Genomic DNA, 125,855 nt, shown 5'->3' on the forward strand with positions numbered 1-125,855 from the left:
CTGTCACCCTGATATATGATAGCAGTCTTTCCCCCTACATTCTGAGGGTCTAAAGTAATTTAATGCTTAGCGAGTGATATTCATCTGCCCTCTTTCTCCTTCTCCCTTCTACTCTAAGTCATAGCTGCACATTGACATTCTGGCCAGCTTTAAGGATCTTGTGTAAATAAGTAAGATAAAGTCTCTCTGCCTTTGTATTTGAGAGAGAAAGCGATACCCACAGCCTTTCCATAATTTGATCTAGAGTGACATCAGCTCCCACCAGCAGGTAGACGCCGGCTTACAGGGATTGCAGAGAACATCTGCAACAAGACTTGACAATCGTGCTGCTCGTTCGGATGGGTGGCCTGAATTTAACTATCTGCTACAGCTACTTTGAGAAAAAAGTCAGTGTGTAAGAATGAAAATAAATGTCTATTTTATACAGCTGTGATTTTTGACGGCAAACTGTATCTGAAGGAAGTAAAGACAATTCAATTTTTGGTTTATTTATATTTCATTATCCTTACTATGAGTATTTAGTTTGCTCTGGTTCATAGAATCTCCAAAATGGCATCAAATTGATATTTTAAACAGGGGAGAGAATTCGGGATGAAAAACATCAAAAGGAAAATACCATTAGGTCTGAAAAAAAAAACTGTGGTGTCAAACCTAAAAAGAAACCCACTCTTTTCCTACTCTGTGAAACATTAGGGGTTAATAACTAATATATTAATGCCAGATACGCTATTTACTATATTGATACTAAATAGATCTGTGGCTCAAAATTTGGTTTAGATATTTGTTATAAAGGGTATTCTTGGGTTGCACTGACCTGCATTTGAAAAGTATTAAAGGTTAAAAAAAAAGATGTGTGTGTGCCCTGCTTGCAATCGGTCCTTATCTCCAGGAGTGGGTCTACAATGGTAACCACATTGTTAAGAAGTTGCCACAGAGCCATTTCACCCATAATTTCCCCCATATTCAAAATTGCTGAACTCCTGAGTATTTTTTCACTTATTTTTCTGAAAATTATTATTAAATTATTCTTACTTTTAATGGCTACACTGCTTTACAGGCTTTATCTGTAGCTTTTCTGGGATATTACAACCCACGCCTGGATTTGGCATCCCAGAGTTTTATTTTATGATAATGTTAGCATGAATAAATATTACGATTGTGCACATGTGCATGTGTGACAGGGCGGCGGACGTTTGCTTACATACATTCACTTGGCATGAGTGGCAGTAACACAAAGAGGATGTTTGAGTCTGCAGTGATTTCCCTTTTTGAGTTTACTGCATTTTTATCCAGTAATATCCTCTTGAGGGATTTTCCCAAAAGACCCTTGTACCTGTGAAGTAAACAGGGCTCAAATCAGAGCAGCTGCATCCTTTGCTGTGGGCTATGTGGCACAGATATGAAAGTAAGTCCAGTGTTCCTCTATGCAGGCTGTTGTCATTAACCCCCAAGCAGAGTGTTGCATAGCCCGACATGGCAAACGTCTTCTCGTTGCCTCACATTTTCTCATCATCATTCCTCACACTGGGGAGCTAAATCCAGCCTTCGATGCAGAGATGAAAAGAGAGAAAGACAGATATAGTGAGAGAAAGATGAAACTTTCATGAGGCGCACCGTTGGTGTGGGCAACCACAATGAAAATGCAAAGAATGAACTTTTCTTCAGGATCGAGGGTGGTGTGAAGAGAGTAAAGACAGCCTAAAGGTGCAAAGATGAGGGAAGGAAAGGCAGCTGAGTTAGGGAGGGAAGAAAAAAGGATTTATCGCTGGGCTTTTTATCCCAATGTTCCTTTCTTTTTCTTGTCTTGTTTACCCCCTTTAATGTCTCCTTCTCTGTTCTCCCTACCGGCTTCATTTCTCATTTGAACTCTTTACTGTGTCATATTGTTTTATTATTCACCATTGCTGTCAAGATGTAGTGCATGCATTAACAAGAACTGTACCACATGCTGGAGAATGTGTCAAAGTAGTTTTCGTGGAGTTGGGCAGGATGACGCAGTAAAAGCACTAAAATTCAGACTATTGAACACTTGGCAGAGGCTGATTGGTTGGCAGTAGAAAATGAGAAGACAACTACTTATGCAGTCGAGGCCAAATACTCTACACATATAGCCTGCCCAGTGTGTATACATATATAAATAAAAAGACACACTGGATCATCTATTGATCAATGGGGCATTAGTATGGAGTGACTAACAGCTAGCATCTCTAAACTGACTCTCTAGATTAGAGTCTCGGCTTGACATTAGAATGGAGAGCTAGCTATTGGCATTTATAATGCCAAGGCTGACAACCAACTAAATTGTCTACTTATTAGGCTACTAGCCTGGCAAACCTGATTGGATTAACTGCTGAGTTGGCCTGTCTTTTTATCTGTTTAGCAGCAAATTGTGTGGTATGCTACCACTGCCCGCTACTAACTTGGCTGTTATTGTAGTCTGTAGCTGTCACTCAGAACCAATTGCTAGTGGGTCTTCCTTGCAAAAGACATCCATGATTTTAATGGGCGTTCCTACAAAGGCAAACAGAAATTACACCCCTAATATATTTTTTTATTATTGTTTGGATCAGCAGCTTTGGTATGGTTATAGCCTCCTGCAACAATATCCTCTGCTGAGTGCTCAGTAATCTTAATTTTGGCCTTTTTTACTGCACCGTAGATGGATTGCTTGAACAGAAACATTACTGGCTTTGTGCACTGCCAGAATGCATATATTCAGTTTCAGACTTATGAAAAAAGTAACATTCTGAATGATCTTACCTGGTTGTTGACGCTGGTAGTGTGTTTCTGCTCTCACTTTTTTACAATCTCAGCAGCAGGGGTAATTCCAGTCGGCTCAATAAGTAAAACCGTTCAAAATATACCTACTATGAAACATAAGACATGAGTGATAGCCTGCTTAGTTTGGGACAGTGCCTGGCACTGATACAATTTTGCACAGATTATATTGTCATTATCAAACATACTGAGAAACTACCAAATTGCAACACTGTTCCTGACAACAAACAGCTGAACATGTCAAAGTGAATAACTGCATTTCCAGAAATAAATATGTTATAGAGAAAATTAGTGCTCAAGCAAAGGAAAATCTATGTCTGCATACGTATCCTTAGATGCATATAATTATGTTCACTGTATTTTTACAAGAGTTAGTCTTATGACACTAGATAATAATTTTGTTGTGGAAACTGCAGAAAGACTTTGCTGTCTTTAAGGCTTACTGAACCGCAGTCAGTCTGACTTTTATCTGTCCTGGATCCACAATCTTATTCTGATCTTAGCAAAGAGATGTGATCCCATCAGGTTACTGAACGTCCGATCTTATTTTCGTGTGTGATTGGTACATTTAACTTTCTTGTCATCTTTGTTTAAGTTCTGCCAAACAAACCGGGATGAGCACTGCATTTTGCCCCTTAGCTGCACCTACGCCTCTCTCATGAAGTTGCACAGAAACCCATTTATAGGAAATTGTCTCTGGACACCTCCTAGGACATTTCCAGGGTGTCTTTCTGTCCTCTGTCCTGTAAACAGCACAATCATATACACACACAAGTACACGCACTCAACTGCCCTCTCTTTCCACTTCAGTTTGCCTGCCTCTTCCTGGAAAAGTGTGTTGCCACGTTATGATCGATGGGTTACGTTCAGAGATAGAGCAGCCCCCACAGTTTGTTTGTCTGTTACACCCGGCTGCAGGGTATAAGCTGGGACCAGTGCGTGGCTAACAAACCCTCCAGTTTCACTGCCTTTAGAACTCATTTTCTACATCCAAGGTTAATGAGTTTGCAATATTCTTTAATGACAAAGTTCAAGGCATTAAAAATGCAATAATTTCCACAACACAAATAACTACTCTGCAGCCAGCTAGACACCTAGAGCTGACACATTTCACACCTGTTACTGACAAAACAGTCGAAGAGATCATCTGCAGTCTGAGATCATCTGCAGTCTGAGTTCATCAACGTGCTGCCTTGATGAGTTGCCCACTAGATTTCTAAAGTCTGTGCTGAGCAGTTTGTTACCACAACCCGCTCATCTAGTCAACATCTCACTCCAGACCGGAACATTTCCAAAGGCCTTAAAAACCGCTGTCATTGAGCCCCTTCTAAAGAAGACCAAAAATTGATGCCACAGTACTGAACAAGTACCGGCCCATATCAAACCTGCCATTCTTAGGCAAAGTCCTAGAAAAAGTTGGAGACCAACAGCTTAGTGACTTTCTCCTGTTGATCATACAATCATACAATCTTATTTCAGAGGTTGGAAGACTGGGTGGGAATCTCTGGTATTGCTTTAAACTGGTTCAAGTCCTATCTCGAGGACAGGAAGTATTTTGGTGAAATTGGTAACTGTGTCTCAGACCAAATGGCGATGACCTGTGGGGTTCCCCAGGGGTCAATCCTGGGACCCGTATTGTTCAATCTGTACATGCTTCCACTAGGCCAGCTGATACGCAGCTATAATGTGTCCAACTACAACTATGCAGCTGACATTCAGATCTACGTGTCACTGACGGCAGGAGAACACGGGCCTGTAGATACATTGTGTCACTGCATCGAACAGATCAGTGTGTGGATGCAAAACAATTTTCTCGAGCTAAACTCAGACAAAACTGAAATCATTGTCTGTGGCCCACAGAAACAAAGAGAAAGTGTTATCAGTCACCTTGAGACTCTCTCTCTAAAACCTAATAATCAAGTTGGAAATCTCGGTAATATTGGACTTTAACAGCCACATTAAATCAGTAACATCAGCAGCTTTTTACCTTCTAAAAAACATTGCCAGAATCAAAGGAATAGTGTCTAAACCAGACTTAGAAAGACTGATCCATGCGTTTGTCTCCAGCAGGTTAGACGACTATAACGGCCTGCTCACTGGGCTCTCTAAACGGGCTGTAAGACAGCTGCAGTACATCCAGAACGCTGCTGCTCGAGTCCTGACTAGAACCAGGAAATACGACCATATTAGTCCAGTGCTCAGGTCTCTGCACTGGCTTCCTGTCGCTCAGAGAATAGACTTTAAAACAGCTCTGCTCGTGTACAAGTCTCTTCATGGTCTAGCGCCAAAGTACATCCCTGACATGTTAGAGCCATGTGAACCAACTCGGGCTCTGAGAACCTCAGGGAGGGGTCTCCTGCTGGTACCCAGAGTCAGGACTGAACAAGGTGAGGCTGCGTTTCAGTTTTATGCTCCTAAAATCTGGAACAGTCTTCCAGAAGATGTGAGACAGGCCTCAATTCTGACAATGTTTAAATCCAGGCTGAAACAGTTCTATTTAGCTGTGCATATGACACCTGGAAGTATTTTATCTGCACTCTTCACTTTTAAATGAATGAATTAATATTTTTTTGTTTTTTTGGAATGATTTTATTCCCTTCTTGTGATTTTATGTAGCTGTAAAGCACTTTGAATTGCCTTGCGTACGAATTGTACTCTACAAATAAAATTGCCTTGCCTTGCGTCTGGCTGGCAAGAAGTGTTTAGCTCCCTTTGTTTAACTTATCCTTAGTTCCACTGATAAAAAAAATAGTTTTTAAGCATCAATTGACATAGAATACTCGTTTATAAGCACTATTCACTCTCACTCTTAGGGTATTGTGAATGTTACGTACCACTACTAGAAATTTTGTAAGCTTGATAATGCAACAAAATAAATTAAAAGAATGTTGCTGATGACAAAAATAAAAAAAAAGGGGGGCAGAGGTGTGTTTAGCATGTATGAAAAAATTATCAGCACCAATAATAGCTCCTTACTGTGTGTTATCCTGTGTTTACATACAGGCTGTGCTAATTTGTGCATTGTACATTTGTGTGTATTTGCAGTGCAAAAGCATGAAAAGTGAGCACTCAGTGAAAAACACACAGATATGTTTTTGATCAGGAAGTCCAACTCTTATCTGATTTAATCTGAAAATAAAGTCCACCATTAAAGACCCACAATGAAATCCCAGCATTTCCTAATCATTACTGAGGATGATTCACTGATTCACTAATTACTCATTATCTATCATCCTGGCATGGTGTATTGGAAATTAACCAAAACTACCCTGATAAAAGCCCACACTGCAGCCACTGTTCTACAGCTAATCCTATAACAACTTTTCCTGTGTCATCTGTTTCAGAGACAGTTCTGTCTCTTGACAGTCCTGTGAGGCATTGAGAGATTCAACAAACAAGAACAGCCAGGTCTGATTAGCTTTCAATATCTAGGTTGGAAACACATTGTCAAAACATAGCAACATTCTTTTCATTTTGTGCCCGTTTATATAAATTCCTCTCATAAATTTCATATTAGAAAAACTTTGAGAAAAACAACTAACTTTAGCATCCAATAATATGGTTTACTGAATAGTACAATATCAGGAGAGCAGATGTGAGCCGGTCAGAAGCGCATGCTTGAGCTGACCAATGAGAGCAGACTGTGTTTTTCATGATTTGAGTTGCTTCCCCCACCATCTGTTTTTCAAATGATAAGGGAAACAAATAGCACTTCATCAGCAGCCCAGTCTCATGACACAAAACATGAAATATGTACATATGCGAAATACAAATAAGTGTCACGTCTTATTTACCATTTCTCAGGAGCCATTTTATGGAAACTTTAGTTCTAAAAATGTCCCTAGTGTGTTACAGAGGTGGTGAGTACCAAAAAGCAGACTAGAAGCAAGGCTGAATAATTTAAGAAATTTAAAAAAAAAAGTTGTGAAGAAGCAACACTATACTATTTAAATCGAAGAATGAGGTAGAATACAACAAAAATTGTCATTAAAATAAATCCCATTGGAGCATGGTAACCTAGACGTGCAGAGAAATCACAAGTAACAAAGCAAATAACAAAGATTTTAAAAAATGATTTATGCAGAGGGAGCTAATGACAAATGAAGGACAGGTGTGGTAATTAGGAAACTAAGACCTGATGTGTGGGAAAGCAGACAAACTGCGAAAAGCAAGGAAACAGACTGAGAATGTGAAACATGAGCAAATGGAACAGAAAACCCTAAACAAACTAAGTAAAGCATCCCACAGAAAAACTGACAAAACAACACAGAAACACTAGGCCTGATTCACAAGATAGCAAAATCCACCAAAACAGGCTGAAAGAGGCCAGAGTGGGATACATTTTGGAATGTTTTTTTCATTTATTTGCAAACAAGACCAAATTTTCAAAGGACAGGATTGTTCCAATGCATCGCTTCAGTCAACAGACTTAAGCTGAACTATTTACAGCGTTTTGGATGGAGAATGAGAGTTTATATGAAGTTTTGCACCTTGAAATGATTTATTTTTTGGGGGAAAAAAAGCAGAACAACTAAACATATCGGAGCTTTGAACAGTCCCATCCCTTCCCATACTCAGACAGACATCAAAGAATTTCTCATCACAGCGGGGAGCATTTTGAAGCTGGTTAAAATTCTATGGTTGATCACCAGTGGTTGTATCATTATATCGTCATCTTCATGAAACATACACAGGGAAAAAAGCTGGCTGCTGCAGGATATTACTCTGACTTCATGGATTCTTCTGACAGATAATGCAGAAACAGTGTCACTCTCCAACTTAACATCATGTCACGGAGGGCTGGAAGTTGTAAACTTTTATATGAGAGTGATAGATTCTGCAGTTTTGCACAGGGCATGCTACATACAGATACAGCACACACATATTTAATTTTCACCTTATTACACACTTACATTGATTTATTGCTTTATTTGAGGTAATTGTAATTAAAGCTGCAGTCTGCAAGATTTGTTGTTGTCATACGTAAAGTCCTACTTTTTGGCATTTTAATAGTTTACATGATCTATCAGAACGCTTGAAGTTGAAAACGGTGACCTCCGTAGTCGCAAAATGCAAGAAATGCTTATTTTTTAACCGAAAAATAAAAAGTTATTCAACTTCCTGTCCCGCCCCTTCAAAACACATGAGAACTCGTGCACGTAGACGTGCACGCCAGATGCGCCTACACGACTCCTCATTCATCAACTCACCTGTCATTTGCGATCATGGAAGACACAGTAAGTAGACTAGCCCGTAATGAAGTTCAATAGTCTAGATAAATAAGCGTGGGGACGAGCCTACCTTGTATCGCGCGTGCACAATCGGTGATTGACAGGCAGCAGAGCCCAGCTCGTAAACCTGATTGGTTACCTTTTACCGGTCCGGTCTGCAATTTTGTAAACAAACCTGCTGGCTCTGGAGGGACCTAGCGGGACATATAGGGGACCTAGAGAACTCATTTTTTTTTGTATTGGGGTATTTAATGTACTACTTTCAGAATCCCCGGACAGTTCCAGGCATTATGCTTGAAAAAGAGTTGCAGACTGCAGCTTTAATATAAAGTATTTACAGATCTCACCATGGGCACTTATGAACACATCCCATTGTGTGTACTCTAATGTCATAATGTAAATGTATACCTACAGTACATGCAGACAGTACCAACACTTTTCTTGGGCACACACACCTGTATATGCAAACGAATCCCTCCTCCCCTGAGACTCTTAGACATAAATACTTGCACACATAGCAGCATTGCCTGGGGTTTTCTGTACACCTCGCTTCTTAACCTTGATGTTCTCTCCAATTCCCACACAGCTGCTTAACACGTGTAGCCCTGAGCGTTCACCTGCACCTGTCAAGTAAAAGAGGAGGGAGGCAGAGGGAAGGATTCTGGGGATCAGATATCTTCAGAGCCTCTGATTGGCATTCAGAAGCAGAGACTCTAGTCTTTATGCCCTGTAGAGCTACACCTTGCCTTCACATGGTGTGTGGAAATGGGCCTTTAGTGCTTAAATGTACCTTATTGCATATCCTCAGTTTTTCTGTGACACGAAAACCTCTGTCAAAGTGGTATTTAGTGAGTTGTATTGTGAAGATCTCTTTTTTTTTACTGATAACCTGGCCTTAACTTGATTTACAGCTGGGTTTTAATGGCCAAGTTAATTTGTACAGATCTAATGCAGTCATTATTTACACTTTGACACAATAATCAAATAATGCTCAATGCATGCGTGGTCTAGTAGTTCTGGGATTTATCTATTATTTTCATGTTGGCTACATACCGTGCAATCACTGCTTTGACATTTTCTTCTTTGACAGAAACTGCTTTGACATTTACACATATGCGGCTTCTTGGTGATGTGTAGGTGGACAAAGCAGTGGTGATGTAGCCATCTCTGTCTACTTTAGTAACCCCAGGGACTAAAAGTGTAGGAACATGTACATAGAAATAACTATGTTTAAGAAAACATAAATGTCAATATATGTGCTCAACATTTCCAGCTGTTTTATTGAACAAGAAAGAAAGAAAGAAAGGAAAGACAGCAGCACCGTAGGAACGGCAACGGAACGACAGCAGGACCATGGGAACGGCAAGAGGAACGGAGTGAAAGGAAGACGACCACACCTTCGCTGGGACCAAATGGATGAAACTGGAGCCTGCCGTCGGCTACGCGGAGCAGGGGTTTCATCCCCTTGGCGGCGAGGTGACGAGGACAAAGCCTTAACACAACGACCTGTGTTCAAGTGGTCAAGGAAAGTACTTTCTCCTTCTCTTGATCGTGGGATGTGTTTGTCCTCTTTTTTATCGTTGCTGGATACTCAGTACTCCTCCTTATGTTTTGAGGTGCAGTGGCGGGCCCTGCAATCACGCCCTGCGAGGATATCAGCTGAGTACACAAAATCAAGAGAACTCCACGGACCCGGCCACTTGGAAAATGACAGCATACTGGACCTTGAAGACCATTTAAAGACTCCTTGGGCCTTTGACTGCTACATTTTATCCATTTAGCCTCTTTTTATCCTCTGTTATTTGTTATATTTAAATGGTTTTAACCTATGGTTTTTTATTATTTCTGATTGACACATTTTATTGTTTTTTTTAGCTTTTGCCTAAACGTGTGACTTTAGCACCTCAAAGTCTGAGGCCATAGTCCTCAGTGAGTAAAAGGTGGATCGCCCATTCAGGGTTGGGAGTGAGTCAAGGGACTCCTCAAGTGGAGGAGTTAAAGTATCTAAGGGTCCTCTTGAAGTCGGGGTAGAATGGAGAAGGACACTGAAGGGAAAATTGGTCTGCAATGATGCAGATCCTGTTCTGATCAATTGTAGTGAAGAGAAAGCTGAGCCGAAAAGCTCAGAAATTTAGCCTAAATTTAGAAGTGAGATCACAAAAGCAGAAGAAAAGTGCTTGTGTCCAGGCCCGCCGATAGGGGGGGGGACAAACAGATATTTTGTCCCGGGCCCAGGAATGGGGGGGGGCCATAAATGGACCCCCATGAAGTTGTGATTAATTATTGTATGTTTCCTTCAAAATGTGTTGATTTGGGAAAGAAAAGTGCTTTATTTGCATTTAATAAATGACTTCTGGATCGTTTGCCTTCATTGCCCTTAAAAAAAGGGCCAATAACCCCCCATCACCCCTATTCCAAAAATGGTTTGGTCTTTGATTATGGAGAGGAAAAAAAACGACATCATTTGACCATTGCGCGTTAGTCGAAATGCCCAAATCAGGACCGCAGAAAAGAAAAGAAAGGCGAAAAAAAAACGAAGAAGCCAAGAGGGGTTCAAATATTTCACAAAAGACTCAGATGATGCAGCAGGTACTAGTACAGGCAGCTGTGCAGCAGAGCCAGGTAAGACATGGCCAACTTTTCCCAGCCCCGTGAAGTAACACCAGGCACAGGCGGCGTGCCAATCATATTAGCACCACATGAGGGGATAGCAAGTCACACGGAACTCAATATCAGACAGAGAGAGCATTGAATCATTTCATAACCACAACGGCTTAATTACACTGTGTTTCATAGGCCTATATCTAATTGAATCTAGGAATATGTGCATTAGTCCGCAAATATGTCCAAATGTTTCAGGCACGCACGCCAATCAGGCTGAATTGATTTGAGAATCATCCCCGGTCAGCTGAATGACAGCCAGTGTAACGCGGCTCTGGTTTAACCTTATTTTGTTTAAAATAAGCCAGTAGACATGGCAACGTGTGAAATTGCCATTTAGATAGAGTTGAATGTAACGAATGGGTTATAAACGTGACGTTTTGGGGTAGCCTGTAACTTTCGTTTAGACTGATTTAACTTGACACTCGCCAGATGAGTGGGCTCCGCCTTGTTCCCCGAACATTCTCAGAAAGTTCAGCGGACATACACGCGGGTCTGGCGATAAATAAAAGTACCCTTAACATGATTCCCTTGGTCAAGTGAAAAATGGTTGATGAAATGTGCAGTTTATGAGCTCTAAATGAATAAAATAGCGTGAGTTTTATTGTGGTAGGATTTTGAAAGCCATAACTCCACTCAGTCCATATCCATATCCATATTCAGTCAAAGTGGTAAATAATCCTTTTGGTTTATCCGCAATAAATGGGCGTGTCACCCCCGATCAGATGACGTGTTGTGTTTGCGAGCTGAGCCAGGGAATTTAAGGGTAGGAGAGACTGGGAAAGTAGAGGTGGGTGTGGGTGGGTTGCTACGGGGGGGGGGGCCCATTCAGAGAATTTTGTCCTGGGCCCAGCCAAACCTGTCAGCGGCCCTGCTTGTGTTGCAGCTCTTCTCCATTGAAAGGAGCCAGTTGAGATGATTTAAGTATTTGTTTGGTGCCTACAAGACATCTCAAAGGGGGGAAGCTTTGGACAATTGCAGACCCATGATTCTATTATGTAATTCTATTTTATATATATATATATATATATCAGACTGCTGCCCTGGCAACCAGGTCTCAGATAGGCAATAGAAAATGGATGAACGATCCTTCTTTTTGTCTTTTAAATTTGAATGAATTTGATTTAATTGGATTACAATGAAATGATTATAACTGATTGATTATAATTTCATTGGATTGGTCTGTATGGTTGGTTGGGTAGGTCTGTATTTTATCCATGTAGGACATCACATATTTTAAAGGTCAGAAGAAGGACGTTTTTAAACACAGACAGAGCGAAGCACAAAAAAGAACCTTTCATATTTTTGCTGCTGTACTGTGTGTGTGTGACTATGTGTACCTGTGTATGTTAGAGCTGTTATTGCTGAGGGCAGAAAATCAAAGGGAAGAGAAAACAATATGGGCTATTCTCATTGTTCTATCCTGTGGCTCTCAGAGACCTGCTTCCCTGTAAATGCACCCTCGCTCTTTTCATTATTTGCTTCCTTATTTCTGCTATTTCTTTCTGAATTTTTCTGTGTCTGCGTTATGAAATAAAAGGTAAGCGTCCACATTTCTTTTAGCCTTGCACTAAATCCCTGTAGAGAGAAGATCTGTCTCTTTTTTCCTCTGGGGTCTGTATGTAGGCGAATGCTGCTTTTGCAAGTAACTTAAAACATTTCTTGAGTGCAAGAAATGAACAGTGACATTCAAACGCTGGCTAGCTAAACACAAATAACTTCATCGACTTATTATAAGCATCGACATTCAAGTCATGCACCGTTGTAACAACACAGCCCACAATTCTCTAAAACACTTCACCCCAACTTCCAGCTTGGATAAACAGGGCTTCACATTTTTTAGAGTGCCCTCTATTCTTCTCTGTTTTGTGTCTGACTCTGACATGAGTCCTCATATCTGCATTCCCCCGTTCCTTCAGCGTGAGGTGACTTTTAAAAGACAACAAAAGGAAGTGTACAGGGTCCTCATGGACAGACTCATTCCTGTCCAACCATTTGTGGCTTCCATTAGCCTGGCCCATGCAGCCGCACTGCTTTCACACTACATTTCCCTTCATTCACTTTATCACTTCATTTGGTCACAAAAATAAAGGGGTGGGATGTAATTGCATTTTGAGTGATGTTTGTGTTGTTACCTTGCTTCAAAGTCAGCGATAAACAACAGCCATTTGGCAACTCTCACTCAGCCTCCCTTTAAGTCACAGTTGGTAATTTGGTGCAGGGATAGTTTTAATCAAAAATTAGATTAAAAAAAAACATAGTTTCAAGAGTCACTTTCAACAGTATTTAATTCGAACATGTATCCTATAAGAACAGGTTAAAGACAAAAGCATGATTATCACCTTAAATCTGCTGAAAGTATATAAAGTACATATATATTGTTCTTTTTTAAACTTTAAACATATTCTCATAAAAATAATCAAAGATTGTATGCGATGTCCTTTAAACTTCCATGGTCAGGCTCATGAGTGGACCAGAACAAAGAGATCAGATCACATCACCCCAGTTCTCAAGTCTTTACATTGGCTCCCGGTCAGATACAGAATAGATTTTAAAGTTCTGCTACTCGTCTACAAATCACAGAATGGTTTAGGTCCAGAATACATGAATGACATGCTAGCAGAGTATAAACCCAGCAGAGCTCTGAGATCTGCTGACTCAGGTCAGATAGTGGAGCCCAGAGTTCAAACTGGACCCGGTGAAGCAGCTTTTAGCTGTTATGCTGCACACAACTGGAACAAACTACCAGCAGAAGGGAAATCATCCCCAACTGTAAGCACTTTTAAATCCAGGTTAAAAACATTTCTCTTTCGGTGTGCTTATGGTTGAGTTTATATTTTTCTTTTTCCCCTCTTCTTTGATTGCTTTTAACTGTTTTCATTTTTATTCTATTTTTTTTCTCTTTAAATTGCTTGTTTTTATGCTGCTTTATGCTGTTCTTTTAAATGCCTTGTCTTTATGTAAAGCACGTTGAGTTGCCTGTGGTATGAAATGCGCTTTATAAATAAAGATGCCTTGCCTTGCCTTGCCTGGAGCACATCCTTCCCATGTACATTTATATCAAATCGTTCCTATATTAGTGTAAGACCAGGTTTTGGACGTTTGAATTATTGTCTTACATAAACTATCGGCTGTGGGTAAAGTAAGAGCATGAGCAGTGTTGTATAGTAACAAAGTAAAAATACTTCACTACTGTACTTAAGTATATTTTGGAATACTTTGTACTTTCTTTGAGTTTAAAATTTTTTGACAACTTTCACTTTTACTTCACTATATTTCCGAACTTAATTGCATACTTTTACTCCAATACATTTTCATTGTTCGGTTTAGTTACTCGTTACAAAACAAAAAAAGAGAGAGAGAGAAAAAAAACGCAACAGTGTTTTGACCCCATGCATGTTATGCCTGCCCAAAGACGTAGAAATTCTATCTTACAGAAACTCCCCTTTTTTAGGTTTTAAGGTAGTTTTACAAAAAAGGTCTTCCTCTTCAGATGCCAGATAAGCTGCAGTTCCCTCCCAATTCTTTTTTTCTTTTGTATAATGACCGGTTGTGCGTGCACCTCCTATAGCTTGTGAAGTACAGTAATCGTAACAGCTTTTTTTCTTGGTGATGTTGGCCGCATTTTCTGTACTGAGTTATTTTATTTATTTTTTAGAAAGGTTTACAAAAGGGGTTTCTAACTGGACTCCCTCTTCAGATGCCAGATAAGCTTCAGTTTTCTCCTATTTTTTTCTTTAAATTTAGTTTATAATGATGGTAATAACAGTAGCAGCCTCTTTTGTTTAATTTTTTTCTTAATGGTGTAATGTAGGCCTCATTTTCAGCACTGACCTTACTTGAAGAAGAAAAACTTAAAGGTTCATAAAGTTTGTATTTTCTGTCTAAACCTGGTCTAAATTTTGCCTGCACTTGGTTGTGTGTAGATTTTAAGTGTATTTGACCTTCAGTTTACCAAAATATAAAAAAATGTCATTCAAACTGCATTTGCCTTGTTTACTTTTTACCCAGGGGGTCCGCGGATGTACTGCAGGGGGGGTCGCGAAATCTTTGGTTGATTAGATGATTAAAAAAAAAAAAAAGCAGGCGGCGGGATTTTTTTACACATCTCCAAAAACACATCTGTAACTCTGTGAGTTTTTGTCATTGAAACATATAAGTGACACCATTTAAAACCTTGAAACTTCTAGTTTTCAAATATATTTATATTTAAATAAATTATATAGGTGGCCCTTTTTAAAGAGAGTGAACAGAAATCTTTGGATTTTCTGTACTCTCTGACTGCAGCAGCCTCCTAGGCCACACCTATCGCTATTCACATGTAAAGTACCAGGTGATTGAGTGGCTATTCACAGGTGAGAACACGCCCCATTCAGCCAGCATGTGGGGGAAGGCAGCTATAGCCGCTTTCGGACAGACCGTTCTAAGAAAGTAGTTATCAGAACTACCCTCCTCAAATTTCGTTCTGATAACTATCCTTCCCCAGCGGAACTGTTTCAGTCTGCATTCGCACATGAGTTGGGACCTGATAGGGACTGATGCGCCGCGCGCAGCCGTCTGCTTCAGTGACGTGTTAGCCGTTAGCCGTTTAGCGCTACATTCAAACACAAAACAAAACGGTAAAAGTAATGAGAGTAGAAAAAACCACCACCAAGAAGCTAATATGGAGAGCGGGGAGGCCACTGTGTTTATGATCTGCATGATGGTGATATTAATCATGGACGATCACATCAGGTGTCTAATATCGAGGCTGGAAAAGCTCACAGAGAGAGTCAGGAGACGATACTTTTTCATTTCATGAAGGAAGAAAGGAGAGCAGAGCGCTGCAGACAAATGAGACCAGTGTAAGTTTAACTTATTAAACATCCGCCGGTTGTGTCCGTGTATGAGTAAACATGGGGCGTAGCTACCGACCACCACACACCTCCGTCAGATCGTTCTATAGAACCATGAAAAGACCCGACCTCGGAGAAGGAGCTAAATAGTTATAGGAACTAAGGGAGAAAGCCCCGAGTTCCTGTATGTCCGAACACGGGAGAAAACGGCCCCGCGGATTAAAAGGTTATTAGAACTGCCAAAGGTTCCTACAGTCCGAAAGCGGCTAATGTCCTACCAGTGACAGACATTAGCCGCTTTCGGACAGACAGTTCTAAGAAAGTAGTTATCAGAACTACCCTCCTCGAATTTCGTTCTGATAACTATCCTTCCCCAGCGGAACTGTTTCAGTCTGCATTCGCACATGAGTCGGGACCTGATAGGGACTGATGCGCCGCGCGCAGCCGTCTGCTTCAGTGACGTGTTAGCCGTTAGCCGTTTAGCGCTACATTCAAACACAAAACAAAACGGCAAAAGTAAGGAGAGTAGAAAAAACACCACCAAGAAGCTAATATGGAGAGCGGGGAGGCCATCGTGTTTATGGTCTGCATGATGGTGATATTAATCATGGACAATCACATCAGGCGTCTAATATCGAGGCTGGAAGAACTCACAGAGAGAGTCAGGAGACAATACTTTTTTATTTCATGAAGGAAGAAAGGAGAGCAGAGCGCTGCAGACAAAGGAGACAACTTGTAAGTTTAACTTATTAAACACCCGCCGGTTGTGTCTGTGTCATATGAGGAGACATTTCAGCCGTGATAGCATGACATGGGGCGTAGCTACCGACCACCACACACCTCCGTTAGATTAGTTCTATAGAACTATGAAAAGACCCGACCTCGGAGAAGGAGCTAAATAGTTATAGGAACTAAGGGAGAAAGCCCCGAGTTCCTGTATGTCCGAACACGGGAGAAAACGGCCCTGCGGATTAAAAGGTTATTAGAACTGCCAAAGGTTCCTACAGTCCGAAAGCGGCTATTTATCACATCAAGAGTGACAGGGGTGTGGGGTGGGGGGAATCAGGGGTGTTACACACCCATCTAATTAGTATTCAACTAACAGAGACACTGCCTTGAGTTACAATTACTTTTTTACAGTTTGTGTGAAAACAAAAAAACATTTCTGACTGCACTTTTTACTTTTATGCTGCCAACACTTTTGTTTACAAGGTTCAACCTTCAAAAGTCTTGGCTAGATATATTTATAGTGTGTTTTCTTGCACTGTTTGAAGACCTCTAAAACTTGTTTTTTTGTTCAGTTGTGTTTCCCCTCAATTTAAATAAAACTTGTTTGTATTACATTCACTTCACTCTCATTTTGTTTTTTGTTAGGCTTTTCAGAACACAACCATATATGTCACTTTTGCATAGATGTTTACAGTTAGTTGAAATACTTGAAAATGTCAAGGTGTTGCAAACTGCCTCAAAGTCTCTGAAAAGGCCTTAGACTCCAGGGGGTTAAAGTTAAAATCTGTGGATTATTTGAATAGCTCAGTGTTGTATGCAAGATGTTTGTTTATAAATGGCAGTGGCACGGCCACCCTGTACCTTGCACATGTTTAAAATAAAAACATGAATATATTAACCTGTGTATTATTTGAATAGCTTAGTGTTGAATGTACAATAACAGAGGACCTATGTTTATACATGGCACTAAGCCCCGTTAAATATAAAACACAATTGTATGCCATATAAATAGTAGGGGGTCCCTGCTCCAACTCTCCATCAGTTTGGGGGTCCCTGGCCTGTAAAACGTTGAAGACCCCTGCTTTAAGACTTTAACTCAAGTAACATTTCAGTCAGTGACTTGGACTTTTACCAAAGTCATATTTTGGAGGGGTACCTATACTTTTACTTGAGTGTGAGATTTCAGTACTTTATACAACACTGAGCACGAGTACAACTTCGGCCATATAACTCGATCCACTTTAGTGTCCGACCAAAACAAAACGTCGGAAACCCTGAACACTGATCACAAACGTCAACTCTCACCTCTTACATATCACTCCGCCAGTCTTAATCATCACTCTTATTACCTGCACGTAAAGTGCGCCATATTATATAGTTCCATATGACACTTAAGCAGCAGAATATAATATTTATATTATTTAAATTATGTGGACTCAAATTGATGAACAATGCAAAATAAGGCAATCTGCTGAATATGTCTTCACACCAAAATAAATCTCCCCTTACATTAGGAAGCCCAATATCGCTTAATACCCACATATGTCTATTTTAATATGATTGCACAATTTCCTGTGCTGTTAAGTTAGTATTCTATTTCAAAGCCTAGGCTACCAAGCCATGCTAAATGGTGTCCACCAGGTTTCAGGACCGATTTCTGTCTTTGACACCTCATATATACTTTTTTCCTTTTTTTAAACCAGGCACTCAAGGAGAGTAGCACTATTATCACTGTATTTCTTCAAATAGAGGCTGAGGCTTCTTTTTACTTCACTTCTAATAGAGGCAGGCCTTTATTTTACATTTTCATTTCTATTAGTATGACTTTTCACATTTTTCTTTTCAAATTCCTTCTTCAATCGCCTCAAAACATAATCTGGTAGAGTGTACATAAACACTCATCTCTTAATTCCACATATCGACGTGTTCATGTGTTAGCCAACCAGAAATCCAATCATTTTCTATGTGGAGTTCTGTAATCAGTACAAATAAGCAAAACACTGTACATGCTTTTTTTTACTTTCTATTTTGGCCATGTGGAAAGCCTTTTGGTTTGTGTCTGGCAGGCCATCCAGTGACTTGGAAACAGAAAGCAGGGCCTGTTGCAGGTTGTGTTTGGTCTCAGTGATAAAACTGCAGACACAAACTAGGGATATGGTCAAGTAGTGGAAGAAGCCCTTCTAGAAGCTCTTTTGTCTGGCCTCCTTGTCCTCCGCTGAGGAGGCAGAAAATGAAGACTGAGAAGCATTACCTTGGCAGAAGTTGAAAAGTGGAAAAGATTTGCCTCAAGATGGTGAAGGCTTCAGATGTAAGGGTGTCTTTTTCAACTTCATATGGAGGTCTGAGACGACACCTGTGGATGCCTGCGGAGTGGCAGGTGTTGTGCCCCAATTTCATGAAAGGGGATGTGTTCAAACTGTCTACTCAGCTCAGGAAAGTTTAGTTTGTGGTTTTGGAAAGAGGCTCCAACAAGTTCTTGAACCTCAAATTGAGGAGGAGCAGTGTGGATTTTATATAGGTCATGGAACAGTGGACCAGATCTATAAAGTTACAGAGCTTGGATAGTCTTGGTATGTATTTGCATATTTATGCAACCTGCAAAAGTGAAAATGTGTGTTTTTCACTGTTTGAGGGTGGTTGTGCTGTGCTTTTAAATGTTAATCTGCTCCGACACAGGACCAACTGTTTCCAGAGGGTATGGGTAAGGACAGAAGGACCTTGACAGCAGGGGGATGCCTCCGTCCACACTGGCTGTTCGGCTTCTCTCACCGCGTGACTGTCAAGACAATTATGACTGTGCCTAAAGCAAAGAATTAGATATATAAAGCTCAGGGGAGACAACTGCTTGAAATATACAAGCATTTAATGTGTAAGCTCAGAGGCAGGTTGGACATTTTAGCAGAAAGAGGCGAGGAGTTCAGTTTTTTACATTAAAATAAAAGAATTGAGCTTGAGTGACAAGACAGAGAACACGATAGCAGCATGACAGTGGGTCAAAGATAACGTTGTTTGAGATGAAAAGAAGAGACCTAGAGATATGGGCTAGCAGCCAGTGGTGGATCTGATGGTGGGGAAGTGCTATAAATTGAACATCAAGCAGCTGGTCCATACTATTTTCTATATTGGCCTTAAACCACTGCTGAGATGAAAACCTCCAACAACCCTCATACACACACACACACACACACACACACACACACACACACACAAATCCATATGCCATCCCGTGAGCACATGTATTTGCAATCCTGTGGCTAAAAGGCACCTCCAATTATCATAAAACAGGTCTTTGCCCTCTTGCTGGAACAATGCCCCCTTGAAATCAGATTAGTTGAAATTCTTCTTCTCTGTCTTCTTTAGTGTAGCACGGAAGATAAAAAGAATGAGCAAAAGAGTTAGGGCCAAAAGGATCCACATTTGTCAGGTCAGTCCAGTATTAGCAGACCACATCACAAAATCACATGCATCAACTGTAATAGCTCTCATTTATCACAATGTTCGCTGAGGAAGACCAACCTTATGCATGCAGTGCTCCCAGCCAAAGACTTATTGCTTGTTGTCAATGTAAGGGGCACTTCACAGATTAGATTCATTACTGACCTCATCAAGTGCACAAAGAAAACAAATAGGCTGAAAATGTTAAATGTTTATCATTAGTTGACACATGCCCTATTTTCCACTCCCTCTCGTTACTCCCTGATTTGAAGAATCACCACCACAGTCTGCCACACAACGCAAAGAAATGTAACAGCGCTGCTCCAAGAACAGGGGTTGACTTGTATCTAGAGAAACAAATCGATAAGCAGTCCGCTCTCTTCCATTATTGTGCAAAAAAAGTTAACCACCAGCACCAACAGTGGGAGTGCAGCAGCAGTGGAGAAGTACAGGGGGAGGAGGAACAAAATAAAATGAATTCCCAGTTAATGCGGGAAAGCAAACACTTACACTGGCATCATATTGATTCAGGAAAGATGGGTGGAAACTATTACCGGTTTAATGCTGAATTCAGCAGAGCTTTCTCTGCAGTGTTACCACTACATTGCCAAAAATATCAGAAAATAAAGAAAGAAACAATAAAGTTTGGCCTTAGTTTTATCTGGAGTTCACTTCAAACTACAGGTCTAACTTGGAAAATTGATGTGATCTTTTTTTTTTACATGTCATTTACAGTCAAACTGAAAAAACTCTTGGCTCTAAGATTCTGAGGTTTTATCTATCAAGATATAATAAACCATCTGGTCCTCAAAAGATCCTATATAACCTCAGATGAAGCAACACAACATATTACATTGTTTCTGGTTTGCAAGAAGAACGTTTCTCCTTTCTAAAACACATGTTTGGTTTGCAGCAAATCAACACAAACGCCTCATACCAACTGTCAAGCACGGAGGTGGAGGGTTGATGATTTGGGCTGGTTTTGCAGCCACATGCCCTGAGCACCTTGCAGTCAATGAGATCACCATGAACTCCTCTGTATAGTGAAGTATTCTAGAGTCAAATATGAGTCCATCTGTCTGACAACTTGGGAAAATCGGTGGTCCAACACTACAATGATCCCAATGAGCACAGCAGCACATCTACAACATAATGTCTGAAACAGAAAAGAGCAAAGGTGTCAAAATGGTACTGTCAAAGTCCAGACCTCAACATAATTAAAATGCTGTGGCATTTCAGTGCTGAAGCAACACTGTAAAGAAGAGTGGTCCAAAATTCCTCAACAACAATGTGAAAGATTAATATCATCATAAAGAAAACATACTGTGAGTTATTGCTGCTGAAGACGGTTCTTGAATAAATTGTAATGTGACGTGTTGTTGTTTAACTGAGGTTGGACTACATAGTTTTAAGCCATGGTTTCTCTTTCACATGACTGTATGCTTAAAGAACTTTACCTACAAGAACTGATTAATTATTTCTTTTGAAGGAGAGGTACAAGGGATAGGTACTTCCTGAAGCAACCAGAAAATCCAACAATTATGTTCAAATTAAAAACTTTATCACTTCAAAAATGATGTGAACCGTGTAGCTGTGATTTAGACGCACTGTAGGTGGTTGTTTGCAATGCCGTTGCCTCTGTACAAAAAATCATTGCTAATCAGTCAAACCAGTAGGGGCATATAATCTCTGTCACCTACGCAACAGAAAGCTGCTGTGAGGGCCTCCTAAGGTGTTACAAGCTCTGCCCCCCATTACTTGCTTCCCTCTTTCTCCTTTCTTTTGTATTTTTTTCTTATAATCAGTCTCTTGCGTCTTTCAAATCATAGCTGGTGTTACTATTTTTACTAGTCTAACAAGGTTGCTTGGCCACAGAGGACTGTGGGGAGTGGATATGGAATGAAATGCTCACTGAGATCAACAGTGAAGACGTAGTAGTTATGTCTGCCATTAGAATAAATGGCCTTGGGGCTGAAAGTTGAGTCCCCTGAGACGGCGAAAGATGGGAAAAAAGGCAACAGAAGGGCAAGAGCTATTTCTACAGCTCAGACGAGAGTTAGAAGAGTCTCATCATTAAAGACAGATGAAAAGAATCAACCTAGAGCTGAGTGAATATTAAGAAAATCATTGTTTAAATGAGAGTTGTAATAAATTGTGCTGTTCAGAATTATAAGTGTACAAATTAGAGTATTTTCACAATACAAATGATTCAAGTAAAACTGAATGTTTTGATAAAATGTCCATAGTTACTGATAAACTACAAACATTAATTCAGTAAATAGAAAACATAAAATAAATATAAATTAATACATAAAACATACTCTGAACACAATTAGTGGCACCTTTTTCAGTTTTCAGGGTTATGGTAGTGGAACAAAAGGCAGGTTACAATTTGGAGAAGTTGGCAGTCTGGTACTGATTGTACATAATGCTTTTATTTTCTTAATGAAAATACAGGTATTTACTGAAATGAATTAAGTTTCAAATGAAAAAAAGTAAGTACAGCCCTAAATGTTTTACAAATTTAAATGCATAAAATCCTGCCTTCCAGATAGGATACCAATGATTTGAACCTATGTAGAATTCTAACACACCTTTAGATGTGATGGATATACTTCGTCTTCCATAGAAATACTTCTGTATGTTCAAGCAGGCTTTGAGGGGGTAAGTTATATGAAATCCAATATCCTGCTATATACAGAGGTCACAGTGAGCGTATATGATATAAGCTATTGACTTCCATGTCATATGATAACTCATGCTCAAACGAGGGAAGCGGACGTCAATGCATGAAAAGTAATTTTCCATCAGAACTGGATGCCCGTTCAAAACAATTTAACTGTTCTCTAGGTCTTGTCGGCAAAATCTCAGCGGAAGCTAGATCTAGCAATGATAAATTATTAATTTGCTTTAATGATGGCACACATGGGTAGATTTATTTTCTGTAAAATGGTGTGGTCCCAGGACAGGAAGTTCATTGAGCAATTTAGAAAAAGCATGAGCTGTGTTTTTAAGTTCTTTATAATGAAATAACTTTTTCAATGATTTTTTTTTTTTTTTTTTGCTAAAAGTGTCTTGGATCCACTTGTGTTTGTGTATTGATCATTTGTGTGATCTTGCAAACAGTTTGGATTCATACTTTCTCTGATTGAACTAATATTGGTGTAATCTTTTGAATAAAAAGCTCTGTATATATATATATATATATATATATATATATATATATACCCCATCACACAGCATTCAACATATTGCAGACAGAATTCATTTGGATCAGTGCATTTTTTTGGTTTTATTTTTTTTGCTGAAACACTGATTCATTCACTCTTGATCAACCTGCACAGCTGGTTATTCTGGGTCATAATTATAAACAATTATCAGCATGCTAACTTACCATAGTAAGAAGACAACCCAATCTGATAAATAGTTACATTGGTGCACAAAATGTTGCAGTTTCACAGTGAAAGCTTAAAAATGATCAAATGGACAATGAGGCTACTATGTTGTGCGGGTGTGGATAAACATACTAAATACATGTTTTCTGCTGATCCAAAGATGAACGTCATCAGAGCCGAGGGTTTGTGCATGTTAACATAACTCATTAAACATTAGTTGTAGTGTAAGCACCACACCATCTTTTAGCAAACGGTTGGACAACTTTCCTGATTCACAGTTCACTTTGATCACTGTTTGAATAATATTTCTGATCAGATATCCTCTTCTTTTTTTTGGAAGAAACATTTTATCTCATATCTACAGTGCTGCAGCATGCTAAATAACCTCAAAGCAAAGTCATTCTAATCACATGCTGTGCAGTTTGCAAGTTCTTTTGATGAGCAGTTTATCTTCTTTTTATTTACTTGAAGCTGAAGTTTTTAATTAATCTTTCCTCTTTGGACTTGATACATCTTCTTCAGATGTTTCCACAGTTCCTCTTATGTCTTTCATTAACGATGATGTGTTTTGATAACTTGTTCTGCTTTTTAGCATAGCTAAATTTAAAGATCCTCTGTCAGTTACTTGGAGGAGCTATGACTGCTGAGTGTTACCACAAAGATTGAAAAGTCAGATATCTATGAAGCTTCATGACTCAATGACAGGTCATATCAAACAAGTAAATTAAGACACAAATGTTTTACAAGAAGAAGACTATCAAACCTTTTACAGAAAACACTTGCTGCAGTTGTATCCACCTTAATATAACCTCTAAAATCACAAAAAAAAGGGATACTTGCTGTTCCACTAAAGCAAGAAAAAAGCATTATACTTGATGGACAAAATGGCTTAAAATGATGTGTAATAACAAATCAATTATCAGAACAAAGAGGACCAAAATCAGTGTTTTCATTCAGGTGTGCTCCACAATTAGCAATTAAGTCATTTTTAGGAGAAAAATAAGCTTTTTTTCACAATTCCATCTATCCTGTTCAATGATTCTACAAATTAAACATTAGAATTTAAATGTACACTGCCTATGGAGTGGATTTTCTGCAGAATAATGACAGTGTTGTTTTATTTGCCTCCCATCACTCTCAGTGCAATGCTAGACTAAATGAAGTGATGTATTTGTAGTGAGCCTCATTCATCTTTTTGAAATGAGCAGAGATTACCAGTGATTATGTTCTTCCATCACAAATTGAATCCTGTGAATAGGAAATTACCTAGAACTGTTGAAGGTCATGTTCCCAGTTCATTCCTGTTATCTCTCAGAAGTTGATGCCTTGTGCCATCTGTCATCCTGAGTACCGCATGCTGTTTGATAAAGCATATTATGGCTACTATAGCCATATATAAGCTACTAAAGCAAAATATTTTCAAAAGCTGCTTCCGTCTCCTGGAATTGAATGTGAATAGATATCTGCATACTTATAGCATGCGTGAAGTCTCATGCTGGCTTTTACACTCACTGGAGGCAGTGTGAAAGCAAACATGCATACATTTTATGCTAATAAAAATATATATATATATTTATAGAGCTAGCATTCTTTTGTTTATTGCGTGTATTCATTATGTCTTAACTAATTAGTACTACTAAAAGAAAATATTAGCATATTATTTAGCTCAACTAATTTTTGCAATTTATGTACAATTTGAATTTCTCACACTATTTCATATTTTGTATACACTGTTATCATCTTGTATTCTTGTTGTGCAGTTCTTTGTGGCTATGCAAAGCTTTTAGAACATATCAAATCTCTATATGATGTGCAAATATGCTTCAACAGCTTTTGACCGTTTCCCACTTTGTACAGTGGTGTTATGCCCTTTGTTGTAGAATTTTCTTTCTTGGCTGACTTCCCTTTTCCTTCTCCATTTGCCCTTTTACAGCTATGGCTTCACAGTGGACTGGCATGGTCTGTTTTCCCTGGTGGTGATTTAAGCTTTGTACATGATAAGAAGTGCAGCATTCCTCCGGGGTAAACTGCTTGATGTTAGAGCAGCTCATGCTGGAATATGCCTATTTCCTCAGGAAAAACACACTCATAGCCATGCACATGTGAACAGGTGATTATAAAGCTTTTCATCATCTGGAATCAAATACTGATTTCAGATCAACAACCAAATAACAAAAGTGAGCATCACTATGTTTCTAAATATTCCTACTAAAGGAATGTTTTGAGACTTTTTATGCTCTTAAGACCCAAGCTTTGATTTTGTTTGCGTTTTTTATTTCTCTTGGGTATTTTGGATGAGTACAACCTGATAAGTATAATACTTGAGCACTGCCTTTGAGCAGGAAGTTGTTTTTGAGAAAAGTCCTGATGTGGGGCCAGTGGGTGTTTCATGATACCCAGCATGGGTTAATAATTTTGCAATCTTTATGACCCTGACTGAGGTTACTGATGCTCTGACTCATTTACTAGTGGCAAATATAAATCTTGGCTTGTCTACAGATCTGTAAGTATCCTATGACACCCTTCTTAAAGCCCATACCCTACTGTTGCTATGCCTGACAAGCTTTCCATTCTAACACGGCACACCTGCAGATGGCACTTTTACACTCAGAATAAGCATGATTACAAATAGTGATTTATAAGGGGGCAGGAGCCTCAGCGTGCAGCAGGGTTTGTGAATTTGCAGAGCAACATAGTTATCTATTTACTCAGGTCAAAGAACACACTAACACTGGCTAACGTCTAGCTTTTAAGTGCAATGGAAAGTGTGTAATTGGCATTCAGCGCAGCTTTAAACAACTGGATACTGGTTGTGGATATTAAATGGTTTCAGCACCAATTTGTGTGATGAGAACAAAGCACCTGGATGCCACTTTTCAAATAGGATGCTGCTATCGGAGCTGCATCTGACTGTCACATGGAGGCCCTGAAACTGACAGCAGCTCACAGGTAAAAAGGTGGATCAGTTGTATATCAGAGCTAAACCATAGATTTAGTTTTCACATGACATCAATTGCTCAGTGGTTTTATACAAAGACATAACTCTTGACAAGACTCATCTTACCAGCTCATTAGAGTGAAAAGGTGCTCACTGAATCCTAAGATCAATTCAAATCAAAGACTCTTTTTGCAATTAGATGATATCATATGAAAAATAAGTTTTTACTTTCAGCTCTTCATGACTTTATGTCTTTTACACAAGCTGTACTCATGACTTGTGCTTACACATACTATTTATAGACCACTTGTTAGAATGCTGCAGTTTAACAGTGATTTGTAGATTTGCAAAATTCCTCCCTCCCTATCTGTACAGTAGTTCAAGCCATGCGTGAGCCACATCTGCCACTTAAGTCGCTTGTTGTATCCCAGTGGGAGAAAAAAAACCTCCTTCTGCTACCCTGGGGCATCGCTGTCAAAGACACCTGTCTGCTGCTGCTTTTCTCTTTGTTATTGCTCTTCAGTCAGCACGTTGCCTGATTGCTTAAAACACTGAGCACATGAGAGTGTCCTACAGCAGGACGCCTGAGGCTTGAGCAGACATGTTGTGCAGTGCCCACCTGGGCTCCTCCTCGCCCAGACTCACTCCACCAGCTGGCTGCTCATCTGTGTCTCTCTTCTTCTCTGTCTCTGCTGCTTAAACCTCTGAAGACGCAGGTGGAGCTTTTGTGGCTGCATGCTTGCTTGAATTTCCAGGCAAGTTACTCTGGTCAGTCAATGTGTGTGTGTGTGTGTGTGTGTGTGTGTGTGTGTGGGATAGAGGTTGACTCTAATTAAAATCAGCAAGCATTTGTTGCCCCAGGGAATAGTAACCGCTGTCGTGGCGACAGTCAGCCTACTCGGTCCCCAAAGCAACAGATCTGCAGCTAATGAGAGAGAAAGACAAGGCTCTGCTGCCAGAGAAGTGTGTGCTGTTCTCAGTCTTATTTTATGTTGCCCTTTTTTCTGGCTTTCATCTGTTCTTTTGAGCTCATAAATGCTTCTGTTTTCTGCTATCTCTCTTGCACTTCATTGTCACCTCTTCTAATTTCTGTATGTATTTTTTGACATTCCTCATCTTGCTCTTCTTTAATTTTGTTCTCATTTATGGTTGTGTGAGCATTTTCTTCCTCACTGCCTTCTCTTGCTTGTTTTCACATCTATGTCACAAACTACTTGACATTTCTGTGGTTTTTCAAGCTCTCTTTCCTCCTCTCATCTCTCACTCTTCTTGATGAAACATGAATTAACACTGATAGGATGCTCGAATATCTTTGAAGTGTCTGTGAGCATTTTGAGATCTATCTATATGTCTGTGATCGGCAGCTTTATCTCTGTCAAGTTAGCTCTGTTTGTCTGCAGGGATGCCAACAATTTAACAACTTCTGTTGCAATTCAAATGCTAAAAGTTAATGATGAGATTACAGGTTAGACACTTGAACATAGAGAGTGTTTAAACTATAAAGTCATCATTGTGACAAACGCTATGCTTAGGCTCTCACTGTATTATATTCTTGTGCACCTAATTACATTTTAGCCTGCGAAATTTTTGACAAAAACTATTCTCTCTCCTTTTTTTGTAAAGAAAAAATTATAAAGAAACATGCCCCACAAGATTTAAGAGAAAAACTATTCTCTGCTGTGAGACTTCTGATACGTGGTAAACACACACCGATGTCTATGTTAATGCTATCCGTAAACTGATAAATTCAGCTTAATTCAGTGGCAAGGTCAAAGCATTTTCCTCAGAGACAGTTCTTCAGACAGATTATATCACCAAGAGCTGCCAGTTACAGTGTTCATGCTCAGAATTGAATCAATTCCAAACATTTGGGTCCATAATAATCCTTAATATAATCCATAATAATAAAGTTTCCCTTCAACGTCATACAGAAATATTTGACTTTTTTTTCTGACTCTTTTTCTATTAAAAGTGAAGTCTAGCTGAACAATATAAACAGTTAAGCTGTAATTGAACATCTATTTAAAAAAGCACTGATGGGATTTTGACAATAGCAGGAATGTCTAATTACATTGTTGAGCTAAGAGCCACAAGGTTAGCAGTCTGCAGTCTGAGAATGATATTTTCCTTTGTCGACTATCAAGCCGTTGTTTTGGACTCTGCATTTGCTTTGTCTGTGTGTCAGTCATGCCCTCCCTAAAGATGAAAACCACAGTGTGGAGCTCAAAATAATAATTCACATTTCTTTGTTTCAATAGCATTGTGTATTGCTGCATAATTTACTTACCAATCCAATGGGTGATATATGGAAAATATTGCGTAGTGTTAGAATTAGCATCTAGCGATTTTATTGTTTCCCTCCCCCAATTACGTTATTTTGCCCTTCATTCAATGTAACCAGTTATCAGTTTGTCAGAAATGTATAGCTACCGTCTCTGCCTGGTCTACAATCTAACATATTCATTGCAACACTTTACAAATCTGAACAAAGAGTAGGAAGTTGTTTTTATTTCAATATATGTTTTAATATGCTGTCATACATGTTATAGTAGTGTTAAAAATGTTCCAGTTCATTAACAGTACATAAATCATTTATCTGGTTCCACAAAGCCTTCTGGACATCGGTGTGCAATCATTGATGAATTAACCTGGGTCTACTTTTAAAAATGGCACTTAGAAATATGCAATACAAAGAACTGAGGGAACACTGAGCTGGGATATATTTGAATATAATTGGAGAGCAATTTGTCTAAATTATATGACAAATGTGGGACAAAGTGCAAGTGTAGAGATGTGAATAGCTTTGACAAGGGTCAACTTATTATGACCAGTTAGACTATCATGAATTTCATTTATCAGATTCCAGGTTTTTAGTCGCAACAACACATTTTTTTTCTGTTGTGAATTTCAAATTGTCTCAATCTGGGAAAATAACTGCTTGAACAATACAGGAACAGTACCAAGAGCCGATCTATTGGTAGGCCTAGGCTTTTCTGATGCCTCTTCTGATGACTAACAACATTTTGGCATCTATGACCAAATGACTCAGTGGGGTTTGTCTTTTTCAGTCAGTTTAAACCTCTATAAATATGCTAGAAACAATGTAAGTTTGCTGAAAACAGGATCAGCTTGTAAGGGCAATAGCTTCCTTATGGAGTCAGTCTTTTGAAATATGTCTGAACCGTTTAGATGCGCCAGTCATTATATTTTTTTAGGGAGATTGGATCGAAATGACTAAATGTGTGGCTGAACAACCTCCATGGAAAATCTATCCGCCCAACCTCTGATTTCCTTCACTTGTGCATAGCATTTTGGTGTTTTTCAGCTCATTGCTGACAAAGGTGCATTGGTCATGAGAAACCAGGGAGATTAGGAGGGTTAGAGTACACAGAAATATATCATGTAGTTATAGTTATATTAACTGGACATTGCAAAGCAACAGCCAGGTACTCATTTGATTGGTGAATACGGATAAGTCAGTGTGGCCAAAAAATATTCTCCCAGAGTGAAGTGAATGACCTCACTGGGCATTTGAAAAAAAAAAACATATCATGGTAAATGGGAAGATTTTCCATCTTTGTTTTGTCGACTGTTCTGAAGTGCAACTCAAGCAAGAGAGTTCCATGAATTCTAAGTCATCCAACTATCAGTACTGTTCTCAGGTGGCCTGGCATGGATTGCAGTCTCCTCTTAAGGTGAGTTTTATTTCCTGGGGAGACACATGTAAAGTCATCGAAGTAAATTATAGCCTGCAGTGCATCATTATAATACAATTTGAGCTATATTTAAATAAAGCACACATGTCGCATTTAACATTTTGAAATTGTTAAAAGCTTCTCACCTTCTAAATTATTTAGGTGCACAGCACAGACAGAAGCAGTTAGAAAATGCCTTTAGAAAAGAAGGAAATAGATGAACGTGTGTCATGGCTGCATCTAATGCCCTCGCCTGTGCTCTTTATTTGCTACCAGGTAAGTCTGCAAGCTAAGTACACTTGGGCTCCGACTGAATATATATGCTTTGAATTATATGTTTAACGCCATAATCAGAGCTACAAATATTAAGTCCTGAAATCCATTACGGACTACTGTCACACTGCTGATGAAAAGCTGCATGGCAATATGTGTTGATGGTATTATCTAAGGTGACAAAGAAATTCATCATGTGTGGGCAAGTAAAACCATTACTTATTATCATTGTCAATTAATTGATTTATCAATTAAATAATCTTTTCTTCTTACTCACTGGTTAGGTTTAGGCAACAAAACCACTTAGTTTGGTTTAAGAAAATGATTTAATCTGAAATTTGGCTCTTTTGGCTTAAAGCAATGATACTATATTTTTCTCAGGTTCTCAGAAGTGTAAAATGGCACCGTGTTGACTTGGCAGGCTATTCATGCTGTCTAATTTATGCCAGATACTTGTATAAAATGGAGCCATGGTCAGTGTTTTGAGTAGTGATTTTCCAACAATGACAAGTCAAGATTGCTGCTGTCAATAAAAAGGCTTATTGGAGGAGTTTATCTCTGTGATTAACAAACATGAGAACCATGGACAGCTTCAGGACAACAGGTAGAGAGGTAGAGAGAAAGAAAAGGACCTGTCTTTAGCCCTTAAAAGCTCATGGAATTTTAGGAAAACAGAAAAGGCTGTGAGTTTAGTAGTAATTTCTAATTCAATTCAGTTGTTTCCTACATATACTCATACTCAGTTTTCAGACCTTTTGTAGTTTTCTGAATCTTTACTTATCGCAAAATAGTCTTTTCTAATCTGTGCACACACAGTTCTCCACAATCACTTTTTTTCCCCCAGTAAATCAAAAAGACAGACACTCCAACAGGCAATTTTTGCTTTGTTGTTGTGACAAATTGATGTAGAATGCTTAGTTTAAAAAACAACAACAGAATTAATTAAGATGAAACTGAGACACAACAGAAAGTAGAAAAACTTGAGGTTGTCTGAAAAGTTCATTGTTATTTTCATAATGATCAACCATCTTGCATACGACCATCTTGCATGCTAAATTTCAATTACCTCTGATACAGTTCCAGATATTTTTAAAAATGTTTTTTTTTTTTTTTTTACATTTGCTGAGTTACTATGTCAATATGTGGGAGTAGCTGATCAAGCTTTCAAAAGCCCAATAGATGCCTGAGATAAGACAACAAATCCTGACAATTTGATGAGGGGATGTCTCGGATGTTAGGGAGGAGCAAACAGAGAGATGAGAGGAAGAAGTTTAAACCGTTTCTATTAATTGATTGTCATGGGAAAATCTAAGGTCATTCATTCACTCATTAATGTTCCATACCCACTTTATCCAGTTCAGGTTCATGGGGAGCTGGAGCCCATTCCAACTGCCATCACTCAAAAGGCAGGGTACAATCTGGACAGGTTGCCAGTTTATCACAGGGCCAACACATAGACAAATGAGACAACCACGCAAACTGACACTCCTAAAATCAATTTAGAACCCCCACAGGAGAAAATGCAAACTCCACACAGAAAATCCCCACCAAAGACTTGAACCAGGATCCTTCTCATTGCGAAGCAACAGTGTTAAACACCACACTGTCATGCAGCCACATATGTAAGGTAAATGACAAATACAGCTGACAAGCTTGAGGGTTGACAAGCACACCGCGTAAATATTTAGAATGCGTTTCACTAAGGCATGGCAGCAGGAAAATATTCTGAACTCTTATGCCTCTCTATTTGGCTTTCAGACTATGGGCAGACAAAGACTGTAGACAGAAGGATAAGAGTAAAGCGGGAGGGAGATCTCAGTGTGCATCACCAACAGATGTTGTAATTCTGGACATGTGACTGAGAAGGAATGTTCCAACACCCCGGATATTGATATGCATATTGATTTCGGAGAGAGTTCACCTGTGTCACCTGCCAAAACGGTTACATATTCAGCTCACTTGCTGTTAACACCTCAATGCATTCATGGCATCTTTGGAGATTTTAACCACTCTCTGCAGCACTTCCAACGTTACAGCAGTTTGTCAACTGATTTTTATTATTCATCTACTTGTCCACGGTAATTTATAATGTACTGCAACAGTGTAATTTCCCTTGGGGGATTATTGAACCTTTTATTCAATTCTACCAGCATTACATCCAGGACACAGCTGTAACACATCTACAAAGCAAAGGAAATGTTCCTACTGGATTTCGAGTGCTAGCAAGGGTTTTAAAGAAAGGACGAAGAAGAAAAAAAAAAACAGATTATCAAGGCAAAACTTAGTGAGGCGCAACAGAAGGTTCACTGAAATGTAACAGTTAAAAGCTGCCTGAGGCAATAATATAGTGCCAACGTCCCTTGGCGTCAGTGTTTGTCAAAAAGCCCTACAGGCGAAGAAATTCTGCGATTTTTTTCCTTCTAATATTATTATTCAACATTTCCAGGTTTGATCACTATCAAAATGTCTCCTCGGAAAATTAGACTGTAATTTGTACCACGCAGGGAGGGAACTGAAATGGGAGCCGGGGTGCCTGGAGCATCACTCCGCCGACTCTCACCACACGGTGGCCCTGTGTCTCTCCTCCTCGCCTCCGCCACCGTGAAGCTCAGCCTCTCTCGTCCTCCCCCTCCTTCCCCACCACACCTCCTCCTCCTCTACCACCCTCTACTTCCACTCATTCCTCCCGTCGAGCTGCGCAGAGCTACAGACGTGTCCTCCAGCTCCGTGCATCCCGGTGCGAAGATGGTCGGCGGCTTGTGTGCGCGCAGGTTGGCCCGCCGCTCGCGGTCCGCCTTGATCGCAGCCCTCACGGTGCTGCTGGTTCAGACTCTGATTGTGTGGAACTTCAGCACCCTCGACTCAGAAGAAAGAGAAGATGCGGGCTCCAACGTGCGGGAGAAGAGGGACCGGGTCGCGGGCAACAAAGCCGCTGGCAGCGACTATTTTCAGCACGCAGTCCAGCGGCAGCCTGGGCAGCATCATCCTCCGCCCGGGAGGGGGACGTCTCGCCACATACAGCAGCCGGTAAGACTGCCGCGCTGCCGATACAGTCATATCATGTCCCCGCTAGAATGAGACTCCCTCGCTGGGGATAGAGTGGTTGGCAGACAGGTCAAAAACATTCCCAATTGACGTTTTTGGAGACAAGCGCTCGACAGGGCCTCTAAATGAACGTTTGGTTGTTGTCAGATGAGTGGAAGCTTCTCTTGTAGGGAAATGTTAGGATGCCTGAAATGAGACAGATGCAAAGCGAACCCCGCTTACTCCTACAGTGAGTGCAAGGAGTCGGGCATCCGTGGCTGAATGCTTGCAACGAGCAGGAGCCACACTGCGCCGTTTGAATGAATGCACTTCAGTCCAGACTCCTGTTTAAAATGCCAAAGCTGAGTGTGAAATCTGGGCCAGAGTGGTTGCGAGAAAGGGCAAAGATATTTCATGTAGAAGTAGCTGTGTGGATGCCTGGACAGCGGAGTCACTGTCTGGGGTTAAAGCTGATACCTGTCACGGTCTATTTGGAATTTCAAGCCAAGAGTAGACTGTCTGCTAGCTCAGCAGCACTGCCTCAACATAGTCAAAATGAAACAGAACCTCATTTACAGGATGGTTTTCCATGATTTCACAAAGATCTGTGTGGAAACGTAAAGCTCAAGGAATAAGTCAAATACAGAACAAATCATAATGAACATAATGTTAATAATGGACATCTTGGAGGAACAATTAACAGATCAGGCTGAACTTTGCCATTATGAAGAAGGTGATTTGATGTCATGACTTGAAATTTTTAAAACTGCCCCCCTGAAGTAAGAAAATATGGTTTAAGTCAACTGACTAAAGACACAGCGTGGATGAATATATCGATGTTCTGAGTGCTTCCACACGGAATGTGATTAATTTTTACGACCTAAAATCAGAGTCTTAAAAACTGAAATTCTCACTGATGGCCTCAGTTAGGCTGCCTTTAAGAGGTTGGACGCAGTTTGTCAAGCGTGGAATCGAGCAGCAATTTTCCCTCATAAAGCTGCCAGCTACACTGGTGTAGACGACTTTTCACCATGCAATCAGCAGGTAACCGACTTTGATGTAGATACACTATGTGACAGTCCCTGACTTGGAGCCTCTGCAGACAATGATTCGCTCACTTCAAGAGGCGGGACACAGAGTCCCACCTGCCGGCGTCTCCGCATTGCAAAGTCATGCCAAGGACGGGTTATCTTTGAGTCAGATGTCTATTTTTTGATAGTCTGGCAATCCTCTCACAGAACACTACTTTTAATATCTCTGTTGCACCCCTGAATGGACGGTGGTGCTCCTCAATTTGTTTAATTTTAATAGATTGATCTATACTTCGATCCTGAGGCAAATTCAGGGAAATTATTGTATCAATTATGAATTACACGACGGGAGCTATATATTAATTATGTCAGATCCTTTTCAGTTTGCATCAACACCAATTTTTCCGATCGTATTTCACTGTTAAAGCACATAGTGGGTCTGTACATGACCTTTTTAGGAAGGGCTTTCATCTATCGCCTCGAGGCACTTCACTCAGCCTGTAAGGCAGTCAGTCAAGCAGCCAGTCAGCTCGTCTGCTGCCTGTCAGATCGTCAACTTACTCTGTGCAGTTCCGTAGCTCCCGGATGCCACGCACTCAATTCATTGCCGCTGGCCACATACACATTTCCCTCACTATTTAATCACTGCATTGTCATTCTCTCTTCTCTTGTGGGTGGTGTGTGTGTGTGTGTGTGTGTGTGTGTGTGTTTGACTGTGTGACTTGGCAAGGCAGCCTTGTCCAGCCCAAGGGTGACGCATAAGCGCCAACTGATGCTATATGAGGCAGCGCGTCTGAGCGAGGGGAGAGCAGCACTTTGATCCAGAATAGAATGAGCCAGGAGCTAGGCTATGACAATAGCAGAATTTCTTTGTGATAACTTGGGTTGGATGGGAACATTATGCATAGCTTTGGATGTGTCATCCCAGCAGGCAGGAGCTACAGCTGTCATTAGTCCTTGTCTCCTGTTGTTTCTCTTGAGGGAAATGCAGAATAGAGAAAGTAGACCACTACCGTTTGTTGTTCTTGTCTTCTCTGCCTATATTTGGATTCAATCGCTGTGAGTTTGCATTTTCACTCTCGCTTTGACCACCTGTTGAACATTCATCATCCAAATATTTCTGCACTTATTGATTTGTCTGTCATATTTTTCCTCACACCACTTTATTACAGGAGTTTGTAACACAATATCAACAGGCACTTGTTAAAGGGGTCCTTGTGATGGTGGGAAAATCTTGTTCTCAGCAGCAGACTGAGTAAAGCTTTGAAAAGCATCAGGCTCCAAGCTTCACATCTGGTCATGGGCTTTTTCTTTCCGTCTTCCCCCAGGAGTCATATACTGTGATGATCCCCTTGTGCCCAGTAGGTGTCCAGCTTATTCATGTTGTAAAGTCTTCTTCCTTTAGTCATGGTAATATACGTAACATTACCTCTGATGTACATATTTTCCATTGCATCAAGTTTTCCACTTGGTTTCCCATGGCAAAGATGACTCTTCAAGGCATCTGGTACCATGCAGTTTACTGTTCTACATGGTAGTGATATATGACCTGTTTAAATACATATCATGATAAATTATACAGTGACATAAAGATCTTTGTCATATTTTTCTCCTGCAGTGACATCTTTTTAGAGTTGATAGACAAGTAAAGAGCCTCAGGAGCCTTAAAGATTATCAGAATGACAGTTTAAACGTATAAGAAAAGAAGAAAAAAGAAAAAACACACAGAGGGAGTATTGTTGATCATTTAATTGCACAGCACAAGTAACAAATAACAAGTAACGCTATGCATATGTGTTGCATTTAGGAACTGGGCTAAAATCCTTTGTCACTATCATTTAGTCTTCAGCCACGACCACGACCACAACGTGATTCATTCCACTGTGTCCATGATCACATAGCTGACTCATACTAACACACACACACACGCACACGCACACACACACACACACACACACATACCAGCACTCTTACAAAAAACTAAAATAGTGTACATACATGGATGTAGGAAGCTCTCTGCAAATACACCCTCTTGCATTTCCAAATCACACACACACACACACACACACACACACACACACATAGGGTATGAGTCTTCTTTTGTCAAATTCCTGTTTTGAATGGAATCAAAATGCTAAGAGAATATGGGGCACATTACTATTGAATGTGCTCGTGCCTGTAGCCACTCAGACTTTTAACATACATTTAGGTCTTTTAAGTCATTACCAACTCAAAAAATCCCACATAAGGCATGCCCTGTCTCTTTGTTCGGGCCCACCTTGTTGGGGTCTGAGACTGCCACTCAGTGAGCTGTTTAGATTCTGCCCACAACTTCACGTCATGCTGCTTTTGTTGTACCTTGAAATTGTGAAGCCAGAACTCTTTACCTTTTTCTTTGTTCTAAGAGCAAATTCTCATCAGCAGTTCACATAACCTGAGAAAGGAATGCACTCATGATGCTCTAGAAGTGCATTGTTTAATGTTTTATTAGATAAAGACAAGTAAGCCGTTCTAATGATTTAAAGTCAGGTTTATGTCCTCAAATATCCTGAAATTTCTAACTCTGTTGCTGTTTTATTTATTTATTTTCAGAAGTTGGCAAGTCTGAGTTCCCATTTTGTCACTGATTGCAGTATCAATGAGCATGCACAAGCACACAAGCGCAACACTGGAAAAACAACAAAAAAACCTGGTAGACATTTGGGATGCATTGCCCATACAGAGAATAGTTTCTTTGTCTCTAAAAACTTAAGACACATAAATGGAACGGGATTTAAAGCCCATGGTTTGTTTAGCCAAAATGCAGAGGATTTCTGAAATTATTCTGGCCTTTCTACACTGCAGTCAGTGAAGAAAGGCCAATTGTAAAAATGTATCTTAAGATAAGGCTAATCATCCTGTGCTCACATTCACTTGAACAATTAATTACTTTCATTGACAGTAATGGACCCAACATGTGCTGTATATTACACAGAAGTAGTATAAAAGTGCACTACTGCCTGGTGTGACATTTTTAATCGTGACATTATTTTAGGCCTTGCGTTCTCATTTGTCATGAAAGGCTTTCATTCGCTTAGTAATAAACTTCCTTTTCACCTTTTCCACATGTCAGATTCCATTCTTTCTCACGGCGTGTTCCTGGCATTGCCGTTTGTTCCAGCACTACTTCATGCACCAGTCACTGTCAGTGCTAGTTTTTGTATTAAATCAAAGTCACTCTTCCAGTAGTAATTGGCAGTTAAATTGGCTCTCCCCAAAAGTAAAGCGTCTTGGAGTGTGAGCTGTTCTGCTTTGAAAAGGACCTTTGAACATATGTAATTACAGTCCGGAGAGACCACAGAAGATACTCTGATGCACTGTTCCAACAGCCCAATCTTTACATCAATAAAGTGTTATTCTGTAAAATCTATAATGAGGGACAAGTAAGGTGCAGCCTGCCCATCAGTCCATCCAGCTATAGTTGGGTTTTCTGCAAGTGTTGTTAGTCTGAGAGAGCGGTAGGAACATATTCAGATCTAAAAGAAGAAGTATGCACCTGAGACTTGAAAGAGACTCATCAAAAACCCAAGATACTTTGATGTTGAAGTGTAATTTGTATACATGACACTATGCTTCTTCCTGGAACGGAAAAACATTTTATCATCATCATAATGCAAAACCCTGTCATGTTATTTCTCCAAGCTGGCCCTACTAATATGCAAGCTGTCAGTATGGAATCCTCAAACTGTAGATTACATGCTGTATAGTTTGTAGAAAGAGTATCTGCAGCAGCTCAAACACTAGAACGCAGACACTTCCCTGCTAAACACATCTTCGAGCACAGGTGCGAATACTGCGGGCCTTTCAGTGCGGTGCCATCTGTTTCCAGCGAAGCCAGCGGCCTTTTTCTGTCTTTTGTTTCCTGACATTGTGCAACAAAGGAATAGCCAACAGCTATTCAACAGGTGTCACAACATTGAAAATACTACGCATACACTCATAAACAGAAAATACAGTAGAATGACTCACGTAGTCCAGTCAATTATAGTGACTCCTACTTAGGAGATGAGAGTGGAGCAAGTCCCATTACCATATTATATTTAATAGAGCTAATGGATAACTGCAGCATCAAGTTAAGAGCAAACAGTGTGTTGAGGGTGCAGTCATGCTGCATAAAGTAACTTTGCAAATGGTGCAGTTGTGAAGACTAATGCTTGCGGTCTTTGCAATTTCAAGACTTCGCCCATCTGGAAAAAAGAACAGGAAATCAGGTCAAGAGTTGACTGTTAATTTTCAGTATGTGAAATTATACACAGTAGTCATTTGCACTACTATGTTTCATTTAGACCAGAACCAAAGCACTCTACTTTTACATGCAATGTCCTGACCAAGCACAGGCCATCTGCAGGCAAATTTTCTGTGAACACCATCAGAAGTACTTTGCATTGTGATTTAGCAGCCGGAACTCTTTTCTCAGCTTGACCAAAGGTATGTACCGGTAATCCCTCATAAAATAACAATAATACGCTAATGTTATGTTTGTTGTGTTGCAACTAAAAATAGAGAGTATTGCCATCTTATTGTTATAGTAATTTATGAGAAGTAGTTTTGGAAGTATTTTGGGTTTTACTTGGTAAATTCGTTTAAACTTTATTTATCAAACAAGTGACAGCCCTAACGTTAACGTCAATGTTCACATTTGCAAACAATGACAATTACATCAAGTTACCTTGATGTTGGCAAAGAAATGTATCAATTTTTCTTGACAGATCATATCTACTTTCTTGTCTCTGCTTCACTCTCTCTGTCTGCCCTGCTCAGGAATTGGTGGGAGAACATTAAGCTGAATGCATGATACTAAAGCTGCACATCTGAACAAGATTTAATTTTATATATAAATATGGTCAAAATCAGAGCGCAGTAGCTGTCTTTGGTGAAATTTATCAGGCAACGTCTCAGTGAAATCAGTGACTGCTGGATAAGTTCCATTTCAGTCATTAATTCAGACTTGTTCTATCATTTTGTAACAGAAACAGAAAAACATAATGAAAACAGTTTAATTGACAATTTAGTTGTATTAAAATACACTATAATATGAAAGCTCATAGTAGAGGAAAAGTAAACATGATGAACAGCAAACAGGTTGACTGCTGACGGCAGATTGCTGTTATGGTTATTATGCTCAATCTAAAAATATGGAAGCATTCATTTTGGTTCATATCACCCAGCCCTCTCTCAAACATTTGTCAATAGAAGTTATTTTTAAACATATAAGTAGAGTCTTAAAAGAATTCCAAACTAGCTTCCGAATTCCCCAGTGAACCATATGCTTACCCATCTGTTAATTGTATTCAGCTCTATTTCCCATTGGCACTCTCCTCTTTCCTGATGTCAGTTTTTTAATGTGCGGGAGTGACACCACAGTCCGTAAAGAGAAAATGAATTTGCAGCAATTATCAAAATGAATTAACTGCTTAAATCATTTAAGAACTTGTTCCAGCATTGTAATTATGAGATGCTTCTTTTCTCTGTTTTTTCTTATTGTAGAGGGAGTGCCATGAGTTTTACTCCGTTGATTGGACAAAAGATACGAGATCAGGCTATTGAAACTATCACTCTGGGCTTTTGGGGCTCTTGACATGCATAATTTACAGGACTAAACATGGAACCTAATCAACGAGAATAGCCTGTAGTAATAACTATAGTTGGAGTTCTACTTATCTGTCGAGCATTATGCAACATCCTTAATGTCATGTGTCATGAAGACAGTAAACAAAAGAGAAGATTGGGGTGGTCGGTGGCGTAGTGGGTTAAGCAGCCGCCCCATGTACAGAGGCTACAGTCCTCGATGCAGCGGGCCCTGGTTCGAGTCCCGCACCGGACGGCCCTTTGCTGCCTGTCTTCTCCCTTTCTCTGTCCCCTGCTTCCTGTCTCTCTCCAACTGTCCTATCCATTAAAGGCATAAAAAGCCCCAAAAAATATTAAAAACAAAAGAGAAGATTAGAAAATTCTATCATAAAGAAGCTGCTGAGCAACCATAAGCCCCCAGAGGAAAATGAGTGCTTCTTTGGGTGGCATATGGAGGAATTTGTTCTACCCTGTTTTAGGAAGGTAAAGTATTCACTCAAAGATTTTCACTGATTTGGTGTTTGGATCATGGTGGAAAAAACGTTGTCAAAAATGTCAATTTAAAATTGTCTTCAGATCAGGAGGCTCGACAGGCCGTAACACATCTGACCCCTCGTGTTGTGTGTGGATGCAGTTCCACTGATTATGTTTTCCCACTGATTTGTTCTGGGTTTTCCTCCGACAGTACCTTGAGTGATGTGCATTTATGAAAAACGCAGTGAATCTGCGTGTGCCTGCATGTCCGTGTGTGCTTTGAGCTCAGCATGATGCCTTTGTGTATACTGCAAAATAAAAGATCATAAATACAGTTCATTTGTCTCTTGTCAAGTCTGCTAAAACAAAGCTTGTCATTACCACCAATTAGAGTTGCAATGCTCTGTCACAAACAAGCACAAAATCACCAGACACATTCACTTCAGTCCTGCCATCCCTGCTGCCTCTGATTTTCCCCTCATGCTCCCATCATCCTCTGCTGCTGTTACAGATGGTTTCATTCCCCAACACGTTAATAACGCATCATCCAGATGAATAAAGCTATATAATACCTTCCAATGTCAATAATCCCATAGGTAAGAGGCTTAGCAGACAGTCCTGAGACACACACACACACACACACACACTTCGAGACATAGATGGAGAGATAGGCGGTTCTGTGGGGTAGCAGTTGGAGGAAGGGGTCAGTTAGTCTTATCTGAAGTTGAGTAACCATTTTGATATTTAGCGTGGAGCTCAAAGATTGTGCACACACACACACATACGCAAAAAATACATAGGTTTCGATCTGACATCACCATATGGAGGGTTTATTCAGCTCAACTCACTCACTCAGTTTCAGGGAGATCCCTTTAAATAGACATACTGTATTTACTCAGAAAATAACTCCAATGATGTCATAGTGATGTCATTATGTGTACCTGGGACTAAGAGAGTTCATAATCAGAAAGCCTGTGTTTTTCATTGTCGGTGTGGATTTTGAAAGCTGTGGCTGTTTAAAGTGATACTCCGGAGTAGATTCAACCTGGGGTCATTTGAACCGTGATATCCAGCCAAGTAGCCCACCCGCAGTTTTTTCGATATTGGCTGAACATCAGCTGAGTTACTGAGTTATCCCGAATAGCTTCGTACAAGGGTTAATGGATCCTGGTCCGTATCTCCAAAATTACCACACTAAAATCACATGCCATGACACCAAACTTCTACAGTAGTACAAATATGGTCTGTACTCACAAAACGATGCATTTGGAAGTTTGAAAATAGTCCAGGAGTTTATTATCATCAACACAAGCCTGATAGCTTCTTTGCTGCTAAAGCTGCGTCGACGTCACTTCAGGGAGCTGGGAGCTTCAAAGTAAGATGAGGGTTGATCTACTTCTGTAGACAACAAAGTATATGCTATATTCTACATGTTTTTTTATGAATTTTTATGTTGTAGAGTTGTGAAATTATTTTATCAATGGAGAAATTGAGCAGCCTTGCTTTGTTGTCTACAGTAGTAGATCAACCCTCATCTTACTTCCAGAAGTGACGTCGACGCAGCTTTAGCAGCAGAGAAGCTATCAGGCTTGTGTTGATGATAATAATAAACTCCTGGACTATGTACAAACTTCCAAATGCATCGTTTTGTGAGTACAGACCATATTTGTACTACTGTAGAAGTTTGGTGTCATGGCATGTGATTTTAGTGTGGTAATTTTGGAGATACGGACCAGGATCCATTAACCCTTGTACGAAGCTATTCGGGATAACTCAGCAACTCAGCTGATGTTCAGCCAATATCGAAAAAACTGCGGGTGGGCTACTTGGCTGGATATCACGGTTCAAATGACCCAAGGTTGAATCTACTCCGGAGTATCGCTTTAAGAATGGGAAGGGCCAGTTAAAAGACTGCTGTGGAAAATGTAGCATACAGCAGTGTTGACTCATTTCAGGTCAGGGTATCTCAGCTTCTGCTGTACAGATGTGGCCTCTTTTCTTTAGCCACTCATAAGTTGCCCACCTACTGGAACAGTAAGACACTAGGTTCCCAAAGTTTCATTTTATTATTTGGGAACCAAGTTTTCATGATTACTATTCTGTACATTTCTGTTCTAGTTAAGCTTCACAAATTCAAACATTGCACTCATTTACTGAAAAGTGCATTATCTAACACATTTCTTATGTGAATGAAACGTGCAGATCTTTATTCTGTGGAGTAAGTGAGATTATATTTCGGGAAAGATACTCTCAGTTTTTCTGTAATGGCACATAAAATGTAAGTGAATTTTCCCCTCATGGTGTAAGCTATCAAACTGGGGTATTTGTCGTGATGAGGGGCTGTCAGTCAGTCTTTGTGAAGTGGCATTCTCGTGTAGAGTGCATTGCTGATTTTTCAGCCTTGATCACAGTGCATAATGTATATCTAACATCTCTGTTGCATCCCCTATAGCATTCATCACGAACAGCCTTCTGTAGGGGATCATTAGACAGTATGAAGTGTGCTTGTCTCACAGTCATAATGGTCACATCTCACTGAGAAAAAGCTTGACTGCCTAGATGAATGTGGTAGTCTACCCACTTCTCTGAAATCATCGCATGCAACATGCTGATTCACGTCTAAAACGGGTATGCATGTGAACATGTAATCACATCTACACAGACTAATGACACTGAGCATGAGCCACTGCCTTCCTATTTCCTCATGCACTAATCTCCATGTATTATATTATTCTAATAAGAAAGGGAGGGGCTGTGACAGAAAGAGAAAGAGAACATGGCAGCATGGTGAAGAAGCACAGTGATGACATGTCTGCTGAGCAGATATAGGGGCAATCCGGCCTGTCAGGGAAAGCTTTTGTCCTTCCAGTCCCATGGAGCAAGAGGAGAGGAACTGACAGCGGTGCTTTTCTTCCTCTTTATCCTCCTCCTCCTTTTTTCTTCTTCTCACCGCTGGAGCTGAATGCCAGCAGCCCAGAAGACTTGTTTCAGTTATTAAAGGAGAAAGTGAGTGGAGAGAAAAAGAGAAAGAGAAAGGCAGAGAAAAAGAGACACATATGCAAAACAGAAGAAATGTTTTTCGGGAATAAAAGAAAAGACAAATGTTTCAACCCTTCAACAAATCCTATGTTGACTCAAATCCTGGCGTAATCCTCAGGGGAACCGGTCTGTTTGAAGGGCTGTTAGTGTAGCCTGGGCCTGGCTGGCAAAGACTATGTGATTGAGGACTTTTTCTGGAAACTAACCGGAATCTAAGTGGTGTCTGCTCCAACTGGGATCAGGTCCCTAATTTTCCCCTCTGTTGGTGAAGTTTAGGATTTAGAGGTAAGCTAGTGTCAAGACACTGATGAAGCTGGCTTCATCAAGCATCACTAAGTAGGAGCTCAGATTTAGGATTAGACAAATAAGAATTGTTAATGGAATCATCTCAACTCTCCATTTCTGATTAAACTTGTGATTCAAGTCGTTAAATTCTTTACTTGAATGAATAAATTCATCTAATAACCCTTTACAGAGATATGGATGAAATTTCTGACAGGCGGAAGCTTTATAGTCCAATTGAAAGTAAAGATCTTTTTTTCTATGCCACAACATGGATTGCTGTCCTGTAGAAACTGAAGTGGTATCCCCTAGTTTTCCTTACGTAATCCAGATAAACAATATTTTACACCTAATTAAAACAACAAACTTGCTGTCTTTACTACCCCTTAATCCTTTATATGTCTCCCAAAAAATGCAGCGATATCCTAAAATGTTCAAATCTAAATGAATAATACAGGATAGAAGGCAAAAACAAAGTGTGTACAATTCTAACGAGTTTTAAAATCAATATTTGGGACAATTTATTCCTCAGCACAGCCTGAATCCTCTCAGACAAGCTTTCTGTCATTTCTTTAAGTAGTCTTCAGGAATAGTTCTCCAGGCTTCTTGAAGGACATCCCAAAGCTCTTTTGTTCCATTCTCTGTCAAGATGATCCCACACTGCTTCGATAATGTTGGGGTCCCGTTGCCACTGATTTTCAGTCCACTTCTTGGGTCATTTGGCATACCTCAGCCTTTCTCCTCAGTTTCTCTTCCCTTTCTTAAGAATGGCTTCTTTTCCACAATAGTGCACAATAATGTTTTGCCTTTATGTGTCACAAATCAAGTTCCTCCATTCTGCTTTGTGGCAGCTTATCTGACTATGCATGCAAGTTAGTTAATGTTGATTCACTGAAGAAAAACCACAGTCCTCCTATAAAAAGGTCCAGTTGGGGGAATATTAGTGAGCACATTGCTAAATTTATCCCTAAAAAAGGAAATCTGTGAGCTGCTTTTATCAAATCAAATCAAATCAAATCAAATTTATTTATATAGCACATTTCATGTACAAACAATTCAAAGTGCTTTACATAAAATAAAAGCATTGCAGCAGGGATTTTAGGCTCGAAGTTCGGTTTCACTGTCTGTTTTGGCTCCAGTCTGACATCTAGTGATTGTTTGTAGCACCTTTAGGTCAGTGACGTAAATTTCTAATATCCACATATCCTTGAATCTGGCATATAGCATAGTAATATAAGCTTTTTGTCATGGGCAGATGGTTTCATTGAGGGAGACAACCTCTTGAAATTGTCCCATTAATCAAATACGCAAGCATGTTTTGCCCTGCATTTTAGCTAGTTGAACGTACCATCAAACAAAACCATTCTTTGTTTAGAAGTCTTTGAACCGCTCGTGTTAGTTTACAGGCTAATTAATAGCCAGCAACGTATGTGAAACTAGACTAAATCAATTATACTTTATATGACCATCTTCTTAAGTCTTCCATCTCCCAAACCAACTGCTAAATCACTGGTAACCACATAATGTTACTAATAAAGGAGACTTAATGATGACAGTAATTATAATTTTCATTATATCAGACATTTAGTGATACTTTTCTGCTGTGAGAAAATCTTAAAGGGGTTTCTTTTTTCTTTTCTTTTCTTTTACCTACGACAAAGAATACTATATAGAAGAGAGCCATGGTTGCCCTTGTCGGGCAGCCACTTGAGAGGACATTGAAAGGTACACTGGAGACAGCAGGGAGATACTCTTAGATGCAAACACCAACATCGGATGCCTACATGTGCGTGCACACTCCCACATGCTCTTCACTCAAAAGGTGCACACCTACAGAATGCATGAAATAATAAAGTACTCTCCATCCTAAATAAAAGAACATAAACCCACACAGTCTCCCTCTCACAAACACACTCACGTACGCACTGGCACAACACAACGATCTCTGTCTTCCTCTTCCTGCTCCCTTGACTTATGCATGACACAAAAACGGTTTAAGAGTAAATACAATGATACAACTCTAAATCAATGCCTGAACAGCTACTCTTCAGTATTCATGCAAAGAACAGCGAGAGCTCGTACTCATTACTGAGCAGGTGTTTTCTCCATCAGCGGTACATTTCGAGCCTAACCGTTCTTCCCGTCTGCCTTCACTCTGCTGACAGCTTCAAGTGCAGAGCTCATGAGGTCTTAATGCCTGCATTAACAGTGGCATGTTTGTACACCTTCTCTCTGACTACTTCCTCTACCTCGTCATCCTTCTCTCACAGGTAGCCCTCTCATGCCTCCTCTTCTTCACCCATCTTGAGTGGGAATGTCTCACCACACTGCTGAGTTGCTCTTGGGTCCTTTAGCCGCCGCGGGCCTCCAAATCAGCTTCAACGAGAAGCCCTGCAGAGGCTGTCGCAGCCAGGGAGAAATTGCGGTGTAATTGAGCTGCGTGATAATGATACGTTCTTCTCTCTGATTTCCTACCAGCGGTGAATCATCAACATCATCATCATTATGCCATCACATCAGCAACGCTCCACAGATGCTTCCACATCGCTGCCGCCGGAGTTGACCTGCTCCTTCACTTGATTCTCACTCCTGTCAATTGCTCTCGTTCCACTTATTTTATTCCCATTTCCTCCCTTTTTTACTCTTCTCTCACTTTATGCTCACCATTACTCGCCCTTCTCATCTGTCTCCAACCGGCTTTCCAGTTTCCATTTCATTTCGCTGGATGGCATACCTGAGAGGTGTACTGAAATTTACAATGCTTGGAAAAGTCTGTGCGTATGAGCAGGGAGGAGTTGTCAGAGGAGAGGAAGAGAATTAGGTGATTGTATGAGTCCAGTCTTAAATCCTTTTTTTTTACCACATACATAATAAGGTAGAATTATGCTTTTCAGGTTTTTTTTGTGACACGCTCCCTTTTTGTCCAGTCAAAACTCTGCAAAGTTACAAAGCCACAAGTTAACATCAAGGGGAATTTTCAAAATTCCTGCCCAGTGGCTAGTTTGGCAAGAAAGTACCACGGACCTCTCTTGTCATATATCAGGCTCTATTAATAAAGTAAGCTATGAGCATAAGTCTTCATTTGAATGATGTTTGCTATACAAACATTAAATAATTTCACCTCAGCTGTCCATAAAATTTTTTACAAATTTGCATTGAGAAAAAAACAGTTCAGTTGTGAAATTTTCACCTACATTAGATCTACAATTACAAAGAGTGATTTACAATTGTGCTCCAACTCTCAGAACTCCGAGTTGCCCCTAAATAGCTCTTCTCAAAGGAACCAGAACCTTCAGACAAAAACAGTATTTTTTATCTTGTTGTCCCTGTATATTGCTACCTGTCTTTGAGTTTGGAATTTCATAACTTTGGTGTCTACACATCAGTTGGGACCTGAATTGATCTCTTATACAGTTACACTGACATAGATCTAGTTCTGCGGGGTAAACCAAAGTTTATACTGCTCCATTTGGAGAAGGCTGTCTAAAAGCATAGTATGAGAATACTTTAATTTTTGACATACAATTTTATTTCATTGTATTGTATCATCCATCCATTTTGTTCCTCTTATCCGGCCAACAGTCTGAGATTCCCAGACCTCCCACTCCACAGTACCTCCTGAAGTGGGGGGATATACTGGGATATGCTGGGATATAATATCTCCAGCAGATCCTGGGTCAGGGCCAAGGCCTCTTCTCCGCTAGACATGCCCGAAACTCCTCCCCTGGGAGGTGAAAGGCATTCCGACCGGATGCCTGAACCACTTTGATAGGCTTCATTTGTGGAATAGCAGTGACTATTTCTGATCTTTCTCAGGTGACCAAGCTTCTCACCCCGATGAGGTCATCCCTCAAAAAGAGATATTTTGGGCCACTTTTCTTTGTGATCGCTTTCTTTTGGGCTCTACCCACAGCTCGTGACCATATGTGAGGGTTGGAATGTAGATGGAATGGCGAACTGACAACATCGCTTTTTGGCTTAGCCCTCTGTTCACCACAACATGTCAGTACAGCTTTCGCATTTCTGCAGACCCTACCGAATCTGTCTCTGTTCTAGCTCCGCTTGTGAACAAAACCTAAAGATACCCGATATTGTTGCAAAATAATTTGTGCATTCCCACATTCACGTTTCACAGGGCATAAAGGCCTCTGTGCTTTCCTTCAACGGAAATCGTAAGCATTTATCCCAAAGGACAGGGAGTATGCGTTTCCATACTGAAAATTAAACAATGAAATTGTGTCTGAGCGACTTAAAGAGATTGAATTATGACAAATAGTCATGTAAGAAGACAAGCTGAAAAAAAAGCATTAATCGGGGCTAATAAATTAAGCTGGAAACATCATTTTAAAGCAGTGTGAGGGCCCGCCAGGATGAGGCTTAAACTGTGTCTGTGAGCAGGAGGGTAATATACACATGACTTTGAGCACTTTAACCATCCTCATGAGAATTGCCCTTCCATAAAAACGAACCATTAGGAAAATTATCGACTGCGTATTGGTGTCTGCACTCTACGTGTGTACTTGTGTGTGTAAGCTTGAACAAAGAACAATGCTCCTCTTTTTTCCCTCTCTCTTTCTCTCCCCACCGAATGGCAAGTTTAACTCTTGCGAGAGCAGGGGGGTTAGAGCTTTTCTTGACTTCGCTCTTTGTCCTCAAGTTTCTCCTTAACTGCTCTGAGAGAAATCTGTTTTACTCCGGTAAATAAGCCGACAACATTCTCTTTATGTAACTCAGTTTATCCGGTGTACAGAAGAATATGTCTCTTTTTTTTTTCACAAGTAAGTCTCTCGGCATTCCTCCAGGAACGTCATACATTCTTAATGGTTTTCTGAGGTTGCCTCAACAAGGCTTTGCTGCTTCTGTGGGGCTGAAATATGAGTACGCCAAACACATACAAGCACACAGGTGTTAGAGTACTGCATTATATTGCCTGTCATTCCTATAATGTCGCTTGTATTTTTACTTTTAGTACATTTGTAGGTAGTTAACTTTACAGCTGTTTCAGCTGCCTTTGCAAATTAATATCCTGAGTCTCATTCATGAAGAGGCTCAACAAGTAAATTAAAATCATAAGGAACCCATTAACAGTCAAGTACAAGAAAGATGACAGCCTTGTTGTGTAGGGATTGCTTTGTAGAGATAAATACCAAACCTCTGGGTACAGCCTGTGCAGGCATGTGCAGATAAGTTAATTAAGTGTCACCACTGAATTTCCAATATATTTGTGGTAACTTCCAGTTGTTTTGCTGATGTTTGCTCACAGGCCATCGGCAGGACGTTACATGAAAACGCTTAGTCATGTTTATTTCATGTTTCGATGTGAGTCTGTTAATTCATTCTGTTGTAAACCAGGCCTGTATCACAGGCAGGTCTTTATTTCTGATCATCTTGGTTATTAAAAGGACTTTGCATATTTTTCTACAAAACCTCATTTGATTGCCTCAAAAAGAAATCTCCAACACATGTTTCCACGTACCTGTGTGTTCTTATGGGAGTCAACTTAAAATCTGTCCATTCTTATGGGAGTTTGCAATCTCCTGTAGGTGAGCAAAACTCTAAACGCTATTGTTTGTTTTTCCCCCGACCAGAATTTGCCTGGAGCATGTTGGAAAAGTTCAAAAGTGATTCAAATTGAAGGAATCAAATGGCCACGAATGCTTAAAGGGATAGTTCGCCTCTTTTGACATGAAGCTGAATGACATCCCATATTAGCAATATCATTAATGAACATTGACTTACCCCCCGCTGCGTCCTGTGAGCCGAGTTCCAGCTGAGTTTTGGCGCCCACAAAGGTAGTCTGGCTAGTTGGCTGGGGCTAGAAAAATAAAGCGTCTTGCTTCTCAAAACAATATAATAATAATAATAATAATAATAAATTTCATTTATATTATGCGTTCAAAAGAGTAATACATTTGCATCACAAAATCGTTGTGCATGAAAAAGTCAGACCTCACATCGCTTGGTGCTATTTTTTGCCTCCCTTGATATCAATGCGTCAAGCCACCTAGCGATAGCCGCACTGTTACGATGTTTACTGCTCGGAAGCAGGGGACTGCTCAGTCTGCACTTCGGTCTGCACAGTTTACATTGGACGCATTGATATCAAGGGAGGCAAAAATAGCGCCAAGATAAAGATATTATATTAAGATATACAATTTACATTTAATTGAAGACACCATTAAGTTGTCCTGAGTCAGCGATCAATGACCATAAAATGCCAATCAGCCAAAACGTTTGCAACATGATGTCTGCCTTCAGGTCACATAAAACACCTGTAAAGTCAGTAAGTTAGATGATCGCCTGGAGATTTTCAAATGTCTTCAAGTCTGTCTACAAGCAAAGGATGTAGCATACTTACACCTTTTATCCCTATTCAGCACAGGCTCCGGAAATAAGAAATGAGTCCTGAGATCGAAGACATTAACTTCCGTACTATTTTTTTTTAGGGATCAGTTCTGCAGTGTGATCAGATTTTAATATATGAGGGAACCAAACCATGAATAACATTCCAGTGATAGATTATGGGGGTGGACAAGGCAGACCATCCAACATGGTGTTGGTGACTGCTTCAGCAAGCCGCATCATTATTGCTGGTATTTTTATTATTATGATTATCATGAATTTATTTTAGTTGATCATTTTTAACAAATTGCTGGATTGCCAAAATCCTCAAAGAAATCTATACTGACTGTCAGCCCTGAAAAGTGATTAGGGGAAGGTTCAGTGGCTTTGATTTAGCATTTGAGAACATGAGTAAGCAGTATTTACATGCATAATAGGAGCAAGTAGATAAACATACTGCATGAATTTAAGAGTGCGATTGCGTGTGACCTTCTACAAATATGCACATGCTCCAAAGGTATATAGAGTAAGCAAACATCATTTTCTTAGTGCTGAGAACAAGATTTGGTCAAGGCAATTATATTTCAGCCAGGGCTTGTATGTTTGCTTAACACTCAAGTCTATTTGCCTAAAAGACACAAATGATTTAACAGTAATAAAAGGGGACTGTAATCATTTGGTAACTATTTGCCTGATGTCAGTGTGTTGTTGTAAGGTGGGAGGGACAATCCAAAAATGAGGCCTTTATTTTACCCAGCATTATGTCCCGTAGCAGCAGAGGAGATTAATAATCAAGCACACAAGTTTTTTTAAATTATTTATGTATTTTTTCTTCTTTTTTTAATCCTTGGACATGATTTCTACAATTTATTACCCCAGAGAAAAAGATTCCTTTTGATAATTGATGCAGAGGTTGGTGGTTATTGCCAGTGAGTGTGAGGTATAGATACAGGTGCAGACCACACTAGGATCCATAATGCTCCTGTTTTGTTTGTGTTAAACAAAAATAGACATGTTCATTAGTGAAGGATTTTGTTACCAGTGCAGCGAGCTGGGATATCTGTTTTCCCTCCAATTTCCAATCTTAATGCCGAGCTAAGCTGACTGGAAGTGGCTGCTTGCATCAGTGATGCACTGCAAAGACATTAAAGTGGTCTTAATCTTCTCATCTAATACTCAGCAGGATTGCAGTTTCCCTAAAAAAGTCAACCTATTCCTTTGAAAGTGTTGCCCTGCTTTTGATTATACTTTGGAAGATGACATTTGCATGCAGATTAAGCAAACCTAATTATGGTAATTTATAACCCTGAATACATCTTTAAGTCATTGTCAAGGTTTTCTATCGGACTCTTACCCTCTTTGGTGTCAGGATTCCCAGACATTGCAGCTTTCAACATTGTCAATTTCAGAATAAATTGACTAAGGATGCTTTATCTACCTCTGCATTACATGACCCCTCCAGTATGGTGTTCATCGTGGAGTTTCTGAATAGCCCGCCAAGGGGAGAGCTGGAGCGAAGGTATGTTTTCAGTGTTGTTTGCGTCAGCAAGATTATGCAAAGACTAACAGGCTGAATTTCATGAAGCTCGGTGGAGAGGTGGAGCGTAACCAAAGGACAGATTAAATCTTGGTGCAGATCTTGAGCACTTTCCCCCGGATTTAAGAAATAGTCCCTTGACTTAAGCACAAGGATTGCGAGACTGGAGCCCTTTTCAATGAAATTGTAGATGTCAAAACTACATGTAGAAGTGATCTACCAACGACCATCTGCTTCTGAAGATTGTTTGATACAGTTGAAAACACCACAGCAAATGAGTAGGTGGACCATGAGCTGCGATTATACTGTGAGAAGGTCGACACATGCCATCATATTAAAAGAAAACATGAAAACCAGTAATAACAAGTCTGCACGTCAACATATGAGCCACTGTGAAGCTGCTCATTCCAACTGCAGGAGAGCACAGCCATCACCATGGAGACACAGAGTTAAGCTGCTATAACCCTTGTTTATTCCAGCCTAGCTTTTTGTACTATCACACTAATATAAACATAAAGACTAAAACAGCTTCCCAGAAGCGATGAACCAACTTTTGTGATTTAATAGGATGTTTTTAGCATTTTCTTACAACACAGTGATTGTAAAGGCAGTCTTTGCTCCACTGCTTTTCTCAGATGTATATTTTATTCCATCTCCTGCTCTTATTTGTGTAAAGGTGGAAACATTGTTATAGTCACATCAGTGGCGATGATGTATCTTTCATTCCCTCGTGCCAATTGCATGTAATCTATCTTGAAAAGAAAGAAAATGAGAGGAAAACACGCACACACACATCAGCAACATTACAATACGTATGAAAGATCATGAGAAATATGTCCTTGTTTGCTTATTTATCCATTTAATATTAAAAATGGTCAGCAATTAAAACAAGTTCATGAATGCAGAGAAATGAAAGAATCATTACTACTCATCAATATTAATAACAAATTATGATATTAGCTTTAACTTGCAAGTCATATTTGTCTTTCTTTTTTGGCGTGATAAATCTGTACTGTATAAAGCTCCAACTGTGTGCTCCACCAATAACAGCAGTGCATGTGGAGGTTTCCAGCAACACACTTTTAGCAGCTCTAAGACCAGCTAACAGTATGTGTAATTATCTCCAGAGGGAAGTCTCATTAAGTCATCGCAAAAGTTTCAAGTAAGGAATGGCTCGTTTAATAATATTTGACGTAATCCTTGAGATATTCTTCCAAAATCTGTCATGCTCTCTGTATTCACCCTACATTGATCCCGTCTTTCCATATACACTTTGTGTGTTAGAGTGCAGTCTTTTTAAACATGTAATTCAACCAGTAAAGAACAAGAACATGACTCCTCGAAGAAGATACAACAGTGCATTTGCTGAATTATGAATGCTGCGTGTATATATTTCGTGCAGAAATCCAGCACCACATTACATTACTTATGTTTAATGGATGAAGGGCTATGAGTGTATCATGCCCTTGGCTTTACTCATTTTCACTGTGTGTGTGTGTGTGTGTGTGTCTGTTTGTGTTGCATTGGACATCAAAGGTCAGGAAAGGTGATAGTGCTCCATTGTTCTGTGTCTATGTGCGTGTGTGCGTGCATGTGTGTGTGCGTGTGTGTGTTGTACTCCACATGTCGTCTCAGCCTGCAGCAGACCCGATGATTCAGAGGACACAGGCTGCATAACGTGCTCTGGCTTTGACCCTTATACTATAGCAGCTGTTAATGTAATTCTGCAGCTGTGTGTTGTTTTATGTTTTTGTGACACTAATAAATGGAGCTAAATATGTATGTTTGTCACACACTTGTCACATTTCGTATGCACTCATTGTGAATGATATGCACGTCTTTTGGTATTTTACATATCAGTGTATGGCTGTGTGTATTTAGCGCTTGTTGGATTCACCCCAGGTGCTCTGTGCTCTTGCCAGTGCCCTATTTTGGCTAAAAGCAGCTTCAGAGTTTTTTTTGCTTGACTTTGCTGACAAATTGATGCTGCTAACGGGCTAACTGCTTCTTCTATAGCTGGCAGCACTGTGGCGTACTCTGATTACCAAGCAATGGCCATGTGCATTCCCCTCTATCTCTTTGTTTTCTCAAACACATACACACACAAACAATATGACATCATGAGCAAACCCAACTTTCAGATGGGCCTAGCTTGAGGAAAAAGCTCCAAATCCAGCCTAAAATCTGGATCAAAAACCTAATCCTCAGCTCTTGGGAATCTGATCTGAGTTGCTGTGGGTATGGCTATCTGCCATTTCTCCATTCCACATTGCCCTCTTTTCAGTTTTCCCCTTCTCTCTTGTTTCCCTTCAGCTTATTCTATCAAATTTTGGACAGCTGTTTCATACTGTGAGAAGGGAGGGAGTAGTGGGGTAGCTTAAATTCACCAATAATGCCTCAGTCTGTGCATCTGCTGCGTCAGAGTGATTAGCGCAGGAGGAGTTGTCTTTTTTTTTGGTGACAAGCCCATATGGTTTCCATATGTACAAGTGAGTGTCAGCCTTGATCAACTTTTTTCTTTTTTTTTGTTTTAAAATGTGTTTGTATATGGTAATGTAATCATTAAGTGTTCCAACAACATGATAGGGGTAGGCTTGTGCGTTCGATTACAGGATGTGCTATGGGTCATATTTGAGATTATTAACAAACAACCTCAACAACTTTTTGATTTGAGTACTTGTTGTGCATATCAGTGCGCAAAACTGCGTCCCACATTTCAAATAAGGTAAAGTTCCAGTGAAATGACTAGTAGCGTGTTATTTGCTTGAATATATTTGCATTTCATTTATAAACAGGCGAAGGAAGCTGCCGATCTTCTGAAATGTCCAAGCAGTCTGCTCTGCTTGGTCAGCTCTACTGGCCCGAACAGGCATTTTCTATCATTCTGAGTGAGCTCTGCTGAAATTTGAAATTCAAGAAGGCCTTTCATTGGATACAAAATTAGCATTCGCCCCCTAGTGCAGGATGACTCATCTGCATGACAAACTCTAAAATGCCATGAGCGATATCTACACAAGACTTTTTTGAACATCGTTGGGCTAGATGCTGGTACATGGGAGACAGATAGTGAAATACCAATCTTATAAAAACAAATACATCAAATTTCATTTCATGGAGGTTTGTGTTTTGTTTTGGGGGCTGGATGTAGGGGTGGGCGATATGTATCGTTTGCGAAATTATCGTGAATGTTGTTTTGACGATGAGTAATTTTGCAATATCGAGATATAGTTTGTTTTTTTTTCTTTTTTTTTTTCAATCGCCAAAAATCAATAAAGTGCGGCGCCAGTGGTCCTCTGCCCTTACCACGGCGCCACGCCCTGCTTTGAACACAAATTTTTTCAAAGTAAACGCTTCGGACCCCGCGGGACACTCAGCTAAGAGCATCGAGGGGGCGCCGAGAGGCAGGGGCTGGGACAGACGGTAGCTTGCCTCGCAGCGGTCCGTCAGCTCGATCCCGTGATTCTACTGCGATCTTTTTAACTGCAGCAACTTTAAGATACGCTATTGGAGCTGGAATTACCGAGGGAGAAGTAGCCTGAGAAACGGCTCGAGGTTATCTAGAGTCACCAAAGCAGCCGGGGCAGCCCGAGAGGCACCCCGCATGGGTTTTGGGTCTGCTAAATGCACGCATCCCCGAAGGTCAGTTTGCATGTACTGTATTAGCTCTAGAATTTCCACAGTTATCCAAGTAACGGTAGAGCGATCAAAGGAACCATAAACTGATTTAATGAGCCATTCGCAGTTTCACTGTACCGGCCGTGTGTGCTTAGACTTGCATGCTTGTGTTAATTTTATTGTGATCTTAACGCAAGTTTTAATTGTTTTTTTTAAATATCGTCAAAATATCTTTATCGTGAAAATCCTAAAAAATATCGAGATATTTTTTTTTGCCCATATCGCCCACCCCTAGCTGGATGTGTGTTTGGGGAGGATATTATTGGTGAGTGATTTAATAAATGTGTGGTAGATGTCTGCCTTTGTTACAGTGCATCCCCACATAATCCCTTACAAACGTAAAACATGTACTTGACACATACATGCAAGGCTATCTTTGCATTCGTGGTGTCTGAACCCAGTGAAACTCAACTGTCTCATCACTCCTCAGTAAATGCACTCACTGCATCACACATATCCAAAAACACACACACACAGAGGGAGTGTAGCTCCTCACAGGTCCTGGTTTGCCACATTTTGCACCAGTGTAGTAGGCTAGCTGAATCTTTAGCTTTCGTTTCTTCAGCTGTAGGAGCAATCAGCTAGCCTCCACCACTTGCCAAGGCTAACCACATAAATACTGCACTCATCTGGCTAAATTGCTTTTCATTCCAGCGCAAAAGCATAGTCCTACAGTTACAGAGAGCTGCTTTAGCTGAACCCTCAAGCACACGAGACTACAAGGCTAGAACTCAGCCCTCACAACCCTCCCTGCAATGTGGTGAAGATAGAGCTGGTTTTCTCAGCTTATCTGTCTTAAAAGGTCATGGATTAGCAGTCCTTGGGCCTTGTAGCTCTGACTCATTCGCATGGATCAGTACTGAGCATAGTCCACCAAACCGTCTTGGAGTTTGAAGTGCTCTGAACTGTGGTAGGAAAATCTGATCGTGGCGGTTGGGCTGTGGTCGAACAGGGTCTTGCAGGCTTTGCTCTGGAGGACAGAAGAGTCACTATTTCTCTAAATCAGACAAGGAGAAAGAACAGACAGAGTGAGCAAACTATAAGTACTGTATATCATGGTGGTTTATGTCTGCCTTGTGTACATGAAGTTTGTACAGCATGTGCAAGTGGACATGGGTGAAATTCCCCTGGCTACATTCCATTCCATGAAAAGAGAAAAACTCAGCAAGAATATTCCGGAATTGAATGTATCTAGATGCACTCCTATGAAACACTGAGATTTCCTTATTAATTATTAATTAACATTGAAAGAAGACCAAGTTTAAAGGAGCAATTTGTGCTTTTTCAAAAAAACCTCCTTCCAAGGAGTTCACATGATTGGTACAGTTTGCATGTTTGTTTGGTAGCGAGATTGAAAAATATTCGCAGAAGTGGGACATGGCCCAACTTTGAAAGTGATTCACTTTTGATGCTGATCTGGGTCCAGCAGAAGCAGTCTTTCACTGTCCTTGTTGTGTTTCTGCTGTTTAAGTTACATTTCAGTTAGAATAAGTTATAGAATACCCTCTAAAAGTTATACTATTCTGCAACTGATATTTAATATCATGAATGCTTTGCAGATTCATCAGGATTTTACAGCCTTGTGTCCAAAAAAGTTGGTACACTGTGTATAATGTTCATAATAAGGGAATGCGCTGATATGCAAATCTTTTTAATTGAAAGTAGAACAAAGACAACATGTTCAAACTGAGATAAGGTTGTTGGTTTGCAAAATACATAAGTAAAAAATAAAGAATATTTTAAAACTTGTTTTTTCCTGTGTTGCATCTTCTCTTCGTTTAACAACACTGTGATAGTTTGGTAACTGTGGAGACCAGTTTGTATAGTTCTGATATGCCTTTCTCAGTCCTTCTTGATATTTGATTTCAGCTGCTCTGCAGTTCAGGGACGCCTTAATTGCGTTTTTGTAAGAATAAATATTTTGAAAAATAACCAAATCTTTTTTTTTTTTCTACATTACAGTAATGAGCATATCAGTGGCAATGTGGCATGTGGTTTTTCTACCTTTCATGGAAATAGTTTTATGCTCTTGACCTGTAGGATGTCAGAAGCTTCTATAATAATGTTCATCACAGTGGGGGATTTGACTTTTTCTTTCCTCGTTGATGCCGTGTCACAAAAGAAAATCCAAATATACAATTTTAGAAAAAAAAAAACATTTTCAGGCATTTCTGAACAGCTACCAGCCACTCAACATCCGTTTTGGATTTTTAGCTGTACAGGTGTGTGATAGCTTATGAACCATCAGGACATAGACGAAGAAGGATGCGACTTGGAAGGACTCATCCTACCAAAGGTACATGCTCAACGTTGAAAAACATGACATATCATATTCCATGTTATGTGACTACAACACCCCTTCCCTCTGCCCTAACAGTTTCTAATTACCCTGAATGGCATTAAAGTTGCAAAAAACACAGCTGCTACCTGTAATGAGTAACAGCAGACTGTTCTTAACCCAGAAAATCATCATCATGGTAGACATACTGTAAAAAAAAACACAGGTGACGGTCGCCCAAAGATGTTTCGCTACAGCCCAGCGTCACCTAAAAGCAGACTGTCAGCGTGGCGTGTCAGGACACTTACACCCACTGACTCATCATAAAAGAGGACTACAACCTGAAAGGCACCACCTTGGTCTTATTAGACCCCTTCAGCAAAGCACTTAAGTTCCAGTATTTGTCCTGCTAAGCCAACGGAAAATGTTGAAAGGATTTCGCTTTGCCAGAAGCTGTGCAGAAAACTTTCCAGTGAGGCTCGAGATAAGCCACAACTTCTGGCACACTGTGAAACAACTTAAAGGTGATACATATTTTCTCTGATAGTAGAAGGAAAAAACAAACTTAAACAGATGAAAGTTGTAGAAACTTTGCATCTGGGCTCAAACATTTGATCCTACACCCTCACCTGCATTTAAAAAAAAGTGCAAGCGTCTACAATACAGACTTTATACACAATAGCCAAACAGCTTATTGGTGGGCTTCAACTGTTTTTGAAGTTTCCTCCCACACACAAAGTCACTGAAAAATGATTTCTTTATTTAAATCTTCCTGTGCATTTATTTACATGATTCACTTGTGTTTTTAGCTCCTGTGTATTTACTTTTGGCTGAAGCGCGATTTGGTCAGAAAACCACCGAACCATATTAGGGAGATAACCCACTGAGCTGAACTGACAAGGAGAAAAAAGAAAGGAAGAGAGAGAATGAGAGGCGAAGGAGGCAAATGACAAACATGATGAAATAAAAAAGTTTTTCAGAATAACACTGCGTGGGAGCAGATTTGGAGTGACCTAATTAAAATGTTGGAATCCTGAGCGGAATAAATTAAGAAAATGTCAGTTAGGCTGAGCCGGAGGAGGGGAGATTAAGAAGCGCAAGCTCGAATACTGTCTGATTTTTTTCTCCTTCTCTTTTATCAATACTGCAAGGGAACATTGGTCTTCAATGATGACATATTGAGTCTGTATTTTTCTGATATTGCCCGCATGAGTACATGGAGAGAGTTTGTGGTGGCATATAAAAGAGAAAGTCACAGAAGTCTCAACTTACAAAAGTTCAGAAAGAAATGAGTTGAAAGGACTATAACCCCTCTTAAACAGCTGGTGTTCTTTCAGGCATTTTTGAGGAAACTGTGACAGGAAGTTGCAGAGCTTCAACGAAAAAGTCACACCTTGCAGTTTAAGTTTCTGCGTCATAGCTGAAAAATAGTTTTTAATGAAATCTACTGGCCTACCACCCGATTTTCCAGATACATTCAAAGATACATATCTCCTGTGGTGAAACTCTGCATGGGGTCGACATTTTTCTGCTGTGCTGGACAGGATGGGACCAAACAGGTACTGTTGCACTCCATGTAGCTTGTATCAGAGATTGCAGAAGACATTGATGGTAATGTGGCGATTGACAGCCCAGAGGGGTGGAAGGATTGAATGAACAATGAGAGGCAGCAGTGGAGGGGTATGGGAGAAGAAGGAAAAAAGGACAGCTGATGCCAAAATTAGGGTTAGTTAGGGATGACTAAGTGACATGTTGACAGGAGATGGAGAAAAGGGGACTCTATGGAACAAAGATGAAAAAGCAAAGTATCAGTGGGTCTCTGATGCCAGCGTGCTTCAGTTAAGTACGAGATCTTTGATTCGACTTCCCTTTGAAGTGATCTTTGGACATAATGCCATGTGGCATGCATGAATTTCAGCACTGGATGGGTCTGGTGCTGCATCTCTAACGCCGAGGCCTCACTGTCTTGCATAGCCAGTGTCTCAACATGCTTTGACAACATTAAATCAGTGTGAATCCTCACACTGTTTACCCATAATGCGCTCACTTTGCTTTCAGTTGCAATCAACTCTGAAAGCTGGATTCCATCAGAGTTTTAACTACCAAAAACTTCTGCACTGAAGTGGATATTCCATCTAATCTATTTGGCAATAATCGCTTGCAAATGAACACTAGTTTCAGTTTACACTTTCAACTGGGCTCAAGTAGAAGTGAATTACCCCCCAGCTCTTGCATACCACACTCCAGCACAGACTTCAGAGACTGTGAAATCCAGGCATGAAGTGTTTGAACAGAAGGGCATCTGTTTCACTGCTGTGCCCCACAAAAACAACAGCAGGTCATTTGTTTCACTTTCTTCCTTAAATCTTGCATTAGCTGGGGGAGATTTTACATAATTTCTTTCGTCATGACTTATCCCAAACTCAAATCTCCAGTGAACTGTTGTTGTGTGTGGTGCGCTGCTCTCCTGTGCGGTGTCATGCAGCAGCAGGTCTTGACGGTGGTTATTGGTGATAGTGTTGCAGTGGCCGCGGGGCTACACTCTACTTAAGCTGTCACAGGTGTAATAAAGAGCAGATTTCAGTGTGAAGCTGGTGATGTTGGAGTCTGAAAGAGAGAAAGTGAAAGAGAGCTAAAACTTGACTTGGGTGCGACTGATTGCTCGGGCTTCTGCTGGTCTGCTTCCATCAGCTTGTCACCATCTACATCAAGTACAACAACTGTTTGTATCACGGTAAATCACAAATATGTCAGGGCCCAGTAAAAGAACTCGAGTGCTGTTTTGCACACAACATGGCAAGACAAAAGATATGTTCATGGATAGACTGTTGTCACAGTAAAAATAATGACCATGTTTTAAAGCAAAAATATGTTGTTTGAAGTTTGCGTCCTTAAAAGTTGACCAAAATGCTAAGAAGATTTTGAAAAAAATGCTTCAGGGGGTTTTATTATCTTATATGCATGAGCACAAACATTAAATGTGATCTTTTGGCTTTGCATATTGACAGAAGGCCACTTTTGTTTGTCAGTTCTACAAATTAAAGCATTTTGTGTCACATTTTGAAGCTTGTAGTGCACAATGGTTCAAGTCAAGTTAGAAGTACAGGACATGGTCTGTCCCTCAACGGCAAGGGATGGCATTTAATGACAGCATTTAAAAAAAGAAAAGGCAATCCCACATTATCCTCTATGGATCAACATTCATTTTTATTGTGTATTCGTGTATTATGTATATGTCACAAGGACACTGCATGAGCTCGTTAGAGCTCTTGTTTTATATTAGCACCACTGACACTGGGGACTGGCATGTGAATTGAAAAGATGTGGACTCTAACCAATGATGCTGTTGTCACTCAGCTATTCCATAATACCGACTTGATGTTACCCACCTCTGTTTGATGTGTGAATTAGCAAGGAGGAACAGCAGCAGGTTAATGAGGACTTTTCTTTCTCCTGATTAGGTGCAACCATATTGGAAAAGCTAACTGTGTTATTGCAAATATCGCAGTGTAATAGATAGGACTCAATCAGTCGAGTGCCAGACAACACAAAACATAAGATTTGAAAACTGTAATAGCATCACCATTTGGAAAACACAAACTCAAAATATAATGTGGGTAACTGTTACTGTTAGTCCATCCCTCTTGGCTGATAAACAGGACCTTCAGCTAAACTTGATGATATGCAAAACTATGACTTTTGCAGTCGAACTGTCTGGGGACGTATTCACTGCCAATTTGAAAGGAAAGGTTATCTGTTGTAAGTCTTTATGTGCAATTCCTGTTGACGCACTGATGTCATGCCACCAACTGTAATGGCCAAAAAAACAAGGAAGGAAAACAGCAGGGTGTTGATTCAGTGGTATGTTTACTGGAATTGAAACTTGTCTGCTTTAAGGACCATTTCCTTAGCAGCTGATGAAATGTAACATTCCTAAAATACAAAAACCAAAGCAGAAGATGTCTTACAGCAATGAGGTGCCATACATACAGCACAATGCCTCTCTTCAAGTCTTTATGTGCGTGTATATTAGGCATAAACAAAGCTTGTAGTGCATGACTGACTTTATTCTTCAACAAAGCTTTACTCAGCTTCGACAAGTTTTATTGTCATTTCTTAAGCATGGCTTCTTGACAGCCACCCTTCCATGGAGACTCATGAGGCTTTGGTGAACAGCAGATGGATGAACTGAAGGGTCAGATGCATCTCTCACATCCTATATCAGGTTTTTGCTGGATTTTTTCTAATTTCTTCAGAAAATTGTTCTCACATACGGTTATTCTGCTCTACATAGTTTCTTAGGCCTGTCATTTATGTTTGTAGATGCATCTAAATAAATCAGATTTGTCTTTCCAAAAGGCTGCTTGTAAGGGACTGAAGATACAATTTAAAATTGGTTCCTTGCTAAGTTTCTTCTGATAGACACAACACTGTTTCATCCCTTGAGTTAGGTGTTGTTTTTCTAAAAATGCTTGAATGATTCAGAGTTCAGGTTTAAGTGCGTGAATAAACAAACAATTTAACAAAACATGTTCCTCTGAAAATGTTCAGATCCAAAGATTGGATTGAAATTTAGAGAGAAAAAGCAGTCAGTGTCTAAAGAAATACTTTAAAAGACCTTCAGAAAGCCCAGAGAAGTGTTGTTCATGACCACTTTAAAAGGCTTCAAGATATTCACAATTGCCAGCAAAGGAAGCAACTGTTCATATTTTATCAATTAGGCTGTTAGATTAAATATGTTGTTGCCTGGCAAAGTCCTAAAAGTCTTTATACCTTACCTTTAGTTTATTTCCCTGTCTTTTATATATACTTTTATATATCAACCATTATTTTACATAATTTACCCTAATATTCACAATTGTTTTCCTCCTCTGTCTATATCACATTTGTTTGTTTTTCATCTTTTGTGCTCTTGCTTTCTCTCACAAAGTAGCCCTGTCACCTCAGCACTTCCTCCACTTTGTGTCTCCCGCTCCCAGTGTATGTGAATATGTGTTTGTGTCGATGTGTGTGATTCTTTTCCTGGTGACATTTCTGTGCCAGGTGTGACAAATGGCAGGCAGAGAGGAAACATTTATTCCCTGTGGTGAGCTTAATTAGCCTATCAGCTAAGCCTTGGCACCAGCTTGTTTTGATAGCCACACACACACACACACACATACACCAGCATGCACACACATTTATCCTCGAGTAAAAATCCAACAACAAGTGCACACAAAGGCGTTCACACACTACAGACAAATCATTTCAGTGTGTGAGCCTCACAGATAATTGGACAGTACTACTGAATGACGTCTAAATCACTGCTTAAATCCTTATTTTTCTTCACTTGCCTCACGTCCAGAGGGACTTTGTTGTATCCAACCTCATCTTTCCTCTATTAAAAGGTTAAATCATTTACAAATTACAGCTCTCTTCCACCCATTAGCATATGGTGGGGGTGTAGAGGCCAGATGAGGCCAGCATGCAAGACTGGAGGAGAGACAGTGAAGAAATAGCATCTGTACTGTGCACTGTATCTCTGCTGGATGGGATTTTGTGAACAGAGTATTAGACCAGTGCAGCTCACATTTCCATCTGTGTGTATCATTGTCTGCATGTGTGTAAACATCTGCCCTGCCCTGTTTACCAGTGCCATGCCAGACTGCACATCTGTAGCTGTGGGATGGAGGTTGGGGGCTGATGAAGGAGCCCTGGTGTCCAGTAACCCTGCAGCCAAGAAAAGATGGCTGTGACACACCACTGCTAATTGCACACACAGTAATAAACAAACACACACACAAACTCATAAATGTACTTTCAGCTGAATGAATGGTGTGTGAGGGCATTTGTTAGTCTCTTCTTGCCTCAATCTGTGGACAAATTACAGACATTATTGGCCGCTAAAGAGACTCCTTGTCTACCTCCGTCTTTTCCTCTTTCACGCTGAGCCAGGACTTTGGCACATCCCACTGCAACCCCACTGTGGAGAAGGAAATGAGAGCCAAAATGTTGCTGATGTGTCTTTCTGCAAAGCTTTTTAGGCTTTGATGCCAGCCAGGTGGTGGAGGGGATATTAAGGTGCCCTTTAATGGAAGGAAAGGGGGTAGGTGAGCATTGTAATTTGACCAGATTGTGTTGAGACTTGTTTTGGGTGCGGCTTGGTCAGGCAGCCCTGCTGGCAACAAATGCTTTTTGATGTCAGCTTTAAATGGCTTGGGTGGGATTTGTTGTTTTGATCTGTGGGTAATATTGGAAAGTCAACAATGAGAAAAGAAGCATATTACTTGTTGTTTTTTCAGCACTTTAGCTGTAAGTAGATGATGCAAAAGTGTAGTGTACAGTAGAATTGTATACCATGTATGCTTGTAAATTGTGTTAATGTGCATTATTGGATTAGTTAGTGTGCGTCAGCCTGCTAGTGATAAGTAGCTAACTATACAAACAGTTGACTGGAGGGTGCCTTTAATCCAACAACCTAGCCAAGTAAGTGTTAGCAATTAGCACATGACCTTAAGAGGAATGAAGGTAATCCACTTTGTCCAGTCAGAGTTTAGCGTTAGTAAAAAGCCCCTTGTTGGCTGTCAGGAGATTTAAACGTATGACTGTCTAAAAGACCAGAGTAAAGCTGTTTTGATACTGAATGATTAACAGGAACTCCTTCAACAATATCTATCTGTCATGCTGGTCAATTGGGCCAACGTTACCTTATCAAGAGTCGTTATGGAGTTTTGTACAGACGTGGGTAGGGTTTGGAAACTGAAACTGATTCAAAAAGGTATCGATAAGAAAATACCGTTACAGGACAACCTAAGGAACAGAAAAAATTGTTACATTTTTCTGATCAATTCCTGACACATTGATAGGTCTTGGAGAGACCTCAGGGTGGGTTAGATTAGGCTGTCAAATGCCAATAAAACACACCTGTTTGTGAGGACATGTGGACGTGATTGCATTTGACCTGCCTGTGATTATGTTTTGGATCAGTGTAAATAGCTATAGTATGTAAATAGCTAATGATTTATCTCAGGAGGTTTTCTATCAATACAAAAAGAACATTTGAAGTTTGAATGTTTACGATAATGATATTCTTGCTTTCAATTTTTAATTTTTTTTTAATCCATCCATCCATCCATTATATGCCGCTTGTCCGGGGATCGGGTCGGGGGGGGGGGCAGCAGCTTGAGCAGAGAAACCCAGACGTCCCTGTTTAACCCAGACGTTTAATCAAATTGGGAAAAAAAGAAATTGAGAATTGATTAAAAAACAGAATGGAAAAAGAAGTATCTGAATCGGAATTTATAGTATTCAAACAGTTCCCAACCCTACACATGAGCTGTCCCATCAGCATATAGCTTACTGTCTACGGTGATCCCTTCACTTTTATGTTAACATGCTATATCATATTGTAACTTTCGTAATATTTTTTAATAGTGTGTTTGAGTTGCAGAGCTTTTCGATTTTTAATCTCATAGAACCAATTAAATCAAATGAAGCCTCAAAAAAGCATTCACACGATGTCTTCTTTTGAATGAAGCAACCATGTATGCCCTTTTATTAACGAGGGATTAGTGTCCAAATAATTTGCATATATCTTGAAATAGATGGAGGAGTTAGGGGGCCAAAATTTTAATAATGGAGTCATGCATGGAAATCAAGCAGTGTCTTTGTAGTTGTTCCAGCCATTCAGTTGCTATGCTTGCTTAATTTAGTAGAAGATTAAGAGAGGCAGGATCCTGACGAAGGATACTCCGTGGAAAGGTAGTCAATCCATCACAGGTTTGATACAAAGAGACAGACGACCATTCAGGCTCACACGACCAATTTAGAATCACTAATTACCTCCCATGCATGTCTTTGGACTGTGGCACGAAACCATAGCAGCCAGATAAAGCCACACAGGCAAAGAGGGGACACGCAGAAATCATACCGAAAGGGCTCAAGTTAAAAAGCGCACTCAAAACATTTTGAGGTATACATGTGTTCAGCATTTAGCTCTCACAATTCTGGGTTTGGTAACCAGAAGTGACTTGCAGAGGAGGGATCTGAGAAAGAACGAAATGAAACTACTCACATCCACATGGTAACTCACCTGCCAGTCAAAGCGGCCCTGCCCTTGATAATACAAAGCTTTAAGTCCTGCTACAACTTAGACAGGAGCGGTAAATAAAAAGAAATGAAATGGCTCTACAGCTGTCATGAAGGTGAAATTAGGCACAAAGCTGGGTGTGTGTACCAGGTTGTAAACATTTTTATTTCTGCTGGAGGTCTGTGGGGATTAACTTGCTTCTGGAACCATGCTTAAGAGGCCATTAATGTGTTTTTCCATTAGGCCTACATGTTACAGCGCCACAGATCTTTCAAGCTTAATTTTCCATTGACAGAATTCCTTCACTGTTGGTGGGGTCAGCTTTTAAACATTGCGTGGTCAAGCTGTCGTGACTAAGATAACTTTTCTTTGAGTGTTTCATTACATTACATTAGCAAACGATTTTATCCTAAGCAGCTCAGAGTGAGAACTGTAGATGAGCATAGAGGATTTTAGATCAGAAGGGATTAAAAATCTTTTTATTTTGAGCTTTTAGGAGTGATCATAACAACTGAGGGCATGTATTTTCATTTTCTTTTAAATTATTTGAGGTTCTTAGAACATTAAAACAGCTGAAAGTTTGAGATCTTTTCTCTGCCAGTGTATTTTCTGTGCTGGACTGTTGCCTAACTTGCCTTCAATCATTTTGAATTTTTAATGATCAGCTTGTCAGACCAAAATATCTTATCAGCCATCTGTGCTCTTATTATTGCCTATAGCTGAGATGCTTAACTTCTCACCTTCCTTTTCCCTGCCTCTTAAGTGCTTTCCCTGCTTTTCTCTGATCTGTATCTTTCTGTCAGTCCTTTCAACAGACCTTGATGTATTTGAAAGTAAGAAACTACATCTCTGAAAAACACAAGATTGATTTTAGAGCTCACATTTTCATTGTTGGGTAGCAGTACAGCCATATTACATGGTAGCAGTGTGTCTTACTGAATCACAGTTGTTTGGAGAGAATTCATATGTGTATTTGTTGTGCAAATGCAAATTTGACCGAATGATGTGACTCCCAAATGAATAGATTATAATCATTTGGGAAATTATATTCACTTGAAATGTTTAACTGTTCAGCATGCCAAACACATTAAGCAAATGTAAATGCAACAACTGAACCATTCACATTTCTGAAAAAGTCATTTTTAGAGTTTCTCTGCTTCAATAAACACTTACACTGCACCCTGAGAGAGTTTCACAGTCAATTCTCTCAGCAGATACAGCACCTAACCAACAACTTCCTCCTCACGCTACTTGTGAGTCCTGCAACACAGCCTTAACTGTTTTTGTCTTGCAGAGAGGAAGTTATTGTAATAATAATATTTAGGACCCTCACATTGGCTGCATTGTAATAACAACCAACACAATCAATTCAACTGTAACAAAAATGCTTAATGCCTCCAATGAAAGCTGAAGTTTAGTCCTTCATATTGTGAAATGAGACTTATTCTTGCATAAATACCTAACAATACATATCAATGATTTATGTCTCACACACATGTGGCAAGCTGCCATACTGGAAATCTCTATGTAATCACAATAGGAAAAAAAAAGGAACAAAAAAAATGAAGAATTGTTCAGGTCTCACTTGTTTGAGGATGTGGATAGCCACCAATGTACAGAAGAACTTTCATAGAGAAATGTAAAGCGTACATGTAAGTGAGAACTGCGTCAGCTGATTGCAGAAAAATGGCCCCTGTACTTAACAGATAAATATATAAATAAATGAATAAATTGGGCTGCATTTCCAACCTGACTGCTGACGCCAGCTGTAATGCATCAGGCATTCATGCATACATGACATCTCGATACATGACTCGTCCTGGACTGGTGCCTGTATAAATTCCTGGGTAGGACTATGCTACCTAAGTCTATTAAATGGTAGCTACTATAGTTTACTGTAATACTCTCTCCACCCTTCATAATTTGGTGACCGTTGGGCAGCTTTCAGTTTAGACATCATCAGAATTCGTCCCCACTTGCATTTCGATACACCACTTGTGATCCAATATTACTTCCCTGTATATGAGAAAGCATGTACTCTACATTACTTCTGTTGGGACAGATCCGATGTCCCGCATTTTGCAAACCTGCATCCGCCTGCGTAGCCCAGTAGCTGCAAATCCAGACCCGAGATTGGGCCTGTAGGCTACAGACACTCTTTTTTAAGTGCTCTGTTTTTATCCGTGCAACTGGTCAACAGCCTCCAATAAAACAAAGGTCTAATGATCACACATGTGACCGACTCAGGCCAGACAAAAATGTTGTTGTTTTATATCAGTGATAGGTAAGTAAGTTGAGCACAGTTGAACACATCAGCATATGGATCTGGTTCCTCCGTCGGAGATCACTGACCCACAAAATAACAAAAACAAGGTTTTTCAAACAAAGTTCAGGGTGCTGTGGACAACAATTTTTGTAGCTTTCGAAAACTGAAAATTTTATGTGACTGCCGTCAAGAAGAAACCTTCCAAAAATGTGAGGCTTTACCTCCAGCTGCGTCAGACACATATTTGAATGGAGAGGAGCTGTAACACTTGATTTTAGCCCTGAGCTGATTGCATTTTTTAGTTATTTCTTTTAAGCCCTAAGATTTGACAAAGATTTACGTAAAAAAAAAAGAATAAGAATGATAATCACAAGTCTTTTGGTTGTCTCTAACAGAAAATGCTCCCTCCTAATCTCTCCAACATATGATGATTGATATCTGAAGGAAGCCAAATTAATACCCAAGCTTCCTCAGCAGGAGGGCCTGCCTGCACATAGATATTTTAAATGTCTTATGATTCTGTCAACAGACATGAGCTTGACGCAGAAACATGCAGTAACGTAGTAACTAGGTCTTCCTCATCATCTTAACCTGGCCTACCAGTTTATCATCTGACATTTATTTTTCTACGCACACACACACACACACACACACACACACACACACACACACACACTTCCCTGTAACTCTTTAGCTTTCCTGATATCCTTCAGCTGCCTGTGGAGATGGCCTCATCCTGTAAGACAAGCTCAAGCTTACACATTTTTTGTCTCTTCCCACTCTTTTTATCATGTTTTCATCCCATTGTTAGCCGACCTCTGCACAGAAATTCATCTCCTTCACAGGCGTAAACAGAGCAGATAGGCTCCCAACTTCTGTGCACAGTACGTGTGTGTTCTTTTTATTAAAATACAGACACAGGTCTCAGTGATCTCACTGTGTGACTGTCTGGTCTCGACAAACGGACTCTTTTCTCTCCCTCGCTGGGTCCTACTTGAAAAATAAGATGCAGCACAGCAAGAGACTCATCTAAACCCATGTTGAGAATATATGAATCATCGGACTCACCTAGAAGACATAATTATTACAGAATGAGTATTGAATAGCTGCCATTCACATTCAGATTAAAGCAAAACCCTGGACGGCTTTTGTTTCTGTTTCTTTTTCCTTTTTGCTTATCAGTAGATTGTAATTCTAAGAATTTAAAGTACCTTTCATACAAATTTATCATCAGAACTGAATAGTATGTGAAGTGTTTTTTCTGAAAAGTGAGAGTGGAGATTGTTTTGTGAGATCAAAAACCTGTAAAGAAAAGCTAAATGCTGTGGCTTAAAGTTAGACTAAAGCCCAATTCGCACGGGATAAGTATTACCTATGGACCCCCCGTAATTCGGAATAATTGCGGAGAATGTCTGAGTTCTTAGTCCTGTGCGAATGCGCCATGTCCGTGATTTGTGGGGTAATAATTCCGCCGCGAATTACCTACTGTATTTCGGCGAAACACAGACGTCCTGTGGTAATTTAAGTCCCGTCTGAACGCACACCTGTGTGTTCAACCTATGTGTACAACCAGGTACAACGGGGCAAAACAGGAAGTTACGACAATTACGGAATATCCGCTCATGATGTCTGTGATTTCAGTAAATTACAGACTTTTGCTTGTCCCGTCCGAATGTGCCACAAAAAATTACAGAGGTGCGGGGGTAGTTGCAAATTACCAGTGATCCAATAGGTAATACTTATCCCGTGCGAATTGGCTTTAGTTATTCTCAGGACTAAAGTGCTTATGCAACAGAAATATATTTTCAGCTTAACTGTGTATCAGGAAATATTTTTTCACTTCTCTTTACAACTTTTGTTACACAACGATGTGCTTTTGGAGGCTTGTCCAGCGCCACACTTCGTAATTGTACTGTGGAAGTGAAACCATAATGCGCAGCTGTGATATATTTGCATGCCATTTGCAGGCTATACTCGGACACAGAAGGAGATGGCTTTCTTTTTCTTTTTTTAAACTCATCTCATACTGTAATATCCCAGCGATGAATGAAACGTGCAGAAGTCCAAAACGTCTTATGACATGGAGGACTTAACTCACTCTGAACTCGTGATCACACGGGCGTCTTGCTGAGTTTATGTCAAACAGTTGCCTGACATCCCAGCTAAGATCCTACATCATACCTTCATTTGTCTTTTCCCACCATTCATGCAGAAGAAAGGGGACCAAACCCACTCAGCTCTCATTTTTTATTTTCTCTCTTCTACTTGTAATCTCTCTCATTGCCCCCTCTCCTCCTTTTACTCTGTTATTCTTGTCCCCTGGTCTGTTTGGGGCCTATGTAAAATGTTTAGAAAGGGCTGTTCGTCTCTGGCTCAAAAAACTGCACGCGCGCACACACACACAGACACACACACACACACTGTTCTTTGCACCCCTATAGGACCACACTGTGCTGTCTGGTCATGTGGCCTCAATGCATAGAGGGGACCCTGTGTTGCGATCCCATTCAGCGGGGGCCCATGATGTCACAGGGAAATTGCCGTCATCCCTCACTCTGTGAAAGTGAGGGACTGCACAGAAACGCAGCCCCTCCCCCGCTCTCTTTTCTTCTTGTGGCCGTGGTGAATGGAATTGCATGGCTGTGCAGTTCAATCACTGTCAAGTGCAAAGAAAAGGGGTCTCTCGTGCAAAATTTCATGATTCACAATTGATTAAATAGGGGTGTCATTTCATGGCAGAACAGGGAGGTGTTGCAGCAAGAGGAGTAAAGCTTTTTCATGCCCTTGTGAGATACGGCTTGGAAATCGCCTGATGGGCCCCATTGAAAGCTGAAGATGTAAAGTTCTGGGGTTTATCCAGAGAGGGAAATAAGAGGCTACTATAAGAAAGGGAAGGGCGTAAAGGGACACACTAGAAGAATTGCCAATATCTTCTCATGGCTTGTTAAAGGGTTTTCATGCTCTTTAGAGATACAGTGATAATATACTGTATGGAAGCCGTATGATTTAGATTTCTGTTGTCATCTGGAAATTTCCAGGGTTCACCCAGCGGGGAGGCAGAAAAAGAGGACAGGAAGTTGTTTGAAGATGGTTTTGAAGGTTGCATGTATTGATCTGTCTGTATCCTACAAAATAAATTTTGTCTGCAGAAGCAGTGAGGTTTGTAAAAATACTGTATATTAGCACTGTATTGTGGACATTGTATTGACATATAATTTCTCATTGTAAGAATGTTCAGTTGGGCTCCAAGACGCTTTTTAGAAGACCACAGACAAAGAGTTCGACCTTTAAAGCCCAGAGGGGTTTTAACGTTGATGAAGATGGTGTGATAATTGCAGCTGAAGTTCTTACCCCTGCCCTGAACAGTCTAATGTCGCTAAATATGCATTTACAACACGTAGAACTTAACATTAAATTGCTTTCAGTCCTTCTTTTAAATAGTGTAAGATTTATAAGATAAGAGATGCAGTAAATACTGCAAGTGAGATGCACTTATTCTACTGGTGGAGTTTTTATAAGTAGTCATCAGTGTCTTTCCGGCTGTAGACAGCTGTCAGAGCACTCTCGGTTTTGAGAATCAGGAGGTTTACTGACGAGCAAGTTAAGCTAAAAGCTACTCAGAAATGGGCCGAATAAGAAGAGTTGTATGAGCAAAAGCTATATTTTGGATTTTTACACAGCCTGATCTAAACCAATCACCATACACTTCACTGTCAGAACTAATACATCTGCAGATGTATTACTCACATTACTTGTTGTGTGAGAAGAGCACTTATCTTGGCACAAGAGTTATAAAAAGCATCCCATAGACTGATTTATAAGCACTAGTTGTCCCGATGTGTGAACTCTTATGGCATTTATAGGAGCTCTGAAGAAGTTCTTTCCGTTACTTCTAATTGTATCTTTCTTCTGCTAAACCTCTAACAAAATCCACCAGGAGCATTGCTTTCTATTTATGGGCCAAACCACATTAAGACATCTTGTTTATTCACCGGGTGATGCACACAGGCCCAAAAAACATTTTTTGCGAACACTCAATCATTGAAAGGAGAGCAGCTGCAGTGCATAAGAAGGAGGAATACAATTTTTTGCAGTGCTACATATTTGGTGTGGTGGACTATTCATGGTTGTCATCAGGGATGGACCCAGCACTTGAAAAGGCTAGCAGAGCAATATTATTATTTTGATGATATTACTATGTTTATGCCTATTTGTTATTTTACGTGGTAAGCTATATTGTGCTTTCATTCTACAAGAAAGATCCTATTGCACATGCTTCAAGGAACAAAAGTTTTTTATTGTGCGTACGTTCATTAGAAGGGTTGAGGCACTATTGAATTCATCATCCAGTTCTCCCTCATGCACACTGAGAAAACAGGATTGTCTGTGCATCTTCAAGCAGTACACTACTGAAAAATGTGCTTCTCAGCTGAAGAACAGCAAACTTCTAAGAAATAAAGAAGGACTGGAGTTTTGGCTTAGAATGAGAGGATTTTTCAATGAAATTCCATGTATGGAATTTTTGCTTTGCTATTTATTGAGGTGAGGTCGGACTGATTTATTCAGTAGCTGGCTGCTTTGGAGGCTTCACTCCGATCGCCTCCAAACACTCGCCTTGCATATATGTCAGTGTAAATATTAATATATGCATTATACAGCTCTACGTACTCAGACATTGCCAAGATTACATTTTCCTCTATCTCCATCTTTTCTCATTGAACAAACAAGATATATAGTGCCCTATGTTAAATTGTAAATTCCATTACACCATGTCAGAAGTTGAATATTTTATCTTGGAGAGCAGTGGCTGTTGCTTCCCACGTAAAAATGCATCGCACTAATCAATTAGCTGATCAGCTCTCTCTTGCTTTTGTATGTTAGATATTTATTGAAAGGAAAATCAAGGTGTGCATGGTTAGACTTTTCTTTTTTTTTTTCTTTACTGTTTCTATACTGTTCATGGCTACTGAGGCACATATATTCTCAAATGTAGTGCTACGCTAGGCCTCTGTTGCCTCCACAACAGAGAAATCATATATTACTTCACAGTTAAGCCAGAGTCAGGCAGGTGTGTGTGTGTGTGTTTCATAATCCATCTGTGTAAACTGCTTGGATTCCAAGTAATAATTTTGAAGGGGAGAAGCAAACCAAACCTTGTGAGACTGCCTTACTTTTGTCTCATGCTTTAGGGATTTTAGCTAACATCTTTAGCTAACAAAAGTCTTTGGTGGTTTAAGGTCATCTATCTGCTTAAGTCATCCTTAATCCAAATTAAGGGGAAAGTTCCAGAAAATAGCACTGTTGATTTCAATGCAGAATATTACACATCTTATATTTCATCTGAAGCAGACACAGCAGTTAATTTACGAAATAGTGAGCAGATTTAAATTAAATTGTGCCCATTAAGTGAATAATTTGCATTTCAAGCATTTATCTGACTCTCTGATCTGGGGTGACATATAGTAAATGCAAATGAAGAACAAACTTTAACTCCCAGCTTTCACATGCCCTAAATAGCCAACGGCAAAGATTTTAAGGGTCCAGTGCATGAGCCTGGAATACTAATGTGTAGTAATACATAGAGTGTTACTGACTAGAAAGGACAAAATACAGTTTTTGTACTACAAGACGAAGGTAATTATACACTAAAGAGTAAGTATCAAAAAACAAGCAGGAAATCTGTAGGATGGCCAAAAACAACTGCCTGTAAAAGAGCCTTGAAAGGGGAAAAATCTCCCATTAAACTGCTATATTGTATTTTACTGGCAGGTTTCTTAGTTCTGTTTTTCCACTCCTACACAGCATGTCTACATGAAGTTAGGGAAAATCTAATTGTCGTTTTAGTCTGAATATAAAAAGGACATTTTAGACCAAATGAAGCAGACTAAATGGAATATCTCAATGTAGGATTAACGCACCTAGATAATGAAAGATTAATTAGTCCTGTATGTATACCATGAATTTGACCCAAAGTGGCCCAGGCGAACAATGGCAAATTTTATATCTCTGCATAAAGCATTCCCATTATCTTATCTTGAAAATACTTGTTTTTATAAGGATAAGCACTGTCATTCTCAGAAATCACAGACATTTGCAGCACAGCTAACTGAAAAGTGGGAGAAATGTCATTGCACATGCTCACACAGGTATGAGAAGCAGTCTAAAGAGCTAAAGTGATCATATTCACCAAGGGCCTATAATGTTATATCTGTCTTACCGTGGGATGATTTTGTACAAGGCTAAACAAGTCTTGGATTCATTCTTCAAGATGCTGTAAAATAACAAGTTTTCTGCTGGTGTCTGCACAAACAGCTTTTTTTTTTTTTTTGGGGGGGGGGGGTGATTTGCAACGGAGTGCAAATATATTTAGAGGGAAGAAACAATGTTTTTAATTCCATCGGGGTCTTGAAGAAACTCCCCAGAAAGACCTTCAGACTGTACCAAGTTTCTTAACATGGGTTTTTTTTTTTTTTTGTTAGCATCTCATGCAGAGTTGTGCTGTTTTTATTATTTAAGGAAGAGGAACTTGTGTCTGTGGTAATGAGAGCAGTGGTCTGAGCTTTTTGTCTCCTTGCCCAGTTAAAACTTATGTTTGCAAATGTATTCTGTGGAGCTGTATAATTACAACACAGGAATGTCCATCAGGAAGAAGTGGAAATTCTACATCAGTTTGTGAGTTTACCCCTGCCCTCTCATCTTAGTGAATACCCCAGATCATTGTCTCTGGAGTCTTTCATCTTTTCTCTCTGGTTCCAGCCAGAAGTAACAGACTTCAGTCATTTGTCTGTTTATCAAGATTTCCAGAGGAGAAGCCTTTTTTTTTTAATCCATATTTTGGCTTTCTCTCCACACATGCTTATTTTCATTAAATATAATTTCCAAAAGACCAAAAGCTTTGTTTGTTTTTAGCTCTTCTCGTTGTCGCCCTCCTCTTGATATCTTTTACACATTTGCACACTTACTCAGAAATACACACTCCCTTCCCAATACTTTAGCTCCAGGGCTTGTCACAGGGCACACAAGAGGCTTCTGTGCATACCGAGCCCAGGCTGTTCACTCAGAGTTACTGCTAATCATGTGTTGGCGTGCACACACACACTCATGCTTTTAGATTACATGTGACCTGCATTCTCTAGTTTTAGCCTCTGGACAAAAAAAGGGAGTTTAAAGGGATTGGCTGAAGGGAGAAAAAGAGAAAGAGAACACATAGGACCGAATGCAATGAAAATCTTCAGTCCAGTCTCCAGAGAAAAAAAACTGCCAATTTACATTTCTAGAAGCCACAAAGATGTGTCATCTCAGTGTTGCTCAGCCCATAATCTTAATTTTTCAGAGCCACCACATACACTTCATGAGGAACTGCAAGCTTTTGAAACGCTGTATTTTAGTCCAAAACTTGATCTTTACCAAACATGTGCATTTTAGTGTCTAAGCCTTATGGGACTGTCAAAAAAAGACCAGATTAAGAGTACTGACAAGTTTGCAGATCTACTAACTGATAAGCAGGGGCTGCTAACTCTTAGGCTGTTATCAGGAAATGAGAAGGTGACTATTCGGCGTAGGTTGCAACTCGCGTCTCGTTACACATTGATTGCTGGCAAATTGAACTCAGAGGGTGGCAGCCAACAGAATGGGCCTAAAAAGTCAGCCAATATGTGGATCTCTTTGATCGCCCATGGAACACATTGGAGTGCGCCCACATTCAGACATTTATGATAAATGCATTGAAATTGCCAAATGTGAGCTTACATGCAGGGATTAGTGACTTCATTCTCATTTTCTCTAATGTACTTTACAAAGACAATTGTTGTACAAAAGCAGAAAATTTTGTCTTTCATGACGAGAGGCTATGAAAAACTCAATTCAACCCGAAATCAAGCCAAGTAGGGAGTGGCATAAAGAATCTGGTTAACTTTTCAGAATAAAAAAAAAAAACAGCCTTTGCAGAGACTCCCCATCATAAATCAGTTCCTAACATCATTATAACCACTATCACCAGGCCAGAAATAAATGAGTCAGAGGATTTCAAACACAGATAATGTGCGATCCAACTGTTGGGAAACACATATGACATCACATGAACCCAACTTTTTTTTTTTTTTGGCTAAGAACGACACCAGAAAAAACAAATTGCAAAAACTATTTGCAGTTGTATCAGAGGGAGGAGATGAGTGACCACTTTCATACCACAGAAAATCACGATTTTGCCCAAATGAATGCAGCTTTTACAGTTGAGTAGGTGAAACCCTCCCGTTGCGATTGCATGAAAGATGGAATGAAACTGTGTCTCAGCTGGAACATGTCACAGCTGCATCTGGTGGAATCTAGATGAATCGAGTGTGCAGTCACCAGTTAATAGTGACTGCTTATCATTGGTCTGATCATTTGCTGGCCTCAGCAATATTATAGCCTCCAATGGTTTCCCAGTAATCTTAATTTTTTAGCCTTTCATAAACCAAACATCAAGAAAGACAATTTGAAAACATGCTGCAACACATGGACTCACCAGAGAAAAGAACCACAGAGTACAAGGTGAAACTAAGAAAGCAATGATGATCTTACCGTGAAGTTTAACCTGGTTCTACAAGACAAAAAATAAATAAATAACATGGCAATGTTAGAAATGTTGGGATTAATGTCAGGTTCAAAATAGGAATAAATGATTATGGCATTTTTTGCTGGTTATCTATGTGCCAATATAACTCATTTAGTAATGATACATGACACAACCTTATCATAGAGTAGTTGACATTCTGCTCATATTCTGATGGCCCAAATTTAGAGAGTAAGAAAAATTATTTACATCTAAAACATTCCATTTTCATTATTGTATAACAATATAATTGGAAAAATATTGACTTTATCCTGCTTTAACAAGCTTGGATGATCATCTCCCTGCAACTACACAACAAGGCCAAATTTGAGATTTTTGACAAATGCCAGTATTTACGCACCGCTGTCATGACTATATCAGTGTGCATCTCTAGATTAAATCCTACCTGAAAGAACTTTATGAGATCAAACCTTATAAACATCAGAACAAGACTCGAGTCTCCTCTTTATAGGTCTTCATCCTGTTTCCTACATGGTTGTTCCTATTGACAGATAGTTACATTTGGGAGTCTTTACTGTAAGAATTTTGTAAATCAGTTGAATTAATGCTTAGCTCACATTGCGTACTGACAAACCTTTGTGGATGATAACTAAACCTTGAGTCATACCTCCGAGTCACAAAGCATTTAGGCAGCTCCCGCTCTACCATGGCTCCTCTTTCCACTAGGTTTTCTCAGGTGCTACAGCAGCTGTGATCTAAGTCTGTCTGTTTTGGTCTCCTGTGCAGTGCCAGACGCCGTGTCTTCGGTGTTGTCGGCACTCAGTTCAAATAATTAATCTGAGCTCATTAGCCACATGGCGGGCAGGTAGTTGCAGCGACTTGCCCACACACTGCTGCGATGACACAGCACACACCTACACTCACACACACAGGATGTACTGTAATTTTTGATAAACCTCAGTACATGGTACGCTTATGTACATATGGGTATGAATGTCCACGTAACGTAGCTGTCCATAAACCAGCTTCTGTTGACGGTTTTGTGCACAGCTGGCACACACTGTAGTTTACCTCAGCATGGCCCCGCTGGAATGATATATTTTAAAGGAAACAGGCTGAAAGGGTGGGGGGAAACTGATATGTGCTGCTACCTTGCTCTGCTTCACATCTACCTTGGGACTGAAACAGCAAATGATAGCATTAGCGAGGAGGGAGGTGTGTGGAGCAGATGAACTGCTTCTCCACCTAGAGCGAGGGATGATGTGGCAGAGGAGAGGAGGAGGAGAGGGGTGAAGCTGGACAGGTGCTGAGAGAGAGATATGTGGGTTTTTTTCTCTGCTGTGCAGGAGGCTGGAGAGTGGTACAGTGAAAAGGACAGGTGAAATATTTCCCCCTGTGGGAGAGGAAATGAGGGAAGGTAGAAAGAGCCAGCTCAGTATTGAGAAATGGACTAAACCATCCCCAGAGGGGGTGCTGAAACTCCCAGCTCCACAGGCCTTTCTCTAAATGTACCTACAAGTGATGGATGAATTTTGCGTTTACCCCCTCTGCTTTTCACTGCTGCTGAGCATGTGCGTGTGTATGTGTGTGTATGTGTATGTTTTTCTGCACAACCACTTCACCGCATGCCAGACAATCCAGGCTTCAACTCCCTGACATTCCCAGGGAGTGGAAAACATACCCCCTGGAACAATCGATTGCTCCTCACAGCAATCTAACAGAGGCCTATCTCCAATGGCTGCCACCACGATTAATTCTGTGCCCCACCGTTTCCTGCTTAGAGCCCAGTCCCCAAGATTAAAGCGCAGCACAGCTACTGGAGTCCTTTGCTCACAGGAGGAGGGAGATGGAGAGGGAGAAGGGAGCACAGTGTGAAGATTGTTTATCCGGAGGAATCTCCCCAGTGCCAGCTTACAAATGCTACTAATTTGCACTTCAGGCCACATGGGGCTGTTTAACCCTTATCAGTATCAATTCATTTGTAACAAATCAAAGTCTATGGGAATTAGATTAATTCAAATTAATAGGACTTTTTCATAAGACACTCTTCTACTAAAACTAATAGACTGTCAAATGATCCAAATTAAACAAGAACGGTTTTAATCATAAGATAATTGATAATGACTTTACACATATTATTTTTCAAAACTTTGTGCCTTACAGAAAAAGAGGTGAAAGGTGATCTGTGCTCAAACTGAGTCATTTAGCAACTTTGCCAATGACTTGCCGGACAGCTGTCCTCAAATGTGACAGTTTGCTGTTTCGGTCAACATAATTGTAAAGTGTGAATCTTTTTGTTCTGGAATGCTTGAGTTTTTCCACATGTGACACGTGTGTCCACATTTCTAATGAAACAAGAAAGCGACCATATGTAATCAATCACTTAAAGGGATAGTTCGCCTCTTTTGACATGAAGCTGTATGACACCCCATATTAGCAATATCATTTATGGACATTGACTTACCTCCCGCTAAGTCCTGTGAGCCGAGTTCCAGCTGAGTTTTGGCGTTGCTGAAGGTAGTCCGGCTAGTTTGCTAGGGTCCCGAAAATAAAGCGTCTTGCTTCTCAAAACAATATGCGTTCAAAAGAGTAATACATCACAAAATCCTCCCTCCACTACGGGCTACGGGCTGTGTAAACTGTGCAGACCGAGCAGTCCCCTGCTTCCGAGCAGTAAACACCGTAACAGGAGCGGCTATCGCTTGGTGGCTGTACGCCTTGATATCAAGGAAGGCAAAAATAGCGCCAAGCGAAGTGAGTTCTCGATATTTGAAAAAGCAAATAAAACAGACTCCCTTAGCAACTTCACTAAAGAGTGTCTCAGTTTCAGTGAAAATTATTCAAAGCTGTTGCTTTCATTGTCCTTTCCTTATGTCCAAATGTGTTAATCTAAATGCATTCATTTGTAAATATCGGAATGGAAATCAGGCTTTTGCATGTGCATCCAATTTGAGAACGATTAAGATGTATAAAAGAGACCATATGTACACACAGCTTTGTAATAATAATTGCACATTTTTACCTTTGTGCGTATAACATTTTTTGTCATGAAAGTAGACAGAGTTTTATGCATCTGAGGCCTAATGTTTCAATCCTGATCCAGCATCTGGATCTGGATCTGTCTGCAGATAAATTGAGGGACATGCTGGTGTTGTTCTTTTTTCCATGCATTTTTTTCCACTTTAACCGTGTCCCTCATCTTCTCATATCTCTCACAGCGGGAGTCAAAGCGGGAGTGTCTCCAGGGCAAACACATGCTGCTTCTACTTTATGCTATTTCTCTCTTAAACAAAAACACACGTCCAGATTACACTTTTAGAACAAAATCCACAACAAGCATGAGTTTTACACACAAATTAATGACTGCACACAGACTCATTTTACCTCTGCAAACATCCAGTGACTTGCACTGCATGGATTAACCTCCTAAAGCATTCCCTTTGAAACTCCGCAAGTAGGGATTTCTTTTTAGGTGATCACTGCCCTAAGCAGCTGTTACACGTGGGATTAGCAGGTTCTGCCATTCACACAAACATGGTCTGTTTAAACTGGCAGGGTGAACAAAGCAGAGAGAAACAAGGCAGACAGGAGAAGGGGAGAGGTTATGATAGGCGGGAGCAGTGATGAAGTCGAGAACAATAAAAGGGAGGTGAGATGCTGAGAATAGGGAGAGAAGGAGGTGTGAGAGATGTGGAACAAAGCACAGATGATCAGAAAAGAGGAGTGAGATGTGGAACAGAAAGGATCAGAACGGAGCAGAGGGGAGGAATTGGGATATTTGAAGATAAGTGTGAAGGGCAGGAGAGGGAAGTGGCAAGCAGCTGAAATTTATCCAGTTTTGTGGGAATCAGACATCTGCCAAGGAGGAAGCTTAAAGGAGCTGACAGTGAGAATGCTGTTCTCCTTTTTTCACCCAGTTGTGTTTCACTTGTATAATATTATCCCCTTCTTGCCTCTTTGAGTGTGAAAGTGTGCCACCTTTGTAATTGTGCTGGAACAACGTGTTTACAGAGGGGAGAAGTTGATGAGCTGATAACAGATCTGGCTGTTGGGGTGGGAAGACATTTCCATACTGAGCTGTTGGCTCACAATAGCATCTCACTTGGCTTTCCTTGTAACTGTCACCTCTCCTATTTCCTATTCTGTCTCTCACTACTGTACTTTACAATCCACTTAAACATACTCAATTATCTCTGCTTTTCTGTGTTTTTTCAATTGAGAGACACAGTTATCCCTTTTGTTATGAGCTTTGTGGTTCCTCTGGTACTATTTGTAAGGCCGTTCCTCCTCATTTTTTATATTTGACTCTTATCACATGTTTCAAGCTACAGAAAGGGAAGCAGTTCATGCATCCCATCACTCTGTGAAGCTGTATATCCAAACAATTTGGAGTCCATCATTCTACAGTGAGAAAGATTACTCACAAGTGGTAGACATTCAAAACAGTTGTCAATCTTCCCAGGATTGCACATCCCAGTAAGACTACCGCAAGGCCAGAGAGTGAAATGCTCAGAGACACTGCAAAACACCGAAGAGCTACATCTCAGACTACAGGCCCCAGTTAGCATGTTAAATGTTAAAGTTCATGACAGTGAAATGTCCTTTGGACAGCTAAAGTTTGATTGAAATTTGGTCATGCAACAGGACAATGATCCCGAACACAGCAGCAAATCTCAACAGAATGTCTGCAAAAGAAAAGAATCAAGGTGTTACATATTGTCCAGTCAAAGTCCAGACTTCAGCCTTACAGAAATGCTGTGACGGGACCTTAAGAGAGCTGTGCATGAACCAATGGTGCAAACCTCATTGAACTAAAACGACATCGTAAAGAAGAGTGGACAGAAATGTTTTTTTTTTATCTTAGATTTGTCAAATTTTAAGTCCTGGTAAGGACCAGACAATTTTTCCCCTTTCTATGTTCAAATACATAAAACCGTAGAATTAAATTTACTTTACTTTCTTTACTTTCACATGACTGTAGGTGCGTGACAGTAGTGTGGCACTCAGGCAGATTTGTTTTAGTTTGATACATCACAGCAACACTTTACTTGAGCACATCAACCTATCCTGGGAGTAGAACTCTTTTCATTTTGCACTCCCCTAGCACACTCTACCCTATTTTCTTTGTCTGCTGTGCCCTGTGCCCCTCTTTTGCTTTCAGCCTATTCTACTAGAAAGATGGAGAAAGAGTGCATTCAGATATTCATACACACAGACACTATCTCATATATGCAGACACGCAGGGCAAAGAAGTGCAGTCAGATGTATGTATGCATTCTCATGTGTCTAAAGTGAAATAGAAATTGTACACATGGAGGCACACACGTGCACATAAACACACACATCGACGCTAACGTGCAGTCATATTCTAGCCCTTCATCCCCTTTTGGGTAATCTGTTTACGGAGCGTTGGGCCCATTTGAGGAAGAATTTAATTGAAACCGGGGCTAATCTGATGATGGCACGGAGAGACGTGCCTTCAGCCCTGCATCACCTCCGGTTAGGCTGCACCTTGTAGTCCTCACACTCAATACCTTGCTACTTCATTTCATGCCTCACGGTTCACTGCAGCGCTGCCCATTCATACATGCCACATTGATTGTTAATCCGACACTTGATATGCACCGCGCTCACTCAATTCTGATCTTGTTTTTCTTGTTTGTTTCCCCTCCTCCTCTTTCTCTTTCCCCGCTTCCCGCTGTTTATCCAATGTTTCCCTTTTCTGTCTCCTCCTCTGCCCATTATCTTTCCTCAGGATGGATATTACTCCCATCGGCCAAAGGAGAAAAGTAGAGTCGACAGTAACAATGAGAACTCCGTGCCCAAAGACTTTGAGAACATAGACAATAGTAACTTTGGTGCACGTTCACAGCCACACCGGCAGTCTGTAGGGGGGACCAGCAGTAAGCAGCGGGAGCATCTGCAGGAGAAGGCCCATGCCCAGCAGCAGGCCTGGCGGGACAACTCCCCCAGTCTGGTCCGCAGCTCCAACGAGGTTCTGTCTGTAGGCCACCAGTCGCTGGCAGGTGGAAACAACACCTCTTACCTTGGTGGCCAGGGTACCGTGGGAGGCTCACGGCAGCACTACCGTGCCTCTCAGGCCCAGCCTGCCCAGACACAACACAGACATCAGCACCTCCACAGGAAGCAAGTGACTCCAGCAACACCGGAGGTGACATACGACCAACCGCCCAAGTGCGAGATCAGTGGGAAGGAAGCCATTTCAGCCCTGTCTCGAGCCAAGAGCAAGGAGTGCAGGCAACAGATTGCTGAGGTGTACTGCAGACACAAGGAGGGACAGTTGATGCCTGAGAAGGTCACTCGCTACTGCCCCCTCGAAGGTAAGTGTGTTATTCTATTTTGAGTGATTGTTGGTTTGATGTTACGAATAAGAGTCGTTTCAGTGGAGTAGATGCAGTCACAAAAGCGTCTGTCAATCTTCCCAGTGTGGGAACATTTGATTTATAACTCTGCAGTTCTTAAATACCTGTTTAGAGCCCAAGTGACATATAGTTTCCGAATCTTTAAGTGTTTCCCTAAAGCATTTTTACAATTTTATGAGCAAAAATCATAATTATAATTAGAAACAACACCTGTTTCTCTATTGATTCAGATTCATGTGATAGGAGCTTGCAAAATTAGGTCTCTGTGAATTTGGATCAGATCCAACTGGCATTGCTGGCAACATAAGCTACCTCATGACCGAAAACAGATTTTAATTTAAAAATATCAAACAAGTTTGTGCATCTCTTCTGCGTCCTCCTTCTCTTGTTAGACAGATTTGAGAAAGAGCTGCTATTTTGCTCTGAGACTTTACCTTTTGATACCCTTCTGATGTGCATTACTTTCTTCTGACAGCAGTGTTGAGAAGGGAAAACGAGCCCCCTCGGTCAGATGTACAGGAGGGCGGGTTGTTGGTTTTTTGTCATTCAAACTAAGTTCAAGTTCAAGTATTTTGTTTTTTAATGAAGGTACTCTCCCCTGCAGTCTCACCCCAATCATTCAAGAACAGCATATTATTCTCCCTCTTCCTCTATTGATATATATTATTTAAAAATTCTTTATCTTTTTTATATTGCCATGTTTTTTGCAGAATAAGAAAATATTATATTTCCAGTTCATTTCAACATTGTCCAGCCTTCACTGGATTAAGAAGGGCACGAAGGCAATCAATGCATCTTCCAAATTCAACATTTATGTGACAGCAGGAAATATAGATGAAGAACAGGAGCCACTTTCATTTGAGTTCTTTCATGATTTCTTCATCTCAAATTCTCAAATGTCTTTAAAAGCTGCTCACATACATTTCAAATCATTGAAAGAAAATATCATGTTTTGACATTTTACATTTTTCCCATTATGTCCTTAAGCACAAAGATAGTAGTCTGACGGTCAGGTTTTAGTAGATGGGGAAATATTTCCTGTTCTTGTAATTGCAATTTTTCATCAAAGTCAGAAAACATCTTCCTTTCTGATGAATAATCTGTGAAGAAAATTGTTGAAGAAAATTGGAATGCTCCTTGTTTTCTCCCCAAATTGGTTTTTCATTTGTTTTGTCAAGCTGGCCACAGAACACACGTTCTCCCCTCTTTTTGATGTGCACACACACACACACACACACGCACACACACACACACACACACACAAAAACACACTTCTTTTTTTTCCGAAGAATTTATGGACATCTGCAGACTGGTTCCTGATTCTGTAAACAAAATCTGTCGCGGCTGCAGCCATCAGCGAGCAGCCCGCATCAGCAGCCGTGTTTAAGTGAACATCACACACACACACACACACAAGCACACACATGGGAGTGTACCGAATGCAGTACGGACAGCAGGAGAGGAGGAGAAAGCTATTATACATCCTGCCTGTTCTGGTAAGATACCTTCCCGGTCCTCGCGCATGTTATTCTGACTCGCAGAGGCACGGTGACTTTGCAACTTTTGTGCATTCCCTTTCCCAAGAGCAGAAGTATCGTTTGTTTCTGCCTAAGCTCTTGCCATCTCATGCAGCAACTCACATCCCACTCAAGCTGACAGTTTGATCAAAAGAGAAAAAGAAATTGAAAAGGGCTTTCCCCTGGTGGCTGGGCTGTAACAACACGACAACTAAATTAAATCACTTTTCTTTCTGTCCATCTGCCTGCCTGCCGCCTGCCAACATGTTATCTTTCTCTTTCTCTCCTCCCTCCTCTGTTCCCCTTCCCAATTCAAGTCTTAACCTTGTTAGCTGTAAATTGTCCAATTTGATTTGATCGGTATTCTGTCCTTGAGGCCTTAGCGAGATTCGTAATTGTGTTAGTTGTGTATTAGAGTCGTTGAATTTAGGAGGAATGTGTTCACTCTCTTTGATCCCATGCTGAATTTTCTAATGATGATGTGACTGGGTTGCGTTCCTCCAGCAGATGTATCAACTGGCACTAAAGAAAGTGTTATGTTGAAGGACTTGTAGTGACAAAAAATGTGTGCAGAAATGGAAACTCAAACCTTCTTTAATTAATATTTTCAATGGATCAAACCACTTATGTGGGATGTGCAAAGAGTCAGATGAAAGAGGTGTACACTATGATTTAACTACAAGCAAATTAGATCTTTTTGACACACTGTCCGCATTTTTATTTGCAAGTGATCCAGTCAGATTATTTATCACCAATCTATCTGCAAAGGTTGCTGTGGCAACACCACTGGCTCCAGTAACAGCGCATCTATGCTGCTGCTGTGGCTTTCCAATGCCACATCACTGCACAGAAATCTCACCCCAAAGTGTCAGCAGTCATTTAATTCAGTAGTTGTCCATTATATATGTTTATTGCCATGAGGCCCACCAGAGAGATCTGTCAGGAAAAAAGGGGCCACAGTCTGGCCAAAAGATCATATCATATAACAATCTTTGGGGTTAGATTCACAATCAGAATCACAATTCCTCCCACAAATTTAACTGAACTCATGATCACCTAATTAGTTGTGCATGTCGTAGACTGCATGATGCATTCAACTGCCTAATTATAAAACCATGCACTTCAAGTTAAGGCTTCAGGCCTAACTTCCTAGTTTTGCTTTTCTTTTCTTTTAGCTGTTCTGACCATAAGTGTTGCTTTGTATCCATTCTATGGCAATTATTGACTTTCCAACTGGAAGACTGACTATATAATTGACATTGATCATTACAGAGCTATGAAAAACCATGCTGTCCCAAATTATGTTCAATTTGGAAAAGAGCATATTAACAAACATTCAGATCATTGCTTGCTGCACTAATTCACAAACCTGGAAAGGAGCCTCCTATAAAGCTGCAATATTTTTGGATGAACATAAAGGCTCTAGCATGGTTACCGCGTCTGCTAGCGCGAGCGGTGTTGATGACGTCATGATTTCGTGCCCGCAATATATAGTGGCGCAAGTCGATGCGCCAGTAGTTGCAATTTTCTCCGTCACAGAGGGGGCGCTGCTACGGGAAGGTTACCGCTACTCTACAACCACGAAAGTGGAGAAGAAAACAATGCCACTGTCAAGAGCAGGAATACTGTAATTAATGATACTGCTGCAGTTTTCGGATCATTTTAATTTTTTAATTCAGTTAATAGAGGTGAAGGTCTGAAGCCCCTGGCATCAACAGAGTCTCTGCCCTCTTCTTTGCCTTCACGTATCTGTCCCGTAGCTTCTTCCACACATTCTTACAGAACTCTCCCTCTTTCCCCAAAGTTCTGCCAATCTCTGTGCACGAGTTTTGGGAGTTTACGTGCTCCCTGTGCTGTTTCACTGCAGTTTCGTACAGCTGCCTGTGCAAACGCACCTCCTCACTGGGCCGGTCTCGCATCGGTCGATCCGGTTCGTTGTTCTCGGCGCAGCCAAGTTACAAAAATCGACTGGTGCACGACAACACGCTGCGCCGTCTTTTCAAGGGAAGCGCCATGCCTGAAACGTCATTTTGACGTCACGTTCCGCCACCGCCGTGACAGACGCGTCAACTATAACTCCGGCTTCACACACCAAAATTTACTCCAGGATGTTTAAAAATGAAGAGTTTTAAATGTTCAACCCTGAACAGCCCCACACATCGCTAAAATGACAGCCATGTCAAGTGTGGCTTTATTTACACATAAACTGGGAAATTATTCGCCAGAAAAATAGCTTAAACAAAAAAGGAAAAAAAAGTCATTATGTTTAACTGATGGGCAAGAATTTGTTGCATAAAGAATCAGGTAAAGGATTAAACCGAATGCCAACACAGCACAGGAGACAGAGTCACATAATAAACATTCACAGTTAACATGAATCTTAACTGCTGTATCTACATTCACAGTCCAAACAGTCTCTCGTAAATGCACTTCGGTCAGGATGGTTGTCCACTAGCTGCTATAATTTCCCCGCCTTCTACTGTGTTCTGTTCAGCAAACACCTCAGAGTGGGCTCATTCTAACTGTTTCATAACCTGCCATGCTCCTACTTAGCTCGGATGCAGAAGGGCAGTTTGGACAGAAATGTTCCTTATTTATCGAACCATGCAATTTTTATGAATTTTATGAAATGAAAGATCATATGCAAAATTAAGATCACCCACCTGTACTAGTAGCTCTATTGATTTCCCAGTCTTCAGTCTGTCATACGAGTGATTAAGAGGTTTTTGGGTTTTTTTTAATAGTCAGAAGATCTCAAATAAGATGCATCTAAAATCATTCCCCATACAAATCTGTGTTTTAGGCTGGCAGTATCAACGACTATTATTGATTTACTTAGAGTGCTTTCACACCTACCTCATTTTGTTCAGACTTGAATACATGAAAAATGCCCCCCGGGGACACTGTCTTGAACAAAAAGCTGAAATTTGGTATGACAAAACAAGGGAGTCTTGGTCTGTATGAAACTGTTCTGCTGTTAGGAGGAAAAATGAGCCACAGCAACGTTGTAGAAGAGGAGACCCTCTGAAATAGACTTCCACTTGCAGGACAGTTTGCAGAACAACAAGGATACTGATGACAACAAGGAGAACGGTTTCACATGATGAATATGTTCATTTGGAAAATTAGACTAATTAGACTTAGTCTTGAGTTACGGTGGCATTTTTCTCCATTCATTCGGACAGCGACAGGCCACCCATCAGCACGCCAATGCAGACAATCCCCGGACAACATGGTGCACTTTCAGATGTGAAAATGCTCAAATGATGTTTGTTCCAGTGCTCATAGTACTTTGAGCAGTAGTCATTAATACCCTTGGTGCTCCAATGCTGCCAGTTGTGAAATTAAACAATTGTTTTTGAGCTACTGGTATAAATTGAAAAAAAAAAAGAATTACATTATGTCAGTGTTCCAAGAAAAGGGGAAAAAAATGTACTCATATAAATTCAATTAATCTCTGTGATTTTTATCTGCAAACCTCCCGTTCTGGATATTTTCAGGCAGCAGACGCCATCTGAGACATCTTCTAATGCAATTTGGTACAAGCCCTTTGGGATTTAGCTCGGCTCTTCTTCTAACCTCTTATATGAGCAGTTAAGATGGAGGGTGGGTAAGAGCTGGAAGTTACACAAGATGATGGAGGAAGAAAGCAGGGTGACAGCAGATGAGAGAAAGGCAGTTTAAAAGATTGATGGCAAGAGGAAGGATGATGAAGAGTGATGAGTTTGAGAAGAGGCCTCTTGTTTTTTTCTTTGACACGAGGCCTGCTCTTTCTTCAGGTACATAGTCTGCTCTAAAAAATACTACACACAAACCCCCTCTGCTGATGAACAGGTTGGCAAAATTGACAATAAAATTTCAGCTCACACACACATGCACGCACACACAGACGTGCTCATTAGTTCAGCTAGCTAGCATCGCGCACACTCTCAAAGTGCTTTGTGAAGTGACTGGCCAATTATCCGTGTGCAAAGCAAACCGGTGAACCTTCTTAGCTGGCCACCAATTACTGTTCAATCTAATACAGGCCACAGCAGATTTCCCTCGGAGCTCTCTCTCACACACACACACACACACACACACACACACACACACACACACACACACACACACACACACACACACACACACACACACACACACAAACATACAGACACAGAGACACAAACAGAGAAAGAACAGCAAGATCTGTGTGAGTGGATAACAGGAGGTGGTCAATTGGAGCCAAGGGAGCGTGTCATTAACCTCACCTTGTTGTCAACTTTTTAATAAAGCCATGTTCGATGCCTGCCCTTGAATTTGAATAAATACGATGATTTGAACAGGAGGGACCAGACCTTCTTAGCCCAGCTCACGAAGAGAAGACATGATGGACACTCTTAAATTCAGAGTAATTACAGGACCTCAGGGTCAAACCTAGAGAGGGGCTGGGTGCCCCCCTCCCCACACACACACACACACTCAAATATCACCCAGGGATTAAACAGTCCCAATGTCAGTATTCCCTCTCTGCAGCATAGACAGGCTCTTGGGAATCGAAGCCCCACATTATAGTCATTAATCTCCTTCAGGCTCGTTTTCTGAGCAAACATGTGTACATTTGCTGTAATAATTGAAGTTTCAAAGTCCAACTGTGGACTTTGATAATATTGGGGGACTTGACGTTGCAGAAATGCTTGAAGGAATTCCAGGTTTATTTACAAAGTGCCAAATCAATACAGAAGCCCTCTCAGCGCATTTTACATAAGTGTGCTTAGAAGAATGTTTTTTAAGTGTAGATGTTTTTGACGGTTAAGGGTGGTACAAAACCACACCATGGAGCCAAGGGAGGTTTTCAATGGTTCCCCAGAGGTTTCATTTGACAGTGGTCTGGCAGCCCACAACAAGGGTGTGTGTGCCTGAGGTCCTATTGTTGACATTTTTGCAAAATCCAAGGCATCTTCTAGGAGTTATGCCTGAGAAGAATGATGGCACACTGTCAAAACTTGCTCCACCCTGAGGGGCCCAGCGGAATTGCTTATAGGATTCTTGTCTGTGGGAGGATAGTTGTTGCAGTCAGAATTGTGTGGTGAAAATATTTGAAAGAGTTCCAATTCAATCAGATAAGAAATGGATGAGCCACTCGAGGCTCTTTTTTCTTTTCTTGTGGTAGTCGCAACCATGAACAGACAACTCTGGTTTAATTGATTCTTATTTATATATTTTATAAATACCCCAGATGCACCGTTTCATCCAGAGTCATACCAATTTGCCCTAATTAGAATATTTCATGCAGAGGTGGGGGAGTTACCCTTGTAATACACCTTGCTCCTGATGAAGTCACCGTAAGGCAGAAATAAATCTACAGTCTGATTTTATCACAAAACAGACAAATGCGTTATTATTAAAACGCTCAGATGAACACTATTAATGAAAATAAATACCAAGTAAATCAAATTAAGTCTCTAAATCATAAAATACATTAGCTCTCTACTCTCAGACACTGGTAGTGTATCTGCAGAACACCCTAAAACAACACACAAACAAAAAAATCACAAACACACACTGCATACATGAAATATTTCTGTCACCTTCCAGCTTTGCACTAAGTTACCAACATTGGAAAATCATGCAGCTTACATTCACATGGCTGGTATGACCTCCTGAGGATTCAGTCAGGATGTAGCAAGAGCACATAAGCGAGGAGGGAGAGGCTCAGTCCCGCAGTTATATTAGTGTACCAGTGTATCTGTTGATCTCAGATGTCTCCAGTATAAGTTCATTGAACTACCAGGTGAAAAACATGGAGAATGTTTGGTCAAAATCCTCAACTCTCTGTCACCGTGGCTCTATAGAACATCAACCCACAGAGCGCCTATTGAATATAATTACTCCTGAAACTCTCATTCTCTGAATAGATGTGCAGACCTCAAACCTTTGCATTGCACTGCAGGCTCTTCAAAAAATGAATCCACGGTGTGTAGCTCCAGCATATGCGCATACAGTTCTGTGCCTCGGTACGAGATTGCTGCTCATTGGGCCTTCAATCTGCAGAGCATAAATTTGATTCTCTGAGCTGCTGTGTTGCCAGATCTGCTGTGAAGCTGCATTTCAGCTTTACTCTTCACAAAGTAAATGCAGTTGTTCATGTTCTCATATTTCCTGAAGCAGAACCGTGAGCTAGCCTGTTGCTTGTCTGAGGCTAAGTCTGGTTACAACATTTCATTATTAGGGGTGGGGTCAGCTTATGCTCACCTTGTATCCACTTTCTCACTGCATCATGGAAATGGGATTTTAGACATACCCAAAAAATCCTGAAGAGAGCATCTATGAAAAACTGTTATGAGATGCAGTTTTGAGCCTTTTAACATGTTTTATGTTTATGTTTATGCTGTCTTTATGCCTGCATAGGTAAAGCCAATGTGAACGTCCAGTGGGATGAGGACTCTGTGGAGAGCTTTCCATCAAAACCAGTGAGAATAGCGTTTGTCTTAGTGATCCATGGACGTGCCTCTCGTCAGTTCCAGCGCCTCTTCAAAGCCATCTACCACACTTCCCATTTCTACTACATACACGTTGACCAGGTAGGGCACAGAGGTCCTGTAAACATGATCTACTTTTTGTTTTGTTTTAGTTATTGTTTTAATTATCTCCTTTTTCAAATTACATTAGCTTGTAAAATGTAATCTTTTATTATCTCTTGCTTTCAGCGCTCTAACTACCTGCACAGGCAGGCACAGGCCATGGCTACCCAGTATCCCAACGTGAGGGTGACACCCTGGCGCATGGCCACCATTTGGGGTGGAGCCAGTTTGCTGACCATGTATCTGCGTAGCATGTCCGACCTGCTGGCCATGAGGGACTGGAGATGGGATTTCTTCATCAATCTCAGTGCAGCTGACTACCCGATCAGGTAACGTAGCGCATGTTACTTCTTCTAAAATAGTTCTGTATGGAAATTATGCGATATTTAGGGGCAAACCTCCAGTATAGATCACAAACTTGGGCGTAGAGTATGGTTTCTTCTTGCAATAAGGCTGTCACCATAGTTGTAGCCCACTCTCAGTCAGCATGGGAGAAATTCAATACACACTAGTATGAGCTCCTGTGGTCAACTGTGAGCTTTGAATAGTCACTTCAAACCAAACAGATCAATGAAGTAAAACCTCTTCTTTCTCAAACACCCTTCATTCACACCTTCTCTTCTTAGTGCCTGCTTTCTTGCTTGCTCCATTGAATATGTTACATGTTGAACCGATTGCAGTTTAATTGCCCGGGGTCAATACCTATTGACTCTCCGTTGTGGTCTGTTGTGAACCGTATGGTCCTGAAGTAATCTCTCCACTCAAAAACATCCCACTTAACAGGCTGTAAAATGTAATTAAAAGCTACAAAGTCTATTCGAGCTAGACATGAAGTCATGGAAATAGCCTATTGGAAGAAACATTTCGTGACTAGTGTGAGTTTATAGAGTTTACTCCTTTGGGGAGTTGAGGGTCTGCTGGGTTTTTGATGTAGCGCTGCAGCAGCCAATTAAAATCCTCGTAATAAGGAGAAAGTTATCTCCTCTGCACAGCCAGATGTCCACCAGTTGAATTTAGCCAAGCTGTAATGGCCACTGGGTGAAATAGTTCTAATGTCTCCACAGCTGGAGCTAAGATGTTGGACCAGATGTACATTTGGTTTGTGGTTAGGTAAATCATGCTGTATTAGTTGTCTTCATTGAATCAATGAAAGTGGCGGACATGCTGTCTGTTTGTCTCTGATCAGCACCAATGCTGTGTGCACGTCTGGAATTGTATATTTATAATTCAGTATGTCTCAGCACCTGTTAATATACAGTTGTGCATATTTATCCTGTCTGTGAGCCTGTTCGGCTGTCTTTGAGTCTGATTAACGGTATTTGTGAATGTGTGAGACACACTGAGACACTGTTTTCTTCCTGTCTTTTGTCTCCTCATTTGAATGAGGGTAATGCTGTTGAGAAAAGGGCTGACAGAGGAGGTTTTAAGCCCCATCTGTTGGGAAACCAAACGATTGATGGGGAGAAAGAGGGAGCCGAGAAGCAGGAATGACAGGGAGAGGCGAGAGGAGCAAGAATAAGCAGTTAGAAAAGGGAAATGAGAGGGAACTGCATGTTTTCGATCCAGGAAATATGAAAATATGGAAATTGCAATTTCGTATCTTTGCTTAGCAAGTACATTTGCAACGACAGTTTGGATTTGACCAAGTGTGCACAAAGTGTGTTTATAAAGTTGAACTTGCAAATGGTGTCCTTTTCAAGTGTCAGGTCTGGGTTCAAGCCTCTGTGAGAGAAATTGCTCGTGGTACTTAAGAGTCCTCAAGCAACAAACTGAAACCCATTCAGCTGTTTTTTAGCTGACAATCCCTTCTCAGCTCTTTAAGAAGGCATTCTATCAAAATGGAGACATTATTCCTCAAAAAATAAACATATCAGCATTGCATTATTATTACGAACGTACTGGCACTGAAATGCATTGGAATAAGTAGATGCGTTGCAGCAGCAAAGCTCTACACAACCACATGAGTAACTCCTCATTTGTCAATTTATTACAAGCCATAACCCACTCCATACAGTACATTAAGCCCATTACACTAAAACTGCCCAACATGCACTATTATTTCCTGAAGATGCAATAATTTTGGTCACAGAATGGTGCTTGTCCGACCATTGTGACTGTGCTGCGTTGTTACAGTCAGGAATGCGGGGGGCTCCTCTGCCCTGTACTGCCCTGACTATTGCTGTTATCAGTGGGACTGGAGACAAGCATTATTTCCCCTCTAATTCCCTGATAATGTCTGTCCTGCCGCATGGATGGCTCTCAAAGGCAATCCCAGAGCCCCTCACACCAGCAGAGGGTCTGTGTGTCCATGTCCATGGGGAGATATACCATGTGTGTGTTTGTGTGTGTGTTTGAGTCCGGAGAGGCCAGAGGATGAGTTACACGCCTGCTTTGTCTGAGAGCACAGGCCTCTTTCCCAGCTTTTATGTACACAGACTGCTTGCTTTTTACCTCTTTTTCTTTCCTTTAAAGCCCCTTTCATTGACTTGCTGCTGCTTTTAAGAAGTCTGAGCTTTGTGAGGCACCGACCGGCTGCAGCAGTCACATCCTCTAATCTCCTTCCGTGATAGCAAAAAAGTAAACATTTATAACTTATTACATCGAAGCTTACTTGCTACAGGTCTTGTTGGAAACAAAAATATGATCCACATCTCCTCATTTTAAGTGCTGTTACAGCATGAGTTCAAATTACTCAGATCTGGCATTTAAGTGTTCCCTACTGGAATGAAAATCTGTGGCACAGATGTACAAATTAAGGACATTACAACAATAAGACCACGGACATGGAGAAGGTACAGCCATTAAGTTTAATTAAGTTTTTAATTTGGGGGGATAAAACTCACAGCAGTGTATGTTTGTGTGAGCTGGTGTGAACAGCACTGTTAGACAGAGCAGCTAGAGGGCTGACAGTAAGCAAACTAGACCCAGTGGACAGGGTGACCACTCAGGTGGCAAATCTGGAGCTTGACATGAATTCTGTTTCTGTGTGTGTGTGTGTGTGTCTGTGTGTGTGTGTATGTGGGTCTGCATGCCCACGGGCATTAGTGAGTCTCTCTGCACTGTATATTGTATAGTCAGTGTGCATACTAGCAGATACACAATGTGCATGTCTGTGTTTATGTGGGAGAAGAAGAGACAGAGTACAGCATGCGTCTCTACAGCATATCATCAGTTGGTCTTTATGGCTCAGGACCTCCTAGGATAAGCCCCCCAGGCTGTGAAATTGCTCCTTCAAGAGAAAATGACATTAATATGCACTTGTCCCTCCCCACACTGATCCTTGAGCCTCGCTGCTCTCTTAGAAAGACAAGCCAAGCCATCATGAAAGGCTCCGCCACAGATGAAATGTTAGAGCCATTGACTGGGGCATACCCTGCAGAGCAAAGCTTTTAGCCTGTCTAGCCTGTGTATGAGGAAGTAGACTGCTCTACACAGTAAGAGCAGCGGGAAGATATTCAACAGAATCATTGATAGCACAATCTTTTGCATAATAGTAAATAGCTTTTACAGCTCGAAGGGACCGAGGAACTGATACTGGGAGCAGTCGAGGTCTTTAACTGACTGGTGAGCAACTTAAAGCTCTTGAACATTTGCTCAGAACTTCAGATATTTTCTGCTAACATTAAAGTCGCTCTCTGCTTAGGGGTGTCTTTTTGTTATTGTCGCTTCACTTGAATGTTTGACATGATTTTATGTGTATAGTTTGGTATTAGAAAGCTCTTTTCACATTATTCTGCAGAAGCATAAAGTTTCTCTGTCTTTTTAATCTGTCCAGTTTAATTTTGTGACACAACAACTGCTTTTTAAGGTAGTTGTGGTTCAGAATGCAGCTTACACAGCTGTGATGTGGAAATTTAAAACCTCTGATGCGAAAAGACAAAGGAAACATATGCGTTTTGAGGCTAAATCGTCATAACACTTCAACGTTAGTGTGCACAGTCCCTTCCGGTTGCTTTTTTATTACACTAACTTGTGTTTTTTCACATCTTTTCACTTCATCTATCCCTCAAATCCTCAGTTGGAGGAGCAAAGACAGGAGGAGACATGTCAAGTTTGAATTCTGGAATGATAAACATCCTTAGTCATTATTCTTAATGAGTTTATCCATCAAAGACACAGCTGATCTTTTTAATAAGGGCAGTGAGTGTGACATTATCAGAATTTATTGACAGTGGCAGGATTTACATCATCTTTTTTTCGACCCATTTCAAAGGAGCAATAAGAGCTCAAACACAAGGACCCATGAATGACCCCATCACTCATAGAAAGATTGGGAAAATACCTTTTCCAGACCTTAGAAGTCACAGTGACTCAGAAATTACAGTGAGTCTCTGTTTTGTGCTGGATTTAGTTAAACTAAACTACATGTCAGGGGATTAAAATCATATCACGTGTACCAAGTTTTGTAAACACACATCTTAGCGCAGCTGTCAAGTAACAGTTTCAGGTATATATGATTGGCTAAGTCAGCCAATCACTCTGTATCACATTTAAGTTGATACAATTATATACTTGGTCCTGCCCTTAAGGTAAGTAATGCATGTTAAACATTTAGCTTCAAATGGACAGTAATTGGTTTCCTTGGTTTTCAGTTTCCAAATGCATATTTTGGGTTATGTAGCTCCCAGCGTTTTGGGGATCAAACTTAAAACGAGCACTGGGTATCTTTCCAGAAGACAGTAACATTTCTCAGTTTCAAGTGTGAGTTTGTTACAATATGTAGTCTTTAAATGGACCAAATGGTTTGCAAATGATTGGATTCTGTATAATTTAGATTTTATACAGCCCCTTTAAAACTGGGTTGTAAAAGATAAACCCATTCACGTAAATGCCCTCCAAAAGTCATTACACCTATAATTTGTGCTGCAGAATCAATTTTCCATTACTAGCCAGGCCTCAACAGATGTTCTCAGTCAAAAGTAAGTCATTTTCTTCCATTTTAGGAACAACAACCAGCTGGTGGCCTTCCTGACCAAATACCGAGATATGAACTTCATTAAGTCCCATGGCAGGGACAATGCAAGGTAAGACACAAATTTTTTTAACTTCATTTTCATTTTTCTCCAGTAGCTGCCCAGCTCCATCTGTGTTTCTCTTTTACTCACTCATACACACACTCAGCACCTACAGTTGGTGTACACACAGTGCACTTCTGCCAGCACAGCGTGGTCAATGAATCATAATACAATTAGCTCCCATCTGTGGCTTCATTAATTAACCTTCTTGGTGGGGAGAGCTAGCGTGGTCGGTGCCAGAGCACCCGTTGATGCTGACACCACCCTGCTTTCTGCACCATCACACCCTGACGGCAGACCTGTCATCACGCAGGATAAAGATACCCCAACGCACAGGAAAAAAATTGTCCAGCATGGATGGATGAGTCAGTGTGACTCAGCAATACCTTTGTGTGTTTGCAGTCAAGGTATTTTATATGCTTCTACTGTTGGATGAGAGTGTAGCTGTTAAATGCATATGTTTAGACAACAACTGAAATGTTTGAACAATGGCTGAGTATCTTATTTGGTATATTTACTGGATACAGATTATCACTTTTAATCATTAGGCACAATACAAAGAAATAATAATGATAGATAGATAGATAGATAGATAGATAGATAGATAGATAGATAGATAGATAGATAGATAGATAGATAGATAGATAGATAGATAGATAGATAGATAGAGGCCCAATCAATATTAATTTTATATTCTTTCATTATATTATATCAACATCCTACTATGAAAAGCACAGCTAAAAACATCTGTTTAGAAGAGGAGAAAAAAATAGAAAACAACACAAATAAGCTGCTGATTATTTAGAACTACATCTAAGTGAAAAATAACTGAACTTTTAAACATTTATGAATGCAGAAGTGATGTATCCAGTCACCAGCCGTATAACAACTGTTGCCAAGTTCAAATTTATACATATTTGCAAAACAACCTAAATTGACTAAAGTAGTTTAAAGTCAAATAAGATGTGCTGCTGACAAAATCAAAGCAATAAGAGATAATAAAGTTTCAAAATGAAATATTAAAATAAAATCAATAGGAATAAACTATAATTAAAACAGAATTACAATGAAGTACAGTACAAATGTTTCTGATGTCATACTCTGCTCGAGTTGAAAGCCAAAGACAAGACAGTAAGTAGTTATGTGAATATATCTACTCTGTGTTGAAATCTAGATCTCAGAACATCTAAGAGAAACTGGCAATGGTCTCACAGGAGTGCAGATGTGAACAGGATCAGTTAAATAAGATGGTTCCATTCCATTAAAAGACCTTAAAAGTAAGCAACAAAATCTTAAAATCAATGGAGAAATGTACATGGAATCAGTGAAGAGATGCCAAGATTGGTATCATGTGTTCAGGGTTTTTCAAGCCTGTTGAAAGACGAGCTGCTGCTTTCTGAACTATTTGCAAACAACAGAGAGAGGACTGATCTGACCCTACAGTGCATACAGTGCAACGCAGTTGTTAAGTTGAGGTGATAAAAGCGTGAATAACTTTTTCCAGGTCGTTTAGGGGAAGGCAGGACATTGCATAATCACAGCTGTCTAAAATCACACCCACAGTGATTATATGGAGCAAAAGACTCAAATGTGCCACCAGAATCTTGTGTTCCAAACTAAATGCCTCCAGTCTAATTTTAATTAAGACTAAGAAAATGAACGTTCATTCATTTGTGTTTGTGTTTATTAGGTTTATCCGTAAGCAGGGCCTGGATCGCCTTTTCTATGAGTGTGACACTCACATGTGGAGGCTGGGTGATCGAAAAATCCCAGAAGGCATCTCTGTGGACGGTGGGTCTGACTGGTTCCTTCTCAACCGCATGTTTGTTGAATATGTGATCAACTCCAAGGACGACCTGGTCACCAACATGAAGCGATTCTACGCTTACACTCTGTTGCCTGCTGAGGTAACATGCACACACACACACACACACACACACACACACACCTTCACCTTTTAGGGCTTTCTTAGGCTTAAAAGGAAAAGCACTGCTTTGTACTTGCACTGCATCATTTATGGAACCTGTATACACTGTTTCCTTTTTATTGCTGCAAGGCAACGCAAAAGCAGAAGGAAAATCATAAAGTGAGGGGAAGATTTAAGATGCTGACTTCACAAACGTGGACAAGGGTTGTATGAAAACTGAAATCTCTGTGGGGACATGGAATGTTTATCATGAGCTATTGTGAATCTATTTTCTCTGCTCCCACTCTATTTCTTGAATTGGACTGTGGACAAATGAAAAATGGGTGCACAATTTTCTAATTTTCTCTCTCTGTCTTTGCCTTTTTCCCTCCCTTTCTCCCTGCCCGATTATTTTTCTCATTTCGCAGTCATTCTTCCACACTGTGCTGGAGAACAGCGCCCACTGTGAGAGCATGGTGGATAACAACCTGCGCATTACAAACTGGAACCGTAAACTGGGGTGTAAGTGTCAGTACAAACACATTGTGGACTGGTGTGGATGTTCTCCTAATGACTTCAAGCCTGCAGACTTCCACCGTTTCCAGGTAATAACACACAGCACTCACTGAGAGGAATTTTGCTGGAAACTTCCTGTGATCGGTTCATTAGACGCTTCAACTTCTTTAAGAGGTTCTTAGTGACTTGATGAATGCATTTTCATTGTCTACTTTTACTTTTTTTTCATATATGTTTCTTGGACATATATTTAAAATGAATTGCGTTACGTCTTTTTTACCTTAATATTGTGATGTGCAAAATACAGAAAGATATAGACATTACCTGTATAAACCTGTAAAATGTAAGAACAAACATTATGGAATGACCATGTTCCTGTACATGTCTATCAGTGTCGCCAACTTAAATATAACGTTGCAAAAGAATTCTGCTTATATCCAGCTTAGGAGAGAAAAAGTACTCTCTAAGTGTTAGGAAGAGGTCATTTATCAGCAGACTGACTCTTACTGGTAATCAAACTTAAGGATCCAGGACTCTACTAAAAAGCAGCATTAGTAACTTATTGAGGTGACTCTAGATCCAACTTTGGGTTTTATGTATCATGAAGCTGTTTTACTTCTCATCTTGCTATACTGCTATGGCCCTTTATATTAAAAACATAGCCTGCGTTTGAAAGTAAAATTAATTTGTTTCTCATCGTTCAAGACATCCAGCTAGAATATCAAAATGTTACAATGAAAACAAAAAGGAGGCCATAGAACTAATCTATATTAGATATGTCAATCAGAAACATTGAGCATACAAAATGGAAAGAAAGTAAGAAAGTGTCATTTTTCATGTTTGTGGCACAGACACTCAATATTTTGTGGAAAAGCAGCAGCAGTCAACCTCCAAATTCTCTTCCCTCGAGAACTGTCCTTTCAACCTCAGCATCCAGCACCCACAGCTTTCACAGTCAATATGTGAAAAAATTATGTCTCAATTAGTATGACCCTTAGAGGGGCAAAAAAAGCAGCAGCAGTAATTAGGTCCTATTTTCCCTGAGTATGTGAGGGAGAGGAGGTTTAGCTAGCTTTTTTAAAATGGAAGTGTATGAGTGGCATTGACACCGAGACCCCAAACCCCAAGTGTGCTTCACTATTTGACTTCTAATGTGCTCCTGAAAACTAAAAGCAGCAGTACAAAGTGACTCCAAACATTCAGCCTCAGCCTAACATCACTTTCACTCACATCCCTCGTGCAGTGAGTCACTTCATCTGTCCTGTTCTTTGCATACCAGCCGTCCGCTGACCTCAGTTCTCCCTTTGCCAAACCGTCTGTCTCGCCTCAGTCTCTGGCAGCTCGGTGCCAACACATTACCCTAAGTTCCTTGGCATTACTGTTGGGTCTGGTTGGAGCCCAGGTTGGTATCTGTGAAGTCCGACCACAGGAACAAGCAGCCTTAATAGAAGCCAGGTCCTGGTATTAAAAGGGCCTAATATCCCATTGAGGGATCTCTTTGAATTTTAGCAAGGAATGGCACAGACAAGTAAAGAAGACTTGAGTTAGGTTTGCAGATGAGAACATGAATTCAACTTGCAGCTGTAACATTTCCCACTGAATGATTTTGAAGTGCGCTAACTGGAGGGCAGAGAGGGTATGATGAGCCTTTTTGCTTAGTACATCTTTTAGGAACATGTTTCAGCATGAGATACATTCGGGGACTCTGTTGGAAAATAACGATGTGACGGATCAGTTCGTTCAGATTGCCCTAGAAAAACCATGTTAGAGCCCTTAACAACTGTTAATGAATCATTCTCATTCAATTTGCCATATCTGGGCTATCACAGAGAGTTAATGCATGTGGTAAAGTGTGAAGCCACACTTGCTGTGACATGAGAAAAATTTAACCCACAGAAATATCTCGCTCTATGATTGGGTCTCCTTTTTTTTCTACAGTAGCAGGTAACACCGATGTGTTTGGTACAAGGTGGCCGTTGATAAATAGCTTGATGTCTGGGACTGAAAAGATTTCTTTGTGTATAAGCCAAGCCTTTGAGGCTGCAGATTTCATGATGCACCATCAACCACACAAGAAACAACATGGCAAGGACAAAGATAGTGAAAAAGATGTGGATGGAGACGAGTAGGTTGCCAGACAGAGTAACAAAATGAAAGAACTGTTAAGAAAAGAGATGATGAATTGATGAATGAATCGCCAAAAGTGAAAAATATGTGCGATCACACTGCTGCTGCTCAAATTTATATGCAGATGCTTATGAGGCACAGTATTTGCCTCCTTCTTACCTTTCTTAGTCAAATACCCTTGGCTACTAATATTGACTCTAGTTCCTGTAATGAAGCTGTCTGACATTGATGCCCTGAGTGAATTCCAACTCCAGGGATGCACCCAAAATCCTCTCATCAATAGCAATTGCATCATGGTGTGATTAACCTTTTAAAGACCTCTCTCTCTTGGGGTATCGGGGGATGTGCTGGAACAAGTCAGATCCATTTCGGCTCAACTTCACAAGTTCCAGGACTTAAAGGATCTGCAGCTAGTCTTGGTGTCAGATACCAAAGTGCATTACCGTTACGATCCCTGTCTGATGTAACATGGGACCAAAATAACTCTCTGAGACAAGAGATCTAGTTATTTACAAAAAAAATAAATAAAAAAAGCAAGTATTGGAGGAAATAAAAGCATTACTTTGTATATTAGAAATGTTTTCCTTTTCTTTCTTTTGGACTTAAAAGGAACTGTGCGTATTTTACATATCAAAGCCTGTTTACAAGTCTTGGGACATGCTAACTTGTTGTGGGAAAAACTGTTGTATAAAGCCTTATAAGGGTTTACATTGAGCTTCATTAAATCATGTTACCATTTGTTAGTAAAAATTTGAAAGAAGTTAACTTACCAACTTACTGTTAACAACTGTTAATGGTAATGTTGTTGGTAATGTAGATCCATCTTGATTATGTGATTTAAGATTAATGGCGTAATATTTTAAACTCTCCACAACACCTACAGTTCTTTTGTACCCCCTGGGCGTTCTGACCTGGAGGTTGGGAACCACTAATGTGTAACACTCACTTTGTGCTGTAAAAAGAAAAGAAAAGTGAGACCGAGGAGAGACTCATTTCAATTTAATGTATATTCTAATCCAGTCAGAAATCTCTAAGGAAAATGATTCCCTATAAGTTATCTGCTACCTTCAACCACCCCTACTCTACCTCTTATCTGAACTTTGTTTCTCTTCTCTGCCCACATATCACTTCCACACACATCTCACACATTACATTTGTTCCACTGACATCCTGGCACACCACCATTTCTTAATCCTCTGCTTTCTCTTCTCTTTATCTCATCCGCCCCTGCTCTGCTCTTCTGGTCCCCTCGCTCCTCCGTCTGCCTCTGCAGCAAACAGTGCGGCCCACCTTCTTTGCCAGGAAGTTTGAGGCCAGCGTGAATCAGGAGATAGTAAACCAGCTGGATTCCTACTTGTTTGGACCACTTCCCCAGGGAACACCGGCACTAAACTCTTACTGGGAGAACGTGTACGATGAGCCAGATGGTGTGGCCAGCTTGTCGGACACAAAGCTCACGTACTACCATTCCTTCTCACGACTGGGCCTTGCCAGGGCCGCAGCCTCGCTGCAGGGGAACCCAAATGATCACAGCTGCAGGTGAGTTTTGTGAAGGCGTGCATGCACACCAAGGTGAACAGGGAATGCACAATACCCATGGAAATTCCTCAATATACATGCAAATAGTTCTCATGTTTCCCTCTGTGTATCCTCACAGACATCATTACCATTTGTATCACACACCTGCACCTCCTGTTTGTAGTATGTACAGGTGCACTTCAGTTTGTTTTATTCTCTAAAGCCAGCCATGACCATATTAGCACAAGGCACCACTGCATGCTGCACATAAAAGGGCTTTTGTTTTCATTCTCATAAGGTTATATGTCATGGAAGTAGAATGACAATGGATAGCTCCAATAAGCAACTGGGAACTCTGGACAATACTTTTCATTTTGTAACATGATATGACACTCCATCAATTTATCCCTGAGAAAATGAGCCTTTATATGACATAAGACTGAAAGCTGGTCTTTAGGCTAGTCTGTTATTAGTGGAAATGAATGTATTCCAGCATGCTGTTAACATACTGTATGTGGTTAAAAAGAAAAGAAAATCACTCTATGCTTTCATATTAAATGACACATGGAACATTTCAGCTACACGTACTAAATTTTTGGTCTAATCAGCATATGTTTTAAGTAGCATCTGGCGTGGGAGCATTTAAGTTTCGGTGTCCTTTGTTTTTTTGCGACGTGATGAGACCCAGATGCCTCAAAACACAAGATGAGGAAACAAGCACCTACAGTAGCAATAACTGTATATACTAAAGATGACATCTTTATGTTCACCTTAATGATATCAACAAACAATAAAATCACTTTCCCTCCCACTAACCAGGGGGAAAGAAACTGCTTGGAAAACAGCATGAAGGGAACTTGTTTTAATAGCATATGCAAACAAACTGCGATTTCATTAGCAACACAGAAGCAATCACCTAAGCTGGAGTGCGCTTTGTCTGAACTGAGTTGGTTTCCTCCTCTTAAGCAAGACATCTAGTGCCAGAACATCACCACCCTTCCCCCCTACTGCATTGTGGGTGTTCCATAAAATCTTGCAGGTAAAGGCGAGCAATGAAAGGAAGCACAGTTTTATGGTTTCCATCTGTCAAACCTTAAAAATCGGCTACAGCTGTTTTTTTATTCGAACGCTGCGTCAGTTAAAATAGAGAGCCGATGCATTAAAAAGGTGCCCATACATGGGTGTATTTGGACCTGTAAGATATAAAATGAGGGCCTCAAACAAACAACATGTTACAGTTTTGACTGTGTGTAAAGCCAAAGATTACAAACTAAGGAAACATGTTGTAATGTGCATGTGTGTTTTCAATGATATAACTGGACAATGAACAATTTAGGTTGTAGGTGCCTGTCTGTCTGGAATGACCTCCAGACAGATACTGCTGGTGCACACTGAAATATAGACGTTTGTCTATAGTATCCGTCAAATATACTACATTTTCTCAGTGAATGATGAAATTCGAGAAAAATAAAGTTGGAGGCTATCACTTATCAAACCCTGTAATTATCATTTCAGTTGACATTGAATTGATGGCAGATTTTAGCCTAAATGGGTCTTTATTTTATCATTTAATCTGGTTGAATTTTCATTATTCATTGGTTTTAGATTATACATTTACAGCAGTATAGAGATGTGTCTTTTAACCCGAGCTGTATTCTTTGTTGTGCCAGCTCGTCTGGCCACACATGCATATGAGTGCATGGAAGTCACTGTTGTGCAGTAAAAATCTAGCAAATAATCAGGTTTTGTATAGTAAACTCTCAAAAAATAAGTGTTGCAAATTCTAGTCTTACTTTCTTCTCCTCCTCTGAGGACTGTGATTTGATTTTTACGATACCTGAAAAATCTTCTTCAACTAAAAAAACTCTCAGAAAGGCAGGGATAAGCCCACATTTATTAGTTTCTCCTGAGATAGATAGATCTATGAACTGCTTTAAGGGTCCAAATTATGATTTCTTTAGGTTAAAGCACTTGAGGTGTGTTCTGGAGTGAAAATTTGCTGCTTTATAACAACAACTCTTAGTTATCTAAGCTTGTGTCATGGACTTGTAAGTCAAATTGTTCTTTTTGTGCACTTCTCTTATAGTTGCACTTTTATTTTCTTCACATCTCCTTCATAGATGGAGCATTCTTAATATTTTTTATGCTTTTTATAGATCTTGCAATTGATATCGGTATTGTGAATTCTCTGCTTAAAGGACTGATTTTGTTTTTCTAATTTCTTTCCTTTGGTCTGTGAAATAAATGTAACATTCATAACACACGAGAGACACAGACTAGAGCTTATGTGGTGTTACTTATGCTGTCATATATCTTTTTAGTCTGATGTGTTCTACATTCTTCCAAAGCTTAATACGTCCCAAAAGTCCCAAAATTGTACTTGTACTGCTTAGAGACAGTCATACACTGATCTCAGCGTCATTACTGGGCAGAAGCATGAAATACGTTTTTGATACTACTTTATCGCACATTTATAGCACATTAATCGTGTGAGCTACAAAGACTCACACTACTGAAGTAAGACATTACAAAGATCAAGCTCAAGAAAAAAGGAGAAATACAAACTAATTGCCTTGTGATTCTCTTCATTCAGCCACGCCGTGGTTTATTAGCGTAATAATTGAACACAAAATGTGTGTGGTGGGGCCATGCAGGGCCTGCCTGGAGCCATCTTATTTATGCTTTTTTGAATTGGAGTTTTACTGATCAAGCCAAGTAATTAAAACTGATCAGGTTTTTCCTTGAAGTACTTCACACTTGGAAATTTATCTTATTCGAGTTCTCGTCTTATGTCCAAAGCCAGCTCACATATGCCAAGTGTGTGTGTGGCCACATATTTTGCATGCATGTAGAATTTAGATGCGTTCCTAACGGATGGGTCAGCCTCAGTGTGAGACTGTAGCAAAATAGAGGAAAAGGACACAGAGAGCAATTTGAGGCTTTTAGCAGCTCACTGTGACTCGGTCGGAGATACTGTGGAGTAAATGCCTGAATGGAGCTTCTGTGCAGGTTACGACCAAACCCCTTCTCACTGCCTCTCACTCTGGCAGTCACTTCTCTTTTAGGAAAGATGTGTTAGAGGAGATTGAACGCTAAGGGGCGAGGACAGAAAGCAGGATGAAATAAAGACAAAAGCTAAAAAGGAATAGGCAAGTGGGAAATAAAGGAAATATAGCAGAAGAGAAACAGAGAGAAATAGACAAAGAAAAGGGGAGCGGGAGAGGGGGATGTGTGCAATGCAATCCTTGTGGGTGTAAATATTTGCTGTTCTGCTTGTCAGGGTAGCATTTACCAGGACGGGCTGACTCCTGGTCCTTTAGTGGAATACTGATGAGGCTGTGGGCACAGGGGAGCAGGGAGAAACACTATGCGTTTGTGTTTAAGCTCTGTGTATGTGTGTGTCTAAGGGAGAAGAAATAACGAAGAGTTTAGGAAGCAAAGGGATGAGAAATCTGAGAAAAAAGGAGTCAGGACGTGTGCAGACAGCAGCTGTGAAGCGTTTCCCAGCAGTGCCCATCCTTGCCCCTTTTTTGTTTTTCCAGAAGTCACTCCGGCTGGTTGCCCCGAGGGCCGACCCTCTGCCACACATGAAGTGAGGCACAAATAAACAGCAAACTAATCAGAGGGGCAAGACCGTCATTCAGCTTCAGCTGACTGGATGACCCAGTTTAACTTTGTTTAACAAACTCATGATATGCTTTGTGCGTGTGTTCAAAAATCTTAACAAATCTGAATCTGCTGCCAATGGAGCATGTGACTATTGTGGTCCTGACTATCACATGTCTTCTTTAAGCATCCCTCTAACTCGAGCTCAAAGTAACTAGCTCATTGTGAATAAATCATTTATACAGAGCAGGCTTGTTATTTATTTAATAAGTAGGTCTCAAAACTTCTCAAATGGTAATTAGGTGTTCACCAGTCACTAGCAGTACTGTGCAAAAGTCTTGAGCCATGCTTCATTTCTTTCTAATTTACTTCCAAGCAGCCAGACTTTCTTGTCATCTCTTCAAAGTCATCTTGAGCAATTGTTCTCCCGGCTATCTGAAAGTCTTTCTGTAGTCTTTCTGTAGCTATTAGTTTTTCACCCATTTTCAGCCAAGTCCATGTACCAGATCACTTTCAGTCAAATATGCTTTTTTTTTTTTGCATTTCTTTTTTATTCTTAAGCCACTCAATGCTGACCTATGAATTATTCAAACATAAGGAAAAGGCCCCCAATCTTAGGGATGAACCAGTGTTGTGTCTACACATAACAGATAACATTGTTTGTTCGCGTTTCTTTTGATGGATCTTCAAAAAATATCAAAGATAACACAGTTTGATAGACATAAAATAGTATTTTTGCACCAACAAGGTGATCTGTGTATCTGAAAGTGATGTCCTTAAGAAAACCCATCAAAGACCTGACACAGGACCTGAGAGAAGCATCTGACCCTTTAGTTGATCCATCTACTGTTCAGTGAATTCTCATCAGAAGTGGTCTCCATGAAGGGCGGCTGTCAAGAAGCCATTCAGAAAAGGCTGAGGTGTGCCAGATGGCACAAGAAGTGGACTGAAAATCAGTGGCAACAGGTCTTATGAATCCTCCTCAGATCCTGGACTTCCACATTATTGTGCAAGCTCTGTTTTAACCCATATACTGCACTTCCATTTATGTTTTGTACATGTCAACAATTGGCAGCAATTTGATTGCTGCACATATATTTTCTGTTCCCCAGCATATATAAAGACATGATGAGCAGCTCAAGACTGGGTGCACAGAATTGCATCTCTGATCTACTGCAGTAGCCCAGCACAGACATTAAAACTGAAAAATCCCAGTAACCAAAGGGTCGGCAAAGGAGCCCACAAGCAGCACTTCATGGAAATTATCTGCATTGTCGACACATGTCTTTGACCAATTCCATTTCTGTTAAAGGTCATTGAATTAATGTCCTCCGTTGCACACAATAAGAGATCACATTGACTCCTCACTAACCTTTACTGCAAGCACACATAAGCATTCAGCTAGATTTGCATGTCCATGGCCAGTTCTCTCCAGACGTTATCCAGACGGATCTTGATATTGTTCTCTTCTTACGGCATCAGCCCTGAAATGTAGACCAGAAGGTAGACTAGTAGGTATCATGTTTGCTAATGGATTCTCAATTTCTCAATGCTCTGCCAGGTACTTCCCTATTCCCATGGGACACCCGGTATCAGTGCATCTCTACTTCCACTTAGACCAGTTCCAGGGCTACCTGGTCAAGCATCATGCCACTAACCTGGCAACAAGCAAGCTGGAGACCATGGAGACCTGGGTGGCACCCAAGAAGAACTTCAAGCTTACCACACCGCCCACTAGCACGTTCAGCAGGTTGCAGTTTGCCGAGGTGAGTCTGCATATTGGCCTGTGTGCCAGAGCTTTTCTTCTCCATTTGCATGTAGGTCATGTGTTTGGCATGAGACACAAAACAACCAGTCAGTCATTGCCAGCATCAGGAAATGAGTTGTATTAAAACTTTGAGCACCACGCAGGAGAAACACAGCTCTTCAGTATATAATTAGAGGTGAGATATACAGCTCATTGCCATGGTGACCTCATATTCATTGCTACGACGCCCTTACCGAGACTTAGAGCAGCACATCGCCGCACAATTAAGCCGGTGTCTGTAATGGCCTTGTAAAATGTAAATTGACTGAATTCATCCAAGTTTACAGGGATGAGCGCTTCATGTGTTGCTTATTTGTTGTTTCCTAATGGAATCTTTTCACCTTCACACTGGAATGCTTCCCTTGATTGTCTAGTTATGTTAATCTGTGTTTCTGTTTATCACAGTGCCTGTTTAGGACACAGCCACTCAGCTATGATGTGACAGCCACAGAGTGTCTTTTAAAAAGGACAAAATTAACTGAGCGGATGTAAATTGACCTTTTTGTGTGCTTTATCCTGCACAGCTTTGTGGGAAGCAGAAATGTCAACAAATTTGTTTGTGAGTTTGTTTGAGCCTGTGGAAAGCACACCTGGGCACACCTTGACCCCGTTTCACCTTTCCCAGCCATCTCAGAGCAAACACAAAGGGATCCAGACACCCAGCCGCCATGCGGCTCCCTCTTACTGAGCCTCGTTTGTGTGTCTGGCCTATGAAACCATGAGTGACAGAGAAGGGATGCGAGCTGTGGCTTTTATCAGAATGCTCAATCTGAGAAAGCATTCGCTGTCTGGCACAGTGCAGTGGCTGTCAGTCAGTTTGTCCATCTGCCATTCAAAACATCCGCAAAGAGAGCTGAAATGAGACAGCACGCCATCGCTGCACTGGCTTTGTGCTTTTGTCAGCTTAGCAGATATGAGCCATATTACTGAAGCTGTACGTTGAAGTTTGCTAGATAAACCATATGGTTGGCTTAACTACATGTTCCCCGTCTTCTTTCAAATAGAAAGAAAGACATATCTGTCTTTCTTTTCACTCCCCCGTTGCTGCCTCACGGCTGCCTTTATAGGCCTTTTTACAGCATGATTTAGTATAGGACCACTTAAAGCCCACACAGTTAAAATTAGTATTTCACCTCAAGTCGGACTTGACATTGAGAGGTATATTATGCTCTGCTGTGTAAATCTTGTACAATAGAACAACATTGACTTTGACTTACGGTTAAATCCTTGTTATACAACATTATGCAAGATCAGAATTTCTATACACACGCTGTGCATACATTGTTCATGCAAAAAGCAGAAATAATGCATTTTAATCTTGTTTAATCTCCGAGAAAACAACGACCTGTCGTTTGATCATCCTTCCAGATGAAACAACAGGATGTTTAAAATACATGATGAAAGCTTTGTACAGAGTTGAAATTTATCCTTCAAAAATCTCTAATTTAAGTAAAATAAAGGTTTTACGTTAGTTTAAAAACTTTTGCTCAAAGTAGAAAAGCCTAAACACAACCCAGTTCTATTTATGCAATTCACTCTCTTCTCACGCTCTCATCCTACACCTCCATATTCTCGCACATTGAACAACAAATTCACTACTGACGCTGGCATTAAGTACAACAAGGAAACTGACATCGCACAAACAGCTCTGAGCAGCAAAGGCGAAGTTTTAACCCAGTATAGAGGGATGTGAAAACGAGGCACTGTGTGCCCCAGAATCTGCATAGCTAGCTCATCACAGCTGGTATTTGCCCCCACGCCAATCCAGAACAGCTCTGACTCCAAGCTGAAGTGAAAAGTTGGCAGCCCAAAAGCCCAAATAGTTATGTAGCAACAAAAATAAATCAGTTAGCTTAACTTCCTCCAAACCTGGAAGCTAAAAAGCTTGCTCGATGTAGAGAAATGGTATCATCTCTGCAAGTGAACTCCTACGCTAACGAATCATACTATTTTTAGACTTCCTTTTTTACGAAAAAAAAATATAAATATGTATAGAAAGATGCATAAATATATATAATATATATATACATTCATATAGCTATGTCAAGCTTTTATGGTAAGCTAAGCTAGCCAGTTATGTGCTGTAGTTACGTACCGTTAAGTGTATTCCCCACTATTTAAAACAATTTGTGTGCTTGCTTTTAATTACATATTATCATGCTAACAGTGGCTGCCTGCCTTGTGTATCCCACAACTCTTGGATATTAACGCTACACGTTTACAAGATGTAATGTGCAGATGGAAGTAAGGGGCCATGTCTAGGCAATTGTGACCAGAAGTCCTATGTCAGTTTAAAGGGCCCTACATCATGTTGGCTTCCCCGTCGCTTTTTTTCTGTCGCGATCTTAACATCCACCAAGGTCTGAGTTCTCTGGTGTGCCCCCAGAATCTTTTGATAATAGGCTGGCCTACATGAGCATGTTGTTTAAAGGCTACTGCACCTCAGGCCTACAGTAAGTAACAGAAAAAGTTTTGCACTTTCTGCCGCCCGTCTTTCTACATTCATCATTCCAGTGTGAATATTTATTAGCATCCATCCATCTTACCCAGTAGTGTAATGGGTGCCCCAGGGGAGTCCTTTGGTGTTCCTGGTGAACACCTGTGTTTAATTTTACCCCTTCTAAAAAGTGCTACTAATGAGCTTCTGAATGGACCTTCCAGGGGCGTTCATGTCCTAAGGTTTTAAACAGGGCCAGATGTACAGTGGGACTGTCCATGCCCTTTCCTGATCAAACTGGCCTGCCGTATTTAATGGAAGTGTCAGACTCCAGGCGCCAGCAAGCCGGTGACGTGGAGAAAAGGTTTGCAAGGTCAACAGGTCAGAGAGAAGAAACGTAATAGCTAGATTATGAGATGGGAGTGTTTTATGTTTTCTATTAAGTGAGGCACAGACAGAGCAGAGGATGAAACAAGGAATATAGGTAATAACATGAATGATGGGGCGTATGTGGAGAAAAGTAATAAATGTGAAATATAAGTCATAATCAGATCAGTAGTTTCTCCTTCCATTTGTCAGGTTGACAGCAGAGGATAAATGAGGGTTACTTTTTTGTAAATCGCAATGCATGTCAGTAATTGCCTTTTTAAGAATGAAAAAATATGAATCTAAGTCAGTGGACAGGTCCAGACCTGGAGGAGAATGGGATAACTGATAAGAATGTGTAAAGTCATGATGCGGTTGCCAGATTAGTATTAGTTTCTCAAAAAACTTTGTGCCTCTGTGCAGAGCAATAAGCAAAAGAAGGTCATAAGTCTGTGACTTTATGAAAGCTTGTAATTGGTCTTAAGCTAAAGCTTATTTAGTAGACATAGTGGGAGGCAGATTGATTTTGGAGGTCAATGTAAGCTCTAGGCTGAAGCTGAGATGTGCCACAAGTGAATCCCTGTTTGACCTGCTTTTAGACTGGTAGGAGTTTAGTGCTACTCTAAACTCCATCTTTTATCTGCAGATTTATACAAATAGATAATTGCAATATGTAATGTAATAAACTCAGGAATATAGTTCAAATGATCCTCAAAATATTTAGCTATAAAGCTAAATTACAGCAAAGCAATTAACAGTCACTAAATCAGTCTTGCACGTAAAGGCTCAACAAAACTCAAACTGACCTTGGTGCTCGACACATGCCGCACGGTTCCTTTCCAGTACACAGAAGAAACAGGAGCTGGTGACAACTAAGAATAACCACAAGGAATAGCATGCATCTTTTCATTTTTTTCAGTGAGTCAGAAACTGTGACTAGAAATTGTACTGACTGTGTGGGCAGTATATTTGTACTGTTCAGTTATTGTACATCAACGTACGTGTAGATGTACAATAACTGATCAGTACCCGTAAATGTTTGGACACACCTACCCATCCATTTTGAATAAGCAGATATGTCCAAACCTTTTACAAAAACAGGTTTATATATATATATCTTCTCCTGCTTAGTGCTCCTGTGTAAATCAGGGTAGTGATTGAGCTTCAGTCATTTGGCAGACAGCCTGTCAGACAAGCTGCATGTGCATCTTATTAAGAAGGGAGGCTGCAGTTTCAAGCTGCTGGCCTGAAACTGCTTGAAAAAGTTAAACACGGACTGCAGCTTCACCAGCTGTGCAGAATTTACCGTAAGTTGTGCTCAGTTAAAGCTTGTTGCTGAATAGACTGCCAGCAAGATCCAGAGGCAGGTCTCAAGGGTTTCCCTCCCACCCATCACGTGAATATTGTCGAATCTTCGTCTCACAACTTTAAGTTTAGACTTTTTACTGAAATACAATGAGAATCTTGGTTTAATACTCCCCTAATTTATTATTTGTGCTTGAATTTGGGGTGTTGTGTGTGCTCACTTTGAATAATATGTTCAGCTGCAGAAGGGAAATAATAAGCCATTTAAATGAGAAATAAATACGAGGTCCTAGAGGTTGGAATGCTAAAGGTCACTCCAGTAATTTAGATGAAAGCAAGGTGTCTTGAACAGATCGCCAAGACTCAATCTTTTGCTGTCGGCCTCATTTACACAAGTGATGTCTATTTTTACTGTGCATTGAAATCTCAGAGGATATAATCCTGAGTCAGTTCCAGTCAGCCATTGATCCTCCTGCAGGGTGAGGCTGCGTTAATCAGCTACCATTGTAAGGATGTGTGCTTCCCAAAGCTGCCATCCCTCTCACATTTCTGCAACACTCCAGACATCTTTCCCCATTGGTACTTGTATGTGTGTGTTTCCTCTGATCCTGTCACCCTGCCTCCCTCATCAGTCAAGTCTGCCGTTTTGCATACCGCACATTTTTTGCAGTACAGCACACACAGATCACTTCTCTTCAGCTACAGTCTAAACTACAGAGCAGACATTCAAGACAAATAGCTGCACTCATTTACCTCACCTAATGGTTGTCCATGTTTTTCATTTTCAAAAAGACATTACCAGTAATATTCAAAAATGTATTTTGATATTAAATCCTAAAATGTTAGCTTACAAGACATATTAACCTTCACGTGGTTCTTTGTTCCTCAGGCACTCTTCCAGTGTTATGTGGGCTGGCAACAAGTTCCATGTTCTACAGCCTGAGGCACTTTATGTCTCTTAATTCAACTAGAACATATTTTTCTCACTACTACTGCCTGTTCTATTTTTAAACTCATGTTACTTATCTCAGAATTGTCACAGGGAATGCAGTTTCCCCGAGTCGTCGATGGAAGCACTGAAAGCTCATTTTTAAGAGCTGTCCAACCTGGAATCCCAGATTTTTTTCCTGTCAAAGAGGCTGTGATTGCTGTGTCTGAATATACTCAGTGTCTTCCTCTTTTTTTATATTGATGGGGAGTTGTTATCTTCTCTCTGTGGTCTGTTTAGGTGGCTGTTTAGGATAAATATGACTAACACTGGTGTACTGCCCTCTGCCACTATCGTCCCATGACCAAAATATTTGTTCAGAGAGCAAACAGGGGTAGATTTGATCCTTATACCTTGGGGGATATGTTTTCGGTTTCATACGCTCTCCTTGGCATGTCTCCCAGACGTGGGCACTGCAGCAACTGTGGACAAATAAATTCAAATGTGCAAATCAGAACAAACAGCTTCTAAGTAATAAAACAATAGATAACAGCTATGTTGAGGGATGAGCTTGAGAGGGAAACTGTTTGATGAGGAATGCATGCTGAGCAGTACTCATGATATGTGCAGATGTGGGTTATCTTAATGCTATGTTTGATTAGTGAGTTTAATTTTCTTTCTTTAAATGGAGTTGTAGAGGTGAATTTACAGAGTACAGAATTTACAGTGCCCACGATGGACGTCCTGAGCGTTTTGCTGTTATTACCCCTCCCGGCCTCAGGTCTTACCCCATTCCGTCACTCGCTTCCTTCATCCCCTTTCTTTCTCTCCTCTGTCAGATTGGCACGGAGTGGGATGCCAAAGAACGCATGTTCAGAAACATTGGCGGCCTAATGGGTCCCATGGATGAGACGGTGGGCATGCAGAAGTGGAATAAAGGGCCCAACGTCACCGTCACTGTCGTGTGGATCGACCCCACCAATGTCATCGCAGCCACCTATGACATCCTGATTGACGCAAGCGCAGAGTTCACCCACTACCGCCCACCGCTCAACCAGCCTTTGCGACCCGGTGTGTGGAGCGTCCGCATCCTGCACCACTGGAGCCCTGTGGCTGAGATCCGTTTTCTTATTGCCCCACTGGCTTATAACAAGCACCAGCCTATTCGACAAGGTGAGAAAAGAGATTCAGATTCCCTCTGAGGTTGTTATGAGGCTTTATTCGTAACCAGTGCTTGTCATTTGTTTCAGCTTTTGGATAAAACAAAATTACTATTGATTGCGTTGCTATTCCTCAACAACAGAGGACTCAAGAAAATACTCAAGGTGCTATTCTAAGGACAAAATGTTTCACAGCAAATCTGGTTTAGTGGAAGTCCCACATTGATTTTGTAGAGACCTTCAAATTGTAATTTACAACAGCAGCATAGTATGTTAGGCTTAAATATTGAGTTTTGTTGACACTGTGTCATTGAGGATGATAATTTGTTTGGCTTCATTTAGTGTTTTTTTTTCTCTAAACTATATTCTGATATGTAGTCAGAGGTGTAAAATAATGCTTACTCCACTCAAGTACAGTTTTCAGATGCTATACCTATTTTGTGCTTATGATCATTTTTTTCCCTCTAGTTTTCATAGGGAATTTACTAATGATGGGACATGTGAATTAAAGCTGAAGTGTGTGTCGAGTGTGTGTTTGTCAGTGACAAAATAGGCCTCACTTCCAACAGTCACAGGTGACGAAGCAAGATTGTAAAGCAAGTGATATGAACTACTCAGATTAGGATTTGATAAGATTTCATTTGTTCCTATTTAACCAAAAAATATGCAAATTAAAAAACTGGGCAAGAGGCACAAATACATAAACAGATTTTGGCATCTGGACATATTATATAACAATTAGGACATTCATTTAGATTCATACACTGGTGTATACATACATACTTACATATTGCACCATTTTTCAAACCGCTAATCCGCTAATCCGCAGGTGGCTTTGCTAAAACATTTAAACCTTAATTAGCTGAAAACTTCAGGGCTTTAAGAAGCTTCATCTAACCATCACTTGCTGCAACATTATGTGCCTCTAGGTTGCACAAGAAAACATTTCACTTTATATTCCACATAGTCTTATTTTGTAATAAAAAAATCAGCCACTGTGGTGTGATGGCAATAAAGTGTCATGTTCTAAATCCCAACCTTTTCCCACGTGTCTGTGAAGGTCTTACTTGCTAAAAAATTGCTTATTGTGTTTAGTATTTTACTTCCCACTGACACCAACATTTTGCCACAGACTGATGCTGCATTCGTTGCGAAGTAATGATTGCTGATTTAGGTGTTTCAAAATGTCTGCAGACACACACAACCCTGCAGCGTTGCATTTGCAGCGATGCCCTTTCTAATCAAGCCTCTGGGCCTCTGCAGACCCTGGTTATTTGTCATCAAGTCACCCCTAATAACCCAGCAAGCAGCTCATACATACTAAACAGACTGTTAAACAGCAGTGCACTTAGCCCTCTAAAAACAATGACACAATTAAATCAATCAGTCAGCATGGATAAGGGGCAAGACTGCAGTGTTTTAATCTAGCAGCCAGTTTGCTTTGAAAGCCGCATGAGAGCCAAGATGCCAGCTCCAGCGTATTCATGTCTTTTTACAGTTTGATAATCTCCCTAAGCCATTTAATGATGAAGAGAAACAACAAATAAAGTCACAGCTTTTGTTTTAACCTGAGTCTCAGTGGGGCTGTTGTGCAACCGCATTAGTTACATCTTTATCACCAGTTTATTGTTAAGTTTGTTTTTGTTCAAACTTTCCTTTCACCTTTTTATGTTCTGGCCTCCTGATTGATGAATAAATCAAGCTGGTTTCCAGCCTCCATGCATTTTCCGTAATATAGTGCGTTCCTATAGAGGAAATACTCATGATGTCGTCTGACATGTGACTCTACACCTACAGATTCAGATTCAGGGTTTTCTTTTGACAAGTTTATAAAAGTAAAGGGAAGAAAGCTAAAAGTATGTACAGTACTTTGAAACTGGTATGTTAGATGACTGAGTAAAAATCATTATTGTGCAATATTATGACAAACCATGGACCCGTGATGTCTGTGTAACTGCATCAATTTTTCACTGGATGAAAAAAACAACACTACTTTTGTTTTGCATGATGAGGGTTAGATGTTAACTAGTCGAAAAAACCATGGAGGAGCATTGAAAGTTTCATATTAAGTTTGATATTGTCATTTTGATGGGTGGTTAAATCGAATATCTGACCGGCCTTTATAACCCTGGATCTCAAGTGTACAAATGCCAGTGTTTTAAATAGAGGGATTAAATCTTATTAGAGACCACGACAAAGGGGTAAAAAGTATACCCCAAGAACACATAATCTGTCTAATAACTGTGCTCACATATAACATAGACTGCACAGTGAATTCTACACTATAATTTCGTTGGCTGCTTAGAACTGCTAACAGTTTTCATTACAAAAGTTTAAACAAAATGAATACGAACTGTTTTCAACCAGAATGTCGGTTTGGGACCACTTTAATTTCACAGACCAATTCTTCTGTGTAAGACCAGGCATCAAAACTTTTATAGTCTTCAAGGCTTTGCTTCACGCATTTTTTCAGCATGCAAATGAGGTATTTAAACATCAAGAAACTCGATTTCTGGCCAGATGTTAATGTCCATGGTCCACAGATTGTTTGGAGGGTTGCAAAGATCCATGTAGAGACCAACAGCCTTTAATTTAAGAAGATATTCATTGTTGTACTGCCAATCCCACAACTGGTGGCGGCAGCCATGTTGAATGTTTTTGCTGCTTCGGGGCTGTCAGTTCAGGCTCTCTTGCCACGTTTATATATATCAGTTAACATTATGGCTACAATTATTATAATATTACTTATGTACTTTGCCTCAAATGCAGTAAATACAAAAAAGAAATAGCTACCTTTTACAGTGTCTCCAGAGTTTGGGAATTTTGGTCCGTTACAAGGAAGAAATATATGTTACATATTATGTGTCATTACGGGTTCTGGCCTTGCTATGAGCACTTTTCCTTGAGAGGTTGTTAAATTCATGATCTGAAAAGGTCAAAGTATAGAATATATTCCCTATCCTTAAGTATGATTTTTTTGAATGACGAGGACTTTAAACTCTGACGGAAGAAATAATCATTTGAGATTGAGAAGACTTGAGTTTTCTCTGTGACTTTGCGACCCTGTGGACATAGAATTTGGTGTGGGCCCCTCAAATGATGCTGATGCCCAACCTGGCAACCATAGCAACGGGCCATGTTTTGTAAGCTAATCAAATATTCTACTTTTAAAACCGAGATGTCTGCAGCGGTGGTTCACTTTGACAATCAACGCCCTGATTGGTTCAATATTGTAGAGGACTTTTCATTTAGAAACATTTTGATGTGAGTCCCTTTAGTGGTTAAAACAGCAACTAGATAAAGGTTGTTGCCATGGCTGTTAGAGCACCTCTTTGCTTCATCTTTGGTCAGGCATTTTGTGTCCTTAATTCATACATACATACAATGACACATAGTTAAATTACAGCTGTATAGTTTACATATCTATCATGTAAGGATACAAAGAATATTAATTAAATTTAAATTGAGATTATCGTTATGTGGGTATTAAGTGAGGGCTTGGCGCTGCTGTATGCTTGTTGAAATGTGCTTTGGTCTTAGCTCCTCCATCTCCGCGCCTATAATTTACTGCTGTGTCTGGCACCAGGTTTTCCTCCTACATGCAGTGCCAGTAAAACTTTACGATGTGGCAGCAGCAGGCACATGCACACACACACACTCATATCTATAACTGCCCATTTTTATTCAGAAGCATGAAAACTCCCCAGAGGCATGACTTCATAAGACTCACTGGAACCGCAAAGCTGGATGGACATTGCGCTGACTGGTGAGCACCTCATGTCTGACTGAATCATTCTGTCACCAGTGTGTGAAAAGCGCTGATGTCTGCAAACATCTGGGTGAGAGGGGGTTTGTGTTCCACAGCCACACTTAGAAGGGATGGCTAGCATCCCAGTTAGAGGACCAGTGAGGAATTTAAAGCTTCACTGGAGCTCAGGGTGGAGAAGGCGCTTTAAGGAGAAGCTTTGATTGCAGTCATCCTCTAGGACTTCACTGTCATGAGAAGAAGGAATGCAAGCGTGTTTGAGTATTTCTGACTGTTTTCATAAATTTGACAATGCAGTGACCTGACTTACAACTTCATAAAAGGGAATTAGAAAGTTCAATTGTATAATTCAATCCAAGCTTACTAGCAGCCAATTTAAACTTAGAAGACATGGCGACCGATCATCCACCTGTCTCTACTGTCCAAACTGTCTTTCTGACCACTTATCGTTCACTGTCTTTCCCTTCTCTGTTTCTCCAGAGGACACACTAAAGCTCCACAACGGACCGGCAAAGAGCAGCTACATGGAGCAGAGTTTCCACGGCCTCAACCCGGTGCTCAACATCCCTGTCAGCCTGGCATACGTGGAGCAGGCAAAGAGGAATGCGGCCCTCACTGGTCTGGAGCTCGAGCGCTGGTTAGATGGCCTTGTGGGCGAGTTGTGGGAGGCGGCTGACATCTGCGCCGTTGGCCCCACTGCTTGTCCTGTCATGCAGGCCTGTGCCAAAAGCCCATGGAGCTCCCTGAGCCCAGATCCCAAATCCCAGCTGGCACCACCACGTGCTAACGGTCGCATCAGGTAGCAGTGAGACCTCCAGCTGGACAGGAGGCCATGGCACTCTTTATTTTTATTTATTTGAGAGGTTTCTTGCAGGTTGGGAACGGATGAGCGTCCTTCTATCTCTGGGGGAAGAAGGTATTTTTTTTGGGTGGGAAATCGGTCAGGCTGTCTGGACAGAAAGCGAGAAGGAATGAGTTTTCCGATCCACCCACAGGGTTCCTCCTTTGTTTTTTTGCTAGCTTTGCTATTTCATTTTCTTGGTGTATTTATTTCTTTCTTCTCATAGCTGAGGTTTACTGTGATCAAGCGTTGCATTTTTCACGCTCTTATTTTGCTTCTGAATGAAGTATGAAGTCAGCTTTTAACGCCCTGAAAAGGGCACCGTGGCCATGTGAGTTTGGCTTGTCGACACTGCTTGCAGACTAGGTAGTGCTGCAACAAAGCCTTAGCTGTATAACCTTCATGAGGAATTAGCTGGGTACTGCATTAAATGTGCCTCCTTACGGTTTATGTGAGCAACGTCAAATGACACAATATCTGCGTATTCAGCATAACCCTCAAACAGTTACAGTACAGCTCGTATTGCATCGTTAAAAGCAAAGTTATTATGAAAATTGATTCAGTGATGTTTATGAATCAGTAGAATTATTCTCAAATTTCTGCAGTTCAGTGCCTGAGCAGGTTGTGCAACTGCTGTAACTCGACTAATTGTCTGCGGCTGTTGCTTTTGTTAGTATTAAAGAATAGGAACGCCAATACAAAGGTCTTTTTAGAATAACTGTAAAATTATGAAAAAAACTTTATTATTTAAGAAATTCCATGTAGACACTTTAGTGTTAATTGATTTGTGGCTGTTGTGCGACAGTATTTTTGGATTTAACACCTCCCTAATGTAGATTTCTTTAATAACACCCAGATTGTTGTGACAGGCAGCGGACAAAGAGAGAACTGATTTGTCTGTCTTTTTTTTCTAAATCAACCTGCCTCAAACTTGAAACAAAATTACCTTAAGCTGACCTTAAAATCCTTGTCCTTTTTTTTTTATTATTATTATTCCAGTCATTTCAGCGACACTTAATATTGTACATAACTATACAAGAAGTCTCAAAATTTGTGTGTGTGAATGGGGGGAGTCGATGAGTCACTATTTATTTATAAGTTTATATGAATACTGATATTTTTAGTCAGTGACTAAATAACTGAGACGCTGCCTTGGTAGCATGATGAATATCTTTTTTGTAAAGAAAGCCGCCTTTATTTACAAAGGCTAACACCCCGAACCTATGCTGTACCCTTTTTATGGCCCGCACCTGTGTGTTAGTCAGTGTTGTCCCGTCTGAATAGATCCTCTTGTCCTGGTTCCTTACATGGCTGTTTGCCGAGTCTGTCACAAGAGAAAGCCACCCTGACCTGTGAGGTGAGAGGTCAAGCAACCTTACAAGCCTCACCTAAAAATCTTCACAAGCAAACACTGGACAAGGTCTGGACTGAAAGAGAAACTGTGCTTTTTGGTGTTTTCTGGTTCTTGTCCGTTTCGAAATGACAGTGGGTGGTCATGATATTCATGCTGTGACAATAATGTACAATTTCAAGTGAATATTATATTGTATTTTGATTGCAAAAATTGATAATTTATTAAATCAGTTCTACGGCACCTTGTCAGCCCTATTTACATTTGAAGTACCTTTTCTGCCATCAGGACAATCTCTGGACATGTTAATTACATTCGCAGTAGCACTGTACTGCAACACATCCTGAACAAGAGGTTTGGTCACATATTAGTTTTACCTTGAAATAAGTTTCATCTGAGGCCAATTAGGTTTTCAATCTGTGACTGTCAACATCGTTTAGTCAACACATGAGCTCATTTTTTGTTTTTACACAGGCTAATGAAGAGACATTACTGTTCATTATTGTCAAGTTCACCTTGCCTCTCTGTCAGATGTGTGTATTATAACTGCTATCTCTCTATCCCTGTCAAAGCTACTCTGTTTCTGGGGTTCAACTGTAGAGGACATCCCCCCCGGCAGCCTCTGCTGCCATGTTATTACTTTGCCACCGTGCTTTTAACAGTTACATCACAGAATACATATTTAATGTAAGCTCAATGACCGTTTTGAAAAAAGGTGAATTAATTAAATGTAACTAAATGTGAAAGTCCTATTTTGTAACAAAATTATTCACAAATGAAGATGTACATAGGTATTTTGTATTGACATATTGTTTGAAAAAGTATTGTACATGTAAATACAGATGTGGTGAAATGACACAGAACTATTTGAGGTGTGTTTTTGAAATGTCAATAACTGGGCAAAAAGAGTGAATTGATGGTGTTTATTGATCAAAGTACATAACCCGTTTCAGTGATTTGGACAGCTGTGACAATAACTTTGTGCTATTTGCCTCTCAGAGAAAATCTGATTGTTGTTGTTCTGGCTGGAATGTATTGTTGAGCAACTGTTGCACAAATTTCTCTGACTGATGTTTCCCCCGTTTCTTTTTTTTCCCCGGGGAGGCTCTGTGTGCCTTAGCTGACTTTTAGAACCTTCTCTGTCCATAAAAAGAAAATCCTTATTTTATTATTTGTTTTAACCTTACGCAAAGACTACCGTGAGTCTGTCAAGTGATTCATTCGTACTGCAACACCAAAATGATGTCTGCTGTTGTATATATCATCAGGCCTTCTGTCATTATCAGCTTTTATTTTTTTCTGCCCTTTGCGGGATTTGTTTTTGTTGTACTTGCTTGTTTTACTTTTTCTCTGACTGCTTTTTGGAAATAAAAGTCTACTGAAAAACACCTTGTGTGGATCTGTAACATATCTGTAACATCCTCATTCCATCCTCGTCTCAACAGGCTCATGCTTGAGTTGAAGATAGGCCACGATTGTTTTTTAAATCGACATAATCAACTGATCAAATGACCAGGCATACCGTTATCAGCGCTATTTTTGATAATGGTATACTCTTGGGACTGTATGGTGGTGTGGTGGACACCCCACAGCAGGTTCCTGGATTGAATGGTGGGTGGGGAGTTTCTGTGTAGTTTGCATGTTGTCCCTGTGCATCTGTGGGCTCTCTCTGGGTATTCCAGTTTCCTCCCATGTTAGGGTAATTGTTAATTCTGAATTGACCCAAGAAGTGAGTGTGTCTGGTTCTCTGTGTTGGCCCTGCGATGGACTGGCCAGGGTGAACCCCGCCTCTCGCCTGATGGCAGCTGGGATAGGCATTACCGACTGTCATGCCAGAGAACCAGGTTTGAGCCGCATCTGTTGGGTTTGTAGTTTGAACTTTTCTACTTCTACTTAGTTCAGTCATAGTTAGTTAGAGTTAGAGTTAGGCATTTAAACAATACATGATTAGACTTCAATATGTACAAATACAAATTTGCATCATACTGCCTTAAATTTTTCCCCATTCTTACACTAATACTTTTTGGACAAACGTATCTTTGAGATGTTGTCTTTTGAGATTGAACTGCACCAACACTGTTTCCACTTGAAGCAAGCAGACATTTTCAGCAAAAATAAATAGACAAAATAGAATAAAAAGATCTACTCTATCAAAATCAAATCAAATCAAATTTATTTATATAGCACATTTCATGTACAAACAATTCAAAGTGATTTACATAAAATAAAAGCATTGCAGCAGGGAGTGGAAGAAGCATTAAAAATACATAAAAGAATATAAAGAGAAACAAATTAAATCATTTAAATGAATTAAAAACAAGCAACAGTCCAGATAAGTTAAAAGATATTTCATGCATAGACACATGAGAACAGAAATGTCTTTAACCTGGATTTAAAAATGTCTACATTTGGTGAAAGTTTAATCTCCACTGGCAGTTTGTTCCACTTGTTTGCAGCATAACAGCTAAATGCTGCTTCTCCATGTTTAGTCTGGACTCTGGACTGGACCAGCTGACCTGAGTCCTTGGATCTAAGAGCTCTGCTGGGTTTATTCTATGACTGAATCTACTCTACCTTACCTGCTGAACTCCAGACAACAGAGAGACAAAGTTATAGGTTGGTGAACACGATGCAGCGCTTGGAAAATGAAGAGCAAAAAGTCTCTCTCGGTAGTTAATGGAAGTCAAAAGGGAATAATGGACATTCATTCAAAAGGTGTCAGAAACTGGTGTCAGACAGCACGCTGGATGCTTAAGTTATTGCTCACAGATTAGATGTTTGTACTCAGTGAAAATTTACCCCACGATAAGATTTTGAAGTACAGTGGTTATCATAGAAATAGTAGACCAAAAAAAAAAGATTCATATATTTAGTCATATGTATAAAGTGAGCTTATTGTATTTTCAGTGTTCCTCTGCTTCTCTACGTCCATAAAATGCTTGGCACACCATTCAGCATAATGTCTCTCCTGTTTTCAGGGTAATACAGTTTCTGTTGTCCATAAAATACTTCTCACCTTCAAGTGTTACCCTCACTGTAACACCTCTAACACCTTGGCTACTTTGGGCCTTTTTTCCAAACAATTTATGTGTCTCAGGAGGGCACCTTATGAATAATTAGAGTCTCCTGTTTAATGCTAATCGAACGGAAATGATAAAATATGTCAGTAAATGGCAACCAAATAGCTTCTAAAGAATAAAAGTGGAAAAAAAGGTAAGTGATGCAGTTGTGTGAGACATCATATTCGTGTGATGTTGGCTTGAAATTATGGCTCTGAAGCAAGGATGTGTCAGTTTCTTATGATTGCCCTTAACCTTGAACTTGTCCTCTCCTCCTCTCCTCGTATCTTCCGGTGGGAGGGACTAAGCCATTACTGTAAACTCACATCAATAAATTTAAAACAACAAAAGGAGCAAATCATCAAGACTAAAACTTCAACAGGACAAAATAATCATACCTTTAAATAAGGCTTGCTGAACATCGAATCCCTCTTGTTACAGTCTCTGTTAGTAAGTGACTTGACTGGTGATCATCATATTGATTTCTTTTTCTCACAGAAACCTGACTGCAGAGGCAGGATCACGTTTGCATAAATCAGTCAACCGCAGCAAGCGCTTTAAATTTTCACATTCCTCAAACCACACTAAGGAGAAGGAGGGGAAGCTATCTTCTAATCAGGGTTATATGTCCTGGACCAAAGCTTAGTTTTAGCTCTTTTGAGTGCCTGACTCTCAGTTTCTCTCACCCGCAGTGGAAATCACAAACATCATTTCTGTGTATTGTCCATCTGGTTCTGATTCTGAGTTCTTTTTTTTTTTAATTCTCAGATTCTTTATCTGAGTTAATGCTGAGTATAGACTAAATCATTGTGACTACAGCATCCATGTCGATGTTGAAAATTAATTAATTAATATTGCCTTTAATTCTATATTAGACTCACTTTTCTCCAAAATGTACACAGACCTACTCAAGTCCAATACAACCTGACTGACATTCAGTTTGCAGCTTGAACTGAGGGTGATTCACAGCATCATATATAATCTGCATTAACATAGAATTTTTTAAAAACTGTATTACAGTAACACTGCATTCGGGCATAATTATAACATTAAACTCAACAGCCCTAATGAACTTTCATTTCAAAAGATGTTGCATCCTCCATTAACCCTTGAGACACTCCCATTACAGATAAAATCATCATGTGACTCACTGTTGGCAATAATTTGAGGCTTTAAACATAATTTCAAAGTATTTTTATCTGAACTACGCGTATGTAGTTGCTTCCATAATGTTTTCCACCAAAATAAGCTTCAACAACTGTCCCCCCTCAAGTTTACTTACTTTTTTTCCCATTCTAAACCAATTCTTAAATGCATGGGTACAGGGCAAATGAAAGCATTTCAATTAAGCACTGGCTTCAGTTGGTGCGCTGCTCCCATTCATGCATCTGCAGTTGCATGCAAAGCCTTGGGCTCCCCTGGGAAAACTACAAATCTTTAAGGGGAACGAATCGGATATAACCTTAGTAGCAAACACAGATGTTAGTATACCGTTTTTATTTCAACTTGAAGAAAAATATAAAATATTTTCAAATCTATTTTCATTACTTATTAAGTTATTCAATCTTAACTATGTGGTAAAAAAACTCATTGTTTGGAACTGTGAGGTGAAGGCATTTCCAGATTCTAAGAAAAACACTCATTTGAAAATTAAGCCAATTAATGCCTACAAAGTAGGAGAAGACTATTTAAAGATATTTTTTTTAAAAAAAGGCCCTCAAGCTTTCAATTTCAACTGTACAAAATGTTATCCTGAAATGGTAATTAAGGGGAATGGTATTCAGAGGAGAAAGAGTGCCCTAACCCTGCAAGTAGCTTCTTCCTGAGGGTTCATGTTAAAAAAAAGAGTGTATCTGACTTGTTTCTTTCCTTTTGTTACATTAACAGCCTTATAAATTCAACCAGACAGCATTTTGTTCGCTCAGTTGTCAAACAGTTGATGCGGGGAAACTGTTTCAAAAGGAAAAGCTGAAATTTGATTACAAATTTGTTTTGTCTGATGAAGCCGTATCGGTATCTCTCAGTGAACAAAGGTGTGCTAACTTTTGGTCTATCTGAGCCTGCTTTGGATACAGCTGATCCATTTTCCACAAAGGGTTTATGAATGCCATGCACTTAATACATTCAGCTATGATTAGAAAGTCTCCTTTGCTTACAATAATACCACATCTGACTTCTTACAGTTTCACTTATTCCATTATTGCCGTATTTGCCACAGTCAGAATGCTGCTCAGGCTGCATGTTCCACTGGAAAATATTTATGTTGGATGAACATAAATATGGATGATAGTTGATTTAATTAGAAAAAGCCTTAAGCAAGTCGATGAATTCCACCTTTGTGTCATATGGCTCAGTGAAAATCATACAACCAAGTCCAATGTGAGATGACTGATTTTGTGTTTTTTCTTTCATTCTCATCGGCTCCTTGGTTAGTTTGGTTCAACAAAACAATTTGGTTATAGTTTGTAAACAAAACAAAGCAAAAAAAAAAGAGATTTAAAAAATCTTACACATTCTTTACAAAGTGCAATTTGACAAGGTGGGAGTGACTCCTGGAACTTTTGGTCAGAACCTATGATATTATAAATATGGTTTATAGAAATATAAGAAATGCGAAGCTCCTTTGATGACTTGATTCTTAATCTCTTCTCCGTTTCATGTTATACTTTCTTGTGTTTTATATGTTTCTAAGTCCTCAAACATTCTGATTGTTCTCAGGTTTACATGAAAATAGGAGATTTTGTAAGTGGACTTCACTGTGTGTTTCAACTCAGCTCCATGGCCACAACATAAAAACGAGCAGAACAGAGTTTAGAAAAGTTTGGATTTTATGTGACTAAGACAGCACAGAGAAGCCCTTACAGTATGCAGCTGGCACTGGATAGGATATAACCTCCGCCAGACTCTCTGTAGTTTAAATTCTGTCCCTTTCTTTTCCCCACACTTGCATTAACCAAAGACTCATGCGCTGTAATTGCAAGGCTATGGAGAGGCAGAGGGTCGTAACACAACTCTTAAGCACTTTAGGTGGAAAGTTTTTGCTTTAGGTCACTGTTGCAACAAGTGGCACAAAAAACACAACACTCACACATAAAAAGATAGAGTCCAGTCAATTAGATATCAAAATCTTAAAGATTTACCATCAGTACTTGAATGGAAAGTAGATCACTTTTCAATTTGAAATTGTTGTTGCATCAGAACATTAAAAAGCATACACAGCATCTTGTTCTTATAAAGCTCTGATGAATAACAAAGCATAAAACATCCCACACACAAAACACCTTATATAACAACAATTAAGATAAACGTAACTATGCGAGAAACACTTAGTACATTCCATGATTCATTAGCTCTTTGAAGCACTGACTTACAGTAATAATTTTCGGTATGAAATTATCAGTATCTTACATGGTTGTGGAGGCATTTTGGCCCAATCTTTTTCCTCCCACTGTTACCTCAGTTCATTGAGTTTTGCAGCATTTGTTTATGCACAGCTCTCACATGTCCCATCTCAGTATTTCAATCAAGTTGAGCTCT

At 40.2% G+C, this 125,855-nt stretch overlaps 1 protein-coding gene across 1 annotated transcript; it reads left to right on the forward strand.

Annotated features, from left to right (window-relative positions):
- Nucleotides 1-32,673: 32,673 nt before the first annotated feature.
- On the forward strand, nucleotides 32,674-120,611 carry xylt1 (xylosyltransferase I). Its single transcript, XM_075463695.1, has 11 exons — nucleotides 32,674-32,997; nucleotides 81,903-82,488; nucleotides 90,438-90,610; nucleotides 90,737-90,939; nucleotides 95,554-95,634; nucleotides 97,316-97,532; nucleotides 97,960-98,136; nucleotides 101,448-101,713; nucleotides 106,860-107,064; nucleotides 112,981-113,314; nucleotides 117,548-120,611. Exons 1-11 carry the CDS (start codon nucleotides 32,716-32,718, stop codon nucleotides 117,868-117,870), a joined length of 2,847 nt encoding a protein of 948 aa, XP_075319810.1. The 5' UTR covers nucleotides 32,674-32,715; the 3' UTR covers nucleotides 117,871-120,611.
- The last annotated feature ends 5,244 nt before the right edge of the window (nucleotides 120,612-125,855 follow it).

The sequence above is a fragment of the Odontesthes bonariensis genome, chromosome 4, assembly GCF_027942865.1.
Source record: "Odontesthes bonariensis isolate fOdoBon6 chromosome 4, fOdoBon6.hap1, whole genome shotgun sequence".
NCBI lineage: Eukaryota > Metazoa > Chordata > Actinopteri > Atheriniformes > Atherinopsidae > Odontesthes > Odontesthes bonariensis.

What these genes read in the sequence shown, in the direction of transcription:
- xylt1 (XM_075463695.1), top strand. Translation starts at nt 32,716, where the DNA reads ATGGTCGGCGGCTTGTGTGCGCGCAGGTTGGCCCGCCGCTCGCGGTCC. An exon ending in CTCGCCACATACAGCAGCCG is followed by an intron (nt 32,998 to 81,902) that starts GTAAGACTGCCG and finishes ATCTTTCCTCAG; the next exon opens with GATGGATATTACTCCCATCG. An exon ending in ACACTCTGTTGCCTGCTGAG is followed by an intron (nt 97,533 to 97,959) that starts GTAACATGCACA and finishes CTCATTTCGCAG; the next exon opens with TCATTCTTCCACACTGTGCT.